This window comes from Lepisosteus platostomus, chromosome 2, assembly GCF_059453375.1.
Source record: "Lepisosteus platostomus isolate fLepPlt1 chromosome 2, fLepPlt1.hap1, whole genome shotgun sequence".
In the NCBI taxonomy this organism is placed as follows: domain Eukaryota; kingdom Metazoa; phylum Chordata; class Actinopteri; order Semionotiformes; family Lepisosteidae; genus Lepisosteus; species Lepisosteus platostomus.
The window spans coordinates 65677992-65822170 of record NC_142612.1 but is presented as its reverse complement, the minus strand read 5'-3'; the positions used below and the strand labels follow the sequence as shown (position 1 = coordinate 65822170).

General features: G+C 36.0%; 3 protein-coding genes across 8 annotated transcripts; all 3 read left to right on the top strand.

Moving 5' to 3' along the window:
* The first annotated feature begins 41854 nt into the window (after positions 1 to 41854).
* LOC148676818 (phospholipid scramblase 1-like) lies at positions 41855 to 56187 on the top strand. 2 transcript variants are annotated; one of them, XM_088613898.1, is made up of 11 exons: positions 41855 to 42217; positions 42702 to 42911; positions 45478 to 45576; positions 46336 to 46386; positions 48118 to 48203; positions 49778 to 49820; positions 50828 to 51048; positions 51321 to 51482; positions 53634 to 53795; positions 54391 to 54421; positions 55005 to 56187. In XM_088613898.1, the coding sequence occupies exons 3-10, from the start codon at positions 45564 to 45566 to the stop codon at positions 54418 to 54420; spliced, it is 768 nt and encodes a 255-aa protein (XP_088470024.1). In that variant the 5' UTR covers positions 41855 to 42217; positions 42702 to 42911; positions 45478 to 45563; the 3' UTR covers position 54421; positions 55005 to 56187. The 2 variants fall into 2 exon arrangements, with proteins under 2 accessions (XP_088470024.1, XP_088470014.1); XM_088613888.1 differs by lacking the exon at positions 42702 to 42911 and having other exon boundaries at positions 41856 to 42217.
* Positions 56188 to 65758: 9571 nt separating this feature from the next.
* LOC148676817 (phospholipid scramblase 1) lies at positions 65759 to 81516 on the top strand. 4 transcript variants are annotated; one of them, XM_088613650.1, is made up of 12 exons: positions 65759 to 65811; positions 66412 to 66503; positions 68592 to 68753; positions 68984 to 69034; positions 71417 to 73336; positions 74775 to 74836; positions 76155 to 76240; positions 76492 to 76534; positions 77724 to 77944; positions 78363 to 78524; positions 79155 to 79316; positions 79536 to 81516. In XM_088613650.1, the coding sequence occupies exons 6-12, from the start codon at positions 74788 to 74790 to the stop codon at positions 79563 to 79565; spliced, it is 753 nt and encodes a 250-aa protein (XP_088469776.1). In that variant the 5' UTR covers positions 65759 to 65811; positions 66412 to 66503; positions 68592 to 68753; positions 68984 to 69034; positions 71417 to 73336; positions 74775 to 74787; the 3' UTR covers positions 79566 to 81516. The 4 variants fall into 4 exon arrangements, with proteins under 4 accessions (XP_088469776.1, XP_088469800.1, XP_088469784.1 ...); XM_088613674.1 differs by lacking the exons at positions 65759 to 65811; positions 74775 to 74836 and having other exon boundaries at positions 66198 to 66503; XM_088613658.1 differs by lacking the exons at positions 65759 to 65811; positions 74775 to 74836 and having other exon boundaries at positions 66202 to 66503; positions 76096 to 76240.
* A 15653-nt stretch (positions 81517 to 97169) lies between these two features.
* On the top strand, positions 97170 to 141778 carry plod2 (procollagen-lysine, 2-oxoglutarate 5-dioxygenase 2). 2 transcript variants are annotated; one of them, XM_088613629.1, is made up of 20 exons: positions 97170 to 97513; positions 115846 to 115937; positions 116119 to 116255; positions 119246 to 119409; positions 123225 to 123337; positions 123515 to 123578; positions 124106 to 124203; positions 125870 to 125971; positions 129507 to 129632; positions 129728 to 129849; positions 131388 to 131492; positions 132354 to 132479; positions 132968 to 133109; positions 134054 to 134116; positions 136010 to 136123; positions 136560 to 136625; positions 137436 to 137540; positions 137921 to 138067; positions 139263 to 139388; positions 140596 to 141778. In XM_088613629.1, the coding sequence occupies exons 1-20, from the start codon at positions 97318 to 97320 to the stop codon at positions 140749 to 140751; spliced, it is 2364 nt and encodes a 787-aa protein (XP_088469755.1). In that variant the 5' UTR covers positions 97170 to 97317; the 3' UTR covers positions 140752 to 141778. The 2 variants fall into 2 exon arrangements, with proteins under 2 accessions (XP_088469755.1, XP_088469763.1); XM_088613637.1 differs by lacking the exon at positions 134054 to 134116.
* The last annotated feature ends 2401 nt before the right edge of the window (positions 141779 to 144179 follow it).

Sequence of the window (144179 nt, the reverse complement as noted above, 5' to 3'; positions counted from 1 at the left end):
TAACACTGGATTTTAAGCATATGTCTTAAAATGAGATCAGCATAAACTCAGGTGGTGAGATCACTAGCACCAACCTCAACCAAGTCTTTGCTGAGTCATGCAGTCGCTGTAGTCTGATTAAAATAGATGACCATCATGTACATTTCACATATACTCACAAATGCTTTAGCAAATGCACATTCTCAAGCACACATTTCATTCCTCGACATCCAATTGCCGTCATAGTTTCTTATCGTACTGTATGTTCAGGGGACAAAAAGGTGTACAGAAAAGGTGACACAATTTCATACTCAAGCAGGTTAATTGGCAAGCATTGCATAATTAATAATTTTAGGTGAAAACAGGCATTGAGTTATGAAGGCTTTCAATATGTTTGTATTTTTAATGTCAAAACTAAGAATACAATTCATAAAAGTGAGCATGCATTGTGCATATTTTCTTTTTATGTTCCTTTTTAATGGCAAAAGATTAAACCCTGTATTTCAAGTGAAAAGGCAGAGGCAGCCTTTTGTGTTTCCTGTAGGGAAATGGGGCAAAATGTTTTTTGTTGTATAGTAATGCTTCTTAATGTTGATTGTGGATTGAGTCTCCACATGCAGTCTGAGTATTCTCAGGTGGGCTCTCCCAAGGAGTTTACTGAATTAAGTGAGTATGGCTATGAGGTTTTTAAAGTATGCAATAGCCAGGAGAGTATAATCATTCCATGACATTACTGTAGTAAGAGTTCTTTGGTGGTTTATATTTTTCTTTGACAAAGCAGAAACAAACCATTAAATCAATGGGCCTGATACTGCAGCAAAGCAGACCTGAATTTGTCAGCAGTTGACAGAAATAAAGCTTAGAGTACTGGGAGAGGAATAGGCAACTGATACATAACTAGGCATTGGGGAAAGTTTAAAAACCAACAGTCTGTGGGTGAAAGCATATTAGTGATTGAAAAAGACTAACTTTGCAAACTGTTTTTGTATTCTAAAAAAAAAAAAGAAAGCCACAATATTCAACAACCTTTTATCTCTCTAAAAACCGCTAACAAATAGTTAAGAAAAAAGCATTTGAAAAGGTTCAAGGTATATTATGTTTTTATAAAATGCATGAAACACAACCCACTATCTTTTAAAAAATAGCTACATATTAATACAGCTGTACATTCACTCATTATTATCTTTGAAGACAGTTATTTGCTCAATTTATTTCATTTGCTTCTTTTCTGTGGCAGTAGAACAAATCTTACAGTTGAATGTTTCACTAATGTCACTGTAATGACCTTCATCCCTTTAGCATTTTGTCTTTGATAAACATGACTATCATACTATGAATGGTAAGGAGTATTATTTTAGAGCACACAGCAGCCCTACATGGGAAAATATATATATACTACAGACATACAATACACACAGGAACTGTGCAAGTCTAAAAACATAACATAAATACTATTGCAAAGAAAATGATTATTTGTTTACATTCGGTAATGAGACAGGTTTATTATTGTTTTATTTTCAAAGCTAGTTGTGTCTTGCAGCCCAGCTTCATTTATTTTTCCTCATGACAATGAATGTTACACGTTTGGAAAAATAAGGAAAGTTAAAAAAAAAAGAATTACAATATGAGCAGTACATAATCTTGGGTACACTATATTTTTTAGATATTTAGTGCAAGTATAGATTTAATCTGCTTCTAATAAAGGTCAGAACTCCTAAGAGCTTTATTGCTGAGCTCCACATCAAAGTGAAAATCCGGTGATTGCTGCAGTTGAATAGGAAGACAATGAGACTCCATTTGTAAATGGTTTCTATGGCTCAGTGTGTATAAAACCATCCAAGAATGGACCATAATACCCAGGTTCTATCAGGACCTCAGATCAATGTGCTGAATGACCTTTGCATTATATTCACAGCGCAGCCAGTGATGTCATGCAATCTATCTGCTAGTCTACTAAAAGAAGAGAGAGAAAGAGGAGCTCCATCTAGCATCTCACTCCTACTGTGAAACAGAAAAGACAGCATTAAAGCATCAACTACAAATGCATCCACCTGAAAAAGATTTATGATTGATCCATAGGGATTAGGGAATGATTTCTGTCATATATATATATAATATTTAAAAATATAGAGCACACCATACAGTAATTAGACTTTGGTTTTAGATCATTTAAAATAGTATTCACCATAACATAATTGTATGAAGCAAGGGTTAAAATGTTAAAGTATGGGTTAAAATACTAACGTGGTTTCTTGACGTTTTGCAAGTAAACTGTTTGTGTAAACTTGACACAGTATTGCTTTGTCAGTTTTTGTTTGTCACCATAAACGTTAAATATAAAACCTTGCAAAGAAATTCTGAGCGTAGAAAAATGTCCTCAATTACACCATAAAAGGTTTTACTGTCTGTATTTATTCTTTTTAAAAGGTTTTCATAGCTATTTCAGTAGAAAATAGTAGAAATAGTAGAAAATAAATACTTTCATATAATTCAAATTAGTGCACTGGAATGGAAAACAAAACTGATAAACCAATTCTTTTGCTATGTTTGTGTTTGCTGTCAACATTTCTGTCTGTGTTGTGGAGCTGCCCCTCTCGCAACAAAAAGAGGCTTCTCTTCAGAGATAATGGAAGTATCCCAAAGAAAAGAACAAGCTGGAGTCATCTTAATGGGCTGCTTTGTAGTAGCGACAGATGTTGTAATTGCCGGCTGATTGATAGGTTGTCAGAAAGGTCATTAGAGTTGGTGGCCTTACAATGTCAAAAGCTGATGACTGGAGAGAAGGGGTTAAATAATAAGGTAGAAAACAGCTTTCCATAAAAGGTTAGAGAGGTTAAGTGTCAATATACTCATTGGTTCTGGAATGTAAATTTAAAGTAAGGGATTATATTATAAGTATGTTGCTCTACAGAGGTGCAACACAAGGCAAATGGATGGGAATCTCAGCCTCTTGCAAAGATGTTGCTGCATATGCTGGCTGAAAAAGGGCAGCAGGGTGACTTTTCATCACAAAGTCTTTGTGGTCAATAATTCCAATGTGTGCTAAAAAGTTCGAATTATTTATTTGTTGAAAATAAAAACAGAAAGTGTTGTTGGGTATTAAAAGTGTCTGATGCTAGAAAACACAAATAACAGAAATGACAAGAAATTGGAAGATTTTAAAGATAACAAGTAAACACTTGCAATTTGACCAGGTGACGGTCCGATTAGTCATTACTAAAACATTGTGAATTTGTGTAAGAATTCATTTTACATTGTTTTCTGAGAAAGGATATGAGCTCTGAAGCATAAATAACAACATATGCTGAAGGAGATAAGATATAGATACACAGTATTTTATAGTTAATCTTAAATTCTAATAGGCATTTATTTTCAACATTTATTATTCATATCTTAATATTTAATATAAATGCATGTCCACAGCATTTGTTTTTTCTTCTTTCTAGGACATTTCGGGTTACTGTGCTTGGATGTGTGCTGGTCCTCTAGTATCCATCACAGGCCTTAAACGCTACCTTTCAAGAGCCAGTGCCTCACAAATGTAGCAATATGGCCGTTATTACTCTGATGAGAAGTGTGTTCATTGAAGTGTTTGATAGTTCATCAAATTCTCACAATAAATACACACGCAGTGAATGTAGGGCTATCAACTATTCTATTTGCTTGCTTTATAGCTAGTACATTTTGGTGGTGCAGTGGTTAGTATTTCTGCCTTGCAGCGCTGGGTTCAATTCCAGACCTGGGGTGCTATCTGCATTTAGTTGGTATGTTCTCCATGTTGGGTTTCTCCTGGGTTTCTTCCAGATGCTCCAATTATCTCTCACAGTGCAAAGAGCTATGGTAGGTTAATGGACGTCTGGGAAAATTGGCCCTTGTGTGAGTGTGTGCGTGTTTGTGTCTATGTGTGCTCTGAGATGGACTGGCATCCATGGACTTAGCAGCAACCAAGGTTGCTGCTGGAAGGGGTGTTAGTGGGGCCAGCAGGGGGCGCTCACCCTGCGGTCCATGTGGGTCCTAATGCCCCAGTATAGTGACGGGGACACTATACTGTAAACAGGCGCCGTCCTTCAGATGAGACGTAAAACCGAGGTCCTGACTCTCTGTGGTCATGAAAAATCCCAGGGCGTTTCTTGAAAAGAGTACGGGTGTAACCCTGGCGTCCTGGCCAAATTTCCCATTGGCCCTTACCAATCATGGCCTCCTAATAATCTATTATTATATTATAATCTATTATACAATCTATGTATTGGCTTCATTACCCTGCTCTCCTCCCCACTGATGGTGTGTGGTGAGTGTTCTGGCGCACTATGGCTGCCGTCGCATCATCCAGGTGGATGCTGCACATTGGTGGTGGTGGAGGGGAGTCCCCATAACCTGTAAAAGCGCTTTGAGTGGAGTGTCCAGAAAAGCGGTGTATAAGTGTAAGCAATTATTATTATTATCCCATCCAGGGTGTACCCTGTTTTGCAACTGTTGCTGGCCAGGTAAGGCTACAGCTTGCCCAGTACCCTGTATTGTATACATCAGTATAGATATGGATAGATGTTCATGGCTGATGTAGAGGACATGCTATCCTATTTTGTATTTTGCAATGTTTCTATGCTTTAGTCAATAGTTTTCAGACCCTGTGACACTTTGTATAAAAAAGTTGCTTATTTTCAGTTTCTTATTTCACAGAAAGGAAAGGTAATTGTATGACAGATCACAATTTTTTTTCTCCTCCATCTTCCTCTCCCTAATTTCTAACTTATGCTTAGCATCCTCATTTTGGTTTTGAACGTGAATTTTATCAATATGTTTGAGATGTTGGAATATTATAATCAAATGCCCCTCACAATCTCCTTCATTCTAGACTAAAAAAAAGTTTTTTTTCAAACTTTCTTGCATATGGCATTTCTCTGATATATCATACTGTAAATTATATCATGAGCAGAAGCACTACATGTGATTCTCAATATAAACTTTTCAGGCAATTTGGATATACAATTTAGATGACAGCTCTCTAAGCTTGATAAGCTTGATGTCACCTACAATAAACTACACCCCTCAAAATCTGAGAATCTGGTATTTGTTCTGGCTTGAATGTATGTGCACCTCGTTCTTCTGGCAAATGCATTACAGCTTGAGAGTTATTGTACGTTTCTCTGTTTCATACAGTATGTACTGAATGTCTACAGATTAACCGCAGCCAACATGAGCATGAGACATGAGAATAGCTGGTGAAAAGTATACCATCCCAGTGCATACAGTCAGAAAAGATTCATCCCCAAAAAAACCACACAGCTATAATTGCTGCCAAATAGTGCTTTCACCAGGTCCTGACTCGAGAAGTGAATACTTACACAATTAACATATTTTATATTTTATTTTTTGCTGACACGAAACATCTTTCTCTGTGACCCTGAAGTGGAAGAATGGATAGATGGATCAACTTATTAACCCCATAAAAGTATTCAGTTTGAGCACTCGCATTTTGATTAAAATATTCACTTCAGAAAATGAGTGTACATCGTTTTTAATTTATCACAATCCTGTAATGGAACACAACTGCAAAGGTCCTGTATGAAATAAACCCAGTTAGCAACCAGAGACAGCTACAGTATCTGATACAGATATATACAGTATGTATCTAAACTACAGTATGTATGGTCAAGCCATCCACTGCCAGCAATGTCATTGGGTTGAGCAGAGGTCTGACTCCAATCGATCTTAGTGGATTGTGAGCCAAGAATTCCCCAGCGCATTACAAACCACCCATTCTCAGGGACAACAGACCAGTTGTATATGGGCTTCCACTTGAGAATGTCTGATCAGATCAGGACTCTACAGTAGCCCAGATTTCTTCACAACAAGGCATATTCACCACTCCACTTGGGAGACATTATAGCCTTTCCTGTATGTAAAACATTTTTCATTAGAATCAATGTAAAGATTTTATCTTCTAAAAAGACGTTTGACCTGGAAGCTGTGTAGGTGTGTGGGCTGTGAAGTAACAGGTAGAATTAAATGCCATGCTCAACAGTAAAGAGAAAGCAAAATACTGTACATGAACATTTCAGCTAGGGAGCCTTCCTCAGATGTGTAAAAGTAGAGGCTAAGAATAAGAGGGAGAGAAGTGGGGTAGGTTAAGTAAAATAAACATGAAAGAGGTGAGAATGACTGGAGGTGTAGGGTATGGTCATATGAAAATATAACTCAAATAAAAAGTTGGAAATGTCAAAAAGCAACAATCTTTTTGAAAGGATTAAAACAGTTAGTTGATTGCTGAGTGTTGAGAGAACATGCAAATCCAGTTTCAGGGTGATTTTGGTCTGTGGAGTAAGAGCACAAGTAGAATGTTGTTCTGGGTGTGGGCATTCCTCCTGGAATGAAGTTGCAATGGCTATTTTTGGTTCAGGTAAGGGCTTTGTCACTAGATGTCGCCTGTCAATGAAATCAGATGGCATTTTAGAAGATTTCATTTTGGAAGTCAGTCACATTTCTAGAAAAATTACAATGTCCGAGCAACTCTTAGGAAGGGAGGTATATTTTAGTAAATTTGTGATGGAAGGGTCTGTAAAGGAAAAAAACTTAGTGAATCAGCGGGTTTGTAACACACTACAGAAAAGGCACAGTGGCGGAAGATAGATCAATGTTGAATTTGATAGATGGGTGGAAGTTGGTAAAGTGACATGAAAAGTCCTTTAACTGATTTCTAGAGAACTGTGACCATCATTGGAACAAGTGAATAGAAAATGGTTGGACAGATTATTTGTACAGTTCAGGAATATAGTCAGTACTGGAGGAGACGAAATGTTCTTCTACTGAGTAGACAAAGATTTTAGAGAAGTTCAGTCATATCTTGAGACCCATGGTAACACTGCTGACCTAGAGGTGAAAAGGTTTTTGAAGTAAAATACATTTTACTTCAAAAACGTTTTGAGAACAAATTCTGCTGGTTTGATAAGAGATTAAGATTTTGGATACTTCACTGAATGCTTGTTGAGTGTGTCTGAAGTGTGAGACTGTTGTCATGGAAAATGTACAGAAATCTAATGTCTGTTGTGAAGATGAAGTGTTCTGCACCCTGAAACTTAAAACTGTCAAAGCTGGAGATTGTAGTTAGTATCCTTCACGTATAAAGGAAGACTCTCAAGTAATAAGTGATCTTATTAGGCAGTCCAGGAAAGCAGAGATGTGATTACTTGTACAATTACAAGCAGAATTAAAACAGTGTTCTAAATTTTGGTTTAAACCTTTGTAGATTGCTCATCAGAGATCTTTCCATTAGAATTTTTAAAGTAATTATCTGACTGGCATCTGCAGGTAAATTATTTTATTTTTAACTATGAATGTTTAGTTCTTAAAAATATGCATTACAAAGGAATATGGAGCAAAAAAGATGACACAGTGTGTGCCACAGATCATTCAGCATGCTCCAATTTCCTCTGATCAGTCAAGCATTCATGTCCAAAATAATTGCACACTGTAGCCAGTAGCTATGACACTCTAACAACTGACAAAGTTAAAATAAATCCAACATTAGCATCTCAGACCACAATACTACTGACTATAGCCTTCTTCTTATGACAACTAACACTTTGAAATTTAGATAAACACTGGAGAGGTATGGCCCACACCTTTGGTTGCTTTTCTTTCCTCTGTCGCATAGTCACTGTCAGAATCTCCCATGTTCTTGGCTTCTCTCTGGCGTGCTAGTCCCTCTTGCTGTTTTCACTTGCAAAATTATTAAAATGAACGCTACTTCTCAGGGATAGATTTTACAGCTCTACATGAAATGACAAAGGGAAAAAATGTGCATGAAATTATATGTGATATGTCATAAAATTACCTTCCCTTTAAACAGTAACACCTCCGAATATCAGTGACTAGATTTCATGCTTTAATAATCAGACACCCACACACTCATTTCCTAACCTGTGTCAGGGGTGCCAACTAAAGCACTCTGCAGACATCCTCTAGAGCTTAGTACCTGTCAGTAGTTTGAGTGCATTTTAACTGATGTATTGAAGAAAAATATCATATGTGTGCTTTATACTTCAACCAGTTTAAACATTAACGGGCTGCTGATGGCTTCGGAATATTAATTGCACAACAACAACTTATGCACTTGTCTTAGCACATACTGTAAGTATGAAGGACAGGAGGGGGTGTGGGCAACAGGAAGTATCTTGATATTTACTACATAAAAGCTTTTACATGTCAAAATCAGCCTAGTTGGTTACATGATGACCTTGGTTGTCATCTATAGACAGGAACTGCAGGTCTTTTAGAAAACTGTGAAAAACTACACACTGTTATGTGGGGAAGGCCCAATCCTGTGTACACGGGAAGATGGAGGATTAAAAGAGAATTCAGCCTTAATGAAGTTCTGGGAGATCAGGTACAGCACTGATTGCTGTAATCATCAAGAAAGTTGATTAAATCATTTCTGTAGGTTGATTTTTGTTAGGGACATTAAAAGTGGTCTAAAATTCTTTCCATGACGTCTTTCAAAAACATTCAAGGTGATGCCCTGAGCATGACAGTTAACAGTTTCGGTATTAATGAACCACCTCTGGATCAATATTTAATAGAATAATGATATCTATGAATAAACATTGAAATTTTAAAGTAATGTACATATATATATACACATATATTACCCTATATATATATAGGGTGTTCCAGGTTTGAGTCAGAGATATTCCTTTTCCTTTAATTTGATGTATGACAATGTGTTACACAGGATGATGGGGCATTTATTTAAGTCCAGACATTGTGCCTGGCATGCAAAATTGTTCTCTTAACAGTTCTAAAGGAGACACCACATGGATTATATTTTCCATCACTTATGCACCTCAATGTCAGTGTCAAACAATGACCATGAAACCTGCCTGTATCGTGTCATGAAACCAGAACAGACAACCTACTGTAAATTAAGGTTAAAAGACAAACACTGAAAATAAGTGAATCTTGAAAAGTGAAGCCCTCTGTGTGCTACTGTACTTCCATTTCCTGTCCCGTTTAACATGCATTGACCATGTGTTCTGGTGGTTAAGAAAAACAAAATCAAGACTTTCTAAGCATGTCTTGAAAAAAGCATATGTGCAGCACATGTACAGTACACAGCAAATATGCACTAGGGCTAGGGAGCATACCCTGGGTCTTGCAAACTAGGAACTGAAAATCATTCTGGTGATTCTCCCTTAAAATTAAGGAGTGTAATCTTCTTACTGCATAAAAAGAAAAAGATAAAAATCAAGGAAACATAAAACATTTAATTGCATCAGAGATCATTTATATTTTAACAGATGGCTGAATCATTAATTTATTTGAAAAATGCTATTTGTGGTAATATAGCAATCAGTTTGCAAAGAACTAGTTAATTAAATAGAATGGACTCAAATCAGGCTTGCACCTGTTACACTAGAAAATAAATCTGGACTCTTCACAAAATTATTCCACTTAGCCAAAAAGGGTCAATTTATAATTGATGGCATCTGCAATCATACATTTTACTTTTATGCGTCATATGCCATTCTTTGCCTGGCCAGGAAAAACTCAAAAACAATTATGTCCATATTTTAAGACACCTACAGTAGCAGAACCCCAGTATGTCCAAAAAATTGCCATTCCTTATAGGGCAGTAGTGGTACTTCTACTATTGCTGTTGATATTATCATTATGGACATTATCGTTGTAGATGTGCTGAAAATCATTTTATAGTTTTGCCCAACAGGAAGAAAACAGACACTACTGTTTGGTTTGTTAATGGTCATAGGGGTGTAATGTGAGAAAAAATGTACAATGTTGAAAAAAACATCACAATATGATAATAAAAGGACAATCAACACTGTGTATTGGAAAATATTGAAGATATTTCAATACAGTTATATGATATTTATATTCAGAAATTTCATCTTGCAAAGCACAATGCCAAGGTCTCTAACAGCTGAGTAAAAAGTTGTAAGAAAAGCTCTGCTGTTGGATTAATCAGTGCAGGTGTGCAATTGCTTTTGGTTAGAGGGTTTAAATTAGTGGTGGGATGACAACCCCCATTAAGAGGATTAGCAGCCTGCTGGCAGAAGAAACAGTGGCAGTCAGAACTCTCAGATGAACAAAATGCTAGATTTAATTTACTGTACAGTATGTTATATTTTTAATGTGTCCTTAAATTTGTACTTTCATTTTGCGAGTAGTTCTGAGAGATTGGAAAAGTATAAAATTAATCATGAGCTCCTTTAATTAATTTTATTTCAAAGGTAAGCAATGATGATAACATTTTGCGTCGTACAGTATGTTAGTTTTATTATGTGCCCCATAACAACATCGACTGAGAAAAAGAAAAGAAAGAAAAAAATGGAACTGGTGTCGTTTGAAAAGAAAAGCATTCGTTTTATTGTTTTTTAATATTATGCATTAACCAACTCTATGTGAAATGGCACAAAACGAATACAGATTTTAATCCCTCAGCCTGTTCCGCAAAGGCGTTTGGGCTGCATTTGAAAAGCAGGTGGAGCACCCCTCAATGATTGTCTATAAGTAGGTCCCTTAAGCTTATTAAAAAGACACAGCTCAAGTCTGGAAAAAAAATAATCACAGAAGACCTGTTTTTTTTCTGAAAATGCCTGCAGTGTTTCCGTCTACAGAATTGTCTACATGTCAAGAGCCAGAGCCTGTATTAATGGCTTACTGGCTCTCAACAACAGCTCAAGCTATGTCTTGAATTGATATTTTTTTCTTTTGCAAAAAATGAGTCTTAATTGTTCAATAACAAGGCTTGCAATCCGATTAAAGGAACACCTTATGTTTTATGATTAACATATATTTACATCATAATAAAGTAAGTGATAAAACAGCAGTAGGCAAGTCTTTCGGTATTGAAGCCAGAACTTCATGTTGTTGAACTATGAGAAGCTGTTTGTCTGTTACAATAACAGACAGTCTCTCACACAATGGAGATACCCCTTCCAAAGTAAAGCCGGTAGAGTTTTCTTAGTGTGATTCATAAATCTGTTTAGCTGGCTGACCATCTTAAATGTGTCATATACTCTGTGGTAGCTTACGAGCAGGAACTCAGAAAGTCAGCCACCTGCTGTAACACAGTCCTTAGATCTATGTGGGATAAGAAGCTAATATCGTTACGAAAATAGACTGATGACAACACCGAGATTGTCCGAGAGACTCCAAAAAGAGTACTGGATGTTGTTAAGGGACAAAGACATATAGTGTTGTCAAATGAAAATGGATTTTAGAGCAAGTCATTTAAAAAATAATAATAATGTACACAAATCTGAAGGAAAACAACTTTAAAATTAAAAAGTAAAATACAACAACAAACAATTTTTCCTATAAACTGAAAAAAAATAATTTGTTCAAATAGCTTTTGGTGATCATAAACCTAAAAGTTACGCAGTTTATGTTATAACAAAACACTTTAAACCCAGCAAGGGCGAATGCTAATAGCAAAGAATAAAAGGGACATTTGAAAGGAAATCAGTGCTATATGTCACTGTTCAGCACTTTAAAGAAACTCATGAGAGATATCAGCCTCAAGCAATGGCCTTGTTTACAGCAAAATAAAAATTAAAGCATGCTGCTGCTCTGCTAAGCCAAGCCTTTCCTTGGATATTTTTTCCAAACAGCAGCAGGAAATAAACCAATAACAGAGGGATGCAATGTCCTTGATAGCTTTTTGAAAGTACTAAAAATGACAATTGCACTTTATAAATTTGAAAATTATCTTTTTCAGGCTTTTCAGGCTACATCCAATGCCAGCTATATTACCACTGACCAACACCAAGATGCATTAGGCAGATGTGCGACTGCCACTGCAGCTGATTAAAACCCATTTTAAACACCTAGAAAAAAAAAGTAGACGTGAAGAGTTTAAGAAATTGCAAATAGAAAGGAGAGAGAAGGGAGATTGTCCCTAACAAGCTTCATCTCTCTGGGAGCCCTTTTAAGGTGAAAAGTAAAAAACTCAGAAAACAGTTGTGCCAACAGAGTTAGCCCTGAAATAAGATAGATCACTCATTCCTTAGGTTGCACTCTGTAAATATCTACTTGCTATTCCCTGCCTATTGCCTTAATGTGTCAACTACAGAACAAATAAATACCCAAACACTTTTAGTTAATAAGTGCTGAAAATGTAACTAGCAAGGTATTGTAGATTGATATATACAGTATACTATTATACAGTTTAGATTCAGTCTTAACATTATATTTAACCAAAACAGAATGTATGATTTGTGAACTAAACTATACAACTATAGACTTTGATGCAAAATAGATGGATAGAATCTTCTGAGTTTTAGCAGTTTTTTTTAAAATAATGCACAGCAACCAAATGTTATGTTGTTCAGGACTGGTAGATTTGAAAGTAGCCATGTCACTTAAGACAAAATTGTCAATGCACATTTAGAGCTAATAAACCCCCCCAAAAAACAGCTCACATTTGAGAGTTGTGTACAGTTCCCCAGTTGGACATTTGGCACCATCAAGTTTCTTTAATGCACCAAATGCTTACATGAGTTTTTCAGTGTTCTGTGCTTTCTAAGTGGAATTCCTAACTATGGGGTCTCATCACAGTAAGGAGTTTACTGTACTGTACATAAAAGAAAAACCCAGAACATTGCACCTGGGATCTGGGAATCTAAGTTTGGTATCTTAATGGACTGTACAACATAAATATAAATAAAGGAATGAGCAAAAAAAAAACTGAAAAAAAGTTTTAAGTCACTTTTGCAATAATAAGAATGTATTTATTCAATAAAGCTATTTTAATTCCATAGTCACATTTGGTTTGTTGTTTCAGCTTATCATGGATCTAATGTCATTATTGTCTATAATAATTGTTTATTTTGAAAACAACTTCAAAGAAGTGCACCTACCATTTTTTAAGTTATTTCTTATTGACTTGAGCTCAAGACCATGTATATACATTTTGAAATATATTTGTAATCTGATTAATGTGTATTTAAATAGTGAGTAATTTTTTTTCTACACTCTACTGTATATCCATTCTTTTTTTGTAACACCTTATTTCATTACATATATTCAGGTAGTCTACATATTTTCTCATGGAAATAAATCCCCAACAAAATATTGTTTTATTTTAAATACACAGTGTATTGAAAAAAAGGCAGGAATTTAAATATGTTCATATTCCAGATAGATACATAACCAGACTAAGACTAAAAAGCATTTTAGCATATTTGGAGTATTAGAATGGAATGCATCAGAAATATTTTGATTAGAATAATTTTCTAACAGAAACCAAAAATAAACTGTTAGAATACTGTGGTGTAGAAATGCTTTTATATTAAGTCATTACCACATTATTTACATTGTGCAGTACATTGTTAACCTCTCCACCTCTACTTTTCCATCTTCTGTGTTAAAGTCTAATACCCCTGAACTTCTAGATTTCACTGCTGACTTTAAATTGGAACTGATTACTGTATGTTTAAACATATTTAATCAATGTACTTAAGAGTGTGAAATGAATATAGTTTTTAATACTTACAGCTACTAACAGTTATGCTTTATACAAAGCAACAATAAAGTATATGTTCCTGTATACTTTGCCACATACTGTATATTGAACAAAGCCTATGATTTCTCATCTTAAACACAGAAAACCCATTTGTAATTGATTATAACTCACCTGTGTAGAAAGAAATAGATTTAAAGACAATAGATCATTGTGATTAATAAATGCTTGAGGAAACGGCACAAATACATATACACCCACCTACAAATGAAGATGCTGTACTATTTATCATATTTAGATATACTTATTATTTAAGATTGTGAAATAAACAAAAGTATCATAGAAATGTATTTCATGGTGAATGTGATAAAAAGAGAAACGATATGTATTGCAATCTACATGATTAATTTTTTTTGTGATATTGAATGTACTGTAGTGCTTAAGTTTAATAAATTCAACTGATGATATTCATTTATCCCTTATTTCACAAAATGAAGAATCTGCTGCTGAATTTTCTACATAATTATCCTGGAGAAGCATGAGTACCTTAACACCTATTTATTGAGGTTACTCTTGCAGATGGTGGCATAGTTTCTGGTTATATGCATACCAAATCTGACCAGATGTCCCTTAAAACAAAAATAGATTTGCAAAAGAATTACATGTATACTACAAATATATTGCTATGTGGAGGATAAAAAATTTGATTAATCAAACAACATTAACAAAAATTAATTTAATATTTTTTTCCATATGTTTCTTCTGTAAGACTAGATTGATTTTCCTGTGATTAATAAGATATTATCTCTAAGATACTCCATTGTGGTCTTTACAAACATTTACACTTCATAGTGTGGTGCTGAAAACTTTATTCTAGCATACTGTATCTTCTGCATGTCGTTTGATATTCCACGGATGTACAGCAGCTTGAGCTGAACAAGTAAAGCATTGAGATCATGAGAATTTTTTTTTAATTTTATAAAATGATAATAGTTTATTCTGTTTGGGCATTTAATATTCATATTAAAAAATAAAAACTACTTTTAGAATTTTAAATGTAGTTTACATTCCACAGAATACAGTATTTCCAAAAACAGTTTTTTGAAATAACCTTCACAATATGTGGATTATATATAGCATAAACAATGTTTAAGATATGAAAGGCAGAGACACTATTTACACTTTAAACGCTGCTTTTAGCTTTGTAACTACATATTCCATTATCTTGGTTTAAGTAAAAAACAACAACAAAGAGAGCTTTTAGAATTATTGTGCATTTATTGTAAATATTAGAACATTTTAAATATACAGGAAATCGATGACACATTATGAGAACATTTGGAATTTTCCTCTTGATACTGTATACAGCATGTTAGCATCTTTGAATAAAGTTTGGTATTACAAATTCAGGTTTGACCAGCAGGTAAAGAAATAAAACAAATGACCTTAAAGAAATTAAGCACAGATAGTTTTTACTGTAGCCTACAGGAATCCTAAATCTGGAAATAGGCTTTGCTGGTGCTCTGCAAAGTAGATTTACAGCAGTATTACACCTCATATTCCACCACCATCGAGTAACACAAGACTCCAAGAAACATATTGTGTACCTGCACAGGAATGTTTCAGACTTTTTTCCTCTGATGGGTTTCCAGTATTAGGGAAAGTGATACTAACCAGCAGCCTTCCACTGCGTTGCCCAAGCTATTTAGGCTGTCACTACCAACCTCCTGAAAGAGAAAGCACAAAGGTGGTGGAAAAATGACGGCAGTGATTGATGTAGTGTTCTACTGCCATCCAATGGTGATTGTTTTACATGGATATTGAATGCTTAGTTCTGATCTTTTAAATATTTACCAAGGCAAAGCTGCAGTCTGCCCACTATTCAAATCGCCTATTTACTGTCTCTTTGCCAGGTCTGCCTGGTTCTTCTTGTGCTTTGTTTAGCTACTCTCACCCATGTAAAGGCGATGAGGATGAATGTTTCCATCCCATTTCAGTCATTTTTGCATTTTAGTATTTCACAGTTATTGTTATTAGCATTAGGAGTTAGAGCAGACTAATGTTTTTATTATTGAAATTATTATCGGCATTAATAGGAGCAGCAATTGTATTGTTTCTGTTTTTCTTTTGAGACTGAACGATTGCAAAAATTGATAGTTTTAAAGATTATCCAGCCCCAACATTTGCCCCAGCTTTGCATCCAAGTTACAGTGAGAGAATACCACACATCAGAAACTTTTGAAAAGCCCAGACAGCTTTTTTCACAATGCCAGTGGGTGCTTTGATGACTGTGGGTGATTGATTTCAAGCTTGAGTAGCTCCATTAGAATCACCTCCAGAGCCGTAACCCTGGTAATAAGAACGGATAAAAGTTTTAGGCTCAAATATAGTTGGTTTCTTGTGCTTCAGAATCATTTACTCCAGAATTCTACTCACATTATTGTTGAAAAACTTGCAATGTGCTTGATGTAATTGATCTATAAAACTAAATGGGCACATGGGATTTGTGCTCTTTAAAATAGGTGTTTCTCTTAATGTGGGATAAAAGGATATCTTAAGGTATAATGATTGGGTAAGAGAAACAAAAGGGATTGCAACTTTGTTTTTTCTAACCCAGAAAAAAATTGCATCTGGCTAGAAATGTAACTTTTTACATCACTACTCAAAAATTTAAATCAAGGAACTCCTTAAATGTTTATAAAACCTTTCAAAATTATTTTGTACTGTGTTCTATCCTGGTATCCCAACTTCACTCTGACAAAGTTTATTCACTACAATTATGAAAAAATGCATTTCTATACATGATGACAATTGAACCTTTTAAGAAAATTTAACATTTTAAAAAAATAAGTAAATGAAAAAGCATACTGCCAAACTGTCACATATGACAATGTAGTGAGGTTACAAAGAACTGCCATTTACTTAAATTTAGTTCATCAGATGCAAATCACAGGGCCCAGATTTACCAGCAAAATTATTTGGGAGGGCAATTTTACCCACAGACAAATCACAAAAGTCATTACTGAAAGTGTTGACAGTTTAATAAGATTTCAAAATCAATTAGCCATGTAGAAATTGATATTGTGATTCAGAAACACTTCCGCTGGGCAAGAAAACTGAATTGAGCTGGTCCTAAAATGTCATTAGATGGGTTAAATTCCAATGACTGTAGTCTATTAATGTTTCAAGTAAAATTAGAAAAGAAGAGTTATTGCAGCACTAATCAGAATTGTTGCAGGTCTTCAAAATCCAATTATGTTTGCATTTCTAATCATGCAGCGTAATTGCAAAAATAAATAAATCATATGCAGGCACACAATAGCAAAGGAATTGCCTTCATAATATAGTGGTATTAATCACCGTGATGACATAAAACACTGCTCAGGTATAGTTCAGCTATCTCATGCATTTAAATAATTAATATTAAACATGCTTTTTTAATTTTTTCCCATGTCAGCTTTCAATTGTCTATTATTTATACAGTAAAGTTAAAATATGCATAATTTATCAGCTAGTTTTACATTTACTTACAAAATTGTCTCAAATCTGATTAAGGAATTACATTTATTAAGGATTGAAATCGAATGCATCTTGGATTATAAAATTACACTTCAATACTCTTAATAGTTCTTAAGCTTCTCTCCCTGTCTGTGTGTCTGTGTCTCCATGGAGAAAAAGCTGGGTTATGCGAAAAGACGAATTCCTAATGCAAGAAATTGTATAGGGCTAATAAAGAAACATTACATTACATTACATTAACATTACATTACATTAGTATCATCTAACCACAAAACAAAAGTATGATCTTTACATAAATGATTTACTGCACATAGCAATTATTACCCGTTTTCTCAAGACCTACTTTCAAAAATGTTCAGAATGCTATACTCCTTAAAATCTCTTTTGCCCCGTAATAATTATATTGTACTATAAAAACCAGAAACACGGTCTTCTAAAAATCTGCCAATTCCCCCAAAAAAAACAACGAGGGAAAAAGTGTAATCTTGCTACAATTTAAATGCTTTGACATATAATATACAATGAAATGAGAGATCAGACTTGCAATGTCACAAAATAGCCTGAAGCAAGACATTACAATCAAGTTATACAGTTGTAAGGAATGCAGCAGAGGCCAGAAGGTGCAGCTGTAGGGAAATGGTGGGCCACACCATTAGGAAGGAGGAGTAAATGTGTGGTGGGCACCATTTCCCACATTGCTTTGGGAAAAGTAAACAGAAGTGAAGACTCCTGTGAAGAGAACGCTCCTGTCTGTCCTCTCCGCCTAGATCTTAATGAAGGCAGTGCTTCTCATCCTCCTTCCCAGTTGTTGTTGAGACACAAGGTCACTGTTGTCTTTTGTTCCCCGTTCAAAATACAACATTATTAAATAACTCTTTCCACTCGTTTTCTGGAAGTAATGTGGGATGTGTTTTGCGCTCTGTGCATTCTACCCACAGACAGTTTTGAAAACAAAGCTTTAATGAAAGCCAGAGAGTGGGTCATGTTTTGAAACACAGAGGAAGCTTTACTACACACAGCACTAAAGCGAACAAAGGTTTACTGATCTACCCAGGCAACAAAGTAAGCGCCGGTGTAAAACAATATGCTGTTTGTAATCTGTCGTGACATGTAATTGTAACCTTCTTGCTATTTAAGCTATTTAATACCTAATAAAAAAAATATATAAAAAGGGAGGGCGGTGTTAATGTTCTAATGCACCACATTAATGTGTATGTGTGACAGTGTGTGTGTTTAGACCTCTAAGAGCACAACTTGTAGTGTTTTTTCCTGAGGTAATGTGTTCTTTGCCTTCAACAGCAGATTTCAATTTAATTTTCTATCAAATGTAAAGTAAATAACAGTGGAGTGAAATCGACTAGTTGATACATCAGTATATCTGTCTAACAAAAAGCAACACCCAGACATGTACTTTTAAGTTCACTCTTTATATCTCCTGCTGGAAGAATTCCCAAACCTCCCTGCAGGTAGCTAGCTACACCAGACTACTAGGACATGTGTTTTTTCCCTAAGTAAGGTCAGAATGGGGTCATTCATTCATAGTGATGTAGCATTTCTTCTCCAAGCAGGAAGCTTATCATAAGGTTTCCCCACTCAACACATGGTGTATTCTACTTTCTCAGAACATAAAACATACACTACTTTTTACTTTGACATCCTCCATCATTCTAGACTATAATTCAATGGTTAATCTAAATATATTAGCTGCCACGAGCAGATGCACTTTTGTCAAGATTTTCTGAAATAACTCTTAATGCTTAATGTTATTTTATAGAATGCAATTAAATTCTTTAGGTCCTGTGGGTTACTCTCATTATTTAAACAGAATTTGCAAGGGGCAGACTTGAAAATATTCACATTAAGTAACTTAAATAACACACCATAAATACCCTTCAGCTAGAAGTTTAATAATTAGAAATAGTGCTGTGTTTCTATAATAGTGATATTCATAGTGTCTTTGTTGTTTGAAAACTGCTCTAGTACACATCCTCAAAGACCTCTTGCATGACAGGACTATTCAGAGCTCTATTAATATCATTCAATTTTTTCTGCATATTCAAGAAGAAAAGATGAAATAAGCAAAATCTTATAATATGTGTGCTGCATATTTAGGCAGGTCTTCGTTTCTACATATTGTTTTATACATCGTTGAAAATGCTTCTCTGACCGCAGGGAAGGCTTGCGAGTCTGTCAGCATGATATCACTCCTTCCCTTGCCTCCATATCTCTGAGGCAGGGCTTTTATGGACAATGCAATTAAAAATCTAAAGTGGTCAGCCCAGAGACACGATTTAAACGCAGTTGAGTCCCACTGAGATGTCCAATAACACTGGCTGGCAAGCAGATTGGAAAAATCAACAAGAAAAAAATCACCAAAAGTGCACATTTTCGAACAGCGGAAGGGTGCAATACTATACCAGATGTCTATCAAAATTTAATGGCAAGAAACAGTGACAGCGTGCAAGCTGTGACTGCTGCCAAAGCAAGGGTATGTCTGCATATACATGGCCACGGACACACAAGTCTCTTTGCACTTAAACATTTTTTTTTCATTCTTTACTGAAAAACAAAACTGTGATAAAAAATCTTTAAAATACTAGCCACAGAATTAGCACAGGAATTATGTGTATGGAGTTCTGCAGATCTGGGCTAAAGTCACACATGCTGCAGAACATACTCCCGAAACAATTCCCCACTCCTTGTGACATCCAGCAGTGCTTGTGTATATCTAGTATGTATCACACCATGAACAGACTTTTTTCCCCCCAAGCTAATGAACTTCCTTATTTGTTTGTCAAAACCCTCTTGTGTGTTGTTCATTTCATATCTGCTTATTTTACTCCAGAACAGTATCTAATTTTCTTAAGGCTCCCATGTGCAGTTAGAGCCAACATGTCAAACAAAGAAAATGTAGTTTCCTACCCGTGTGCTATTAATTAGGCATTATCAAACGATTTTATGGTTATAATAACTGTGCATTTTAATTGTTAGCTTTAAAAAATGAGAGATAATAATCACATCACATTGCTTGTAGACTCTGCAGTGATTGTTTTGTATCGTGGAATCATTCTTTATCATAATAAAAGTCAGCCTGTTAAAATATTCAGGTAATAATGAATTGTTCTGCTAGGAAATTAGAAAACTGAACAACACTTTCATAAACATAACTATTAGCCTAAGAAAAATAAGATTTTGGTATTAATGTTATGTGATTAAGATATTGTAGAAACAAACTATTAATAATATACACAAAGAATTTATACAAATTTAAAGGATAGACTACTAACCATGAAAACTGGAAAGTCTTAGTTTTATATATTATTTGTTATAAATTTAGAAATATCGCAATTTATTGGTGCTGTTCTAATTCTTTGTAAGACCTCTTGTAACTTATCATATTACTGAGAATAAAAAGGTCCTACTCTGATGGCAATTTTCCTCTGAAGAAACATGCAACTGCTGGATTAGAGCATGGAATAAGCCTTTCTTTTTCATCAGATAAACTACACTAAGAAAAAGCATAATGCATCTTTTTGCTACCTTCTCTGTGATTATGCTAACAAGCAACGTGCTGAGAAAGGATTAGGTCTGATAGCCAATCAGAGACAATGCACAGTCCTGTCTTTATGGAAGGAGAAAGTCTGAGGAGATATAAGCTATAGAGAAGAAATTATTAGACCTAGCGGCAGGAGGGCCATACAACTTAGTCAGAAAGTCAGACCTTGAGATGCTGAAATATAGGTAATGCTTAGTCACTATTATGAACTCTACAATGACATCTTATAACACCTTTGATTCTAAACCAAAGACCTTAATGCAAATATTCTTCTGACAGGTTCTACTTAGTGTTTATCACTCAGCATGGCAGCCATGACACCTAGCTGAGTAAAATTCCCAGTGGGAGACTTACACTCGGCCTGTCAGCGGGATATGGGCACCTGCAGGAATTGAAAAGGCAAGACTAAGGATTAAAGAGGCAAACCACATTTCCAGAATAAAAAGCTACTCTCCAATTTTTTTCTTATTACTACAAAAAAAGAAGTATGCACTAATGGAGCTAGCCAGCAAAGAAACAGGTTGCTAAAGCGCCCCCCCCCCCCCATCCCTCCCCCACTCCTGCCACCAACCCCCCTGTTTACAGTCAGTCATTGATAGTGTATTCCACACAGAATATGTACTGCAGAGGAAAAGCATCCTAATGTCTTTCAGGGCAATCGTGAAATGTGAGTTAATAAGACAGGCTTTCTTAAGACACCGGCTATAGTTAAGTGGTAGACAGTATTTAAACCATCAAGAGATACTGTATAGCTGCAGTTTGAAAAAATTATATTTACACACTTAATAAGAGGTATGTTGTGAAAAGAAAACCCTTCTACAACTTGCCTCACATACTCAATTTACAGCTAATAGCTGAGGAAGTTAACACAAATCCTTTAATGGTTTAATGTTGTTCATTATTACACAGGTTAGACCAAAATATAGAGCTAAGATGACATTATATTTTTATTTTACATGACTGGCACGATCCTACAGTACCGAATCCAAGAAATTAAGTTGATCCAACTGTAAATGTGAAGCAGTCAGTGGATAATAAATGTTTTCAAATGTTTTTCCATGTATGCTGCAAAATTGGGTGATTTGAAAATGCATTCTGAATGAAACTTGCAAGTAACAAATATCAAATATTGGTTTTTTTTTCTTGATGATCAGTTGTAAATCAGGAGTGAGTTTAATTGACATTTTTGATAGCAAAAACTGTTCTGGAGTTCTAATTTTATATTTTTTAGGGAATGCCTCAATTCTTGCCATTAACCAACTCTCTAGGATATCACCATTGTCGTTTAGAACAATTATTTTGACTTTTTATTTCTTGAAGCTTCCCTGAGTCATTCTTAGAAAATATCCCCCAAATCCTAGAACAAAATAAATTGAATATATATATATAATTAGTATAACTCGAGATACTATCAGTTATGAGATTCGAACAGGAAATGTACATCAAATGATTTTCTGTCTGAAATTATATGTCTTATGAGTGTGGTGTAAAGGTAGCCTTTGTTTGCAGTGGAGACCCTCTGTATAGTCTCTGAGGACCCCAGGGGTCCTGGACAGCAGTTGAAAACCAGTGCTTTAGAGCATTATTACCCAGGGACTGGTCATGCCACCACCCTCCTTCCCCAGCCTTACTGCCAATAGATCAGCCCTGGGGTGTATCATGGGGGAATTCTTTTTCATTCACATGTTCTGACAGTTGTCCTTCTGACCAAGTAGGTGAGAGCCAAAAATCTTAAATAAATGCTCTTTCTGTATCTCAAACGTATTGTTGTGGTTTATGGGTATGTTCTGAAATATAGGGTAAAAGTTCTGCAAGGGTGTGCCCTCACCAAGGAAGAGAAAAATGCTTTAGAAACAGCCCAGCCATTTCAAACACACAAGGCCTCCATGTTCGTAAGGACCAAATCTATTGCTTGCTTAGGTCTTCTTACTTCATCTGATTAACAGTTTCAATCTTCTTAATAAATTACAGATCACTATGTATTGCTACCAAGATTCATGTTTTATACAATATATTTTAAAAGAAATATTGTAGTCATTGTATTTAATGCATTGTGTAAAGGTACTTTCTGCAGAATATAAGCAACTTAGACACTGTAACTTTTTACGTTCATGTACTTTTTGTTGGCATTTATAGGGATTGTAACTTGTGAGCTATTTTGATGAAGGTGTCAGCTAAATGAAAAAAAAAATGAGACTGCCAGTTCAAACACCATTATGCTAAGATTCAGTCAGTCTTGCTAAAGCTGTACTGTACATGTCTAAAGAGCTGCGCCTATCTCAATCAAATTAGCTTTTCTTACAGCACTTGTGAATTTAATGTCTTATTAAATGTGCAATCCACATTGCAGCATATGATACAATTACCTATTGCAGCTATACGAGCTTTGCTAGTGTTGCTTTATAAATAATAAATATCTGACATTCCAATTATTGTTAGGTATTTTAATAATTACCTATGTAACCAGTCAAACTGTAAAATGTGTTTATTTGTACAGTGCCATTTTAAATGTTAGATATTAAAAATTAATGGAAATGATTAAGATACTTTAAAACTGCAAATGGTATATTTAAATATTAAGTCATAAGTAATTACGCAGAAAGAAATATTCATCCCTGTAGTTAGGGCAATTATAACAATTTCCATCGAGGGAATTCTCAGCTTGATTTTTGTTCTGAGCAATAGTGATTAACATTATGGTTATTAATTGAAGTCATTTTCTAAGACTTAGGGTATTTTTTTCTGGAAGGAAACTCAATCCTGTGGAAGGACTGTTAAGAATGTTAATAAAAGATAATACCCAAGTATCTACATTGATTTTTCTTTTTTTTCTTCCTGTGGGTTTGAAGGGTCAATCATACTTTCAGAAACAATGGGGCTTTTCACAGCAGGTTACAGTATTACTCCTTCCTGACATCTTTTAGCTGTGTACAAAGTTCATTAACTGTGAAAAGAATAGGGAAAACCCAAGGGGAGGACTGGATTCAAGGTCACCAATCATATTTAGGTGTCAGGCCCCGAAGGGATTATGTCATAGACCTCAAAATAGTGACTTTTATCTCCACTTGTTAGACTCCTCTCAAAAACACAACAGTTTAATTAACCTCAACTTCACCAACCTCAGTTTTCCATAGTTAAAATACTTGAGTAGTAGATCCAATCATTGTCAAAATATGTCACTGCATATTCTTTAAAATTGGCATCTACCTAAATTATAGAGAAGCATTGTTGTTTCAACTGGGGGAGAACTGCTTCAATCAAATCAGATGAGTGTAAGTCACGTTGTACATTAACCAGTTACTGTACTGTATTTTGCATAAATATATTAATTTCACTGTTTAAATACTCCATTAGACATTTTTTAAATCGAAAAGACTTCAAGTGAAATGGGAAGCACTTTGTTAGGACTTTTGGTTTTTAAAGGTTACACATAATATACAGTAGTGTGAAGATAACACAGCTACATTAAATTAATGTTACTGCTGAAACAATGCCGATCTTCTTAAAAATATCCAACAATAAGAACTTTTTTAGCAAAAACCTCTTCCACTGCACACACTGTATACAGTAAAAGACATACTAGTTTTAATGACATATACAGTCAGTACTGTACATGAATCCTTCTCTTTGCTTCAAAGAGAACCCATAATTTAAAGCAATAATGTTTCCAATGTGTTCTGTACAATGATTTCAGTGTTAACAGGGATGTGGTGCACATAACTTAGAACATACAGCTGAGGTAATTGTGTGAACATTGTCACTCTGTTAGACAAACTACTGTACTTGTCTCTCGCAGGGCTAACTTTCTGCCAGAATTCCAACTGTTGCATTGTTTTGCCAAGTAGTAAGTCCATTATTATGTGCTAGATACAACTTTCATATTCTATTTCATAGACTGGTTTGTGTCTCAAAGAACAGTAATGGAACCATTGCTTGCCCTGCCAGTCTTAACATCAATTTATATGGTTGAACTAAATTAAAACATAAACTCCTATTACTCTCTTCCACACCATTTTAGCATGAAAATAATATGCACATGACATCAAGCTTTCAGAAAAGCTATGACCTGTTTTAGAAACCACATGAGTATATAAGAATGAACACAGCAGTTGTCCTTTCATAGAATGTTATTACAGAGGGAACTGAGGTCAAATTGCAGAAATGATAGATTGAAGGTGCTTTGAAATAAGTAAGTTCTCTTTTTCTGAACACTACACATTGACCTCGGCAGTTCTGACAATTACATCCATCACTTGTGTGAAACCATTCCAACATGCATAACTAGTCTTCAATGTGGCCAAATAAGGTGGATTTAGGAATAACAGAAATAGATTGATGTACAATGTCAACACACAGATGGATTGTGTTCTTTTCTTTCATGCATTTTCTTATTTTTTCAAGGGTATGGCTGCTTCATAAGTCAATTGTGGCCACAAATGTTTGATGACTTGCGTGCTCATGATATAGCTGAATCAAACTGATATCGATCATATGAGGAAAACAAAAATAATTAATGAAATTACGGTCAATAGAAAGCAACCATTCTAAAACTGAATAAATATTACATTTCTTTACTTGCAGATGAATAAGAAATAGTCACAGGCTCGTTATTGTTTTATTATCGATTTTACAATCCTTTACTAATTGTTTAATTTTGTTTAACAATTACTAACAGCTAATTTTGTTGAATAAAAAATCAATGTTTAAGTAACTCACAAGTTGGATTCATTTGACTAAATAGTATTCTGTAATAAAACACACATGCTGTAGAGACATTGCTACACATATTTGGCATGGATTCGATCAGAAATTCGAACTACCTGTCAATATCAAATTCCAGATCCAGTAAATAATGGCAGTTTTCCGATTTGGAAGACACAAGAGACTTCTGGCAGTCTGAAAACAGCCATCAAGTGGCACTCATGGAATTACTGGGTGGGGCTGAAGTTTTGATTTAATCTCAACCTATGTATGTACTGTATATAGAAGGGGCATAATCATAGAAAATGATAAATACAGTTAGAGACATTGGCCAGACATTGCCAAGTATTGGCACCAAGTATCTGAAAGAAAGCTATTCACTAATATCTTATTGTTACAGTACATATTAACTAATGTTTTAATGCTGTATGCAATTGGAAAATACACTCGTCCTAGCTAGAGATGATTATTTTAATAATAAATTTAAATATAGGGTGCTGATGCTTATATTTGCAATGCCACAAACATCTGTTAAGTTGTCTTTAAGAGTACTGGCACCCTGTATCTGAAATTATGAGGTAATGCCTGACTTGATTAAATATTCAGAGCTACAATGAGCTCGCCACTTTTTGCTGTACAGATTTTAAATATATCTACAGAGCAATTAGTTGTCAAATACAGTTTGAAATTAGAAAAAAGTGGGGTATCACTGTCTGGGTGATTCTTGCTAGTAACAATAACAGGTTAACCTACCCCATGCGTAAATAACTGTTTTTAGGACAGAAGGTTGTACTAATGTGGACAAACAAAAGATGAAAAAAGAAAGGTATGCATTTATGTTAAGGTTGAAATGATTAAACCTGAGAAATGAATTTTTAACCATTTACACCTGTGCATGTATTGCAGCCAGCTGAGCAGAGTATGTTAAGGTTACAGAAAACTTGCTTGCATTCTTTTTGAATGTACTCTACTGTATGCCAGTGATTTAAAGGACTGAGTATTATCTCACAATGTAAAACAAAAATAAGTTGCTTTACATTCTGCTTCCTCAATAATAAGTTGTGAAAACAGACTTACACTTGGATTCTTCAGAAAATATGTGCATTCAATCATCAAATTGCTTTGATGAAAAAGTTAAATAATGCTGTATTTTTATTTCCCAGTTTATCTTGGAAATCACCAAAGCTGGCCCAACCAGTATCCTGTTTATACAGAACTTCTGGCTCTATTGTTAATACTGTCATACAGTGTGAGGTCAGTGATTGCATTTGTAATCTAAAGCTATCTATATATTTAAGTCTTCCTTAAATTTTCCACTTGACTGAGTTTTTTGCAGATAACCGTTCTCTAAAGAAAGGGCTATTACATCACAAAAATGGAAAAAGTGTAAACTAATTCACCTTGCAACCTTGAACACAGCCACTGGTACAGAACAAGATGCACTCTCTCGCTTTCACTGCCTTCCATATAGTTGATTATATTTATTTGATCTGTACACCCTGCTTAAAAAGACTATAGAATTTGCTTCAGACAAAACTGTGTTTCATGCATACAGCTAGAAAATTTTTCTATGTAAGAACGTCTGCTACATTTCTGCTCCGTTGTTGCTGGAAAAATGACAAATATTAAATGTAAAACTTTATGTTGTGTACTCTACAATATTAAGGGGAATATCGAATTTCTGTGACCCCCACAAATAATAAACAATAATATATTATGAAATTAAATAATATATCTAAATTCAATTTGGTAAAGTATTTTTAAAAAGTAAATATTTAAGAATCCAAACATACTTTGATTTAAAACAATTCAATGTAACTTATAAAATGAGTTCATTAAAATAATATGAGAGTAGATTGAAATGTACACAGAATATAACATTTTCATCATTACTACATCATTAAGTACCTTCTGGTTTATTGGGTTGATAAATAACCTTTCAAATGTCTGTTGATATACTGTAGTTTAGAAGTAAAAAATTACTATCTTTAAACAAGCACTAATTTTGGCTTATTGTCAGTGCACTATAAAATGTTAACAAATGTAGCCAAACAGCTAAATTGGGTTTTGTTCACTCTGGTGAAAAATACGTTATTGTAATATATATTTTTTATTTTACACACACAATTTTTAAATGCTTGTATAGTTTAAAGAGGAAATGCATGTTTACTTATTGGATCATCAATGTATTTAAATATTGTTCAGAAACAAAATTTGACTGTTATATTTACTGCATAGTTAATAATATTACTGAAAAAGGAAAATAAATCCTCTCCTAAAATGTCTTATTTTTAATTGTCAGTTTCAGAGAGCTTTGCAATGCTCAGAAGAAAACTGACTTCTTCACAGTAAATATTTATTTGCAGGTATTTATTAGGCCAAGCATCATTATAACTTCTAATTAAGCTTCCAAAGTGACATTTAAAAAATAAAGAATTTAATAAGTATGAAATCTATAATACAATCACTTACAAGAAATAACGGATATTAATTGTATTTAAATCTCACAATCATTCCACAAATTGAATATTTAAATAACTCTATTAACGTTTTAGCTTTTAACTTAAACAAGTCATACATTTAAAAAAACATTTTGTTTAATTATTGTTAGAAAAACTTTAGTTGTCCTTTGCATTGAACATAATTGTTCTATGCAGGAATTTCATTTCTGTGATTTTAATATTGATCATGCTGCCATTTTCGTTCTTTATTATGTCAGTAGATAAACTTCTAAATTCACATGGGCGTATAACGTATCTCCTGAAATCTAATTTGTAAAACACATCGAAGTGTTAACCATTGACTTTAGACATTTTCCACATTTTGCATTATTTGTCTTAATGATGTTGTATTTAAATCTACTCAAATAAATTGGACATAATCCTATCCATAAAATCTATCTTTGACAGACAACATGCTTTCATGTTTCGTCATACCTGTATTTCATATTTAATAATAAAACACATTACATTTAATCTATTTTTTAACAAACCAGGATGAGGCGTTAAGAAAAAAATGGATTTGTATTGGCGTCGACAGAAATGTATTCAATAAACTCAAAACAAAGTGCAAATTATTTATTTTTATTTTAGAAGTTTTTTTTTTATAAAGCTTTGTAAAAACATGCCTAACACTTGGAAATATGGTAATTGATTGTTTGTTGGGCCTTTGCTGTCTTTTTAAAATTCTTGTTTTTCATAAAAAGCTTGATAATATACAAGCATGCTTGTATGCCAACAGGCGTTGCTTCAGCTGAGATATGAAACACGGACACTTTCCTGTACCCTCTGCTGTTACAATATAACTATAAAACCATCCAGTCTGTATAGTTCCTTTAAGAGGGCAATAATTCATACATAGTTTGCAAGAAACAATAAAATAATACTTAAGATAGCGACGCTCAGAGTAGGTCACTTTACTGCCATGTCCACTTGCTCAATTTTAAACAGATCAAAATGTACAGAATTGCTTGCTTCAGTTTGTAAGGCGTAAAGCACTCATTTTGTAAGGACGGGAGAAGCACTAGCATTCAGCACAAACTAAAATGGAGAGGGTATTTTTTGGATTAAATTAAGGAACTTGGACTCATAGCACCCTCTATGTGCATGTTTGTATACTGCATGTCTTTTCGCTGTAATTGTCTGTGTGCCTGCTGCTACAGAATTTTAACAGAAACCATAAAGGGAAGTTCTTTAAAGGTTTCATCAACTGTGACTGGCCTCAGTTGGCAGTAACCCATGTTATACAGGGCACAGTTATGACATCCTCAAAGAACTCCCCTGAAGGAGGGTATGTCTAGAAGGAGAATATCTGCTCAGAAGTTTCCCACCTTCCCTGAACCATATCTGCAGTGCCACCCCAGGAGGGAAGAAAGAAAGCTTTGAAAAATAACACCTTTGTTATTCCAAGTGTTAGAGATGAAGCAGAATTTGCAGATGGCCCTGAGGTTTTTGCACCCTTCACCAAACACAGATGGAAACAAGTTTCTTTGAACTGCACAGAAAATCTTCTACAATGGCTCGCAAAGAGGCAGCCACCGGTGGCTTCAAACCTCCTGCAATTTTATGGTCAGGTGATGACAGCACATTGTTTTTTTTTACATTAGTAGACAGATGTACTTATAAATTTATAAAGCAGTGGACATAACACACCTTTTAGCAAGAGCCTGTGGATATTCCAGAGGAATTCATGATATTTTGGCTGTTTAACATTGTGGCATGCTGTCTGTATACTATTTGAAACACATCTGTGCTAACTTTAATTCATTTATTGTTTGTAAATATTATTATTATTATTATTATTATTATTATTATTATTATTATTATTATTATTATTATTATTATTGCATGTAAAGCTTATGCAATCCTCTTTGCACATACCACACAATACCCTGTGAAGTGAAGATGAAACTTTCTTCATATGAAAGGCTTTAATGTTTAATTGTTTCAGAAACAATATACTATGTCACTTGGTCTTTTGAAAAGCAATTTTTGTTTTTTGCAAATAGTTTTCATTTAATTTCCTTCATTTATCAAGATGCAAGCATGTCAGCTTCATGACAATCATTAGTCTTGAACAACAATTCAAATAAATGGACTTACAGATGCATTTGTATTTGTAATATCGAGAAATTTAAATTTGCTTGGGATTTAAAATGCTTGACATTAATATCACACATATATTTTTTGATCATACACTATAGTAAAATGCCTTTGATGATATGTCTCATTCTTGCTGGTGCTTTTTGTAGTCACCACAGTACAAAACATACCAGTGGTATGATATACTAGGATAACGTATACTCCAGTTTACCCTAGACATTCTCTGATGCTAACATCATAAACCTTTATCTACAGGTTTACAGGTCTACAATAAAACACATACTGTATATTGACAGAAACCATGAGCGATAACACACCAGAAAACTTTGGAGTTAGTATTAGAAAGCATAAATCACTCCTGTCCAAGTCTTGGTGACAGCTGTTTTTCCCAAACCAGGAAGAAAACAGCATGTTGAACTTGGGATAGTGTGGAATTCTGAATCATTTTGGCCAAGAGCAGACAGCTTTAAAAATCTGACTTTGGCAGCTCCCTTACTCAATGTCTTGCACTTCTCTTCCAGAATTACAACAACAGGCCCAACCCTCTGCTTTAGCCCATGCTACAGGGAATATTTGTACTTTTCTTTACACCACCTTGGCAGTGATTAAGGAAATGTAATGTAAATGACTATTTTATTACAATAGGAGTATTGAAATGTATTGAGAGAACACTGACATTTGCAAAAGTGTCCAAATATTGTACCAGGACATGTTGTGACCAGGACAGAAAATGATTAATTCAACAAATTGTGCTAAAAAAGCTTAAAAGAATCTTGTTGACTGAGTATACAATGTTAAAAGTATTTAACCACGAATTGGAATAAAAATTGGGTTATGTATTGTATAATGAGCCCTCTTTGGAACTTGATTTACATTTTTAATAATAATAATATATAAAATATATAATAATAATAATAATAATAATAATAATAATAATAATAATAATAATAATAATAATAATGTAATAATAATATTTTTTAAAATAATACCAGTCTTAAATAACTTTGGCGATCTGGTGGTAGAGTATATTCCATTCTATTCCAGAGCCAGTCGCCTTGAAGTCACATGATGACATGTAAATATTTACATTAAAAGGCAATTTTATAGGGGCCACACTAGTAATCAGTTATCTTTATTTGTTTAATATACAGTATACTGTATACATCCTTAGAAAGTCAAGAAACAATTTGCTAAGCCCAAAATGTTAGCTTGGGCAGTGCCCTTGAAGCGCCCATCAGGAGAATATTTCTTCTACAATTCTAATAAAGGATCAGTTTATCATCAGTATTATTTAAATCCAGGCCTGTTTAGGCAATTAAAATTGATAACACTCACTTCTCACATCGAGGAGGCTTAACAGGTCATAAATTAAACACTCAGGATAAGACTCAGGGCTGAGGGGAAAAATCTCATTAGAAGGCATGTTATTATGCAGCTAGTAAACATTTTCAGACACAAAAATAAAAAATAAACACGGAACTCTGTATGTTAAAACTTGTATTGCATTTATTTTTGTATTGCAAGAATATTTCCATTCTGAAAAATATGTGCAAACCAACTATTTTTAAAACCGTAGGGGGCACACTACTCTTGAAATAATATGTTATTTTAATGAGTGTTGCTAGCTCAGTGGTTAATACATCCGCTGCTCTTTGGCTTGTTGGATTGAGGATAATCACACAACAAATTTGACATGTGTAATGATATTTTACACAGGCTCATCGAGTTCTCCTGTCACAGCTGTGAATGCTTAGCTACCCCATGCCTATTTGTCATGTAAATTCTGCAAGTATGACAGTGGATCTATTCTGTACACCTTGTGCTTCTTTGGATGGTCAGAGAAACTTGTTTTTCTATGCAAATCAAATACGTGAGCAGATTTTAATGCGTTAGATATTTCATTTTTGGTGCCATGAAAATTTCTTTACTGTTAAAGAGTGTCCCTGAAAGTGCGTTTTTTATTCGGATAAAGGGTATTAACACAATCAAATTATCAAGTTAATGAACAGTTATTGTACAGAGAAGTTCATCTTCTTTTGTTTCGATGAGCAGCTTAGAGAGCTCATTCACTGTCTTCACAAACTGTCAAAGTGGAGCATCCAATCACATGCCACCAGTGGAACAGTGGGACAGAGAACAAGGCACATCATACAGCTCTCCCACTGCCTGCCGGGTCAGCTGCCATTGCACACGGGCTGTCCATCACTGACTGATCATGTCTGAACAAACCCTATTATGAGCACTCAAAAAAAAACACAAACACTGTGACTCAATGGGCTGCACGTCCCCTAACCAGGATTTCTCTTTTGGTCTACAAAATATGTAAACGTTCTCCTGTCTTTGCATGAGATAAAAAGAGGGACAATATAGAGAAGTTGGTTTTATTCACAGATTGCTGGAGAGGTTTTTTCGAAAAAGGGGGTGAAACGAATCATGTTGGTTCCCTCCATAATAATTCTATAATGCTGTTTCATTAGTCCAGCAGAATACAACAAAGTACATGCACACAAGCATTTTCTACTCTAAAGCTTCATTCTGCACACAATATAGTTTAATTTTATATACAAACCAATTTGTCTACTGTGCTCTGCCAGCCCTCTGCCATCACTCCACCTGGTACAATATCTTAATAATAACAATGTTTTCAGCTTTTGTAATGTTGTACATATCTGGTTATATACTGTTTTCTGTAGCAAACTAGGGCACATGTTTATGCAGACATTAGTACATCCATAGAAGCAAGTGAAAGTGGAGTTTGGATCATTTCCAAAACAATTATAGAGTCACCCTGGTAACTAATGCTGTGTAGCAGTGTGAAGCTCATTGCTTACTCCCAGATAACAGTACTGCATACACATTCATCAGAAATAAAGGGCAAGACTGCATACAAAAAGACATATCAGAGAGTGTCTAACAGAAAGATATCATAAGCTAAGAACTTTGATGGTATTATATCTACTTTGAAAAAAGAAAAGTGATTTCTTTTCTCTAGAAATTGCCTTTATAGCTTCTAGTAAGAATATGTCTGCCTGTATAATTGTATTCTTCTTTTGTAATTATTGGCATGTTAGCATTGATCATTTTTATGGTAAAAATCTTACATACCTGGAAACTGCATATACTGTACAGTTCACAGGCTTGAATGACTACCTTTGTCAAAATTGAGTGTTAACCTATGAAAGCGGCTGCCTTATGGTGAAAAACTCATGTTATGGTCTGTGAGAAGAGCAGAGAAATCCATAGTTGTATCATAGCGTTTGTTGTTTGTTTTACTTTTAGAACTTATTAATTGGTATATACTGTATTATGTGCTTACCTTGAAAGAACTCAGTTTTACTTTAGAAATATCTAACTCTTTCTACACTTGCGTAGTGATTTCAGCCCTACAACCCTGGTCTTTTGTATCTGTTTACTGACACATTTCAAGCAAACAAACTTGAAGTTTGAGTCAGAGTCTGTAAAACACTTCCATTTCTGGTAATGTTTTCATGACAAAAAGGGAGCTGTTATTATTTAGACCATAGATTTGCACAGCAAGAAAATAAATGCCAACTGTTCACAGGTTTATCCAGATTAATGTGGCCAAGACACCACAGAAAGTGTCATTGTGGCCTTTTTTGTACAGCCTGCAGATGTTTTTCGGTGGATGCTTTTTTGGTGTGTTTATACAGTTGTTGTTTTGTAAAGGCGTTAATTGTAAGTTCTTGAACCATTTTCTTTGATCTTTAAAATGAGAGAGCAATGGGGGTGGGTGTCTCTTTTACTCTAGGTCATTAATGTTTCAAATTAAACATTTAACAGGGCGTTACAGATTTAAATATCTTTATTTATAATTGGTTGGTCTCAATTCTACTTCATTATTAAACAATTACCTAAATTCATATAAATTAGTCAAGCAAATTTGTCTAACACCCAGTTACATGGGAATTAGCAGGTTGTTCCCTTTCAGCTTTGTTACACTAACTGCTCTCTCTTGCACATGTACCACACAAGGACGTTAAAAAAAGAAAAAGGAAAAATTTAACTCCAAATTACCTTTTTTCAGCACACTGAATATGAACGTACTAATGGTCATTATATTATTCCTATACAATCTAGTCCAAATTACTGTATCTTACTTTGATTGTATTGTATTATAGACTGAAATCACCTTAAGCATTTACAAAGTTCTGAAGAACAAATAACAAAAGCTACAAAGTCTCACAAACTCCTAAAAAGCATTACTTGAATCCATCATGGAATTAAACAGATTTGTCCTGAAACTAAAATGATCTGCCCTTATAGTCTAGCTTCACAGAACTCTGAATGTTAATGTATTGCACTGATTTGATTGGCTTTCCAGGATGTGATGCCCAAGCACAAAATATTTCACACAGCTTGATAAATAATTCCATAGAAAAAACCAAAACACTAGCAAATCTATTTTAAATTATGCATAGGAAGGGTGAATAATGTTATTAGTCATTTATTAATTAAAGATGCCTCCTTAGTCGTTTCAAGCTTAAGTGTCAGCTTGTCGACACCAGACCCTTCATTTGTTCTCATTAGAGAATTCTGCAGAAATCAATAATTGCATTCAGGGGAATAATTTATTATTTAAAATTTGTGTAATAAGCTTGACACAGTCACTGTCAGCAATTGTTTTATAGCGTGGATCATTTTTCTAGAGATACACTTCACATTCTTATTCTTCTCATTTAACTTAATTGTCCATTTTTTTCTTTGATTTTTCTGGTATCTTTTAAAGGTTATGACAATTTTATTCTTGATTAAAGTGTTTCAGAATAAACTGTGCGTACTCTTTTATTTTTCCTTTGTTCAGTACATGATTTGCGACTGAGGTAATGCGAACAGTACGATCTGCATAGTCCCAGAACTGATTGTGGGAAGAATCATAGCAAAGCAACTCTGCTCATGGGCAAGTAATGAAGCAGGGAGCCCACTGTGGGAGATACCTGCTTGGAGTAGCATGACTGTGGAGACCTTCACACATTAATCACTTCACACACAGATGGTAAACACGGGGTCCAAGAGCAGTTCCCTGCTTTATTCAGGTTCAAAGCAAAGACAGAAAACAATCAGAACGTCTTATTTAATCATAACCTTATCAACATTGGAAACAGTACCCTCTTTACTGGAAGAACTGCCTGGTTTCCCTGACCCACATGTAAAACAATAGCGGCTTTCCAAGACCTACCCATGCTTTTTAACAGAATTGGGTCAACAGTTTTCTTCCCAGTCTACCAAACATAAATGAAGAACACACTCCCTTTTGTACAAGCAAGCACTATGTGAATATCCTGCATTCCATACAATTAATATTTGTACAAGCAGTAAGCCATTGACATCAGGTGAACTAGTTTGAGAATTTGTAAATGGCTCCCTCTGGTGGTTGCCTTATTGTCATTACAGACCCAGAGTCCACAGGAACAATCAATTGCAGCAAAAAATTGAGCCCAGCATTCTTGAGCTGTGAGGCTGCATTGCTAAAGCATTGTCCTTGTGCTGCCCACACTGTCAGTACAAATCTGTACTTATCACAGCTGTTAGACTCTGAACTGCCATTAAATCCACTGATGCGATTGTTAAGCACAAAGGCAAATGAAGATTATATTATGATTTGTAAATATTACATATTTTATGAAAAATGAAAAAAACACTGAGATACATAAGGACAAATACATTAATAAAAAACAAAGAAAAATGAATGAGCTGTATAAGACTTAGAACTTTTACTGAAAAGACATGTTCACTCAAAAAAGGAATGCAGCAATAAACCTAGTTAATATATAAGCAATAAACACTTACATTATACAATATGTATTACTGTGCTTTTTAATGTGTTAAACACAAGTCTTGAATGAATACTTGTTATATATCACCTGTTACAGTATTCACAAATTAATTGTATACACAGCTGGTTACATACTGTGTACTGTACTGTACTGGTCTAGTTTTACCATCCAAAGTGATACCAAGATCAGTCATTTGGGTAATTTTGGGATAGAATTTCTTTTGTCGAGTTACTGTACATACTTTTGCACATATTTGGATCTGTGTCTTGTTTGTGTTCTTTAAAAAAAAATAAAAATACAAGTTACAGTACAACCACCATTTGTGATAAAACAATCCTATAAGTTTCATGTTGAAGACATTTTTTAAACAAATAACATTACTCCCTGTGTGTGCTATAATGACAATTAGACTTATTTAATATTTATGTTCAGAAAATAAAAATGACACGCAGTAATCTCATCCAATTTTCTTTCATCTTTTTAATATTTATAGTTGTACACGGACATCTGAGTTCGGTCTCTTCATACTAGTATTAAAAACCAAGTGTCTTTACAAAGAAAAAAAATGCTTGTTTTAACAAAGCATTTACAGGCTTTGTTAGACTCGGAGCTACTTGCTCAGTTCTTTTACTTGTCATTTGTGTAATTTGCACAGATTAAATTACAAAACAAAGCTGTTTTTACAATACACACCACGAACCATTTTTGAGCGTATGTTCTTGTTCTGCATAAATACTGTACACTGAAAAAAACATATACAACCAGCCGCAGAGCATTGCTTGTGTGGACTCACAGTAAATAAAGTTTCACAGTAAAAACCGCCTGTGTTTTTACTCTTTCTGTTTTACATCTTGGAATTAACGCCTCAATTTTTCTTTTTCAGTCGAACATTGATGCAGTTCTCTCCTCTAACCTTATGAACTGTATATACATACAGGGCCATATGAGCTCTATAAGGCAAACACATATTTCAGCTGTATATAGCCTCTATTGTGGAAATTAGTTTGATCATATTTGACTCTCTGAACAAAACTTTATTTTCCTAATATGGCTCAGTACCATATCCTTCCAATAGCTTTAGTTGCTTTTTTTCACTAGATGGTGCTATTGAAAAAAAAACTGCAATTATTTTCGTTCTACTCCAGAACGTACTGTAAATATGTGTAGGTGTAGGCACACACCTACACATAGGCCAGTATTCTCCATTTTTTTAACTACAATTTTACTAAAGCTTTCATTGGACATAATGTAGTCTTAAAAGCAAACAATAAGGTTTTGCCTTGTAAATTCCAGTTTTGAAACTTTTTTCGGAATAAGTCTTTGGTTTTTGCTGCAGTTATAGTACAGTCATTGATATTTTACTATTATTTGTTTAGAAAGCACCCGTATCCAGTGTGAGTTACAATGAATGCACATTTTAAATGAAGTCTAAGAACATCCAACAATCCATTCATTAATTTCCTAACTGCTTTATTAAATAATGGATCACAGGGGGTCTCAGCAAGGAATGGGCGCAGAGTGGGGTACATCCTAGACAAAATGCCAGGCCATCACAGGAGAGGTCAGCTACCTGACCCGAGCCCGACTGCGCCCGAAAAAGTATCGGGTTTCGGCCTGGATTCGGCTCGGTTTTTCACGTACCAGTTCGGGTTCGGGTTTGTTTTCTAATAAGTGAAAATGCATTATTATGTTTTAAATTTATTTTGATTAGAAGAAATTCGTAACTCATTTTGCGCGCTCTCTCTCTCATTTGTGTAACAGAGCCTACCTACTGCAGCTAACGGTTATTAGCCGTTCCCCACTTTCAAAAGTATTACTTTTGAAAGTGGGGAATACCAGTTATAATTATAAAATTATAAAATACCAGTTTTTCTCAGCGCACGGCACTTTCTATCAACTCTCAAGCGCATAGCAGCCGAGCAAAGCATTGTAAAACCGCGTCTGTGAGAATCCGTCTCCGTGTATGCTTGTGTGTCTACTCGCTCTGAGAGGAAAAGAGTGACCGATTTCGGTTTGGGGTTTCAAATTTGGCAGTACCATCGGCCTCGGTCTGGTCGTGGCTTCAATTTCACGCCCGTGCAGACTTCTACATCACATGGCACACACAGACAACAACACGCACACACCTACACCAAGGCCAGTATTCTCTAACACCAATTAAGCTATCAGTATGTCTTTGGACTGTGGGAGCACTCGGAGAAGCCCAAGAGAATAAGGGGAGAACATACAAACTCCATACACATAGCACCCCCAGTCTGAAAATGAACCCAGAGCCCCACCGCAGTGAGGCAACAATTCTAACAACTGTGCCAATGTACAGCCCTAGTCAAGGAGGCAAATTAATACATTACAGTAAGGAAAACGAAGATGAAAAGGTCACGTGAACCCAAAAAAATGAAATTGTACTTAAATTGGTCTTAAATGTTCAGCTTACAAGACAAAAAATAACAAGGTACTGGTGTATTGTACACTGTTCAGCTACTTATATCGACATTTTCTCAGGACTGTGAAAAAAGGGATTCTTATGTGGTGTGGTCTCAAGTTTAAATTTAACCTACAGCCCAATGTAAATAGCAAAGCCACCACATGACGACAACAGCCTGGAGGCGATCACAAGCAAATGAAACAGAAAACCCACAATCAAATGACACGTTTGACATTTACATTGGCTGGGATAATTCTTTAATGTAACAGTGGCTTTGGCGTATTTGCTCTCATGCAAACAGTTTGCTAGCATTTACTTACAGTATTTGACTTATTTTTAATTTATTTATTTAACTGGAGTATTATCACTACTGTATTACCATTTTGACTAAATTACTGTTAAGTTAAATGCAGGTGCTGGTGAATTTTGAAAGTACACTTATCGTGGGCACAAGCTTAGCAGTGTATTGCACTGGTAAGTGCAAATGACATGGTGCACGCACATTGCAAGTAAAACCACAGGAGCCACTGGTATGCTAAAGATGGGCTTTAAAAACAATTAAAGTGTGTTACATTTTATTTTATTATATTTTATGCACAACTTGAAACACTTGAAAAACTATTGCAGGGGTTGTAATAGACAATTGAATTTACCATTATTGCAGTGTGAAATTTAAAATGTGCTATTTAAAAGCACACGCTTTGCAAACAAATTTGCAGTTGCAGATGCAACACTGATTTCCTTAAAGAAAAAAATTGCTGTTATTGCCAGGGTGCAGGTAGGCTGGGTTTGTACCAGAGCTACCTAAATCCAGTGAGGAAAATACTGACCCAGGATCTTTGAGGCACGGTGTTCAAACAACTCAAATCAAACTGTGCCCTGGGCCTGGGAGAGGAGATCCAGGAAGAGCATGGTATGTCCCATTTGAACCACAGTCTCCATTGTCACCTGAGGACCACTTGGAGGACCATCATGTACTCTGTACTGATCTTCTCAGGGCTCACAGAAATCCTGCAGGCCAGTAATGAGTCAGAGCATTAATGCCCAAGTGACCTTGATCTTGGAGGGAGAACATATATATTCTTCTCATGACAGAAATAGATTGACACCTGCTCCTACACAACAGTCCCAGCTGGCTTCCAACATTCAACCAACCAGCAGCCATATCCCCCTGCAACTCACAACTAAGGTTGTTGTTGGAAGAGGTGTTAGTGGGGCCAGCAGGGGGCACTCACCCTGCAGTCTATGTGGGTCCTAATGCCCCAGTATAGCGACAGGGACACTGTACTGTAAACAGGCGCTGTCCTTTGGATGAGACAAAAAAACGAGGTCCTGACTCTCTGTGGTCATTAAAAATCCCAGGGCGTTTCTCGAAAAGAGTAGGGGTGTTACCCCGGTGTCCTGGCCAAATTTTCAATTGGCCCTCACCAATCATGGCCTCCTAATAATCCCCCTCTATGAATTGGCTTCATTACTCTGGTCTCCTCCCCACTGATAGCTGATGTGTGGTGAGCGTTCTGGCGCACTATGGCTGCCGTCGCATCATCCGGGTGGGGCTGCACATTGGTGGTGGTGGAGGGGAGTCCCCATTACTTGTAAAAGCGCTTTGAGTGGAGTTTCCAGAAAAGCGCTATATAAGTGTAAGCAATTATTATTATTATTATTATTATTATTATTATTATTATTATTATTATTATTATTATTATTATTATTATTATTAAGGGTGCGGTATCAGTGGAATGAAAATAAGGAAGACTTACGAAAGGTCCAGCCTTCTGGTTTCATGATTGTGACAGTTACATTTAAGATCAGAATTCAGTCACAAAATAATGATACATTTATATTTTAACAAGAGCAGCTCCTATTATTATTGTGCAACGGCTTTGCATTTCCTAGAGTATTCTAAATGTGGTTTGTCCTTTAGCAGATGTGATACGGAACACAGAAGTTTTTTTGTGGAGAGTTTGGTCTGTGCATGCGAAAGGGTTTACTCTAAATTTGGTTAAGTGCTGTGTATTCTGAAGAAGGCACAGACAATTATTATTTGGAAAATTAACAGAGATACTCTAGTATTTCAGAGCAACTGGAAGACAAGAATAACCTGTGTCTAAAATACTGCTGTATTAACTACAAAGTATGGTAATTCTTTTTTTGTCCCAAGTACAGTAGACACTCTAGAGTCACTCTCTCCTAAATATGACATTTATGGTAACATAAAAGGATGTTCTGAGGTATAAGAACTGCTTGAAAATGCAAAACATATGTTTAGATATTAGCAGGAGAAGATACATATCTATGACTTTCTGTTATTCTCAATCAAGAGGACTTTTTACAAAAGATTAATATTCATTTCAAAGCTTCTCAGAGCTGGGCTGTGACTTCCATCTCTACACCCGTAAGTCACATAGAGGTGATACATGCTTCGCTTGTATGTTTTTTTAGGTAGAGAGTTCCAAAAATGTGCACAATCAAAAAGTAGAGAATTTTAAAATTCAAAACCTCGAATAGTAAAAACCAGTTTTGTAAAGCTGTGTCTAACATTTTGAGAACACCTGGAGAACAGAATTTATTTATTTACATTTATTCACTTTTAAATTTCCACTGTCACAACAGAATCTATTAACTGATCCTTGTGCCTCTTGATCAGCTCACCTCAGACTCTCACAAGGTAAGCAATAGTATTCACTCCATTTGCAATTTTAACTTACAATTATTTTACACGATTCTCCTGTAATATTTCTCCAGCATATTTTGTCCTGGATAGAAAACTCTCAGTATAGATTTGTACCTTGTATACTGTACCATTGGGCTGTGCTTACACTATCTTGTAAGATATTATTGTGACTTGGCTTAAACAATTTCCACCATAACCATTCGTCTGAACTTTTCTGAGAGGTAATATGAAGTGTGTTTCCATATTTAAACAGAAAATTTGACAGCATGTTTTAGCGACTCTTGTTCATTGTACCTTGTTTTTAATCCCTATTTTTATATTTCTACACAAAACATTCAGCATCACACGTTGGGCGATGAAGCTGAATTTGAGTATCTCGCACCATCTAAAACTTTGCAAATGTTACACTATTTTCAATGTGGTGAAAGCGTAGGGGTTAATGAACTGTATCAACACATCAAAGTTTGCATATCAGGGCTGTTAAACCAAGAGGAAGAGTTAGAGCTCTTGAGACATAACTAAGAGGTTAGTACTTCAAATCCTGGGTAGGGCTGTTGATGTGCTATTGAGCAAAGTACACATATTTCACTGAAATTACTTCAGTATAACGTCCAAAAAAAGGTGAACGTATACAAAGTGATTTGCATAAAAACACGTCAGAATAATAGTACTGCATGCCTGTGTAATCTCTCCCTCTCTCTCTTATTATTATTATTATTATTATTTGTGACCCAAATTCAAGCAACTATTGTAGTGATCGCTGACAACAAAACACTATTGGCAGTAACACAATGACACACTGTTGTATTGGAAGTTAACAATATAATGAGAGACAAATAATTAGACAACTGCTTTCTCTCACTGCTTTGGCCAGCCTGCTCCTGGATTGGAGGTATAATATATTTACGGTGAACTGCAAGTCTAGAGCACGAGTGAAAAGAAAAGATACCCCAGTTTTTTCTTGGTCCTCATGAAGTGCATGTGTACTCAGGACAAGGACTATGTCCAGCTTCAAATTAAACGAGGAAGTCGTGTTCTTTTTAAAGTAACCCTTGCGTGATCCTACAACATGTACAGTAAGTGACTTTAAAATAAATGCGGGTAGTAGGTGTATACACAAAAAAATACATTCTCATAACGTGACAACGGTTGAGACCGCTCTGTTCATGACTGAAACGAACTCGAAAAAATATTCACGTCTCACTGCAGTTTCCATGCATTTAGTGAACATAATATAGTTTAAAAACCATAAACTTATGTGCAAGATGCTGGCTCTAGAATACAATGATGAATTGAACTAAACGTCTTTTTGTAATACGAGCAACGGTTCCGTGTTAGGTTTCGTTTCCAGGAAAACACGCTGTATGGGATCTCCCCTGTTCGGAGCGAGGAGGTATCCAGGATGTGATATTGTGAAACCTACAGTACGGTTGCCACTTCCCGCTGAGTAACCTTGCCTTGCTCTTGTCATACGCTTTTCTCTTCACCAGGTAAGCGTTTTTCATCTTTAGGAACCACTCTAATTTGAACTACAAAGGATCGATACAGTTGGGTTTGTCATTTCATTAACCGTTTCGACTATCATTGCATTTGTGAGCGAGTTTCGCACAGACAAATCTGTATAACTACTGTAACCGAGCTTTTTATCAACTCTTAAGAGTAGAGTCTTATGACCTAACTGTACCAAGGCGTGATATGGAATAGAGTTCAAGTTCTAATATGCAGTTCTAGACTTTGCTTTACGAAAATTATATATTTCTGTTTTTAATTCACACTTTTATTAATACCGATGATAATTCGATACATTTTTTTCAAATTACTTGTTGCGTTCCAATTGAGTGATTTTAGAAAAACGATTTTAGAAATAGAATTATCTGTTATTTGTGAATTATTATACTGGTCTTACATTCACATTTTGCAATAATAGGATTACCAATATTGTGGTTATTGTTCTGTTTTTCACTGGTGGAGCAGTGGAAGGGTGGAGTGGTGCCACTGTGGCTGAGGATTTACGCCTGTGGCTGGAAGGTTGCCGGTTCAAATCTTGCAGAGGAATCCTACTCTATTTTGCCCCTGAGCAAGGCCCTTAACCCCAACTACTCCAGGGGTGCTGTACAATGGCTGACCCTGCGCTCTGACCCCAAGCTTCTCTCCCTGTCTGTGTCTCATGGAGAGCAAGCTGGGGTAGACTAATTCAATTTGAAAATTTGATGTTGTTAAGATTAGCTTTGTATAGAAAACAAAGGATACTTACAGTATAAGAGAAGCACCATCTTTGCTCAGGCATGCACCCCCTTGTAATCAATATGAACAGAATAGACTATCAGATGATTCATAATTATAAGTATCTGAAAAACCACATAGGCCTTAGACAGCACACAAGAGTATTCTGAAGCACAAGAAATAAAACTTAAGCAAAAGTAAGTTGCATCTATGGGAAAGAGAGAGATTTTATTGACACCCCAGTCATGAAGGAATCCAGGGTAACTTTTGTGTATTTTAGGGGTGGGTATGATAGATCAATTTCAAGACAAATGTTGGCAAATGTCATAAAATAAACCAAAATTAAAGTCAGGCCTGACAACTTCTTTACACAAAGGATTTAAGTTTCATACAAGAAGTTGTAAAGTTCTGTTGTGGATTCTGAGTCAGTGGAAGCATTCAAGATGGGTTTGTGTATCTTGGGTTTCCAGATCACTGAGCGGTCACACCACTCAGTTGTACTATACCTTCCCTGAGTTAAAAAAATTAACCCTTGTCAAATGCTTTCCAGAAATCTGTATAGAGACCATTAATGGTTGTAATGTTTGTACAGTTGTAGAAACTTCTGTGACTACATAAATTACTGTATGTTCATGATATTTCACCCTTTTTTAATTAAAAGAGGTTATGTTACATATTGACAAAGTGTCCTTTTAAATCACCCAATTTAAATATAGCATTACAGCTGCCAGGAAATACACTGGCCACTCCTCAAGATATACACTTTAATCACAGATAAACCAAAAGATTCTTAGCTTATTTAGTCTGTAAGAAGCAGTAGGGAGATTTGTTGTACTGTTCACTACATAAGCTTGACTAACAAAAGGATGTAGTTAGGATAAAGTCTGTTGTTTGTTGACTCCTGCAAATGTAAACCAATGAATTTCCTGGGCTACTGAATTCTGTCACTATCCTGGAAGGCTGTGTTATTCTCTTTTGTATTCTGATTGATCTCCAGGCTAAATTCTAATTTCCAGAAATCTTGTTTGTAATGTACAGCTACACACGGCAGGGTCATGGCTGCCCTATGGTGTGGCAGAGAAAAAGGTGTTGTTTGTTATTGATTGCAGTTTGAATGGTATCCTACATCCCTTTGAGGTGTTTTGTAGTATCCACAATGTAAAATTTAAAAAGGCTAATGCCATTTTATTACAATTTCACTTATTTGTTGTTTGCAAAGGAAATGCGCTAATCAGGGATATCCAAGACTTGCCGTGTTTATAAAGTTTCACAATAAAAAGCAAAAGGAAACAAAATAAATGATTACAAGACCTAGAACAGTAAAATGCAAATAAATGTAAGAAAGATAATACCAATGTAGGTAGACAGTGCTGTACAAATGCTGTACAAAAGTAAAATAAAAGAATGACCAACATGATCCAACATGATAGCATTTGTAGTTGTTTTGGAGGGAACGGGGCTAGAAATGATGGACACACAGTTGTGTGCACCCAGAGAGTATTTATACGTAGGAGGGTGAAAAAGAGAGGTTAAATGTAGACCTCCTTGTGTCTGTTAATTAGCACCATGTCAGACTCTAATTATGAAACAAGATAGGTAGGTAGGTCCCTTTTCAGCCCATAAAGGCCCATGGGGAATGGAAGGCAAGGGCCCCCATTTTTCATGACCATCCAACACTGTAGGTGGAGGTTATGTGGTCAGCCTCACACTCCAGCCAACCTATTACCCCCAGAAGGATTAACCCCTGGTATTCACTTGGAAAGCAGGCTGAGTGGACCTAGGAGCCCTCTGGAAGGAAATAGAGCAAGCTACCTCACTTGCCCCTACCTAGGATTGAACCTGGGTCTTTCAAGTCAGGAACTAGACGCCCTTGCTGTCTAGAGTTACCACGGCTCCCTACAAAACAAGAGGATGAAAATAAATGGATAGCATCCATAGTACTTTGATGTTAAAGTAACTCATCTGACTGAGGAAATGAAGGGGGAGCAGAACAAGTAATACTTAGGGGAAGAGAGACGAAGGGTGTAAAAAGACTTAAGCTGTCCTGAAAGAAAAGAGTAGAGAGCATGACTGAAGCAGAGCCAGTTGTTTTCTGTGGAGAATTTGAGATGGAAGAGCTGCTTGTTCGGGAAGAGGTAAAAAAAATCAGCTACAGTCCTGATTTGTAGGAGATTAATGTGGTAAAGATAAGTTCTCGGTAATACAGAGTATGAGAGATGTCTGTCTCTGGCAAGACTGAAGTGCAGAATGCTGGAAACGATGTACATGGGCAGCCAATGAGTAATTATACTGTACATAGGGGAGTGGAAGCACAAGATTAAAATGTAACCACCTCCCAGATTGCTGTTAAAAGCACTATAAAGTACATATGTGTGTGGATTGTAAATCTAAAGCGTTTACTCTCAGTGTAATGGCTGTGTGTGAATAAACTAATCCTTGGCCAAGGTCCTATGAACAGAACCATTGCTTTTTTATCTTAATAAAATATTTCAGACAGAATTAATGATATATGGATTCTTCCTTGCAGATTTGATCCCACCGAAGACAAAGGGAATTAAACGTTTCTGGTTAGATTTGCTCTGTTTTTTCTTCCAGCAGAATTTAAGCGATCTCATGGATTATTCAGGTAAGAAAATAAAAGACAAGTTAATGTGGGGGTATAAACCCTTAAACTATTGTCATTTCATCTTTCTTTTAAGGTAAAAGCCTCTATGATGCTGGTAGAGAAAAAGTCCTCAAACTAGGCCAGGAAGTGCTCTATATATATTTAGAAACAAAATGTGATGCTTTTATTTTTAAGGGATATACAGTATAAGCATTTTAAACGTAGTAAATTAGCAGGGCTGATGTAATTACGGATGCACAGTGAAATCTGTGTGGGGATGAGGGTTGTGGGGTAAGGAGTCTAAGGAAGGCTGGGTTCCCCTCACAGTCATATTTGTATGCTCATGGGGCCATCTTTTCAATTTGATGTTATCATTTTTTGCCTCCCTTGCCAATACTAAAACTTTCACAAGCCCCATTACACTTTGTAAAAGATTGTGCTATAATCATCTGACCTTTGTATTAAATTTAGTCTTCTTGCAATGCTTCATAGATATGCAACATAAAAAGCATAAAAGCATTGTCTGCTCTGAACAATCTTAATTTATACCTACTAAGTAATCTTGTGTGAACTCTGTTAATTGCAGCAGTTGTTTACAACCGTGTTTGAGACCTTGTTCCATTTTTATCTTTGCATTTGAATTTCATGTTGGGTTTGCCTGAAAACCACACTGGAAACTGAGAGCCTCCTTGTGTTACCAATTGTTTTAAAACAATTTTACATTATTAAAGGCTTCTGATTTTTCTTTTTCATTTACAAATGATAAATTCTATATTACAGGTAACAAACAGCCTGTTTCAAATCAGGTACAACCCGTTACACAGCCACCTGGTATGTATTTTAACTTTTGCTTAAAAATGCATGGGCTGCAGTGAAACGCAGAATCTGCTTTACATTTGTTACAATAAGTAATAAAGCAATAGGGAAATTTAATACTATTGTCAATATTTACATGTTATTAAGCTCTAGTAATAGCGGCAAAAATAACTTGTCACAATAGTAGACATTAGGCCTCTAAACCTCAGTCTGTAGGATCATGAGCCCAAATCCAGGGTGGTACCCTTGAGGTATAAACCTCTAGTAAATGTCCTTATACGTTAAAGTCTCCATCACTGCAAATTAGTAAAATAAAAGAAAGTTAGTTTAACCATATTTGTTTGCTTCCCTTTATATGTCCCTTCCTCCCTTTCAAGAGCAATAAAACTAAATATATTTTCTGGCATTTCAGTGATGTTTCATAGACTACTGGTTAAGTGCATATGGTGTGTGGGACGGTACTCTTTAAATTAGTCCTGCTAACAATGTTTTCCACTGATGTTCAGCACTGTTACTGTATAGTTAAAATGATGGTTGTTTTTCAGTGTAATGTCTCAGTGCATGAACAGACAACAATACAACTCTTAAGTCCTAAACCTTTTAAATTGAGGCAGTTCTTTTAGTGCACATGCTTCTACTTCTGTGTGTTTAAAAAGCAGAGACATATGTGGACATACTATACAGAGTGATCACTCTGTGGTCTGAGCTCTCACACACAAATGGTCATGACTGTGCAAAGGGAATATAATTGGTACATTGTCCTTGGTCTTTGTTGCTTGGGTGAAAAGAACGGTTCTCATGAAGTCACCAAATTTCAGGCAGAGCACTGAGTGCAGGCGTAAAATATCCACCTCAGTCATAAATCACCTTTAATGCTAATTTTAAGCACAAGGTAGGTTTGAGAGAAAAAAGACTGCCAATTAGGTTATTACCATTTCTCATCCAGAATTTTAGGTTGGGATGCTGTTTACAAAAAATTATTCTGTTAAATATCTTTTAAAATATAATTTAATTGAACCACTGCTAGTGCACATCACTGGAAGCCCTTTCTGTGACTGAGTGCATCCTACAATAGCTCTATACAAGTTAGAGACCTTGAGCACTTCAACACATATCCTTGATTTTGCCACTGGGAAGATAATGTTGGCATGTACAGTATGAGTTATTTTAAGAAACCTCAGCTTAAAACATTGGACTTTTTATTACCCCTAACACTTATTGAAGAGGAACAGTTAATAGAATTACCCATCACCTTTATATTTTTGTCATTTTCAAAGGCTCAGATTAGTTCAGGATTAATGTTGTTCTTCCTTGAGCATCTATTTATTTGGTTGGAAATGACAATCTGTATGTCTACTTGTTCCTGTGATGAATGAATGTTTTATGGCCTGTATTGCACTAAGTACAACTTCAGAATAGATTAAATATATTAGACACTCCACACTGAAGAAATATAATCTGTAGATATATAATATTGAATGTGCAAGTTTTTGATTGCCATTTATTTCAGTTTATAATATAGTAACTCATTAGAGTGTTCATATCGGGAGTATTATGCACAAAAGTATGCTTGTGGTAAGATTATGGATTATTGGTATGATTACCTTCCCCAACCTGAGCTAAAATGAGTTTTATCTAGGGAATATTTGAAATTTGAAAGTCTTTGGGAAAGGCTTGAGTGTACAATTTTGTCTTATCGATTTTATTCTCCACCTCAATTCTTCAACCCTCACTGTTTGCCCTCAGGATTTGGTACCATGCCAACTGCTGTGGTAATGCCTGCACCCCCACGGCTTCCTGGCTGTCCCCCGGGACTGGAGTATCTTGCTCAGGTGACATCGGATCAGTCCTCAGAGATGCTACACAAACGCTTTGGGAACTCAGTTTACAAATGGTGGCAATTTGAATTGCTCCTGATAAACAGGGATCCCTCATACCCAGTATTTCTAGAATCAGCCATGTAATAAGTGTGGCAATTAAGGAAAAGTAACAAATCTCTAAATTCTTATTATCCATTTGGCAAACACTGCTGGAATGCATTCCAATAGGAACAACAGTTGTTCCTCAGTACTGGCTAATTGTTGTTCATGCCTGGATACCTCTGAAATTCTTCTGATTACTTATGTTAAGGTGCTTTGCTAACATATTAATGTTCTGGAATGAGAACAATGTTAATCAGTTACTGGAGTCTGCCCTAGGATTGTACATTTTACAATAATGAAACATTTATTTTTGTTTCATGAAAATGGTAGTACACTTAAACTCTTCATTTGCATTTGATGTGATTTCAGTTTAATGGACTTGCAAACCCGTGGATGGTGTCTTTTGTCTTTCTTCAACTCCAGTGTCAGGGAGGTCCAACAGGTCATGTGTCAGTCCATTTGATTTCAGCGCAAGGACGTGCAAATCCTTGTAAAGTAGAAATAAATGTGTGCCGATTCAGTATGCAGGGGACTAAAGTTGAAAAATAAAAAATCCTAAATGTGAAATATATTTTCTCAATAATTCACAAATTTGTGTTATTTGTCTATTTACTCTTGTATTTCAGTTAATTTTGGGTGTATGTAGTCTGCATAATTATGTTACCCGGAATCCAGTGGTAGTTTTTAAATATTACAGAGATGAATACACATACATTATATGCCTCCTGGGAAGACACTGCTGACAGCTACTGTACATTGTACAATAATCTGCAATAATCCTAGGACTATTTAAGGACTGTAGTGAATAGCGTGTGAATATGAAAACTCATCATAGTGATTTTCACTCTGCTTTGAATATGAACGCATCATTAATTCAAAGGAAAAAAGGGGCGACAGAGTTCCACATGGGTTTTTTTTCCTCTTATTGCAAGGGAATACTGAACAGGGTTATACAGCACATTGAACAGCAATTCTTGCTTCCATTTTGTAAACCAGGTCTTTTTCTGTTTTACAAAATACCTAGCATTTTGTGGCATTTGTTTGGCAACTGTTGCATAATGCACAATGTCTATTAATAAAAATACCACCTAATAAAAATAATTTGGATACTATTTCCCTTGATTTTGTTTACGCCAAAAAATAATTGCCGTTCATTCATCCAACAGTGGAAATAAATGGTGATTTTTCTCTTGCTTGATACTGCTTTTGCTGTCTAGCTAGTCAGATGTTTTCTTCATCAAGATCTGCAGTATATTCAATGGTATTGTTCCTGTTTTTCTCACTAATCATCTGAAGCATATGTCCTGTAAGGAATATTTATTCATATTAAATATGTTTATGTACTTTTGCCTGATCCATTTTTAAAATTGAAAACCATATTCACAAAACCAAAATACTCTACATAAATTAAACAGTCTAAATAATATATTTTATGTTTGTCTGTTTGTTTGTTGGTTTGTTGGTTTGTTTGTTAAATTTGACAGATTGACCAGTTGCTCATTCATCAGAAATTGGAGGTTGTTGAAGGTACTGTATAAGGTGCCGGGTTCCCTTTATTATTTCTTATCTCAACAGGATGAGGGGCAAAAGAAAGATTTGAAGTGCAATTTTTTAGCAGAAGTTAGAGCAAGTGTGCAGGAAAAAAGAAGGGGGCAGAGGTCTTGGCAGTTCAGAATTCTCAATGCTCTCACTGTGAGTGGAGTAGGCAGAACAGAAAATAAGAGGACAAAAGGAGCCAAATGAGAGAAAAAGGATCCGTACAATGTTTTTCGTGTATTAGTATACTTTCATAGGTAATAATTAATAACAGTATCATAATAAACAATTCATAGGTAATACCTAAATTAAGGTATACTGTGTATATTTTATGTGCATCATTTCTTTGCTTCATCCATCATGACAGTTTGAATTTTGTTCTCTCTGATGCATAACTGAATGACTCTAATGGCACAGTTATGAGACAGGCAGAATCATAACTGACAATTCTGTCTGATAGTAACGCAGCCCAAGGAAACACTGTCACACAGGGAAGCACTGTTTTGTTGCGGGAGCCTCTCTCACTTCTGGGGCTACAGACATATAAAAGACAAATAAAAACTGGAGTTTTTTAATGAAATTCATTGTAGCTTTGTAACGTGTTTCAAAGAGACATACACTGTAGGTCTGCAATCAAGATAATGGAGTGAGTATTTTTATTACAAATGTAATGAATAACATTTCTTAAACCCATGATGAAAGTGATGATATTAGGGTGCTAAGTGTACTAAGCACACCTCCACAATGATCCGTAAAATACTAAGGATATAAACATTAATTTGCAGTGTTTAGAGTGAGTGAAAGATTCCAGGGTTTGGGCCTTGTTGGCTCACGTTAAAAACTCATGCACTATTATTAAAATTAAAGAATTGAAAAATAAAGAAAGCTTGCAGAATCTGCAGGGTAGCACTCTATGACTCTTTTCAAGGAGCAATTAATTAAACGTAAGCAATTTCAGTTCTGAAAACATGTAATGAAATACCCACTTTTGCCTTTAGTTCTTCTAGGATGGGAGAGCAACAACAAATATGACATCAAAAACAGCCTTGGACAACAAGTGTTTTATGCAGCTGAGGAGAACGACTGCTGCAACCGGAATTTCTGTGGACCGCTGCGTTCCTTTACCATAAGGATTCTGGACAACTTTGGTCAAGAAATACTAACTATGACTCGGCCTCTAAAATGTGGTAACTGCTGCTGTCCGTGCTGTCTTCAGGAGGTACAGTAATAAACAAACCAAGATTTTTTCCTAAACCAGGTTTATTTTACATTATGGAAAGGGCAGTTAAAGCTTAAGTTGATATAAACCATCTGCTTTTCAATATGCTAAAAACAAATATTGGGTCACATTTGTGTTTGTGTTTTACTTTATTGGTTTTTGATCTGATTAGATTATTTTAAGTTGTCCTCTGTGGCAAAAATATTTTTCCTTTATTTTTTGTGTTTAACTAACCAAATCGGTGTCTGATACATTCATTTCTTGTTTTGCAGTTAGAAGTCCAAGCCCCACCAGGCACTCCAATTGGTTATGTTGTTCAAAACTGGCACCCATTCCTGCCTAAATTCACCATTCTAAATGAAAGAAAAGAGCCAGTGCTGAAAATTGTGGGCCCTTTCTGTGACTGCAAGTGCTGCTCAGATGTTAACTTTGAGGTATATCTATAATAGAGATACAGTATACTGAAAGCACAAATTGCTTATCTTCAGTTTTACTTCTTGTTATCACATTTTTGTGTGCTCAAATTATATGGAAGCTTTTAAAAAGATTTAAAAAGTGCAAACGTGCCTAAAAATGCATGTAACTAAGTACTGCATGTAACTGCTTCTTCTAGTCAAAGCCACTTGCAAGGACAACAACAAAAAAAATTCAGGTCAATCAGGAACACGGGAATACACGTTAGAGGAGCTGAGAATCTACCACATCTATTTTAGATCCCATTCCCACCACTTTATTCCAGTCCTGTTTCTCTTCTCTCTGTCCCATTGTCCTCAATATAATACATGAATCCTTGAGCACCGGCATTGTACCAACGGTCCTCAAAACTGCTGCTATTACCCCCGTGCCAAAGAAGCCTAACATGGCTCTCGACAATCTTAACAACTTTCGCCCCATCTCCAACTTACCCTTTCTCTCTAAAATTCTAGAACGTGCTGTCACACTTCAGTTACATAACCACCTCATGACAAACAACCTTTTTGAACCCCTCCAATCTGGCTTCCGTCAACTTCACAGCACAGAAACCGCCCTAGTCAAAGTCACCAACGATCTCCTAATAGCTTCTGATTCTGGTTCTCTTTCCATACTCATCCTTCTTGATCTCAGTGCTGCCTTTGACACTGTTGACCATAACATCTTACTTTCTCGTCTCGAGACTGTGTTTGGAGTCTCTGACACTGCCCTCAAATTGTTTAAGCTTACCTCACTGATCGCTGTCACTTTGTCTCTCTCAATGGGTACAGGTCTGAAATTGGTCTTGTCAAGTCTGGTGTCCCCCAGGGCTCAATACTGGGCCCCTTGCTCTTCAGCATTTACATGTTCCCACTTGGTCAGCTTTTAAGATCACATGGCCTCAGCTTTCATTTTTACGCTGACGATACTCAAATATACATCCATACCAAACCCAACACTGATGTGGCTGTCTCTATTCTATCTAATTGCATCTCTGACATAAAAATTTGGATGACTCAAAACTTCCTTCATCTTAACTGTGACAAGACTGAAGTCATGCTTATTGGTACCCCCCATCAACTTTGTAAAGCCAGTCCTGTAACCCTGTCTGTAGATGGCTCTGTACTTGAGCTTCAATCAAAATTGAAAAACCTTGGGGTTATATTCGATTCTGGCTTAACATTCGACCCACATGTACAGCATACTGTCAAAACATATTTTTTTCACCTTGGAAATATCGCAAGACTACGCCCTATGCTATCATTAACTGTGGCTGAGAAGCTGATCAACATATTTGTATTCTCTCGAATTGACTACTGCAATGCTCTACTCCCTGGGGTATCTAAATCTACTCTGAACAAGCTGCAGTATGTCCAAAATTCAGCAGCCAGAATCCTGACCAGGTCTAGTGCAAGTGTTCACATTACTCCTATCCTGGAGTCCTTGCACTGGCTTCCAGTCAAATTCCGCGTAGACTTTAAAATCCTCATGCTTACCTATAAGGCTTTACATGGCTTGGCACCTCAATACCTGTCTGAACTTTTATCGCCCTACTCCCCACCTCGCAACCTCCGCTCTTCAAATTCTGCCCTCCTTACTGTCCCCCAAGCCCGTCTACATTGTATGGGCGACAGGGCCTTCTCCTGCTATGCCCCCAAGCTCTGGAACTCTTTGCCCAAGGATATTAGAGAGTCACCTTCTCTAAACTCCTTCAAATCCAGACTCAAAACCTTCTTTTCTTCAGAAAAGCCTTTACTTAACTGGTTCCATTCTTCACCCCTCTGCTCTTCTTGATACCACCTTCGACGGTCTCCTCTATTGTTATTGTTGTATTGTTGTAATTATAATTGTGTCCTATCTTGTGAAATCTTCTTATTTATTGTTGTAGTCTTCTTATTTATTGTTATTGTCATCCTGTAAAGCGCTTTGAGAAGCCACCTTTAAAGGCGCTATATAAAATAAAATGTATTATTATAATTATAAAAAGTTCAGGATTCAATTACTTCCTTTATAGAACAAAAGCTGAATGAAGAGAAGGATATCCTATATGAAAGCATTTTAGGTGCACAGTTGAGCAGAAATATAAATCTGTTAATTTCAGCATTTCCATTACACCTGCTGTTTTATCTGTGTAGGTGAAATCTTTGGATGAAAGTTCTACAGTTGGCAGGATATCCAAGCAATGGACAGGTTTTTTTCGAGAAGCTTTTTCTGATGCAGATAACTTTGGAATCCAGTTTCCTATGGACCTTGATGTCAAAATTAAAGCTGTAATGATCGGTGCCTGTTTCCTTATCGTAAGTGTACTTATTATACAGTATAGCATATAATAATGTCATTATATTATTGTAGTTACTGTTACTACTAAGTTATAGTCCTGTCCCCTGCTTCGGATGAGACGTAAAACCGAGGTCCTGACTCTCTGTGGTCATTAAAAATCCCAGGGCGCTTCTCGAAAAGAGTAGGGGTGTAACCCTGGCCAAATTTCCAATTGGCCCTTACCAATCATGGCCTCCTAATAATCCCCCTCTATGAATTGGCTGCATTGCTCTGCTCTCCTCCCCACTGATAGCTGATGTGTGGTGAGCGTTCTGGCGCACTATGGCTGCCGTCGCATCATCCAGGTGGATGCTGCACATTGGTGGTGATGGGGGGGAGTCCCCATTACCTGTAAAGCGCTTTGAGTGGAGTGTCCAGAAAGTGTAAGCAATTATTATTATTAGTTATTATAGTAGTTAATGCTTAGAACTTAGTGCAGCTTTAATTCAACCTGGAAAGCATATCAGACCTGAAGTGTCTGATGAAACCATTGTACTGTATTTAAATTAAGTTGTAAATTATTATATGTAGTCAGTATTTCCCTTTGTTAATTTAATATCTTTGCTTTTCTAGGATTTCATGTTCTTTGAACACAATCAGTAAGGTAAGACAGTAAATCAGTAAATTGTGAAGCTTATCCCTCTCAAAAATTATTGTTACCTCTTAACTTTTCATTGCTCAATTTCCAGTATTTTATATGTATTCTTTGTAGTCGTTTCAGTGTGATCTAGTTTAGTAAGTTGGCTACTTATTACTTGAAAGCAATTTATAACAGAAAAATTATTATTTAAAAACAAATAAATCAAATGCATGACCAGGACAACATTTCAGTTAATGCTGCATTTCACTTCATTGTTGCCAGGTTGAGAAAATCCCTATAAAATATTTTAAAAAGCAGATATTCTACAATAATCATAGTAGAGTTTCAAGTTAAGAATAACCTATTAATGAAGTGAAACAAAAATATTTTTGGCCATTTTAATATACTTTCCAAAACGTATTTAATCAAGTATTTTATTTAAATTGCACATTTTTGTAATTGCTGTAAAATGTTTCTTTAACATGTACTAGAGTATAGGCTTGATTTCATTTTCAAAGCTTTTTATCATACCATATAAATCAACTAAAAAATCATGACTGCTTTGTGATGATTTGTTACTGAATCAGCTTATTTTGTATTCCAACAGTAGATGAGATGTATACACGGTTTCATGGACTTACCCAGTGTGCCCTGGATTTGAATGTTGTATTTTCCATTAAATATATAATTGTAAAGTAAAGGTAAAGTGCATAAAGAATGTAAAACATCACTGATCTTGTCTCTCTCTAGGAATCATACATGGAGTTTTACTCACTTTCTGTAAATGGGAAAATTACTACCGGTGTGTAAAATAATCAATAATCAGTATGACAGAGCTTTCCTAAACAATTTCTACCATTCATTTTGAAGCAACTATAAAACATTCCTTACAACATACACCTATAATAAAACTGTCAGATTTAGACACATATTAACTGTCCTTGACTAACATACAGTACTAGAACTTAACATGTCATGGTGAGCAAACGTACAAAGGTTTATCTGTAATTCTGGCAGTTTGTCTAATAAATTCCTAATACATGCATAACAAATATCTGTTCTAAGGTTTAATATACATTTACAATTACCATTAGTAAGTTAGCTTTCAGTTCTTTCTTACTAATACAAGACTGAGTTTACCATCTGATATCCTCAAATTTACTCCAGATGTTCTAGTTAGAAATGATCAGGTATTGTCACTGTTCGTTCTGAAACTCTTATTTAGAATACTATTAGAACATTTCAATTTATGTAGTTTTGCTCAAATCTGATGCTGCTTATCTGTCTGGTCCCAAGAAGCTTGTTTATTTCTTTGTTTCTTTTAAAACTACTATTACACTGTTAAAATTCTCCAGCTTGTGTAAAACATCTTGCTAGTGTCCTCACAAAATCTGATCAGGTTTATATGATTTTAAAGGGTACACTTGGAATACTTTGTCCTTTCCATTAAGAACGTGGCGTTTGTAAGTGTTGTTATTACATATGCTTTTACAGATGTTTCTATAACTTTAATGTACATCTTTTCATTATATTTTTTCTTTTGATCTAATTTTTAATGTGTGCTAAAAATCTAATAAAAAATTTGCTTTGATTTTATAAAATATATTAGAATATATTTTCTTTTCTTACCATGTGTGATGTGAAAAAGGAAGTTATTTTTATATACACTTGATACTGTATATAACAATATACAGTACATGTAATTGTTTTGTAATTTTCTAAAGTAAAAACACATGCTTAAGTGACTGTTTAAAAATATTTTTAAAATAAAAGGTGTAATTGCTTTGAATTATTCTTTCTTAGAATGCCTCATCTCTGGGTACATAAATATAAAAACACGTTTTAATTTAAACACACATTGAACTGAGCTGTTTTGCTGCAACAGGCATCATAATCTGTACCACTGTCACTGAGTGAGGACAATTACATTTATTCCTGGTCACCAGTACTACTTTGTTATCTGTTTTGTTCAGTAATAGTTCCAATTTACTTTTCATTGCATTTTATATATGAACAAATTGCCTTGCATATTTTAAGGATCTCATTCAACCATTTTTTGGAAGGACCTCAGGAAATCAGCAACTACAGTGCCACTGGGTATCTTCTTCCAGACACCAACAATACTTTAACAAATGCCTGCTTGTGGAAAGAAATGCTATTTGTTTACACCTAAGCACAATTCATCATAATTTATGGGTTTTTGATTAATTCTTGAGCATTAAGAAAACAAACAAAATGGGTTCTGTTTGTCAATTCTTTTAGGAGTTTTAAATATTTAAAATACTTTTTAGTTTATCAGGTACAACAATTAAAAATTCTTATACAGTAACACCATGACCCATTTATACAACAGATTATTTATTAGTCCAATTTAAGTGAGGCACCTAGCTTAAAGTTAAAACTTTACTTAGATTTTGGGTAAAATTAACCCCTACGGTTCAACATTGTCTTTTACAAAGTCTAAAAAAATTCAGTTTCTTTGAACTCTCAGTCTGAGGAATCTAACAGTGATTCAGCCATATCCTGAAAGGTCTGATGAAATCCATTTGTCTCTGAAGAGGCCTTTAAACCAGATCAATCCATTATTAATGGATACTTCCCCTCAGTACCTCTATCATTCTTCCTTTCCTTACAGCCTGCAATCTGCACACATTCTGACATCCTTACCTTCACCTCTAGTCTTGTAAGCCTCTTAATTAGCCCGGAGTAGTGGCTACTTCTCAGTAGATAAGATCATAGCGTAGTCCACCCTGATAACTTCGTTCTCTCCTATGAAATTCCACTCCCTCTGAGTAGTATTTACTCATTCAGATCAGCTGTGTCTCATTTTGCAGGTTTTTCCAAATTAGTTATAGCATCCTGATGTAACTTCATCGATATCTTTTGAGATTTGAAAAGTATCTCTTAATATTCTATACTGTAGCCGAGACTTAACAGATTAAGTGCTTTTAACCCGCATGTATTTAACAATTTTTAAAGTATAAATTAATCTCATCCTTGAACACTCCTCAGGACTGTAAATGTCTTTTTGGAACATGGTGACCAAAATTTAAAATAATATTCTAGCTAACACACTATATATTTTATCATAAATTTCCTAACTTTAAACTATGCAGTAGTAAAATTAGTACTGCCAATGCACATTACACAACAAAGCAGTTTATAACCTGAAGTGTAAAGATCAATGCAGAATTATGAGCATGAAGGTTGAAGCAAAGAGGCTGCCAGACATTTCTCCCACTGGCAGGTATCCAGAACACAGGATGAGAGAGCAGAGAGCAAGAGGAAAGGTGAAGATGTGAAGGGGGGGGGTATGGGTGCCAACACCATACCAACTTGGACTCCAGCTGGGATTGTTGGGCGGAGTCCACATACTGTACAATGCAAACTGAGCAGCAAAAAAACATCAGCACGATTGTTGGAGGCCAACAGCACAACATCTTGTATGTCACTGGGAAATGGAGATAAGGAGGAGGATGGTTCATAGCCACATGAGGTGAAGAAGGTTCGAAAGTGTAGACCCAGACCTGACACAGTGAGCTCACGTGGAGGTTGAGCAGGCGTCAGCATGGCAATTCCAGCGATGAAATTGTAGTTCAGGCATTTGTGTAATACAGTATGTCGCTCTTCAATCCAAAGTAAGCAGCAGTCCATGGGTCATGAGGTGAACCCAAAAGCAGGCAAGGGAACCAGGCAAAACAGTGATGAGTAGACAGGTATTTTCCAAAGCCACAGTCAGAACATGCAAAATGTGTAGCTGAGTAGACACTGTGGATTCTCTGTCTAAAGCACTGGAGAATCCAACCTTGTGTAAGCAATCTGAATCTGTAGCCAAGAGCAGAGTACAAGGGAAATTCAAAAGCTGAAGTAGGAACAAAGCAGAGCCAGTTATCCAAGAGGAAGGTGATCGGATAATCCACTATGCAAGGTCGAAATTAAGCAGGGTCGAGTCCAGAGAAAAAGTAGTGAATGCAAAGCTTGAGAAATAAACTGAGTCTCAGTGCAAACTCTATAACATAGAGCAATGCCTGTGCAGAACCTCAATAGCTTCATCCACCTGAGACAGCTGACTGACGGGTGAAGAAAGGTGTTACTGGTTGCTGTGGTAACTCTAGCAGGGGCGAGCATCGCAGCGTGGAGGTCAGACCGGAATGGTTTGCTTGGGAAAAGATGGGCTTTGAGGAGAGATGCAAGACTGAAGGTGAATTCAGCTGCAGGAAGAGTTCTGAAAAATGCTCAACGGTACCGTGGTTCTAACCACAACAACCCAATTCAGGGCTGAAGGGGAGCCGGAGCCTCTCCTGGCGAATAACGGTTGTAAGGTGGGGAACTCTCTGGAGGGGAAACCTGTCCAAACTTAAACATGACAAATTATTTAAAAGTAGTGCAGATATAGAATAGTAATAAAGTCAGCGTATCTGGCTACATCTGATAATTCCTTAAACGTAAAATATTCTTAAGAAAATTTAATAAGAAAATAGTATTGGAACTCATTACTTTATACAAACAAGTTAACAAAACAGTTAATACATGCCAAGACATTTAATTTTTTGGTTAAAATCCAAGCAGCTGAGTTCTGAACATGCTGCAACTTGTAAAACATTTTTGATAAACCAACAAGCACTGTTTCACAATAATCAAGCAGACATTAGCGTTTCTGAATCAGATTGGACTACATTCAAGAGCTGCATTTATTAATTTGGTGTAGCTGCATGGCTGGATACAGCTGGGTAGGTGGTGATTAGTCAGAAACCAAGTGCAAGAGACTGGAGAGTGGCAGAACACCCAAAGAGACCTGAATGATTGGGCCGCAAGCACTCTGGGATAGAGGGAGAGTGAATAGGGAAAGGAAGTGATTAAAGAATAATTGATTACTGGCAGTCAGTAATGTAAAAGTGAAAGAAAACAGGAGGTGACGTGTCAACCCTCAGAGAAGCCAGCTCACTACACCCCTGGTGAAAAGAGGGAAAGGCTGGCTTGACACACCGCCAGTCTTATACACTGAATAGGGGAGCCTTGGGTACAGGAAGGAACTGAATGGCAAGCCTCCAGGAAAAACGTTAACTGAATAGATTTAGAAGGGCGGCCCTCAGGGGCAGCCAGGGGTGCAGGTCGGCAAGCTCGAAGGTCGACGCACTGAACCAAGGCAGAGTCACCAGGAAGCACAGCTGTGCTATTCCCCAAGGCCTTCCCTGAAAGGACATGTCTCACTGACTAATGGTGATGCAGGAAACTCCCACTCAGTGATCCAGGAGCTGGTTATACAGGGTGCACACCTTAGTGAGGGTCTCCTCTGAAGCCAGGCCAGGCAAGAACTGTCAGCTTGGCCTCCCAGGAATCTCACGTCAATGGAAGCGCCCAGGTGTGAATGGAGTCAGGAACCCAGGCAGCTCCCTTTGGATATACCCTGGGAGACGTCTGCTAGGAACAGGTTTAAAAGGAACCCTGTCTTTAGGCCCCTCACAATACTGGGAACCCTGGTTCAGCACAGCTCCAGGGAATGATCCCAGTCAGAGCCCGTGAGCAAGGAATCCTCTGGGAGTTCAGGCTTACGGAGTGATATTGGAAGGAACTGGACACCTGGCTCCCTAGGAAGAAAAGAGAGTAGACTCTAGCTTAGACACTGGAAGGTGAAAAGGGAAAAAAAAGAAGAAAACAGTGAAAAGTATACAGTAAGTGATCCAGACAGCCAGAAAAATAAAAGGTGAGAGAGAGGAAAATGCCCCAAAGTCGAGGAGAAAATGCGGCCCCACAGGGAAGCCAGAAAGGCAACAGGAAAGAGGGCAGCTGGAGAAAAAGCCAAACGGCAAGGGCAGGAATCTCAATAGAACTGAAACAGGGCTGCTGGAATGAGGGAAAGATGACTGCACGGAGAAAGCCCTCGGGTCCTGGACAAGGAAGACTGCCTCTTGACAGGGGATGAAACCACAAGACAGGGAGGCCAGAAGGAAGAATCCAGGGTTCCAAGATGAAGGCCAAGAGCTAGCGTGCAAACTGGAGTGCAGAGCGGAGTGCAGACTGAGACAGTAGCTGCTGTGCAGGGCAAGGCGTAGGCTTGAAGTTGAGGCTGCTGTGCTGGGCAACGCCAAGGCTTGATGCTGAAGGTGCTGCTCTGGATGAAGTGAAGGCTTGAAGGTGAAACTACTGCACAGGGTGTAAAGAAGGCTTGAAGCTGAAGATACTGTTCAGGGTAAAGTGAAGGCTTGAAAGGCAGACTGATTCAGCAGAGAAATAAGGAGAGAATGGAAGCAGTACTGCAAACAGGACAAAACTGGGGTGAAATGAACAATGATAAAGAGCCATCAAAGCAGCACCTTAGCATTAAATAGAAAAACAGGAATTGAATAATGGATTGAATAATTACTAATTAAGAAAGGAGATCTGATTGTTACAGTCCCAGCATCCCGCCACCAGAGGGCACTTCAACCTCTGGTGCCTACCTCATCCTTTCAGAAGAGGTGTAGATCAAGCAGATGGCATTAACCAATCACAGTTTGCCTAGTAACTTTACATCACTACGCTCCCCTCCCCTAGCATACTTAAACCTGCTCTTTGATCAAATTTTGTTCAATATTGTTTACAGCCTTTTGAGCTCTACTTCTCATCCTCTGCTGTTCTCGTCCTGGACTTCTTGCTGGTTTTCTGGATTTTGACCTGTCTCTTGACCTTGATTTTCGGATCGTGTCTTGGGTGCTTTATACTTAGTCTCCTGGTTTTTTGGATCTTTGCTCGCCTATAGACCCTGGCCCTGGACTACCCCAATTTTACTGGTTTCGTATTTCTTTTTGATCTTGTTACAGTACCTGCATAGGGTCCATATCTTGCCTACTGTGCTGGTGACCAGCCTAACACCGATCAGAGCAGCAAACCCTGGAAAACCATGAGCTCTTGTGAAAGTGCGATGGTTTGTCAAAGGCTGTTGCAGTGCAGCGGTCATGATATTTGGCAGATTATTTTATCCAAAACAAATTACAAGGGTGCAAGCACCGTGTGAATTAAGTGCTGTTAAGGGATTTCAGCGCTCTTTGACAGAAATTAAGTAGTAAGATACGAAAAAGGACAGTAATTGAGGGTTAGTAACTGGGCTCTGGGCCACATCCTAAAGAGATGAGGTTTGAATCTATGGTTCTGACTGTAGGTGGTAAGTCATTGTGCCATCTGAGGGCCAGCACAGAGAACAAATGGACCTGGGACTTGTGGCCCCTCACAAATGGCATTGTCAGTAACACTGAGGCACTGGATCACAGTGCCCTTGCAGGAACAGTGTACTGGAGGTGTGCTGGTGTAGTCCCTTTGGAAGGCTAATACCAGGGTTTTGAATCTGAGGTAGGACATGAACCGGAAGCCAATGTAGAGAGATGAGAAGAAGGGTTGATTGTAGGATTTGGAAAACTAATATCCAATTTCAGCAAAAAGAAAAGATAATAATGTTTGAAGAATTAATTTGTCTGCAGAGGTCAATGGGAAATCTAGTAAATCTGCTTAGTCTCTAGTTAGAATTTCCATACTATTTCCATACTATTAAATTTTTATGTTATCTAAATTGCTTTCATGTTATGATTAATTTAAGCTACATAGATGTACTATTAATTTTTTTTTGTTCTGATAATTGAGTTTGCATACCTCTCCATATGTATTGTCAGTTTCCATATGAAAATGGGCTGTGTGTCTTGTCTCCAAATTGAAAGCTTTCTTGTCTTAACTTTATTGTGAGATTTATTCCTTCAGACACATTCTTATTTAAATCTATTTTCACTCTCAATTATTCCTTATGCTTGGAGAGGATTAAAGGACTGGTATTTTGAGATTTACTTTTTCCATGTGCTCAATACGACGTAATACTGTAGAGAAACAGCCCACCAGAGGGATGGTGATGCTGTGGCCCTACAAAGGTGTCATTGAATTCTTGGAAGACTATTCGTTCTTTCTGAAAGCAAAGTAATTTATCCGATCATAATCAGACATAAGCAGATTTATAAAAATGATCTACACTACTTATCTACCCATGTGTTTTTACAGCACAAATCAATGTGGGAATTGATTGTAATTTAATGTATAATCTTTATACTAAAACTAGGATAAAGTTTTATACTTTAGTTTTAAATAAGTTTTGTATAAAAATTGAGTGCACATCACTTTTATTAAAGTGTTTCTAAGAATTCTTTAAATGTGCTCTAGGAACAGGTTCAAGCAGAAAGCATCTTTAGATGTGTATCACGTGTTAGCTATTAGCTGAATTAGCTTATTAGCTCAATTTTAAATACTTATTCTACCTTATGCCTAGTTGTCAAGTTGAAATGAAAGGATGGCTTTCTTTTGCAAAATATTTGTCTAAATTCATATTTTAAAAATCTCCATTTCATCTCTGATCCTGTACACTAAAAAAGACAATTTTGTATATCATCACATTGAGTGATTTCCTAATAGCTGTAATCCATATTATGTGATTATTAAGAGTAAAGTATGTTTTTGTTTCTTTAATACCATGCATATTGTTTCATGTATGCTACATTACTTTAGGGTTATTGCTTTATGAAAAAAAGCTATTTGAGAAATGTTATGACAGCCCTTCACCTAATCCTGTAAAGCTATTTTTGTCTCAGTGAAACATAAGTCAATTAAAGAAATATTATTTTAATATAAATCTAAAAATGGAACAAGTAATAGGTTTATTCCATGCTGGAAAGAGAAGAAAGAAAACACAATGTTTCGACTGTGGAGCCTTCCTCAGGTGTGAGGGTGTTCAGCATGGAATAAACCTATTACTTGTTCCTTTGCAGCCTACGCATGCTGATGCAGCTACCCACCTGAACTAAATCTAAAATATTTTGGATAACAATATGAATAAAATTAATTAATTGAAAGTCTGATATATATATATATTGTAAAAACTAATATATGACTATTATAATGCTCATTCTAGTGAACATATATAATATTCCAGTATACAGATAGAAAACAGAGGGATGACACCCAAGATTTAATATGTACAGGTGTAATTTCCAAGGTTTTGTTTCCAGGAGAATTATTTGAGCTGTCCAATGGCTGATTCTGATAAGAAAAATAAAAAAGAATACAGGAAATTCTTAAATTTCAGGACATTTCTAATGATTTGCATAAATTTGCTAGCACAACATTGAAAAACAGAGGTTTGAAGTTATTAATTTCCCATTTGCGTTTGGCTTAGAGCTACTAACTCTTTCCCCAAGTAAAAAAACAAAACAAAAATTAAATTGGAAAAATTCAAGAAGTATCTTGAAATTATAGAGAGTAACTCAATACTCAAAATCATCATAATTGTGGTTTTAAAATATAGCAAAAATTGTGTTCAGATTCTTGGGCATTTTCCTGTATGACTTTATTGTGATGGCATGAAGAGCCCTTTTATACTGTAGGGTTTCAGGAAATTTAATCACCCGTGTTGCACCAAGGTCTTTACAAGAATTCTTACACTTGGTTTTGGAAGAAAACCAAAAATATAACCTTATTGACAGTCTCCTTGTACCAGAGGAACCGGTTCTTCTCTACATAGCTAATTTTGATCTTTATCTTTGTAGATTAGTCTCTATAGTCTCTTAGAAGAGTTTGAACAGAAATGGTAGAAATTATTTTATTTTTACAACTGTTTTATTTATTTTAGAGGTACAAAAACAGTGACTCAATTATTATTGTATTTTACAAGGTTTATCAGTTCTTTCTTATACATTAAAAGTTTGAGTAAGAATTCCCATTTTGAATACTATTAAAATGAATACAGCTATCATTACAGGTGTACCACAACAAATACCATTACAGGAGCTCTCACTAATGCCAGGCAAGTGCAACATTTTTACATAAAGATCAGTTCTGCCTATTGCTGGCAATGATGTCTTGTTTTTATTAGTTTTCAAAGCATAACAAAAGTGAAATAAAGAACAATACCCAAATGTGGAGCTCATAAAAAAGAAGGAAAAGGAAAAAGGAGCTATGTTTGAAAGTGCTTTAAAGAAGAAAATGCATCTTTCCAGCTGGGAAAGTGCAGTTTTGCTTTATACTCTCATATAATGTTTTGAAAATGAAAGCAAATACTGTAAATTTGATTTGAAAGATTTGAATTTGATTTGAATCTCAGACACCCAGGCATCCCTGAATATTAACAGTAAGTGTCACGGATGTCTGAAAGATCATGCCATGGATTGGCCAGGAGAGCAAGAAAAGACCCTATGCGTAGCGGCAAAATGGGGGTTAGCCTGGGCTCAGGAGGTCAGACGATGTTGGGTAGAAACCTATGCCCTCAGGACGCAGAGGACATGACCTGGTGCTAGAAGGGTCTCAAGACATCCGTTCCCTCAATGCTGAGCGAGGAGGAAAGGGTGACCAAGAAATATATAGCCCCACACAAAGACACACCAGAAGGACAAGCAAAGCACAGGGAAAACGGAACCGGACAGAGTAGGAGTGCCCTCTAGCCCCCTTCATGGGCACTGGGGGGAGGAAAAACCTAATTTAACTAAAAGGAAACCTCTGGGAGTCCATGGCTGAGAGCTACCCCCTCCTCCAGTGTAAAAACCTTTGAGTAGAGAAAGGGGGGGCCGGGCAGGGCTCCAGGGGAGCGAGACAAAAAAACAGACTAAACACATAAAAAAGCACACACAACAAAAATAAACCTGGGAGACCAGGGAAAAAAAACCACACGAGAAAGACTCATAACAAATAGGAACCAAGAGTCCAGGGAAACAGGGGTCAGGTAGAGCAGGGAACACAGAAACCAGGACCTGAGAAAACCGAACGCCACGAGAACATCATAGATGAGGAGCAGTCTGATGCTCTTTAGCACAATCACAACCGTATACACCAGAAGTATACATACTGCAGGTGCCAATCAATGGAGACTGATTGCAGAACAGTCTGCAATGGACAAGGCATGCTGAACCACTGGCATGATGTAACAGTACATAATTCCATTCTGTATGCCAGTTTACAATCGTTTAGGTGGTGTGCTTAATATTTCACTAGAGGAAAAAATGTTGTCCTAGGGTGCATTCTATACAGGAATCTCTGTAATACGAGAATCTCAGTAACCCTGTCTCATATAAAAGTGACTGGAAAGATTCAATTTTAGCCCTGAGAATGAAGTCATACATAAAATGGAACAAGTAATAGGTTTATTCCATGCTGGAAAGAGAAGAAAGAAAACGCAATGTTTTGGCTGTGGAGCCTTCTTCAGATTTAAGAAAGAGAGGACAGTCAGCAAAGATAATATAGTGTGGGAAAACAAAAGCCAGGGGAGAGGAGGAGGCGGGAGCAGGGGAGAGGCAGAGTGGCCAATCAAGTGCTGCGAGGTTAAAAGAGGTGAGGAGAGGTGTGAAACGAAACCTACAAATGAATAGAGAGAATTAGAAGAAAACAAGTCTGTTGTTGAGAGAAGGGGGAAGGTATGAGCCAAGTTTCAGGATAATTTTAGTTTCTGATGTCTTTCTGCTATAAGAGTTAAGAAACCGAAACAGAGAGATCAGTGTGATCATGGCCGTCAGATTTGAAATGAGAAACTATGGGCTTGGAGAAATCTTTAATCTTCACAGCCCTTACATGTTCTCTGAAGTGGTCTCTGAGTCTCCTTCCTGTTTCCCCAATATAGATGGCTGGGCGTTTACCGCAAGAGATACAGTAAATAAGGTTGTCATCCGAGTGAATTGTCCTGAGGGGCCTTGAATGAGTGTGGTGTTAGATTTGTAAAACATTGTGCTTTTAATTTGACATCTTATGACAGTGAATCTCTAGGGCTGAAAGTAATCCAAAACCTTAAAGAAAAACAATGTTGGTAAACTTGACAGCTACACTTTGATGCAGGTTACTGAGCGAGTAGTATAATAATGGGAGAGTTGCAATAACCTTACTCAGTGGCCTATCTGTCTTGTGTCTTTTTCTTACGTTCTATGGCAGTGTGTCTTTATAATAAGCAGCAAAGTATTGGTAACTTGAAATTGTATAAAAGACTTATATTTGTTTTCCTTCTGTTTTCATTAACTCTCCAGCCCAAGGATACATAACCAGGCCCGCTGCACTGGTAATGCCAGCTCCCCCCAGGCTTGAGGGCTGTCCTCCTGGCCTGGAGTGCTTGTATCAGGTAACCACAATACTGCATTCCTACGTTATTGTTGTTTTTATTTGTCTTTGTCATTGCTTTTTTTTCTCCTCTTGTATGTTAAAAAATCACTTCCCAGTGTATTTCTCAGTAACCCAAAACTGCAATTTCAGTCTTCTCTACACCGAACTAGTGATTCTAATTTATATTCGTTTAAAAGTAAAATTTCCTGTACTTTTATCTGTCCAGGGACTCTCCTTTTGACATACAGTTAGTCAAATATTTCTTTTGATAGGATTGAAAAAAGCTTTGTACACATATCCAGATTTTAAAAAAATAAATAACTTTGATCTCTCCATTAGTGTCAAATTACCAACCCAGTGCATGGTGTCATTTTCATTGCCCAACGACTTCTTGGTTGTGCATGTTAAATTTACTTGTTCTTATGTGTTATTATGTGTGTTGTGTTCTTTTAATTTGAGAAGAAAAATGTCTGCATTTTCCTGCCTAATATATTAACCAGCATGGATGTTTGTTCTTAAAACAACTGGCTTGGCCAATTGCACATTTTTCAGAAAGTGGAGCTTCTTGAAGGTAAAAGTTAAAATTATGTTGTAAGCATCACTATTAACAAGATTCTGGTCTTCTCAAAGTAAGATGTCCAGGGGACTGTTTCACAAAGCAATATTACTAAGTTAACCGAATACCTGTTTTGAACATGTTGATTTTCAGTTTAGCAAAGCAGGATTTAATTGTGTCCAGTTAAGTAAGAATAGCAACATAACCTTTTTTAACCTGCTGCAGGACATGTTAAATTAAACATGTTCTATATATGCATCCTGTTTATTTTAAAACTTCTATTTACACTAAAAATTTCTAAACAAACTCACTTTCCTAACCAACATGATCACAGCATAATAATAATAATGTTACTTTATTAGCCCTATACAATTTCTTGCATTAGGAATTTGTCTTTTCACATACCCCAGCTTGCTCTCCATGAGACACAGACAGGGAGAGAAGCTTGGGGTCAGAGCGCAGGGTCAGCCATTGTACATTACCCCTGGAGCAGTTGGGGTTAAGTGCCCTGCTCAGGGGCCCAACAGAGTAGGATTCCTCTTCCAGCTGCAGGATTTGAACTGGCAACCTTCCAGTCACAGATCCTTAGCCACAGAGCCACTGCTCCATGGTGGCATACTGGTATAACACAGTAAAAATATTCCTTCCACATTACAAAGATGTTTGTAAAGTAGCAACAATAATTCTAAACATTTGCATTAGATAATAGATAACAGGATACATGGACAAATGGTTTTTGGTTGAAAGGGGATGCCATTGAAATAACTGAACTGAATATGCGGAACTCCAGGCACAACCATTCCATCGACAGTGAGAAAGTGATCCCTAACACTTAGACTCCTCATGTGTCATTGCTGACACCTTGAAACTTGAAAAAAATACTGTGGGGGGTATTATACACTAGAGTAGTGTTTTACGATTGGAAAGAGATAAGAAGGTTTAACCTGCACGATGCACGAAATTTGGCTTTTGAAGGATTTATTCATGTTACAGGTCTACAGAGAGCTGTAAAGGATCATTATGTTGATAAATGGTTAACATATTAATACATTAATATATTTATATTTGTAATGCAAATTCTTAAAAGGTGTCTTTAAGTTATTTTTTTACATTTCTTAGTTCTTTCTGGCTGCAACCCTAACAACCAATATGAGATTAAGAATGGCCTTGACCAACCACTTTTCTTTATGCAATTGAAGAGAGCAACTGCTTGAACAAGTACTGTACTTCTTTGGGACCTTCAGTTCCTATACCATAAAGATTCATAATTATATTGGTCAGGAGGTTATAACTGGTTATAACTACATCCAGGTGGATGCTGCACATTGGTGGTGGTGGAGGGGAGTCCCCATTACCTGTAAAGCGCTAGAGTGGAATGTCCAGAAAAGCGCTATATGAGTGTAAGCAATTATTCTTAATTATTATTATTATAACTGTGAGCCGCCCTTTAAGATTTAAGAGCTGCTGGTATCCCTGCTGTCTTCAAGAGACAGAGTTCATTTTGATGTAAGAACGATATATCAACAGTACTAATTTTTTATTGCACTGCAGGTGAGATCTGTGAATAGATCTTGAACAGTTGGCAGGATCCAAAAGAAATGGGGAGGCTGTATTCAATAAATGTTCACCACTGCAGATAACTATAAAGTGGAATTTCCAAGAGACCTTGATATCAAAATAAAAGCTGTAATGACTGCTGCCTGTTCTCTTCTAGTAAGTATACCTTTACAAACTATTTACTGGTTCCACCAAAATGCCAAACTGCTCACCAAAATCTTGGTTAAATTTTAATTAAAACATTAGATTAATCCAAAGTGTTCACTAAACAAAAGCCTAAATATCACTGTATTTGCACAAAGACCAAAAAGAACTAAATATATTTGTGAAATGTATTTTAACAATGCTTTTGTATGTTTATCAATTTGTCATTTTTATTTTTTTAGGATTTCATGTTCTGTGAACACAAATGCTGAAAAGCTTTTTCTTCAGAAAAGGTGAGGTATTCTTTTAAAAAACTCTCAAGATTGTTTCTCATATATACTGTATGGAATATTATCTCACTCAATTAGCATGACTACAAGTTACAGATAATGGAGCAACTGCACTTTCTATTCAGATGAATAGCTTGATATTTCTCTGTGTTTCACAGTTGAAAAAAATTACACAAAAGCTTTTTCCAATGTTACACAGTTCCAATTTATTACAATTCCACAGTTACAATGTTCACAGTTCCAAACATTCTTGGCTCAAATAACAAAGAATAAATGGAGCACCTATTACATACTGCGGTACTAGATTTAAATGTATATTTAAAGATTACAGTATTTATATATTTGAGAGCTCCATTCTGTTCTGTTACATTCAATGAGGGTTTAGAGAAACACAGCTATGTATGAAGATGTCAAACTATAGCAGACTTAACCATGTAAGAATATAGGACTTTGGGCATTTTGGAAAACAGTTTATTAAAATTACAACTAAATGCAAAAATATGCAAATTAATATCAACATAAAACAGCATGAATTCCAGAAGAAAATAGCTCATGTGTTTAATAATAAGCAAGTAAGCAGCCTCTGTTTATAGTTTATTTCCTTCTTAAAGAACAGTATTTCTAGTTGGAACAATATAAACACAGGAGCCAGATTTTGATCACTGGCAAATAATGTTACATCACTTGTGCGAGTTACCAAGCTAAAGGTTGGGCCATGGTTTAACAATGCAATTTCCACAACAATAATATTCTGAACGGAGTTTCAGCACAAGATCTGGCGGTTTTAAATGAGAAGTGTAACGGTGTGGAAGTGGGCGGTGCCGCAGCGAGCACCGGTAAAAAGCCAACACCACTATCTGAGGGACAGCAGGTTAGCAGGAACCGAAAACAACACTAAAAGTGTGGGGAAAAAATCCAACAAAAAGCAAAGAAATGTGTGCCGCTGTGCCTCGCGATATCCAGGCTGGGCTTGGGCTATGTAATGGGTCCAGCCTGGGGAAAAGAAGCCACTTAGCACAGCAGTGACCAGACTGGACTTCAACGGGGCCCGTCTGGTAGACCAGGGTGCGTAAGGCCAACAACAAAATAAAAAAACTCCAAAGTGTGTGAGAAAGTGTCTGCCTGCCCCGGTGAAAATACGTGACGGGACAGGCCAAAAGGAAATAAAAAGAAAAAGATCGACGGCTTTATGCGGGTACAGTCCCCTCTGGGACTGCTGGTGAAAAGATGCTCCCCTTCCGAGGGCTGCTCTGTTCGTCCCTTGAGGGAGGGGGAGGGGGGCGGACTGGGGGGGTCCAGTGTGCCTTCATAGAGCCCTCACAACTGCGGCTCATCCTCAAAAAAACAGAACAGCTGTGACGTCAAAAGCGAGGCACTCCACACTGGACACGCCCCCGCATAATGCCACAGAGGAAATCATTTCAAAGTTCAGGAGCTAAGCAAATCTGAATTTATTCCCAGCAGTTGGTTAAAAGATACCAGAGCTTGAGTAAGACACTTTCCCAAGACTGGGAATTATCCTTCTTTTTCTTCTTTCACCACTTTCTAAGGCTTAAATATTTTTTTTTTCTGATATGCTGATCAGAAGTGAACACAATATTCCGAGGTCTTACTGTTGAATTCTAAAACCTAGCTTCCTTGGATTTCAATTTAGTACTTTTTCCCCATACACCCAAGCAATCCATGTACCTTTTATTGCTTTCCAGTTTGTGCTTGAACAGGGCTGCAGTGACAAAGGTTGCTCTTATCAGACTTCACCACCTACAGTACCAAGTCATGATGTGATGACATGAGGGCTCTCTTCCAGCAGGTGTGACAGAGCCAGTGTTTCTGCACACTCCCTTCTGTAAATTTTAAACGTCATACAACACTTCCAGATCACTGTCCCAAATGTCAAGGCCTGAGCACACAACAGCTATAATTTTCATGCCATAAAGTCTTTTCAGTACGACAAAAAGTAATTTAACATTTTATTCAAACATGAAACTTGTGTTTACTGTTGGTGTTTACTGCTTTAATACAGATCTACTAATATTTTCTACCCTAAAACTGTGATGTTACATTTGTCACAGATTAGTATGTGTACAGTACCACTTTTTGTCAACATATCACTTTATGGCATTACAGCTGCGTTTAACACTAACACTCTTGACCAAATCAGGTCTAAAGGACTTAATTCTACAGAATTTGTGGTAGATGAGTGATGTTCCCATAGCATGCTTCCCGAATTCATGGGGGGAGTTGGGATGATCATAATATTAGCATTGTATTTGATGTGATCTTAGTTTTTGATGTGATTTTTAGTTTTAATATGAGTACCTTTTGATTTCTTAAGCATTTCAATACAAATTAGTATATTCATTCTATTTTCTCCCTGTTTTGCAGATCCACACAGGATATCCAGATTTCTTTTACTTCATCATAATGTGACCATCATGTCCTGGACTTGAAGACCTCAAGAGGACTTTTGTCATGAGTCCCCTTGTGTTCACATGTCCCTGGTGGCCTTGGTCATGTGTGTGAGTGTAAACGTGTATGTTTGTGCGAGACAGTGTTGGTGCAGCTGGATGTTTCTGCTGTTGCCCAGAAGCTGTGATTGTGCAATGTTCACTTAGCACCCATGGGTACAAGAGGAGATATGGAAGAACAGACCCCCAGTGGGCCAATGGATCTTCAGGGAATGGGAGTCTCTCTCCTAGCAGGAAGCTCTTTCTTCCCTAGTGTCAGGTCACCCCCCAAGCACACAAAAGAGGTTTCATCTCAATAGTATCACCATCAATAAGGCTACATACTACCTAAACTTCTGCTAATGAATAATAATGGATACAATGCAGCATTCACTAAATTATGTCTTTGTGTGGATTTTACAATTGACAATAGATTTTTTAATCATGTTCTGTGACATCTTGAAGTTGAAAGATTTATAATGTTATAGCCTAGAAAAAAAGAAGAAACTGACAAATTATCTTTTAAATAAAATACATTTAACATTTCTCTTTTAGTAGTTTAAGTAGGTAGCTACCTCAGTGTGCGTGGGTTGCAAAGGAACAGGTGAAGGTTTATTCCATGCTGAAAAGAGAAGAAAAGAAACAATGTTTCAGCTGTGGAGCCTTCTTCGGTGAAGAAGCCTATACAGCTGAAAAGTTGTGTTTCTTTTCTTCTCTTTTCAGCGTGGAATTAACATTTCTTTTTGTTGGGGAAATGATAATCAGTTGCTGCCATGCTTTTACTACCTAGAAAATTATGTGTATTTCTCTGAATGCTTCATATATCTGTTATTATGTATTTCTCATGAGCCATTGAATTAATGCTTTATGTGGTTTTAATGACATGCTACCATTTCTGTTTTCTTTATTTTAAAAGTTGCTTCGATTCCATTTAATGGTTCTGTATCCTGGTCCCCTGTCTCCTGAATTTTGCTCCAACTGAGTTCTTAATCACGTGCTAATTTATTTAAATATTTCCATCCTTATTTTCATATTTGCTTTCAGCAAAAGTTCACTGGAATTTGTAATTTGGTACCAACGCTGTACTTATACGTGTGTTTCAGTACTGCCTTCATTCAGGAATGTGAAATCAAATGTGACCAACCAGATTTATGCGGAAGAAAAAAACACTGTGGGATTGTCTGGTGCATTGTTATTGGCATCTGTGTGTTTTCATTATAATACCTTTTGACCGCATTTTTGTCAAAAATGCCTGTGAAAATTCTTAACAAATTGAGGAGATTATAGGTTTGCTTGTTGAGGCGTTAGGAAATCAAGAATTGTACTTTAGCTAACGATTTTTAAAGTCAAATCAGAATAAATAACCCTTAACCAAATAAGCATATAAGTTAAAAACACTTATAAATATCGAAGATCAAAGGACCTGCGTATTAGAAACTAGTGATCCCTCAGGATAAGAATTGAGGATTACTTGAGGATTAAACATTTCTGACAAAAACAAAACAACAGCAGTGTATTCCACAGCGTTCTTTAGAATTGCTCATGTAAGCTCTTTTCATTTTTTCTGCAGGAAAATAGCTATATTTTCTTACTACAGATACTCAGAGCATCAAACCAATTTATATTGCGGTTTAAACGGGGGGAATATCTGTGGATTATTCTAGCGGTTTGTGCTCGATGTTTCAGTTATTGATTGCATTTCCTGTATGTCTTATTATTAGACCTTAGAATGAGGCTTCAAGGCTCTGGTGTCGATCCGTTACACTGTTGCAAGGTGGCGTTTTTCTTTGGAATGAACAGCTAAAAGAAAATAAAAGACATTGTGATTTAATTTTGCATCACTACCTTGTGTTTATTGGTGAGTATGCTTGTTTTTTATGTACTGTCTAAATTTCAGTGGGTAGTTTACTATATTGTAGTATTTCAAAAATTGATGCATCTGATGCATACCCTTTCAAGCTCTCATGTATGGCTAAAACCATGAAGATATACAGTATATAAGTAGGTGGTGCTAAACACGTCTTTTCCCAAAATGATACAGTACATGAACAGTTCTTGGTGGAGATTGCTGTATTTCACGCATTGTATAGAAATGTAATCCAAAGAGTGAAATAAATGTCTGAGAAATGTGCTTTAAGTGGGCCAGCGCGTTTACTGTATGTGCTTCGTTCACTGTGACAGGAATTCACGCAGGTGCATCTAAGGGATTGGTTTACGGGAAATTCGATGAAATAACCTCGTAGTCATTGGACATTATATGACCAATCGTGCGCAGTGGAAAATATAAAAAAACCGTAATATGTAATATCTCGACTGCAATTCTAGTGCGCAATAAACGTGTGAAACGAACGGTTTAAATTAATTCAACTAGCATATTAATATAACTGATGTGATCGAGACAGTAAGTTTATTATTATTAGTAGTAGTAGCAGCAGTAACACAGTACATCATGTCACAATTAAGAACAATGACAAGGCAAATTTTCAATTTTTGTAACACGATATTAAAACAAACTTTCATGACTCAATGTTGTTATATTGAATGTTTGAGCCTTATTATTGTTGTGATGTTTTTACAGCATGTACTGTAGTTAAATAAAAATATATGGAAAGGCCACACTGAGCACACGAAGGTTAGCGACGAGATGACGAAATGTTACAGTATGTCCATCAAATGTGAAAGGAATACAACCTGTTGAGACTGTTCTTTTAGATAAAGATACAAAACAATGCTATTTGGGGGTAATTAGATTCGTCATGATAATAGTTCTCAATGTTACCTATTTACGTCGCTTTACACAGGGGCCAAAGCCCTTCGTTAGTGCGATAGGCACGTTGCCTTCATTAAAAAATACTGTTTCCAATTGCTTATCCCCAAATCAGTAGTGACTGTTTTTTAGATAATTTGGGAACGTGCCTATGTTGCTATGAACCATTATGTTTGAACTGTACAGCTGCAAAGTTTTTTAATCATCTGACCAATGATGATTTGCGTTTGACCTGGTGTAGCTAGGCTGGCAGTAATGACATCATTGCTGCTAGTGTGTTGCATGGTGGTGGAGCAGATTTTTTTATGTACTGTATGTTGTTTCTGCCACAAAGAGCAAATTCATTAATTTCTTAAATGACTCTTGGAAAATAGTTGTTGATTTTGCTAGGAAATAATGCAATTGAGCATTGGGATGGAGCATTACAAATAGCAACAAATCTGGCTAGATGTGGAAAAGATGTGGGAAGATGTAGAAAATACTGGAACAATGCACAGAATTCTTAGACCAATGCTGGACATTACTACAGGTACTGCAAATAAATGAAAATAAAAAAAGAAACACATGAGACACAGCTGTCCGAGCTAAAGGGTAAGATTTTCAGCAAAGATACTACATATACAGTGTTCCCCCCTTGTTACCTGACCTCATCAGATCTGACAAGCTAAGAAAGACTAAGGCTTTTTGTGATGAAAGATCTGCAAGGAAAACCAGCATGCTGCTGCAAGCCTTTCTCGAAGAGCAGTAGGAGGCGCTCTTCCATCTGTACCAGAATGTATGAAAGAAAACATGGGCTCTGGGAATTTAGATGTGATGTCAAACTGAAATCCTGACAGCTTGGCCATTCACCATACAGTATATGATTTTAGTTTGGAACTCGTACAGTATGTGGTTATCCATTCCCGATGCACAGTAGCTGGAAGACTTTATACCTGTGTGTAACATGTAACAGCCGGTTATTTATAACTAATATTGTTATTTAAATATTGCTTTGACATGTGCTCATGTACAGTATAAGTAAGCTGAGGTAAGTAGGTGTCAGATACCAGCTAGGTGAGTGAGTGCTAGCAGAACTAAATGTCAACACCAGATGGTGCTAGTTTTCCTTTTCAGAGGAGAATATATGAAAAATAGTGAATATTAAATATTGAAAAAATACAAAATACAAATTCACTCTTTTTAATTGAATTGTTATTAGCTGTAATAATTTGCAGTAAAAGTATTGAATTTTATCAACTAAGTGATAACTAATTTGTATTTCTTCAATTAAGCGATTTCTATTAACAAGTCAGTGGGCAGACCTGTAATATATGAGTTTTAAACAAAATTATATGTAAATTCCCTGCTATACTCCCTTCAAAGAGTACACCAATTACTATTCAATTACTCCAAGAGCATCAGGTAGAGGAAAAATGTGATATTCACCATTACAGCATTGTAAGGTGTCGCTTATAAGCACCAGTTGAGTAGCGCAAGCATATACCATGAAGTCCACAAACACTTATTGTTCTTCTCTAAATGTGTGTAAAATGGACAATATTGTTTTGCAAAAGTACCTTTTATTTCAACTAAATTATTTACACGGCAGGTTCAATTACATGCGGTGTAGTTTCATGCAATCTTTGTGTTTAAGTTCATATGTGATTTTGCAAGTGTGAACCCTGGCATCCTGGAACATTTTCAGTTATGTTAGCATTTTAATAATCTATTGTTTGGCCTCTACTGAGTCGAAGAGCTGAATTATGCTGTATTGTGTGAAACCCGTATTACATGGTTCTGTTATAGTTGTTATACAGTTGACATCTGTTGTACTGACATGTAAGCTAACACAAACTATTTAATGCTTTCAGCCAACTACGAAGGCAAAAGCAAAAAGCATCTGCAGCATTCCCCTCGCTCTGTCCCTCAGGATTCGTTACCACAACTGCATACGTAATGTTGCCAGCACCCCCAACTATGCCAGGCTGTCCCCCTGGACTGGAATACCTGACTCAGGTGATGTTTATCATCACTTATTGATTTGCTGTTGTGCAAAAGTAATAGATATATTATTCTACTGTTATATAGGTCTACTGATATTCATATTGTTCTACTGTTTTCACCCAGTGTTTTATCTTCTTTATGCAAAAACACAATTATATAGTGATCCTGTATTGAATTTGAGCTTTGAAGCTAATGGTAAATCTGAACAAAAGGTACTGAATGAAACCTCTGTCTTTGAAAATGATTTTCCATTTTCCTCGCAGATTGACCAGTTGCTTGTTCAGCAAAAAGTGGAGCTTGTGGAAGGTATTGTGACCAGAATATATTGACACTAAAACTATGTGTGTGTCTGTATTGGGAGAATGATGGCACAATGCAATTTCTGTGCTATTTACACTCTTTTCAGCAGTCTAAATTAAAGCCAAAAAATTAAAAAAATTATGCAACTGTTATATTCATTGTGTTTGCCCTCCAACTGGGATAGGCTCTGGGTTATTGTGACCATTGCCAGAAATAACCAGCTTTTTGAGATGTATGGCTTAATTGCATACAATATAGCACTTGTCATTGCAAAGGATCTCAAAGACGTTATGCATACTGTATATCAAGGCGGGCAGAGAATCACTTCATCACTGAAGTGCAGCACTCACCTGGCAGGAGTCATTATGCACCAGCATCCCTACTACAAGGGCGGAAGAGAACAAAATTGTTTCACCAAGTGAATTAAAGGAAAACTTTAGATAGGCCAGTGTGTGCAAGCCCATAGCAGACATTATTCAGGACCCTGGGCTTAAGACATTTTAAGACGTTTAATACTGCTGCACCTGCTACAGCACAGTGTCCCCAGTCACCAGAGTGGGGCACTGGTTTTCAGTGGTGGGTTTCGCCTGCTGGTCCACCAACATGGTTTACAGCAACACCCTTTCCATGTACTTAACTTCTGAGGTTGTGCTTGAAAATTCCAGCTTATGATAGAGTCTGTAACATCTGAGTTCATTGTTTTTTTGTCTACACATTGCATGCACATCAATTTTTAGACACGTTTAAATCAGTCTTCTTTCATTGCCTAATAGTTATTTGGACTAAGAAAAGACTAAGAAATTGCCTGTTGAAGTAAGCCTGTACTTGAAAGTGTTTTTGACTAAATTGCTCAGATTGAAATAATTATAAACTCTGATTTAGAAAATGGGTGACAATGGTGCCAGTTAGCACCCCTGCCTCTCAGTTCTAGGTCCCTGGGTTTGGTCATAGACCTGGACACATTCTGTCTGGAATCTGAATGTTCTTATTAATTAGGATACTTGAGGTCTTTAAGTTTGTCTCTGTGTACTTGTGTGTATGTGCTCTGTAACATGGTGTCCCATCTAGGATGTGGTCTCAACCATCGCTCTTTGCTTCTGGAACAGGTTCAAGGTTTCAGCGACCTTTAGCAAAAATAATTGCTGGATGAATGGATTCCGGGAAAACAGAACCCCTTGTGCTCTTTTTGTTTCAGCTCTTGTAGGCTTTGAGAGTAACAACAAATATGAAATTAAAAATGTGTTGGGACAGAATGTCTTCTATGCAGTGGAGGAAAATGACTGCCTAACTCGCCAGTGCTGTGGACCCTTGCGGTCTTTTACTATACATGTTTTGGATAACTTTGGACAAGAAGTAATAAGTGTGACCAGACCATTGAACTGCGATCGTTGCTGTTGTCCATGCTGTCTTCAAGAGGTACAATAATCCTTAAAATCCCGTCATTTCTTTCTGTATGGCAGGATTTTTGTCTTTGCAGTATGTAGAAAATTGAGAAGAACAAATTACAGTTACATGTACAGTATGCATTTCATTTATATGCCAAGTGTCTCATCAGAACAAAACCTTTCCCATGTGCTTGCCAAGTTAGAAATATAAAACAGCCAAGGAAAGATGTGATTATAGTAAAAATGCCAAAATCGTTAAAAAATGGGTCTGGCTATAATGACAAAGTTGCTTTGCCTAATTAATCAAGTCAGTTTATGTTAACATACTGTAATAAGTTTTAATGAACTATGACAGCCGTTTTTTTCTTCTTTCTAATTATATTGTTCAGTAGGATTAACTGTTTATTAGATCAGAGTTGTTCATTTGCTGCCTTTTTTTCCCTCCACAGTTAGAAATTCAATCCCCTCCTGGAAATACTGTTGGATATGTTGTTCAAACTTGGCACCCTTTCTTTCCCAAATTCACCATTCAGAATGAGAGAAAGGAGCCAGTTCTGAAACTTTCGGGTCCTTTCTGTGGTTGGAACTGCTTGCCAGACATTGACTTTGAGGTATTGTTTTCCGAAATAATATATTCAATATGATGTATTCAATAATAATTAGCATCCCATCCTGAACAGTGAAATCTGTTTATACATTGTATATATTTAAAATACATTGAAAAGTGTTGGAACTAAAAGTGTGGAATTAATAAGCCACTCATTGCCAACCACTGAGACAGTCTATTAACTTGACACCAGGTTCTAACATTTTGATTCAGTAATTTGGCTAGATTGTAATAAAGACGAGAAAGACTAGGTTTGCAAGAATATTTGGAGTAGCTTGCCTGGAGGAGGAACATTTTGGCAGCCTTGCTGTAAAATGAGGCCACCCACCCCGTAGTATTGAGCTGGTGAGTTTTCGCAGGGGTGTAGGAGGGCTAGCGGGAGGTTTACACGCAAAGGGAAGTTCCGGGTGCGAAACTTATGTACACAGGCAAGCGGAAGTGAGAGATTAGGATTTAACCTTCCTTCCGAATTTCTATTAGAACTTTTATGATTCTATTAAGCCAGTATAATAAGAAAGGTGTTTTCTACTTGGATCTGTATGTGTAAATGTACATTAGTAAACATGTAAATCACACTAATCGAATTAAAAATTAGAATGGAGTGTCATTGTCCTAACTGTCTTTTATGGTGCAGGTTTTGACTTTAGATGAAACAGCTAAAATTGGCAGGATCAGTAAGCAGTGGACTGGGCTCCTTCGAGAAGCTTTCACAGACGCAGATAACTTTGGAGTTCAGTTTCCTTTAGATCTTGACGTCAGAATGAAAGCAGTTCTGATTGGTGCCTGTTTTCTGATTGTAAGTACATCAGAATAAAATTAATTATTTTGGCAATAAACTGTGACATAGATTGACTAGTCTTGAGTGCATGCTTAACCATTTAGCAATCCATATTTTATCCAATTATGTTTTTGCTTGTGCTGGATCCTGAGGGACACTGCACATCACAGTATGTTAAGTGAAAATGTGCATTTTTAATCTTTCGTGTGAACATACTGTTTTTTTTTTTGTCTTTAGGACTTCATGTTCTTTGAAAGCAACCAGTAATGGAAAGTCATGAAGAGGGCACTTTAGAAGGACATTTTGGTTACACCCACGTAATGCTGTTTTACTGCACCTGGATTAATTTTGTTTTAATTTATGTTTGCAAAGTCCAAGAAATTGTGTGAAATCTAATGGGAAGAGCTTCCCAAAAACTTAAGAACAGTTTGAGACTTACATTTTGGGTGTAAAAGATATATTAGAGTGGCTTTGGATATAGTAACTATGAACGTAACTGTCTGTCAATTTGAGGTGGGAATATGCAATATTAATAGTTAGTGGAATTTACATAACTGGCAACAAAAACTACAAAGAGTACAAATAGCTTTTAATGGCAACTACTGAGATCTGCCTATAACATCGTTGAGGAATCCTGGCTCAGGAGAGTCTGTGCGTCTGCAGGTTTTCATTCCAGCTCAGCTCAGTTGTTTGAGCTCAGCTGTTCTCCTTGAGCTCAATCGGCTCATTATTACCTTAATGAGGTTCTCCCAGCTCCTCACAGCTGCTGCTTTGAAGAGACCTTGAAAAGCTGTAGACAGATGGGCCCTCTAGGACCAGTACTGGACACCCCCTGGTTTATAGAGTAAAGAGAATACCATTAAAGGGTTAGTAAACCATTCGTTTTAAGAGACAAGGAAAGAATGTAAAGAACTGATTGACTTTAATATCTGAAAATTCAAAAGCATCTTTATGTACTAAACCTGTAAATACCACAATAAATACCATCCTTTACCTGTCTCTAAATTACCCCATTTCATCTTGATGGCTTGATACTCAGTCCAGGCTAGACGTTCACAAAACATTAATATACTAAAAAGAAGCTTATTTAAATAAACCCAAAGGCTGATTTGAGAAATTCTATAGATCATATAAAACTGCAGCTTCAAAATACAATTTACCTTAAAAAATGTACTTAAAGGAAGTTGCTTATAATTATACAACTTGAAAGAATATATTTAAGTGGAATATGTGTAGTTTCATGATGTTTGGGATACCAAATATAAGCTCTGAGAACTGGATACACTCAAAAGCATGCAGTAGAGAGATGTGAGTTATAGAAGGATGTTTTATTTTACTGCATTCTGTTACTAGCCTGTATTTTGTGCAAAAATTACTGTTTCTCTTTATCTTTATCTAAAAGCTGTTTTCACCAGATGTTAATTTCCTGTATTTATCGCTTTGAATGTTTTGTTTTATTATATTCATGAGTTTCCCTTTTGTTTTATATTTAAAAATAAGGATGAAAATATTTATTTTTGTTGTGTTTGTATTGGTTTAAAGAAGTTACAGGTATTTAAAACATTGTAAACTGTAATTCCTTACTTAAAAGCAAAAGTGAGCCAGTTTCATAACTATTACCTGTTCAACACTTGTATGCAAATTATGACATGCTGAAAAATAATAAACACAGCTTTAAATATGAGCTCATACCTTTCAACTAATTCATTCTAAGAGGTTTTTTATTAATGTCTTTGTAAGAAAGGAACTTGGATTAAACTGTTTAATTTTAAAATAAAACTTTAAATTTTGTATTAATCTGCTAAATAGTAACTTTGGTTTGGAGTGGAAAGTTACATAAACATACCCAGAGGTTTAGCAGGAATTACAGTTAATTTAATCTTGGGTTCATATGTTCAATGCTTTGGAAACAGTCAAGTACAGGAAGGATAACTACAGTCTACAGCAGTTTATTACCCTCTGACAAGTGTTTCCTGAGATGCATGTTTCCTGCATGTGTCATACTCAAGTGCTTAGTTTAACACTAGAAAGTCAGGATCTAAAAGAGTTGACAAAGCATAGACTTAACACATTAACAGCTGTGGCTCAGAAAAACATGAAGGGCTGGGGAAATATCTATAGAGTGGATTCCTAGAGAACCAAATATGTTTGTCCTAATGAAAGCATTTGTGTTGAAATGTTGACAGTTTGTGAAATAATAAATATATTTTGGATTATATTGTGTGCATCCAGTCAGCTCTGTTTTTTATATTGCTTTTTCTTTGGATAGTATCTCCATGATATTTATTTGCTCATAACAGGAATGATTTTAAATATTTGGTTTATGATTGCCATTGGGATGCCATGGGGGTACAGTGGTTAGTATTGTTGCCTCGCAGTACTGGACAACCCTGGGTTAAATTTTGGACCTGGGGTGCTACTGTATATTATCGAGTACATTCTCCATGTGTTGATGTGGATTTCCTCTGGGCCCTCTGGTTTCGTCCCACAGCCCAAAGACATACTGGTAGGTTAATTGGCTTCTGAGAAAACTGGGCCTGGAGTGAGCATGTCTGTATTTATGTCTGTATGTGCTCTGCCATGGACTGACATCTTGTCTAGGGTGTATCCTACCTTGTGCCTGTTGCTTGCTGGGATAGGCTCCAGCTCACCCATGACCACGTATTAGATTAAGCTGTTAGTACACCTTTGTGTTGTTCAGTTTCAACAGCTTTTATTGGTTTTACAAAACAACAGTGAAGGGGAGCTGGACCAATTGGAGAATCTAGTCCTCCATGTTCAAATGTCAAATACAGATTTTTTTAGTAAAAGCTCAAAATGCAGATGTTTCATTTTTGTACCCTGCCTCTTGTTTCCACACTGGTTTGAGCCAAGACATCATCATCATTTTGGTACAGAGAACCAAAGTGTATGATTCATAAGTGATGATGTTTTGCAGAGTACAGTATATGATATACACTTGTTATCCATTACTAATCATCATACAGAGGAGAGCAATAAAGTATTGGCTACATCTAAAAAGCAGTGACCAAAACTCCTACTACCACAAGACTCCGCTGAGCCGAGATCTGAGCCCAAGGAAGAGCCCTCTGAGCCAGCTGGTCCTGAATCACACTGCCCTGAACCACACTGACACTAGCCAGCCTCAGGACAGCACTTGTAGAGCACCCCAATTTAGAGTCAACCAAATCACCACACACATCAGAACACAAAAACAACACAAACTGGAAAGCTCCTGAAACATGAACTATAAACAGACAGTACATGCTATCTTATAATATTTGACCAAGAAACAGCAAAAGGAACAGACCCTGATGAAGTATAGGCTAAGTGACCACTGTCTGGCCATAGAAACTGGGACACACCTGGCTGCCTAGCCACTTATTAACATTGACATATTTAGACAATTTCCGCCTGGAATTTCCTCCCCCTTAAACATTTGTTATATCTCTGCAGCAGAACATAGCAGGAGACTGGTTCAGGTCTTAAATTGAAGCTAACCCCCTTGGCTTTGAGTGTGAATAGTCAAATTTCTTATATTACTTAATGTGTCCACTCAGCAGACAAACATATGAAAAAAAAACAGCTGGCGAACATGTTTTTTTGGTCTCCAGAGGTCAGATTTTTCAACTATATGCATGTCAAGGGCCTGGAAATGATTTGAAAACCTTGTCCTAGGTGACTACCAGCTTGGATAAAAATCTGGGACAAATTGATTAATTAAAAAAATTCTTCATCATGTTTTGTGAAGACTGGACCTGGAATGAAATTAATAAATTAATAAAAAATCATGAAAATATTGAAAATAAGAATAATAACCATTGCAATTGCTATAAAAACCTTTAGACACTGCTAGAGAGCCTTTATCTGCTGTTATGCAATGACAAAAAACCTCAGAGTTGCCTTCTGGTGTGGAAAAAAAGGAGCACTGATAAGAAACTGATAAAAAACTGATTGATTACCCCTTCTGAGTCAATGATTGACAGCTAAAAATGCAGCCTGAAGCTTCTAGAGGAAGTCTCACTCCCTAAGGGCTCTGAATGGCTGAAAATACAATGAATGACAGCGGTTTTTACCAATCAAATCGCCTTATTTCTGGCGGTCGTTCTTCAAACATTTACTACGTAATCAATAACGTTTACTAGTCTCTAGCTCTTGGGATAAACTAGTCTGGGTTATTTTGGATATATATCATGCTCAAGAATAAGGTAAAAACATGGGATATATATATTTGCTGGTTTTTGCTTTTGCAGTTTTGTTGGTAAAAGTGTATGATATTGACATGCTGTGCTTGCCGGGTTGCTGTGTTTTTTTTTATTGGGATTCTGCTAGTTCATTAATTTATTGGTTTATGGCATAATAGTGTCATGTCTGTGGAAACAAACTTTATGGTTTTGTTGTGGTGATATTGGAGAATACGGGCATGTGAGAAAATTTGTGTAGCAGTTTCAAACAAACGTTGTTTATCTCGCGTTTATCTTAAAAATAAAAAGTGTCATCTGGGGAGACAGGAGTGCCCCTCGGTGACCGCGATCCGGACTAACAGGTTAGGAAAGACAGACTATGCTCCCACCGCCAGCAGGGAGAAAGAGAGACAGAGATGTACTTTCTGTTGCACTGTGAGAAATACTACGGGATTAGACAAACACTCTTCCCTAAAATACCAAATCAAATCCCCGAATCCCCACACCTGCCAGGATCACAACAGCTCCCAAGTCTACTGGGAGAGGGCAAAGGGAACTCAATTGAACTGGCAGCCCAGTATGTGACCTCCTCTCACAGCCTGAGGAACAGTGAGCTTGTTTCTCAATAATGTTCTATGTGTTGTACTGTATGTTGTATGTCCTATGATGTATTTGCATTGTAAATGTATATAGATGTTGTGTTAATTGGGTGGAATGTAGGTTTGCAGAAAGAGATTTACAGTAACTGCAAGTTGTATTCTATTTAGTTTAGAAAGCAGTTTATCTCTTCTTTTGTTCTTTGTAGAACTGTGACTTTTAAGAATTGTTTTTTTTTCTATGTGTTTAGAATGTAGGCCTTTGGGATGCTTTTTTAAACTTGTACATAGCATAACTTGCATGTTGTGTGTTTATGATGTGTCCAGTTTATGTTTTGTACTGACGTTTTAAATATTTTTTTTAACCTAGTGTGCCTGAATTATTACTGTTTTCACCAAAGCTGTGCCACAGAACACATGTGCCTCTAAATATACCAACCTGAATGGTAAAAACATGGCAGAAATCTTTAGAAGTTGGGTGTTAATCTTACTTATTGATTTATCTGCTTGGTCAGTTCCTGATATTTCTCATGTTTTTGTAACATTTCATAATGACATTTCTCAAGTTTTCATTTGTAACAATATCCTTGTGTATTGTACTCGTATATGGAAAATCATCTCTGTCACTTTATTTGGGATTTTGAAATAAGTGGGGAAAAAGATCAAGAGCATTTATTTAAAACTGCTAGTACTTGCCAGAGTGTGATTGTGATATTCACGATCAATGGTTCTAAGCAAAAGCACATGCACTGGCCAGTTTCTTTCCAAAGTGTGATAGAAAGAGAGGTACTGTCATATAGCTAAATGCAATTTGATCAAAATAATCAGTGAAATTATGATTAGGTTCAACTTCAGTGACTGAGAGGAAAAAAATAAAGATATGGGTAATCTATAGGTATATAAATAGGTATTTTATGTATTAAAAGCAATAAGAAAGTTGGAAGCAAATTTTTAATTTCAGGAAATATTTACCATGATGTCATACTTGATTTTACTGATGTTCCCTAAAACTAACACTTGGTGGTGCCAGAGTTATATATTCAATCAGAATGAAGCATTAACATTAAGCAGAACTGGGCTAGGGTTTAATTTTAGGGACTAAAAAGTTTAGAATTATAAAGAAGCTTTAGGGGCTTATTGGCTAGTATTACATTGGATAATATTCTTATAGACACACTGAACAGATACAAATGCACACATATTGAATAACAAATTAATTGAATATGATATTGGAAAACTTACTTTCATGTATTTTTAACTCTTTAAGGTCACAATTTTCTTTTGTATAGTTACAGTACTGTATATATGATGTGATAAATTCAAATGTGATCTTTCTGCTCTCTCATTTTGAGTTCATTAGATATTCATTCAATACATATTGGCTAGAACACAGCATACTGTATGCATTGACGATGTTAAAATCTGAGCAGGAAGAAATCCAAGGAAATTCCATGCAGGCATGTTGACGTTTACAGTATGTGCTAATTAGATTGGGCCTATACTTCTGATGACCCGAACAGCCAATCAGACTTGAACTTGACCACTGTGGGCACTGGCAAAATGTTTTTATTTGACCATTTCAGACAGATGCTTTTTATTTTCCTCAATCATTCCCTGCATTGTTTTCTCTTCATAATTTCATAGTTCAGACCACTTTAGCCCACAGCACTGCAGAGATCATAGCAAGATGTGTTAATGTGCTTTACAGACTTGGCTCAGTTTGTATAAATTATACAATGACTGTGTAGAGCCCAATATTATTTTGTGGAGGGAACATGTAAACACCAAATCTGCCCAAAGTTACTTGTTTAGTTTCCACTCTTGGTTTCTTAGATAGTTTATTGTGCGTTTCTCACTGGCTGTGAAGCTCTGTGACTAATGAAGAGATGCAGAGAGACAGCACAGTGATGTCATTGTTGTAACCAGGAAAGGGATAGCTGTGAGAAGGGCTTGGTTTTACGAGAAAAAAAAAATGTTGCATTCAATACTATAATGGACCAGAAACAAACGTGGGGAAAAGAGAGAGAGAAAAACAGGTGGAGCTGCATTTAAATGTTTTATGTAAATATTATAAATATGAACAGATTCATTTATACAAATAAGGTATATCCTGTCACTTCAGAACTGTGTTGAATACTGAATGTGAGTAGTTGTCATATATTGCTTTCATGGGATATCTTTCATCGAGTAAAGAAATATTAAGTAAAACTCTAACGATAAATATCAAAAGCCTATTATGAATTCCACCTTCTGTCTGATTTAAGAGTCAAAATCTTAAGTAAGATTTTGTTTTGTTTTCCTTATTACAGGTAAATGTATTGAAAGTATCTGTGTCTCTGGGTTAGACAGTACAGCCTTGTATATTCACTATATCTAAAACCTATATTACTTATGTGGCCTTATATATGATTAATAGGTCATTCATTTATCCTCACATTTTCTAACTGCTTTATCTAGAACATGGTCCTGGGGAAGTCAGAGCCTATGCCAGCAAGCAAGGTGCATAAGGCAGGAAATGCCCTGGATGACAAGAGTCCATCACAGTTAAAAGGTCTTATGTAAACTATTGCGATTTATTCTGTTTCTGTTGGGGTTTCCCCAAAAGTGCGCAGAAGTTGAGGAAAACCAGTTTTGTAAAGGCCAACATTTTTTCACTAAAAAGCCCTGATTTTCAGGAAACTCTTGAGGTTTACAGGGTATAATTTACTTACATTACTGTCGTCTGCAGTTTAAGGAAGATGTTACTCAGAAAGTAGGTCCACAAACTTTTCTTACGTGCATAAACGTCACATGATTGTTTGCCTCAGAAAAGTTATATAAAACATAAAACAGTTGTCAATTGTATTTGGGCACAAACACCATATAAGATTCATGGCTTACAAAAATGTACTGTAAGTACTTCACAACAAGGTGGAAAAATTGAAGTGCCCACAGAACGTGTTTTCAAAATTATTTCAGGCTCCTTGACATCCAATAGTTTATGCTTGTGACATGGTTTTAAAAAGCCATATTCCCATGTGGACTGTTATGTAGCATCAGCAGCAAAATAATTATTGTTAGAATTTAAACATCATAAGACCTTTTTTCATATAGAGAAGAAATCTTTCTTTCTGTAAATATTTTTGTTCTAGAATAATCTGGGTTGCAAATATGTTGACAAAACATTTAACAATATTTGTTGTGATATAACAGTTTGTTGGAGTTGTTTGTTTCAGTCCAAAGAGGCTAGTAGTGCATCCTCAGCTCTAGATACAATCATCCTTTTTTCTCTTCTTATTGTAGAAGCATTCCAAAAAAGAAGACAATTAAGTTTGTCCTAAATGTATATACAGCACGTATAGGAAAAACACAGATTAAAAGCTAGATTAATTTGATTTCTAGAGAGTTACTCTTAAATAAGGTTATGGTATAGATAAAAAGTACAGTACTTCCAAATACTGTTGCAAACATACGTTTCTGGATTCTACATCTGAAACAAAATTATTCACTAATTAATTAAGTCTTATTGTTAAGAGTACAACATTTTTTAAATGTAGGTTTATTGATTCCTCCTTCATCCTTGCAAGTTGTACTTAATGTTTTCATTAACTAAACTCATAGAAGGGCAATACTTAGGTATGTTTGCACTGCAACTTTGTAAAAAATAATTTTACTGTATGTGTTCATCCCCTCAATGATAAAACAAGGCTTTATTTTGTGCCTAACTCTTGATTCCTGTCTTGAATGGTGCAGTTCATTCCATCTTCTGCAGTTTCCTATTTTTAGTTTCACTGAGATGCCACAGGAGCAATTACGTGAGTCTTCAATTTTATGTTATAGAAAAATGTGACAACGTGTTAATATGCCCACCTCATTGAGTCTGCACACGCAGTCATTTGGAAATACTGAGAATGAAAACACTTCTAAACAAGTATTTTTAAGGATAATTACAAGGAGAAATCTAAAGCTTTTCTTATAGTGGGGCTAAACAAACAAAAGCATTCCTGTCCAACTTTTTCTTTGTTCCAAGCTCAAAAGGGTAACTGCTGGGTAGAGACTGACAAAAAACAAGGATCTTACTGTGAAAATTTTAGTTATTTGGTTTGCAAAGATATTTTTAGGTGAAGGAAGCAAAGTATTTTCCATAAATGTGCACTATTCTTAAGTTCTTTTATAAATACATTGTAAATTGATTTATTACATTCTCTATCACTTTTTTGGTGGTAAAACTCAATATCTGCCATGTCTACAAAATATTATGCATGGTCGACTAAAAAAATTGATTAACATAATTTTTATGAATGTTAAATTAAAATGAATTTCACTTTAAAACTCATCTTGATCTAACTTGAATTTAATTGCAAAATGAATTTATAATTGTTCTCCTATGAAATTGAAAATTTGCTACTTACTAACATTCTTAATTCCAAACAGATGGTTAGAGCTTTCTATTTATACTAAAGATAAAATTAAAATTTGACATAAAAATAAGAACATAAGTAGGTTACAAACAAGAGAAAGGTATTTAGACCACTTGGCTTCTTCAGTAAATAATATCTAATTGATTCATACTGTATATTGATTGAAGCTACAGTATATAGATCATATTATATCTGCTATGCTTGCCCTTTAAAATAAAGAACTCATGGTCAAAAGAGTGCCCTGGAATTAAACTAAAAAAGAAACTCTTTCCCATAAAACACTATTTCCTTTTCTATCACAGCTGATAAAGACTTATCAGAACATGTACCACATGTGTCTAACAGTGTAACAGAGAAGAAAACAGAAAAGTAATTTGTTAATTTGTGAGTGTATTGTTGTTAACATTGCTGTTAAAATGTCAGTGTATCTGGAAATTTCCTGTATCTGCATGTGAAGCACAGTCTTGTTAAACAAAGGTTTTACAACAGACATCTGTGTAAAGCCAGGGTTAAAAAAAACAGTGGGACTGAATGAGGGTGCAAAATCTGTGAAAACAACACAATAAATGTCTAAAGAAAACAAAGGAGCCTATTTCAACCTCCTTGGGGCTAGATGCACCAAACAGAGCAATTTTAAGAAAAAGCTTTTTTACTACATCTACACATAGTGAACGATCTAATAGTAAAACTATTAGATCTGCTTGCTGAATTACGGTTCATTTGAAGTACTCAAGAGAAGTTCTACTTCATATTGCTCAGCTGAGTGCTATGCTATTTGTATAAACAGGGTGAGCTATAAGCCCATGTGACACATAGTTTGTATATACTATATGATAGACAGGAATTCTTTATACATACAATATATTGTATGTGTTTGTGTAAGAAAGTGGGAGCCCTGTACATACAGTATCCTTGCCTTCTCTTTGAAAATATGTTAACTATATGATAAGGAAACTATCTACAAATATAGCTTTTTTTATTTATTTCTTGGAACCAATACGCATACAGATTATGTGTGGTAATCAAACTCAGCCATTTTTTAATAGCACTAGCATATAAAAGAGAACTGATGAAAGATCAGTCAAGAATAGGATTCTGTGCGATTTCAGTTCTGCAGTCTGAGCCTTTCAAAACTTTTAAAATGTCCTGTAAAATTCCACCTTGGACTTTGGAGCAACTTGGAACAAGTGGGAGCCAATTACAATGGCATAATCCTAGATGACATCAAATAGCATTGAATTCTGCATTGAAGAGAGTTGCTTGTTTGGGGTAGAGATATTTACCATATTTGTAGTAGGTGCAGAGTAACTCAGGGCAAGGAGTATGTCTTACAGATGGTGATGGAATCCTGACTGGGGTTGCCACAAATGCAGCAGAATATCAGAACTGTTGCAGCAGGCCCATCTTTGCTTTTTATCTCAGTTAGAGTTACTGCTGCAAACACGATAGCTAATGTCCTTAATTGCCTCTCGCTCATTACGTCATTTATTGAAACATAGGTTCGACAAAAAAAAAGTGTTAAAGATTTTTGGTTTGTCATAATTAAATGCTTCCAACCACCAAAACATGTACCACCCGGAATTTAAGTGTTCAGTGTTTTTTTCTACCAGACAGATGTGGAGTGAACTGAGTGAACTGAGGAAAATAACTGCAGGTTAAGGTTTATAGTATAATCCAGAACTTAATAGATGATGCCATTCAGGGTCCAGCAATGATACCACAGTCCAAAAATAATATTAGTAGTTCTACTAAAGGGGAGTGACTTTGGTAACAGTACGGTCGGTCTGCTTTTCTGTCAGCCATTTCGCATTCCTTCCGAGAGCTTCAGTCCTTTTTTATCTATATTTAAATGGACAAAAGAGCGGGGGAGGGAGCACATTCAAGAAATGTTAAAAAAATAAAATAAAAGGAGTGTCTATCATTGATCCAAACTAGTAATTAAGCAGAGCCATTTAACTGAAGTGACTTGATTAAAGGCGAGCATTTAAAATAAAAACTATTTTAGGAAGCCATGAGGCAATTATGGTACAGTCTCAATCAGTCTTGGGGAAACTGGAAATGACGGATGGGATGACTCACCATTGTAATTGAAAAACCAAATGCTGGTGTGAGGACTGGCACCATAAGGAAACATAGCTATTTTCATTCAGCATGAAGGCCTAGGTGGGCCGTTACGGAATGAGGTTTTTCATTGTCCTTTGAAATGCAAGTAGTGGGTTACCACTGTGATGGTTACTCTTTATTCAGCAATTAGTTTGCATGACTATACAGTACTTAGATCGTGCCAGCAGTTTGAAAAGATGAGTGCTTCTTCTGATCATGTGCTATTACAACACAAGGTTTGATGTTAACATTAAAAAATCTTTTGATTCTGTCTCGTTATTGTGTATAGGGGACTATATACTGTAGTTTTAAAGAAAATTAAAACAGGAATGAAACGCATAGCTTGGTGAATTTTGGCTTCAAACCACAGGCATCATCTGGTACTGCTTGACAAAAGGCACTGCTTGTATGGATCTCTTCTTTGAACCTGAAAATAAAGTAAGGTTATAATCTCCTGTTTTAAGGAGATGGCAGGGAGTTATCATAACTTCATATAATATTGGAAAAACGTGTCTTGGTCATTATACTGGTAGTTTTCTGATTGATCTTATGAATTGTTCAAATAAAGTGCCATACATCACAACAGAATTCCAAAATACACTTTCAGGGTCAAGTCAGGAGATACATTTCAATATATGTATCAAATTCTAGTATTCTACTTAAGTAGTACCTCATTAGATATGATGATATTCCTATATATCAATGTCAAATGTAAAGTGTTCTAAATTAACTGTCCAAACTAGTGTACAGCTTGTATAAACTCTAGTGCTGTACTTGTGAATTTCACGCTTCTTCTGCTAAAGAAAAGTGTCATTTTTCACATGAATTCAATCACAAACAGTTTAATGAGGAATGCTTACAAAAGAAATCTTTACCCGTTTTTAGAAAACCAAGGAAAAAAACCAACTCATTTCTTTTATCCTAACAGACTTGGGTATCTATTTCATGAAGTACAATTAAATAAATCTGTTTCTTTGTAGCAACCTTGAAATATCCAAATACCCTTGTTTTGGCTGTGTACAGTATATACAGTATTTGGTCTCCAAAGTGTACAGTAGGAGAATCTTCTTCAAAGGGAAAATGCAGAAAGCAGCAGGTCACAGAACCTGTGCACATTATTCTCACGTTTTTATAGAATTTCATTTAAATACAGTAACCACAAACAGATGTTCCATATTTGCTCTAGCTGCAATAATGAGTCAATATTCCAGAAGTCAATGAGCTGAGATTCCCATTGTCTAATTCATTGAGAATGCCAGACAGAGTGGGCTTTACAATGGTCTGCAGACTGTTATATTTCCAACAGGTTTCACTAAGAGGACACTTCTTTATCCATTCAGTATAGTAATCTTTCAAAACGCAAGACAATCAGACATCTTTTATCATACAATACTCTTTCTCATAACATTGTGTTCCTGTATCAAATGGTAGCATTCTACTTCAGTAGTATGAACTACAGTATAGCACCTTCACAGCATTTCATATCTATATTCCTAGTCAAACTTTTTGTGAACCATTTTAGTGTTATTACAACGGAACAGATAAAAATCAAATTCCCAGGTCCACAGGTCCCCCAACAAATCACAAACAACATTTCCCCTTCCCTATTAGTTTACTGATCATGAAGATGTGCTTTCACTTCTGTTCTGTTGAGGAGAAAATGTAAACCAATTACCTAATAACATTTAACAGATCTCTTATCTCATTTTATAAACCTACAGCAGGGACGAGAACTCACAATGTTTTGTTTTCCTCCCCTGTGAATATGCAAGAAATTAGTACCATCAAATCTCAGTAATATAAACCATCTGGGTCAATGAAGAGCATGTTGCATCAATTGAACATAACTAGGATAATCCTTGACAGTTAATGCCAAAGACTCTGTGTTAAATTTTGAGATAAAAGACAATCTACCCTAAATCTATGAAAACGCATAGAAAATCCAGTAACGTTTTGAAAATGAGCATGATGCTGGAGAAAAGAGGTTGGAGTACTGCAGGTACTGAGTAGCACCAGGAAATTGATGACCTGGCAAATTCCACATTCATGTAGTAATGCCCCGATTCATCAAGTTCAAGATCTGCTAACAGGTTGTCAAAGGAAATTGTAATGTCGCTGCCGGCTTCTGTGCACAGCAGTGGTCGGACAGACAGGCTGAGATCTACATGCAGGACTTGGGATTCTCAGGGAGACTTTGGAGGACTGGACAGTGAAATGAGTGAAGCCAGCAGGAGACTGTGTGATGAGGGTGCTGATCAACAAGCTGGAATTCATCTGCGTTTCCGAGCTCCTAGTTTGTACAAAGTCAGGATTGCCAAATCAGGCAGGAGACTGCACTACCTTAGGTATCTCAATGTCAGAGCCCTGAACCAGTGGTGTTTCAGGACTTACTGTAAATGGATGGAATGCGTGCTCTTGTAGGAATTCTGTGGTTTCCCACGAAAACTGCAGGCAGTGAGCTGATCTCAGACCAGGCGTGACAGAAATAAAACACAAAACACTATTCAGACAGCCTCCCCTCCAGTCTAATGTCCCATTTCCAAACAGTTTGTTCCCCTTCAGGAACAGACAGTCATGATTTGCAAGCTAAGGAAGCTAAGGATGACTTCCAGGATGCCATTATCAGAGACACTGAAGTCAGGACACCAGGCATAGCAGCTTCAATCATTGTAAGTCACACCAAAAGTACAGAAAAATACATGGTAGTTGTCAGAGAATCCATTTTCAGAAAACCTGCAAGTACAGTATGTTATGCATCAAGTCAGCAACAGTAGGCAATCTCTCTGGTGCTGAGGTGGCTGATATTGTCCATTAAGTAGATGATCTCCTAGCAAAGGCAGGTGAAGACCAAGTTGGTTCTGTCCATATTAGGACAAATAACTTTGGCATAAACAGCACACTTTCCAAACAAAACAAAATTCAGAGAACATGAGCACAGACATAAGTCTGACTTCACTACGTGAAGTTGCATAAAACATTATTAATTATAAAAACACACATCTGAGAACATAGTATGCTGAAGAAGGCTTCAGTTTTGTCAGCCACAGTTCTGTATTAATATTATCATAGAAGAGGCAGAAGTGTTAAACGGTACAGTATGTACTAGAAGCTTATGGCTAAAGAAATCTCCAGGAACCAGTGGTATTCTACCAAGAGTACTTACTGAAATTAGAAATGTTATTCATAGGCTGCAAAACACAAATTCTCTAACTGTCTCTAACGACAGGGGAAATATCATTCTCTAGAAGATTGCTGATACTGTATAGTCCCAATCCATGAACAACAAAATTGAACCAATTATAGACCAATAAGTCTTGCTTCAGTTCTGTGCAGTGATGTAAAAACAATAATTATAAATAAATTAGAGGATCATCCAATCCATAAGTGACCATAATCCACAAATGACAGTATAGCAATATGGTTGCAAGACAAAGTCAATATTTAGAAAAATTAGGTTTTGCTAAATTAATTGGTTAGTCTTAAAAACAGAACATATACACTAGTATGATAAAATTAGGTTTTCAGAAAGGTTTCGATAAGCTACCTATTAAATGATTAATTCTATATTGGCAGGTGGCAGGAATGTACTAGAATGTAGCTTGTAATTAATGCATAGGAAACAGTAAAGATAAGGGGTGAACGTTCAGATTGAAGTGATGTAATTTAGTGATGTACCACAGAGATCTGTATTAGGACCACTCCTCTTTGTAATCTATATCTAACATCAAGATTCTGGTATAGTTATTAAACTAGTAAAATTTGGTATCACAGATGTTAACAAAATAGAAGGAATAGCAAACATTGCAGAAGCTGCAGCTCCAGAAGAACTTACAATATACAAAACTGGGACAACAACTGCCAGATGACATTTAACTAAACAAATAAACTCTTTTTGACCCTGGTACATGTTACAAAATCCTCCTAGAAACCCCTTCATAAAACAGAACTGGGAGACGTTTATTGTTTGTTTTACTAGGGTAACTCCCAATAGTAATCTGTCACTCTTGCTTTTGTTTGACTGACACACTTGCATGTTTAGCAGATGGGCTGAAACAGGAGCAGTTAATTTTAGAGTACTGCTTTAGCCACATTACTTAGCATGCAGGGCTTTGTTTACCTTCCTGTGACCATAAATATACAGTACACAGCAGAATAGAATTATCCTTTATTGTGATACACTCCTCTTGAATAACATTGGAGCTTAGTAAATCATATGTACTGTATAAAAAGGGGGTGTATCCCTTGGTTAACAATATGATTTTCACCTCACACAACCACTTATCTCAGTCTCTGAGAAATGCTCTCAGATTGATTGATTCTTTCATCTTTAAAGCTGTTATTGGAATATGAACACAGAAAATGTTACTTGTACAGTTTCAAAAGATTACTAATTCAGCTAGATCCTGGTCAAATGAAAGACTTTGTTCTAGTAATAACTTGATTAGTGGATAGACAGAAGTGGTGATGGACAGATACATGTAATTTAAGAGTCTAATCTCATCTCTAATACACTGTATATTCTTGGGACTTTTCTCGAGGAATATAAACATGAATGATGTATGTTAGTGGGAATATGTCTGATTTCAAACAGTTTAGTATGTCCATAAAAATGAATAACTTAGTTCTCATGTTTACTCCAAAATACTGAAAGAAATATATTTGAACAGACTAAGGGAAGTGAATCTTTTCAGCCTGGGTCACACCATTATATCTGGACTTCATTCAGGTGTTCAAAATCCTGCAAGGAACTCAACAAGTCAATCAAGGGGACTCAAGATCAGCAGCAAAGGGGAAACAAGAGAAATCTAGATCCAGGACCATTCAAGATAGACAACAGGAGACACTTCTTTACAGAGAGCATTGTGGGAGTCTGGAATCAACTCCCTAGTTATCTGGTTGAAAATGACTCCATAGGATCCTTTAAGAAATGTATGGAAATCTCAGACAATTAAGCTAGAAACCAAATGAACAAGATAAATGAAATGACCTTCACTACTTTATAACTTGTCTTAGGCTACATTGCAACTGAAGTTGAAATGGCCATAGACAATGTCAATATTCACTTCTCCCTGTACTATACATATACTGTATACACAGTATGTACTGTTTTTGTCACTCACAAAACACTATGTTGATTCTCGATGTAGATTAATAAATGTTTAAAGTGTTCATCGTCAAATTCTTTTGCCGGGTTGAGTAAAGAAAATGTGTCCTAATCAAAGAACAGAAAAGGCTGAGGCCATCCGTTGTTAATTCCAGTAAAATCATGAACACACCACTTGCCCTTTTCCATAATTACAGATGTGTTAGAAAGGACCTGTTTTTTATAAAGCCACAAAACCTCAGTCATAATATAGTCGGGAAAACAATAGTATGCCCTTTAGAAAGACAAAAACATGACAAATTTTAAAAGGCTATTCAAATGAACTGGTGCTCAAAAGAAAATAGCATGGGGTGATATGTTTAGAGACAGGCCTGCCTGATTAAGGTATAATTAAAGTCTACTATTATTAATTATCTTTCATGGCATACATTGACAGGAGTAAGATGTTTATGAAAAACAAATCCAAGCTATATTTACAGGTGCAAAGGCTAGCCCAGCTTCATTATCAATAACATTTTTGGAAAGCAACATTTTTCTACTTACAATCTGCCTTTCTGGAGTACAGTTATATTTAACAATGATCTACCTGAAGCTCAGGCGATACCGATCATATATGACAATATGCAGTGGTTCTGGAATAATTGCTTCCAGCTTTTACACAGCAAAATGAAAGTGTATTGATTGTCTGCTAAATATTTCAGCTTTTCCTTATGTTTTATATCTTTTACAATGTAGATAAAAAGCACAAAGTGCTGCTTTAAACTGAGGATGTATTTAATTTGGATTTAATCTCCATCTGCGTTACTAGTTTCGAACATGCATTCCATAATAATCAAATACATGACCTTTAGTACGTCTGTGCTTAAAATATGTTATGTCTAATATTTTATAATATTGTGTATTATACATAATACATATTGTTATATATAATATCCATGTATTTTATTATCTCTTAAAATCGTGTTTATACAATTTTTCATAATGAGTAATAATACGTTTTAACAATCAAATAAAACATTTAATTACCAAATCAAACTGAAAGTAACAAGTTTAAACGTAGTTTTAAAATATCTGCCGCTAGTAAGTTACTTCGTTGCCATGGAGTAACGGCAAGGTGCAATAGAAGTACAGTTCACAGTTGAGTGATACAGTACTGTTGCTTCTCACGCATTTGTGTAAAGAAATAACGTGTACAGTAAATCACATTAAGTCTTTCACTTTGAAATGCACATAACAAAAACGTTTTACAATATGTACTTAGGACAAACCAAGAGAACAAACTCAAACACAGCTGCCATTGTTGTGCAGGCAAGCAAGTGTTAAAAATTCTGTCGCTTTTCACCTCCTCCGTGTGAATCAGATATACCGTTATCTTAAAAAAAGCTAACGTATGTTCCTAGAAGATCGGGAGTGTTATATATGCAATTGCAATTAAAGAACCACGCCTTCAGCTCTCTCCACTTTCAGAAATAACAGTATTTATACCATCCCCCAGGGCTTCTCGCTGCTCAATCTTCTCTCAGTCCAACCCCGGGGCGCCAGTGCTGGCTAAAGTACGCAAACTTGCCGATTTTTTACTATCGCGAGAGAGCCCCCTATCCTTGGTCTGTATGGACCAACTTTGCCAGTTTTATGTGCTACCGTTCAGCTAAGGCAAAATTACGACGTGATCCTGAAACGCAAGACTTCAACCGGGGGAGATTGTACTGTATATACATGAATATGGCGATGGAGTACCTCCAATTTTTTTATCTCTGCATTTTTGCAGTGCTGTTTTTAACGCATTCAGTCCGGTGTGTGAGCAAAGACCCTGAACCAATTCCAACAGGTGAGAAATTTGTCTTTTTCTCTGTTTTGTTTCTTACATTAACCCTTTTTAAATCTTTTTTTCTCCCCTCCACAGACTTGCTCTATTTCAGTGGAAGAGTTCTGAAAGTTGTTAGGAGGAAATTGGCGACCTATTAATAAATGTGACCGTTTTACATGACCGCGAACTCAAGCTTTAATCCATTATCATATTTTAAGATTGACTACCGTTTTTATCTGTATGAATAACTTTACTCAATTGTTATCGCGAATTTTAATTGCAATAATTTAATCTTCATCATCATATACACATGACTCAGATAACACCACATCGTAACTAATAGCAGTTTCTGGGGTTAACCACTTGGAGGATTTGATTTTTGCAGAATATGACACTTCATACAATTCAGTCATTTTTTTTTTGTGTGGGAGGTTAACGATGCTATGAAAGATCACGGAACTATTTGTGCTTGCTGAACTTTTATTTGAAGCTTTATTGTCAGAGTGAAACCGCAAACTGGTGGATGAATACGTGAGGGGGAAAGACTTTCCTTTTTCTCCGGGGTGATTTAAAAGATAAAACAACCCCCCTTTTCTTGTGAACAGAGCAAGAAGTGCTAGACAAGGTATCAATGTCTGGGCATACTCGAGTGCAGTGTGTCCAACATACAGTATAGCTGAAATGTATTCAATACATGATGACCATATACTTTAAAAGCATCATCATAGTAAAAGTACGTCTTGTGGATTACAACTCACAATACTTTTATACTCCTGCAATTACTGACACAACGTAACATTTCTTTTGTCAAACATTAATTTTAACCGCTTGCTAGCATAAAATTATCTAATCTCAAATAGTACTATGTATTGACCACTCTCTGTGCTGACGTATAAGAACTTAATTAAAAATGTCTTTTACGTTTTTCCATGTAACCCGCTAAACCCAAGTATATTGCTTTAATGTAGTTTTTTAATTAAAACTTTTACAGTTTTTTCCAGCTTACTCAACAAATTGAATGCATGTGTAAGTTTAAATACACAGCAAATGTTATGTGTGTAACATTTAAATGGGGTGGTCTGTCAGATCAAAATCAATTTCTTTAACAAAAAGTCACATTTTAAAAAGAATCCTTTTTAGAAATAAATCCCACTGACATTTTTTTAATGGTACAATGAAATATGTTCTTGGAGAGCTCAGCAAACAGGTATTCACATGATCAGCTTGTACAAATATCTCCATGATGCAAAATATACTATTTCAATGGTTTTGTTTCCAAAATATTAAAAAATAGAATGTTTCCATAACACATTCTTTATTCTGTGTAGAGGGAAATAATTAAATATATCTTGATTTAAATGTAAGATTATGTAAAGTCCCTTAAATTATAGACTATTGTCATTTGAATTAAAAGTATGGTCTATTTAAAGACTTCTTTTTCTATGGAAACAGTTTGAGAACCAAACATCATTTAGAATGTATGCTCAATTTTGTCATATATACAGGTAGGCTTAGTAGTATCTGGGGAAACAAGGTTTTAATAATGAACCTAACACAGTTTAACTACAGTTTGAGAAATCCAAAACAGGTTGACTTTATGAACATGTTTAAAGTTCTGTGGACTATGAATATCCTTAAGGGTGTCACTGAATTGCTTTCCCATTACATCCATATTATTTTAGTAAAACGCAGTGTATTGGTAACATAGGGCACCTTGTAAAACCCACTGCCAGGCTGTAAGTGAATCCATATGAAGAGAGTCTACTTTCCATGACTCCTCGTGTTAATACGATGCATGTTTCTGTAGTGAGGATTGCCTGGTGCTGTACTTAAGATTCTGGAGCTCAGTGGACTGGTAGGTTCACGTTCTGTGCTTCTGTCTTTGTGGAACACTAGAAAACAGGTTCTTAACCACAGGGCTCTAGAAACAAGGCAAAAACACTACTTAATGTAGGAAAAATGTGTTTAACTATGTTGTAAACTGTTTTACTTTATGAGATAAGCATTTCCCAAAGCCTGATGTTGAGGAAATAATATTTTTAATGAATTTAATAATTGAAATAATGATAAAAGTTTATTGAGTAAGTGCTGGTCTATTGTACATCTGCCTCAGAAGGCAAGATGAATGTGCAGTGTGAGCAGTAGTGTGGCTTACATATACAGTATATACAGCAAACAATAGTTAGTGTCAGGTTCCATTTATTTGTTATGTGCCGTTTTCACAGAACCATATATTGATTGTGTTGCTTAAAAGAAAACAGCCTGTGTTGTCCATAGTTACATAACCTATAATCTTTAAATACTAGGTATTCTGCAAAGATATAATTTATGACAATGATATGTTATCTTAGGCAAACCCAACATTTTGAAAATGCTTGTCAGGTAACAAAAGTTTTTCTTTTTCCTTAACAACAGGTGTTAAAGTAGTATGTGTTTTTACAGGAATAGAAATAAATAGCTCACTGGCAAATCAAAATCAGTTTTTGTTTTGCAAAGCGTGTAATGTTGATAGCCCATTAGGCATGCCTCAAGAATTCTATGTGCAGTAGAACAATATAGTACCCAAAACATTCATTCATTAGCAATGAATGGAATACTTGTCTCCATTTTAGTCCAGGTTTAGAGATGGTTTTTGGGGATCTTTCTCTCTGTGGTATATGACTCTGTATTGGTTGTTGGGCTGATCAACTTTTACTGGGATCAGTATTTTTGACAAAATAGATTGTATTCCCTTTTCAGTTATTGATAAGGTAATTGTATAAAAGCTTTGTTTACCTGTGTAAACGCATACCAAACATATTCACAAAAATATTAACTGCACCACAAGCTGAACAGAATGTATGACATACCAAAATACAGGTCATTTCCACAGATAAGCCAGATGTGTGTAAATTCCTCATCCATTACAATAGTCGGTTTTGCAGGGACAGTGTGTTTAGTATGGTACAAAATGGTGTTATTGAACAGAAATTCGAGTGGAGGTCAAATTCTAATGTCACACTTCTGCTTCCCTGCACATAAAATGTTCCCTGGCTTAACATGGCATCTCATGCATTCTCTTGAGCATCCCTCCCTCCACCTCAACATCACTGGTGCAGTAAACCTCCTGGCCCATACCTCCAATAAGGATGAGATGGAGCTGATCTCTGACCAGCACTGTCAGAGTGCAAAGCACACTATCTCTTTATTCCTCAGCTTGTCTTGCCATTATTAGTATTTGACAGAACAACTGTAATGTTTTATGATAGGATTGTGACCCAATAATCTTTACCCATACACCCTAGATATCAAAAGTAAGGCAGTTTTGGCAGTCTCCCATTTAAATGAGACCCTAGAAGTGACTATCAAATTACTTTCAGCCTTTCTTTAAATGGTCTGTGGCAATGCCAGAGATACAGTACGACAGTGAGTGCAAGAGGTTCATGCCGTACCTTGTCGGGACTATAAGCCTTAATGAGCCTGTACATTTTAATTATGTTCTAGAGCCGTATCAGCCAAACTATTTTAATCATTAGAGTCTCATTAATGGCTGTCTTAGAAAGCTGGCTTGTCTTTTGTAGAAAGGCCTGGGATTTAAAACATGCCACTTTTCTATAGTGATTATTTTATGATGTTTTCTTGTGCATGAAACTTGTTTTTAAAGTTGATTTGGAACTCCACTAAATATGTGGAAGTCATATGTGAGACTGTGGTGTCTGTTCTTATTACACTAAAATTAGACTTGTATTTCCTGTAAAACATTTTTAACTTTAGAACGATTCCTGTAAAACTTATTACATTTTTAACACTTTATAAAAAGCCGTAAGGATGTGCTGAGAAGAAAATTCCTAAGAAGTATTTAAAAGTGCGTGCAAATATAAACACTTTTATAAATAACAAGAATATTCTGCTTGACGTCTCCGAAGCAGCTGTGGGCAGTGTGCCAGCTGTATCCCTGTTAATATAAGATCCTGCTGTCTTCTGTTGTGTGGTACTGCATGGGACAGGGCATGGAAAGGTCATTACTGAACAGTATATTTTAATTTTGAAGAAATATTTCAAATGTATAATATTTCTTGAAAAACACGATTCATACCCAATCTTAAAATCTTATCTTTTCAGCTTGCTGTTCTTTATAAAATAAGTAAAATACCCATGGTTTGTCCAAAGGGATACATGTATTTTGGTTTTGTTTTGTATTGCTGATAATGATGCAGAGTGTGAGATCCATCTTGGTTGACCTCTTATTTTAATAACGCATAGTTGAAGAATTCACATCATATTATTTCAGCCTTCTCTTTGCATTTCAATCATCCTGGAGTGAGTAGCTCATTATCAAAGCTACCAGACGCAGGGTCACAGTCTTTCATATCCATATCCAGACAATATTAGTGGTTAGGACTTGCCAAGTTGTGCCTAGTGCAGCCACTTTCTATGTACACTGAATGTACTTTAATATCTGCATTTCATTAAGAAAAACACTGTAAACAAGTTGCAGCCTTTTTCTTTTTATATTTTAAAGGGGTTATTTAGTTTCCTGCATTTGTTTCATCCTACTTTTTACATTTCCTTAATAATGTCTCCAGCCACTCTATGGCTGCTTTATGTTGAATCATAATTTTAGGAGTTATTGCACCACATCAGTAGCACAACAAATGTGGGGAAAACATAAAAAATGTTTTAATTCTTCAATATCACTTTACTATCATGTGGATTGGATAGTAATTCAGCTGGAACATTTGATTGTAATACAACTGTGACAGGTTACATATGATGTACATGTGGACACTTAAGAGGAATTAAATATTGATCGTAGTACCAAAAGCTATTTTTGACAAACTAAACAACGGCTATTCTGTTGACACTTCTTCACTGTTCTTTTGTCTGATTAATTTATTGACAGTTTTATTATCTGTTTTGTAGTCCTTTCGGTCAGCAATTAAAAAAAATGCTAATAGCTTGGAAAAAGGCTAGTCAGTTGCACATACAGTAGGTGCCAACATTTCAAAAGCATAACTGTAACAGATAGGGAAGTGCTGAAGCATGGCATTCTTAATGGAAGACATGAAGAATTCCTCCTGTCTGCCGGCTTTTTTGTATTTGGATAAGAAACTGAAGAAAACTTGGAGTCTAAAAATAAACACCTGAAAAGCATGTCAGCTAGTCAGCTTGAAATTAAGCAGGCAAAAACATTTGTGACATGCTGCATTCACAAAAAATGAAAATTTAACCAACTAACATTTAATTGAAAAAAGGTAAAAAAATATAGTGCTATTGACTGTAAAATCCTTGAGGAATTAGTTGGCTTGTTGTCTTGATATTCTACCCACTAGCTTTTTTGTTTTATCAATTGATTTATTACAAATAGTGAATGGTTCACTTTTATAAGGCATTTTTCCCAGTTATTAAGCCCCTCCTGAAAACGAGAAATCTGGATCCTTCTATGCTTAATTATAGACCTATTCATAGAGACCTTCCCTTCATAGGCAAGATTATTGAGAAAGGTATTTTCAATCAACTTACCAACTTTTTGAATGACTATTTTGATAACTTTCAATCTGACTTTTGACTATATCACAGCACTGAGGACTGCTCTTACAAAGGTACTAAATGATATCCGCCTGAATACTAATTCAGGTGCAATATCAGTCCTGGTCTTACTGGATCTTAGCGCAGCTTTTGATACTGTCGACCAAAAAATATTTCTGCATAGATTGGAAAATTGGGTTGGACTATCTTAGGTGGTTCATTTAGGATGTATTAAGAAGGTAGGGGTAATTATGTCACTATTGGCAATTATAAATCCGAACAGACAACCATAGAGTGCGGAGTTCCCCAAGGCTCAATTCTTGGGCCTCTTCAATTCAATATTTACATGCTTCCACTAGGTCAAATTTTGCAAGATAATAAGGTTGCTTTTCATAGTTATGCACATGACACTCAGATCTATTTAGCTCTTTCACCCAATGACTACGGTACTCTGATTTACTCTGACCCTCGAGTTGTCACCATTCAAGTTATAGAATGTTGAACAAGTTTTTTGCCCAGTATGTGGTGTTTTTCTGTTTTTAACCTGGGTTTTTTGTTGTTACTTTGCTTTTTCTCTTGTTGTTTTGGTTTTTCACTTCCTGGTTTCCCTGCTCTCTGGTCCCCCTGACCCCTGTGTTGTGGAACACTTGGTTCCTACCTGTTTTTTGTGGTTTGTTACCCTGGTCTTCCAGGTTTATTTTAGTTGTGTGTGCTTTTGTACGTGTTTTTTGTTTCTCTTTGGAACTCTACCCGTCCCCCCCCCCTCCTCTAATCAATAAAGGTTTCTACCCTGGAGGAGGGGGCACCTCTCAGTTGTGGACTCCTGGAGGTTTCCTTTCTGTTAAATGAGGTTTTTCCTCCCCCCAGTGCTGTGCAGCTCATTTATTTGTTGGGCAATCAGGAGCCACCCATGAAGGGGGGGGGGGGGGGGGTGTACTGTCACGCCCTCTACACCTAGAGGGCGCTCCTTCTCTGTCCTGTCCCTAGTTTCCTGTGCTTTGCTTGTCCTTCCGGTGTGTCTCTGTCTGGGGCTATATATTTCTGGGCCACGCTTTCCTGCTCGCTCAGCATTGAGGCTCGGATGTCCTGAGACCCGCCTAGCACCAGGTCGCCCCACATCCACGGCCTGAGGGCATGGGTTTCTATATGGCATTTCCTGAACAGCTGACGCTGTTCTGCCACTACGCATAGGGTCTTTTTTCGCTCTCCTGTCATTGCACGGTTCGTCCCTTCCGACATCCGTGACATTAGATCCTTACACTAGCTTCCAGTTAGTTATAGAATTGACTTCAAATTATTGCTCCTTGTGTATAAATCACTCAATGGCATAGGCCCAAAATATATTAGATAGATAGATAAGACTTTATTGATCCCGTACAGAAATTGATGTGTTACAGCAGTCCAGCCCAAGACAAGCAAAAACAGACATCAGAATAGATGAAAAGTTATACAAAATAAATATAAAATAAATAAATAAAAATAAATACATAGGTGTGTGCAAAAAATGATGATCATAGTCACTGTAAAAACAATAAAATAGTGCAAAATATGCATAGGTTTATACAGATTGATTGTCCAAAAAGTACAATAGTGCAACTTGCTGCCCATAGACGAGCAGATGAAGGGCTAACAGTCCTAGCCTTATACACCCTGACAGCCGCCGGGAGGAAAGACCTGCGGAAACGTTCCCTTGAACACCGTAGCTGGAGAAGTCTGTTGCTAAAAGTACTCTGCTGCCCAGTAACAGCATATTTCCAATATGTTTGAAGAATACAAACCTGGTAGGTCTCTTAGGTCCTTAGGGACTCGTTAGCTAGTGGTGCTTAAGAGATGAAACTAAACATTGTGAAATGGCATTTAGCCATTACGCTGCTCATAGCTAGAACCAGCTCTCGAAGATCTTAGATGTACCCCAACCCTAGCCATTTTGAATTTTAAGTTTTATTTTCCTCTGCTTTTTCTTAGTTTTATTGTGTTTTATTTATTTCTTTTGTGATATTTTTTTCTGTTTTTTAATGGTTTCTATTAATGTTAAGCACTTTGAATGACCTGTGTGTATGAAAATGTGCTATAGAAATACATTTCCCTTGCCTTGAAAAAAGGGAAAAAATAAGGACAAACACAAAACTTAAGTTTTTAGTGGTTTGTTTTCAATGCTGTTTCAGTGTGCTTTAAAAAGATACTGTCTGGTACATACTTTGCTCTTCAGTCATCCTGGAGAGAGTAGCTCATTAGACCTATAATGCTTAAATACTCACGTCGATTTTTTTGGATCTAAACTACACATTTAGACGTCAGATTTGGCACACAATGGTTTATTATTATCAGTAGGTAATTCTGAAATGTGAAAATCAACAGACTCATAATATGATGTTGTCCTTATATAAATTGAATAGTTAATAATTAATGACTAAGCTAATGTTATTGGATAAACTAAGGAAATGACAGGGATGTTCTTTGCCCTTTAATCAGTGTGTATAAGTGTGAAGACAGAAGTGCAGCATTCTATCAGAACGGCTTTTACCAGCATACTGTAGCTTCTGGAGAAATAGAGAGGTATTTATTCTCTCCCAGACCTTCACTCTTTAGATGCATATATTCTGAAATAAAACTCATGAAGTCTGAACATCTGGGGTGTTTCTTGCCTGTGATAAATTATCCCGTAAGGACACTTTGAGAAAGTTGAGGTCCAGGACCATGAAATGTGGTCTTGTTCTCTGGAAAGCAGTGACAGCAGCTAGAAATGGCAGCTTGTTTATCTTAACTCTACTTGTACTTTCATTCTAGAGTTTTTTTGCTCTGTTGCAGCTGAGCTTGGGTAATTGATTTTTTTTAAGGAAATCCCCGAAAGGGAATTTTACATGAGCATTATCCTAATGCTCTCTTAATGGTTATTATATCACCATCCATAAAATACTAATTTTTAGCAATATCTATTTGCATAATAATTACCACCAACATTAATGGAACTTTACTGTCTTGAGTCTTGATAATGATGCAGCAACTGATCACATATTTTAAGCATGGGCAAGCCACCCACCACATGATTCCTCTCTTTTTTTTTCTTTATTTCAAGAGACAGTTATAATGTGTAATTTAAGCAACAGCTAATGCACGCCTCATGGATCAGTAAATGATAAGTGAGTGCCTAATTTGGAGAACTAACATACTGTAAATCTACTTGGAACGTTCTCCTTTGAATGTGGCAAAGGCTTTATAAACTTTATTGTTAGTCCTGTATGTTACAGAAGTTAAGGAATACTTTCAGTGAGATTTTAATTCTAACTTTCCAGTTTCCCTATGTTGTCTGCAGACATTGAACAGGTTCTCGTTTTGTGTCTGTTGTCTTTCATAATTCAGATCCATGGAATACAGTATATCCCAGTTAGAAAGTTTTTGTAGAGAAACTGACCTTTTCTTTATTGTAGTATTTTACCATTATGTTCTCCTCTAAAATGTTCATACTCATTTGGAGATGCCAGAGTTCCAATTGTCCCTTTTTGACATTTGGTGATTTTTAGTGGTTAAACTAATAAAACAGGCATGTTTTGAATTCCGAAGTGATGCCTTCAGGATGGCCTGTGTGCGTGATCATTTGCAGGCCATTTGAGGCTGACACATTTGTTTTCAAATGCCATGAGGTCAGGTGCCATGGCCAGGTCTAATACTTTAGCATAAGCCCTAGAGTGACGAGGCAGGTAGAGACAGGACGAGATGAGACAAAAAGAGTAACCGGGAAGAGCAAGTGAATGTAAAAAAAATATTTTCAGGACACCAATTATAGTGCAGTGTTTGGGATTGGGGAGCAAAGATAATGCTAGGATTAGTGATGAGTATAATGCTGCTAAAGCATCTGGGATTCTGTTTAACTGTCATTGGAGACAAAGTTAGCTGCTGACTTCTGTGAAACTGACAAACCAGGTTCTGGGAACCTACGAGGGAAATTAGGGCATCTGAACCGTGCATGAGATTAAAAGTGAACATATTGGCATTTTGACCATGAAAAGACACTAAGACTCCTGGGCTTAGAAAATATTTCTGTTCCTAATTAATCTAAATGGCATGTTAAACACAGCCATTATTTCTTAGCGGTTGATCAGTCATTTGTGAAGTTTTCATAATGAAGTCTGATTTTTATTTTTTGCTGGACTGATTTGCTTTATCTTTTCTTTGATGTACAATTCATGTTTACAAGCAGAAATCGTAGATAAACGATTATGCTCCCAGCTTCACAAAATATTCAGGTTTAATAAGTAATGGTGCGGTGCTGCATTCTGAGTTTTAAAGTTCTTTTTTAACTCATTCAAGATGTTGTACATGCATATTCAACATAACCCTCTGTGGATTGCCTGCAAAGTTAGTGGATTACATTATTGCTATGCTTTATGTCACTGCTGTGTTTTACTAATCAGGGTCAGTTTCTGGCCACAAAAAGGAAAGTTCTATTTCAGTTCCGGACAGCTGCAGTAATGTCTGTCTACCTCCAAAAACACAGAAATTCCACTGTATAGTTTTTTTTGTGTGATCCAAGCAGTGCTTGAATTTCAGGCCTTGGTCTTCTGTAAATGGAAATGAAGAATCTATTACAAGTGTAGGATGGGTCAAGTGCTGTGGTGCAGTTGTATTTTGTCCATTTAAGTTTGTTATTCCCAGATGTTCCTTTTTAATGGATTCCTTGGAAATTTTAAATGTGATAATTACCCATTATTTTTGTTAGTAAGTTTGGAACAAGGTATATACCCTACTTAATCTCCGACAAGTATGGAAGTAAGCCATAGTTTACCGTCCAGAAAGAAGGCATGTTTTATGAGCCTGTGAGAGTGCATGGTGGATTAGAAAACTAGTTGTTTTATTTTTAAACACTGTCAGGAGGTGCACAATGATGAATCACAACTCATGCCACCCACCTGTCATCCATCTAATTTATTCTGCAATGTGGAACTATGAAGGAAAACTGAAGGAATGCACTAAGATAATGAAATCTTAGTTAAATGTTATTTAAGTCCAGTTCCTTGTTCATGAATTCACCATACAGTCCATCTCTAAATAATGTGCTTCATAATGTAATGTCTGTGATGACCTGGCATCCCATCCAGGGTGTATCCTGCCTTGCACCTGTTGTTTACTGGGATAGGCTCTGACTCCCCTAGATTGGATAAAGCAGTTTGAAAATGGATGGATAATATAACATTTTGTAAATAGAGAGCTGGTGCTTTAGGCCTTGAGCCATGATGCCATGTCACTGTTACTTTGAATGGTGCGTTTGATGCATTTGAGTTTTCTGAGTAGATTAGTCTTAGTCAGCCTTATTGGCAAGTGATTAAAACAAATATTTATGAAAACTTTTAGGGTTTTGACTACAATACTGTACTGTACAAAGACATCACTCATCAAAGATCGGACTTGCGCGTTCATGGCCACTGATTTGAACTTTCTTGTCGTTTCTTGCTGTGTTTGATCCTAGTGTGGCCTTTGACAGTATCAATTTTTTAAAAGTATACATTTAAAAGTGATATACACACCAAGCCTGACCTGACAACCTGTCTTGCTATATGCCTGACTTGTACCTGAAATTTTAGAAAACCATGCCAAAAGTGCATCAGGGCCTAAATCACCTCTTTTTCATGGCATTTTCCCCATAGTTAACTTTGGTGCTTCTTAGAAGTTTTTTTCACAGTGGCATACAGTAAATGCTAAAATGTATTGTGTTGCTTTGAAAAGATACTATTGGATAATTTTCTTGCCTTCTGCCAATCATAAAATGCCGTCATTTACTTTGCTGGAACTTTGTAGCTTTTGACAATGAAAACGGTTCAATTAGCTTGTGTTTTTCAGAGAACAAAATGAACTAAATTGCTTGAAAAATCTTAAAAAGCTTTTGGTATCACATCAGTGAAAAGACAGCTGATAATAGGGTATTTAATGACGTCCACGTACTGCTTTCGTTTTGGGTCAGATGCCAGGATTTAGCTGTGAAAGTCTTCCCTTTTCCAACAAGACGTGTCTGTGATATTGGGAGTATCGCCAGTGAGTCAGGACGCTCACTGCTCTGTGAAAGTTTCCATAGACTATTTTTCCCAGTGTGTTACCGAAAACATTTGGCTATAAAGTCTGTCCTCCAGCTAGCAAAATAACACACCATGAATGTTTGCACAGAAATCCAGTGGAATGACTGAGTATTAACGGCAATCTGTCAAGCATTTTTTTTAGTTCTGACTAGACACTTATCGTTGAATCGCTGAGTAAAACATTCCTATGGTAATCATGAGAAAGGCGTCTGGTATTGGTTTCAGCAGACTACCATGAGGTAAAGCCATATCTTTTTCATTTCATTGAGGAAGCTTTGAGATCAATTACAATAATAACACCACATGGGAACCTGCTGATATGTAACAAAAATGAACATGCAGTACAGTACCTTGCAAAACCATTAACCCTCATCCAGTCTTCTTCCATTTGGCTGAATTACAAATGATGTATACACAGTTTTTAAAGTGAATATTTTAATGTTCTAACTCAACATGTTTTGAGGGTACTTTAAGTAAAATATCCTCAGACAATAGCAAAGAAAACTCAAATCAAAAATTGATAACAAAAGACTTAATGCAAGTAGTCCTCTTGAGTCAAAACTTTTTTTTGTAATCTCTACCAGCTTTGCCCATGGGGATGTTGTGATTTTCTGTTATTTATCTTTGTAAAACTTGTTGTTCTGTCAGGTTGTCTGTGGATCATTGATGGACAGCAATTTTCAAGGCTTTCCATAGATTTTTCTATTGAGTTCAAGTCAGGACTTTGACTAGGTCTCTCAAATACATTCACTTTCTTCTTGTTAAGCCTCACCAGTGTATTTCTGGCCATTGCCCTGCTGAAGTTGAATTTTCATTACAGTTTTAGGTCTGTAAAATGCTTATGTCTGCTTTCCTTCTGTATTTGCCTGTGTTTTGCTTCATACATTTTCCCCTTAAATCTTGACAAACTTCCCAGTCCTTGCTGATCAGAAGCAACCTAATTATATAATGCTGCCACTACCATGCTTGACAGTAGGGAAGGTGTTGACTGGCCGATACACTGTTTGGTTTGTAGAACTTTGCATTAATAACATTTTCTCTCATCTGGCCTCAAAACATTTTGCCATATGTTAGCTTTATCACTTTAATGCTTTGTTGGAAACTTCATGCAAGATTTTCTGTGCGATTTCTTTTTAATACATACAGGCCAGCTTTGTGGAGGGGCCAGGATATCGTCTCACAGACATTTTTTCCCATGTCAGTTGTTAAATTCCCCATGTTGGGATCCCTAACTAGACTGCTCAGTTTTTAGGGACTGTCTGATCTATTAGCCTCATGCAGTGTCTTGGTGGTACGATACAGGCACTTCTTAGTGATCAGCTTCATATGCTTAAGAGGATATTCAGTATCTTTGAAATTGTATATACTCTTCTCCTGATCTATACCTTTTTACAGATTTTTCCCTACATTGTTTTGAAAACTCCTTGGCCATTGTGGTTGACATTTTCTTTAACATGTACTACATGACTGAAGGGACCTTAAAGAGACAGGTGTATTTTTCTGAAATCATGTGACTCACTAATTCACACACACTAATCACTAAATCACACAGAGGCCATTCAACTAATTATGTTACTTGTGAACGTACTTTTACGCACCTCAACCAAGTTAAGTTAGCAGTAGCAAGGGGGTGAATACCAGTACTTTGCAATCAACAACTTTAAATGTCTGTTTTTTGTTGACATTTAATTTCTTTCACGCAAAAAAATGTTGAGTCTGAACATTAAAGGTTTCATTAAAACTATTCACTTTTTTAAAAATGTGTTGATACCATTTAATTTAACAAAATAGGACATTATGGTAAGTGGGTTAATACTTCGGCAAGACACAATAACGCTTCGATTTAAAAGGAAAACATTTTAAATATACACTTACTCTGAAAGAAAGCTGTATTTACAAAAATGATCAAATATGATCAAGCTTGTCAACAATAGATTGTTGTATTTGACAGTAAAATGCACCAAATAGAAGCTAAACAGATGATGATGCAACCAGGGGCTGTCATTCACAACCACTTAAACTAATTGTACATATGTTTTCAATAAGCAAGAAACGGGTTTTACTGCCTTCAGTGCTGAAATAAGAAGCCTGTCATTCTGCTTTCGGTTATAAATTCTGTTTTAAGTAAGACAATGTGTTACTTAACGCCCAGTGTTTATCTATTAATTCATTTTAGTGTGTGTTAAAAAGTTAACAGTGGATTTCATCTGCTATAGCAGTAACCCAGTGTTTGAATGAAGATAAAGAAAAAATGGGATAATAGATGAGAGAACTTTGGTTAGCACCGAAGTAAATTAGATGGGAGCTTTTCTGTTTTCAGAAGAAAATACTGCTAAATAGTTTATATTTTAATATAAAGGACTTTTCCAAGGCTGGAATTAGGGAATTTTAATATATATTTTTGCAGAATTGAATTCACTGTTCAAGAGATAATAAAAGAAATGTATCCAACATATGCCATAAGCATTTTAGAATTTAATGTGAATCCCCTTTAGGGCTTCACATGAATCAATGAATTGTAAGTACATTTTTGACAATATGCTAATACAGTTTTAAAGTAGTGGATTTATAACAGTGTATGAATAATGGAAAAAAGATAATGGAAGTAGTGCAATTCTAGTCTGCTACCCAAAACATCTTTTAAAAGAATAAAAAAGAAAAATAGAAAAGAGTTCTACTAACTTTTCTCAATTTAGTGAGATCTGTAAATACTGTAGTTTTACAAGAATGTCTGCATGAGAAAAATTGTTTTAGTACTTTAAGGAATGGGCTGCTTTGTGTTTAGTAACAGGCATGAGATGGTTAGGTAACAGGATGCCTGGGATTGATCTGTCATCAGTAATTTTGGATTTGACATTGTTTATTTTGTTATTATACAGCTTCTCTGTTGTTACAATGTGCAGTACAACCCCCTTTAGACCACTTCTTCTCTTAAAAGTGTGCCTCAGTTTTAAATGCATGGGGGGAAAATGATATGAAAGCTTGCATACGTTTGTGAGTGCTTGTGGTTGGCTGTGGCACTGAAGTCACAATCACTTGGCCACATGGAACTTTTAAGCCTCTTGTTTAAATTGATGGAAACCCTGTTTCACTGCTGAGATGCAGTAGAACAGAGTGCTCTGCCAGTGGGTAAGCATTCACAGCTGTGGCTCATCTCAGGCTTAGTTTTGTTTACTCAGCAGGCTAGAAAACCAGGATTGCTCAGAGGAATTTAGCTGAAGTTGTGAATTAAGCTCTTATGACCCAGGGAAAAAAAGTATTATAATTTTATAGCTGGGTATATATGGTATCCCAGATCATATCCACATGTATATTCAATTACAGTTTTCCCGGTGTTCCTTGTTTGTGGATTTTTTACCTTGCCTTTCAAACCTAATGGAAAGTTAAATCATGCACATACAGTACACACAAGAACGTAATTAGTGACATATGTCTCTGGTTACTTACTGTTTTAGCCTCTGGGATTTTTTTATACAGTACTCAACCAAACCATTGCATAATAATGCTGGAATGTTCAGATTAAAATCACACGAGGATTCCTTCTGCCTGATGGATTATATCATCATACCATTTACAGTGTAATGTAGAAGATACGGTGCTTTAAAGGTTTTGATAACACAGCAACTGTACAGTATGTTCTTTTTTATAAATGTATTGAACACCCAATGATGTATTACTTTTTATCACCCATTAGAAATTATGGAAATGTTGGGGTTTGGACACATGGCAGGGAAGTGTAATGTACACCCCAACAGGGAGTGCATTTTCAGTGAAACTTTCTGAGTTTTTTCTTCTCAGGCATTTTCTTAAACGGATCAGTTGTTTGACATCAGTCCATGTTCAGGTCAAGTGCGATGAATGATGTTCATTTTCACTACTCATTTATGCGGGTGTGTGTGTACAGTAGCTAGTAGACACACTATACAAAAGTGACTGCCTGCATTAGAGAACCATGTGCCATGAAGCCCAATATAGGGTAGTCAGGAAGTAGCTATTCACCAATATTCTAATACATGAGCAGGAATAAATCCACCCTGTTTAAAATATGATTTGTTTTTAATTATAGTAGCAATAAGTCTGGTTTATTAAAATTAATTATTTTTAGTATTTAGTATTTTTAATAATATTTTTGTATTTTGGAACAAAGATGAATAAATATGTGATGGTTTGGAAAGTGGCTTCTAGCTGTGATTAAATACTATTGGTACATACCCGTGTCTTGTTCTTATCATGTATTTTCAAGCACATACAGTATGTACACAAACCATTTATTTACTTGGATACCAGGTAACCTGGTGATCATAATTTGATTATTGATTTCTGCCCATAATTGGATTTATGATTTCTGCCCAGACCTTTAAATCTTACACCAGTTCCTCTCAGTATGGCGGCTGTCTTGAGTCCCAACAGTGCCTTGTTCCTTTTGAACCCTCTGAGTTCTATCCTCTTCCAAGCTTGAAATGAATAGTAGAAGTCTGTTGTGGAGGAGAAACAGAAGTATAGGTCAGTGGTATAGAGCTTCTTTATGAGGGCTGACATAGGGGTCCGTTATCTGTAAAGGATGTACATTAGTAGTTTGCATTGAATTGCAAGGGAGAAGCAGTAAGACCATTTATTTTTAACATGGAAGTGTGAATTTTGCAAAAGGTGCAGGTTCCTTTTATAGTCTCTGTCCTCACAAAGTAGGCATCCTTTGGATAAATAGCGTACCTCACTTATTCCATTTACGTCAGTGTCGGTATGTCTCAACTATCATGAAGAAAGTTTGATTTCATGCTGCTGTTCCCTGAACAAGGAGGAAGTTACAAACGAATATGATATGCCTGAATAAACAATATGAACTTGACCTCTGCATCAACTTAGCCACTATGGGGAAAAAAAAACTTTTCCTAGACTAATCTTTACCCAGACAGCTAAGACAGCTGCAGTGTAGCTATGATCATGCTAAACGACTTTGCCATCTGTTCCTCTTCAAGTAGATATTCGTAACTGCAAACTTTTGGGGTTTGACATATCATGAGAAAACTGAAGTACCTGACAGAAAACTCCATGTATTCAATACTGGCCGATAACGAGTGAGTTACAGTACAAGCCAAACATAAGATATCCTGCTGGAGGGCCCCTTTTAACATGGGAGCTGTTGGGAGTTCATTCCCTGCATTCCAGTATGTGTTACTCCGCTTCTAAGATGAACTGCCAATAGAGAAAGCTAAAAAAATCCAGAAAGCTAGTCATGTGTCCTGCTTCATGAATCCTGGTAGAAAAAGAGATTATAACTTCAAGTTTCCAGACAGGAAATAAAAAATACTTGTAACAGGAAAGTTGTTTGCATAAACAGACTACAGTGTAACAGTCTGTCTGCCCACTGTTTATTCATTCTGATTAGGAGAGGAAGTCATGTGTCTAATTTATGCATGTAATACCTTGATTTCTTATTTCATGTCTTTGTTATATAGAGATATTATGAAATGTAATTAAATAATAACTATAAAAAGACAAAACTGAGTTCACATTTCACAGTACAGTAAAGTACAACATAAGTACACAGAAGAACAAGTAAAGGTTTATTCCATGTTGAAAAGAGAAGAAAAGAAACAACATTTCAGCTGTGGGGCCTTCTTCAGGTGTCAACACCCGAAGAAGGCTCCACGGCCGAAACGTTGAATTTCTTTTCTTCTCTTTTCAGCATGGAATAAACCTTTATTTGTTCCTTTGCAGCCTGCGCATGCCGATGCAGCTACCTACTTGAACTACGTCAGTACACATATATGTGTATTTCATTTTTTAATTATTAATGGGAATAGGAAGACAATACCACTAACAACACCACCTAGACAATAATACCGTAAGGTTAAAAATGCGAATATAGTAAGTTTTGAAAAATATTTTTGCTAAAAGAGAAGAAATGAGAGAACGTGATGTCTGGGCTTATTGTTAACATACTGTTTCTAATGATGGATGTACCACTCATGGGTTTTCCTATACAAGAAGTGGATATCCACACATCTGCTACTGATTTTTTCTGAGCTGTAACCGATTTCCTCGTGACCTGTGTAATGTAGACTAATTACTCTGATGGATTCAGTTATTGTAAAAAAGCAGAAGAATCAGACTAGAAAAGGACCATTTAAGTAGTGTGTCTTACAATGCAAATTAGTTTTGACAACCCTAGAAAATGCACCAGGGTCAATTATGTATTGTATTCTTATTACTATAACAGCAGCATCCCCTACCTCATCCTTAGGCGTCTTTAAAGGCATGCAGCAGTAATGACTGCTGATTTATCAGTTGTTAATTATTCAGTAAATACCGAGGGACACGGAATCCTTGAGTTTGAGGGTTACAGCTGTGACGTTCAGGCTTCTCATAGATTCTGCAGACAGATATGTGTGTGGCAATGCAAAGGATGGGAATGTAATGGTCATTTCAGTAACTGGGTGATGTGTGCTTTCAGAGTAATTAGATGGTTATTTTAGAGCATTGTGGGTTTGGATTTGACAAAGAAAAATGACAACAAAACATGTAGCAATAGTTTTCTTTGGTTGCGCACCAGCCACTGAAGTCCAGACTCAAAGTCAGAGTGCTAGATTATGTATTCATTTGAAATAAAAGCAGATCTACAATCTACAATATGTGCACAATACATTTTGCTTTATTGTTCGCCACTGAAACACAAGTTAAAGTTAAACAAGTTAAAACTCTAGTAGAAAACAAGGCATACAGTACGCAGTTGGTTTTGTGTAGAAACTGTAAAATACCTGATTTGTTCTATTTCAGATAAACTGCTTGTGCTTACTGTTGCAACTCAGGAGACAGATGGCTTTCTACGTTTTATGCAGACGGCGAAGTATCTGAACTACACTGTTAAGGTATGACAAATGTGGTGTGCATTTAAACTGAGAGAGAACAACCAAACAGCAGGGGAGACTTTACCCTGAAAAGAACAACAGCAGGATTGAAGGGCCAAAAAGTAAAGCCTTTATTGTAATTACTCTCCATCTTATGGCACAGAATTGTAAAATATTTTAATGGTCAATTATGTCTGTGCAGGTTCTCGGTAGAGGAGAGGAATGGAAAGGCGGCGATGTGGGAAAATCGATTGGGGGAGGGCAGAAAGTGCGACTGCTGAAGGAGGCAATGCAAGAATTTGCTGAGCAGGAAGACCTTGTTGTAATGGCTATTGACAGGTACGATATCCATGACTCCCTGTTTCATTTTTCTTATGGCTTTACCTTATTTTCGCATGGCTTCTCCCACACTCAAACAAAGCCTTTATTTTGCTTTTCCATTGCTCGTCATTTTTTTGGGTTTATCCATTTTACATTGATCATTAGTTTTGATTGTGCTTTTACTGTATCTATAAATATGCTTATTATGCTTGTATCCCTGATCTAAGTGTGCTTTGCTACATGTATTTCTTGAGTTTGCCACGCAACAGTACACTTTTCTAAAAGTCGTATAGTCTGAAAAAAATTTTAACAATTTCTTTAATAACACTTATAGTGTGGTTAATGACTATACTTTCTTGATTATACTTGAATGCCATATAATTATAATAATTCTAGAACCCATAACTACATTTCAAAGCCATTGAACTTTAATCATATAAATTAAAAGGTTTTTTCTGCTGCACTAAACTGATAGCCATCTTCCCTTTGAAAAATTGCCGGATACCATGTTAGTGTTGAGGTTGTTTTAGGTAATCAGATGTAATAAATGGTTACTTAATTTAACCATTTACTAAAATTATTGGGTGTCCAGTTTTAATGCATCACATAAAACACCTTCCCCTACTAAATGTGTATGGTGAAATAGAATGAAATGATTGTTAATTGGCATAGTGTTGGAACTGAACTACACCCAGTGTTTAAGTGTTTTTAGTAAGCTTTAAACCATCACCAGTGGGTTTATTTAGGACTTACGTTGGATATGGAAAAGGTTAGCTTCATCCAAATAAAGTTTGGTCCATTGCTTCGGGGTGGGGACAATAAGTTTTGTAAAGCCCTGCAATACAATTATTGCCTTTTGATAAATGATAAATAATAAATAATATATAAATATATCAAATATACTACACAGGCTCAGTACAGTTCTCCTGAAAACATATCACTTGCCTTATCACTGTAGATTTTGTTGATGTTCAAAATTGGAATGTTTCATAATTAAGCTTAGAAACCACTGAGTTATCTATAGAAGATTTGGGGTATCGTCAGAAACATTTTGTTTTTTAATTGAATGCTGTTCATTTTAACGGATGATGTTATATGGACAAATTGTATCTTATGGTGCAGTAGGAAGTGTATGTCTTGGGAAATGCTGCTCTGTGATCCAGTCCTTCAACACCATTTGATACTTGTAAAACAATATTGAGCACCTCAGCCAAATGTTTTACTGATGTTAAAAAACATATGTGTATCTATCGCAGACGCTTCACCTGGAAGTAATTCCCTCGGATGATTTCCACAGATAGGTTTCTTATTGTGAGCTTCGCCATGATATTAATAGAATATGCAATAATGGTTTGGATTCACTGCTGGAGCTGGAATCAGTCCAAAATGCTTATGGAGAAACTAAGCCACAGAAAACCCAAAATATACACACCCTTATTGTAAGGGATATGTATGTATAAGACCAAAAAAATGAAATTACATACAGTGCCTTGCAAAGTATATAAACCCTTCCTATAGTATCCCATTTTGTGAAATAAAATGATGCATACTCATTTTTATAAACTTAATATTTTAATGAAAACCAAAATGCTGAAACTGAAGTCACAGTAAATCTCTGCAAAAACTGATGATGAAAACTAAAATGTATTGATTGCATAAATATTCAGACCTCCAAACTCAGGTATTTGGTTGAAGCACCTTTGGCAGCAATTTCAGTCATGAGTCGTTTTGGATTTTGAACACTGGCTTGTGGCAATTTTTGTCTGTTGATCTTGGCAAATGGATCGCACTCTCTCAAATTGCTTAGGGATTGCTTGTGAAGACTTTAGAAGACTATGAAACAGGTTTTTTTTTAGTATTTACCTGTACTTTGCTCCATCCATTTTTTTTTTCTTTCTAGTCTTAACAAGCTTTTCAGTCCCTATGTGGAGACATATCCCCATATTATGATGCTACCACCTCAGTGCTTCTCTTTAGGGATGGTGTTGACTGCTTTGTTGGGTTTGCATCAAATGTAAGGTTTGGCATTTAGACCATAAATATCTAATTTGGTATCTGGTGCCAAAAAAATGTTGCCGTATTTTTGCAAGATAACATTTAGGTGCTTTGTTGCAAACTCCATGCAAGTCTTTGCATTATCCCACAAGGGCCAACTTTGTGGAGTGATCAGGATATTGTTGACTGAACTCTTTTGAATTTTTTTCCCTCACCAAATCTCTCCATGTTGCTTAGTTTGGAAGAACGTCCTCATGCAGTCATTTTCTACTGGTAAAATGTACCTTCTGTTTCTTGATGATTGACTACATTTTGCTCACACAGATATTCTGAGACATCAATACTCTAGTACCATTCTCCTAATCTGTGGCCTTCAATGACTTTATCCTTGACTTGCTTTGAAAGTTCCACTGTCTTCATGGCTGATTATTTGCTAGAAATTAATTACCTGACTAAGGAACCTCATAGAAACAGGTGATTTTACCTCTGAAACCACTATAACCACTATTATTGCACACAGAGGACATGAAACTAATTGTGTAGCAATTAAATACTTATGCAGTCATGACTTAAGTTTTTTTCATGTTGATCATCTCATTCTTTTTATTTTTGTGCTTTGAATGTGTCGAGTAGATGGTGTAGATAACAAATATTAACTGCATTGCAATTTCAAAGTGTCATTACTGAAAGCTAAAAATCAACAAAATGTGAAAACTGTGCAAGGGCTTGGATACTTTTAAAAGGCACTTTATATCACAGGACACGTAATTTGATTAAGGCTCTATTTGACAGATAAAACTAAGGTGGATTCCACTTGTATTGCCAACAGACACTGTTCATTTCAGACTGATAGGAGTCCTTCACATGTGGACACAGTACCTATTAACTGGTTTATCTGCAATTTTACCTAACAATTCAATGAACTGTAAATGAGCATTGTTTTCCTAAATGATTGCCTTTCTTGATCTAATTGTAACCAGTATTTCTTGCTTTTATCTTCTTTTACATTTCAGCTATGATGTTATCTTTGCTGGTGGCCCTGAGGAGCTCTTAAAAAAATTTCAACAAGCAAATCACAAAGTATTGTTTGCTGCTGAGGGGCTGATCTGGCCAGATAAGAGACTAGCAGACAAGTATCCATCTGTCCGAAGTGGAAAGCGATTCCTTAACTCAGGAGGTGGGTGCAGTTGATTTAGATCAATTTTAAAAGATCAGACAAGTTCAGGAATTTGGGTAAATTCCTTTAACTTTTATCTCATGGGATCATTGGAGCTGAAGGCCTTTTGGATTACTTCTCATGAGCATTTGATTCTGCTGAGAAATGTTAAATCATTCCCTTTCCCTTTCCGACTGTTTAGATACATTAGGTCCTTGGGTCAGTTTTGTCTCACAGAACACATTTGCATGGAAAAAACCTTATAAACTAATTTGATTGAACACAAGGCCAGCTAAAACTGGTCACCTTTTAGATAATGCAAATGTTAACAATTTTGTTTATGCTGTGGGCTCCCCTGTGTCACCTTTGCATATTATTTTCTAGTCACAAACGTTGGCTTGCTGAGATTTAACAGAAGGATATTGTTCCCAATCCCAGATCAGGAAGTTGCAAAGATAATTTAAACACATCATCTATGACTGTAGTATAATAGCCCTGGAACTTATTTTTCCTTGTAGTCTTTCAGAAAATCCTTTCAGCACTTTCAGTAGAATTTTTATATATTTAAAATAGAAAGGACTCAATGGGCATTCTGTGGTATTTCCTGTTGGACAGACTAAATACTGGCCTATTCATGATTTAAGATTAGGTGAATGGTTCATTCATTGCAGTCTGTCAGTTCACCTCAGCCATTTTTCCCATCCCATGAAAGGCTACAACAAGGAGAGTTGCCCAAAGCTGCTACATTCATCATTTTGTGGCTCATGGTGTTTCAGATCACATGCTTGTTATGCTGCTGCTATTTTGAACGCCGAAATTACAGCTTTCAGTGGAGTGGTCAGTTTGCCTTCTTTGTTCGATCCCTGTGCTGATAGGTCTGCCTGCTGTCATCTTCAGGACAAATTGTTGTCATCAACATGACATGTTAATTTGATTTAGCTTTTTTGATGTTTTGCATGAAAATGTAAAATTGAAAGTATTATTTTTCGCTGCAGCAACATTTCTGTAAGAAAAGTAATATTTTGTGGGTAAGCTGGCAGACTTACCCTAACCTCTCAGAGGATAAGCAATAGGTCAAGCTTGCTGTTTTTTTCCCCAAACTGCATGGAAAAAAAACCTAAAGCATACACGTTATCAGGAGAAATAAAAATGAATGAGGTTTGCCTTAAAATAAAAATTTACTTTAACAATCGTTGTATTAAGTTACATTTTTTATATATGTACAGTATAACAATCTGGACATTTAAGTCACAATTTTCCCCATTGCCTGTAAAGCATTTTGAGTGGAGTGTCCAGAAAAGTGCTATATGAGTATAAGAAATTATTATATTATATATTATAATTCGAGCCGAGTGCATCACTTCAGTTTCTTCTTCTGAGTGATGGTACAGTATGTTGTTTCCTGTTATACAGTACGTTGTAGTATGTAATGCCATTTTGGCATTTGTAGTTTGTTTGCACATGATTTCCTTTATAAAACCAAATTAAACTAAATTTAAAGTTCAAAAACACAATTTCAATTTTGTGAGGGTTCCTGCTGATATCTACAATTTCATTTAAATATTGCCTTGAAACCCTGCCAGGTTTGATTTATTGTTGGTGATGGATATTATCACATAACCGCAAAAGTGTTTTTCAAATGAAACAGATGTTCTTTGTCAAACAGAAGTGCTTGCTTCTTTGTTTGCACCAGATGAGATCAACTCAGGATGTTGTATGTTGAACATTAATTCTGGAGTCCTGTTAAAGAATAGATGAATTTTGTACTAGTGTGGCTTGTCTGGCAATAGTCTCCTTATTCAAGCAGTGCAGTGATTTTTTTTTATTAGAGCACAGAATTTACATTCAATTTAATAGGAAAATGTGGAAGTATTTTTAATCATGAAATGTTTGTTCTCTAGCAGATGGAAAAGCTGTATAGAGACTGTCAAATATAAGTGATTGCAAGTGTTATCTATTTTTAACACAAAAATCTTAATTTCAGAAAAGGTTGGTTGGATATGGTTATTAAACCTACTTTCTTCAATCCCTCATGTTTCAAATAAGGCTTTTCCTGCCATGAAATAAACCACTTGAAGGTGCATTTGTCATCACCCATGTAATACCTGTGGTGAAGGTTGTCTCTAATTGTGAAGGCTTTTGAAACTATTTTGCATCTGCTTTGTAATTTTAGTTTATTTTTGGAATAAAATAAGCTTTTGGAATCATTCCCCTCATTCTTATTTATTTATGGAATATCTGCTTTTCTTTTCATGTTAGCAATGTCTGAAGGGCCTCCTAATAAGGATACCTAAAATTGGACTACGACCAGTGACAAAACCAAACCCTTCAATTTTCTGGTACTTTCTATATTATACTTAAAAAAGGCAGAGTTCACCAGACAGACAAAAAGGGTTACCAGTTTTCCTCTTGCATAAGATCACTTTATTGGCCATATACAATTTCTTGTATTTGGAGTTTGTCTTTTTGCAGACCCCAACTTGCTCTCCATGGGACACACAGACAGGGAGAGAAGCTTGGGGTCAGAGTTCAAGGTCAGCGGTATATTGTGATTATTGTTATGCAGCATTAAGGATAAAAATATTCTCGTACTCTAAAGGGTGACAATGTTTGTGTTACTTCTTCCTTGTGGCAGGGAGACTGCTGCTGTCTAGACAGCAAGAAAATTATGGTTTTAAGGGAAAACCCCCCTTTCAAAACTGAGTGAGAGCAGGTGCCAATTGGAGAATTGGAGAATTTTCTTAGAAAAATTCATAAAATGGCATCCAGCCCAAGAAGGCTTGGGCAGTTTAGCATTCAGATTTACAGACTTTCTCCACGGTTCATTCCGAGTCCTTTAAGAGGTCTCTGACCTGCCCACACCCACCTGCTCGAGTCAAACCAGCCCAATCAATTACTCACAAGTGGTGGCACATTAACTACTAATGGCTTGTTGAAATTGATTAGCTGCATACTTCTATTAAAGTTCATAACTTGCATATGCACATGCATTGAAATATTAGTAATATATGTATCCCGAGACAAATATTCCTATGTTATACAAAGGCAAAACTTTAAATACCTATCTGAGACAATTTTATAAAATTAAGGAATGATAAAAAATGGTTTAATAGCAATTGGTTGCAGTTTGTTCTAAATTATGGCTGTGGAATCTCTTTAGTGTTACAGTGTATGCACAATGCTGCACATTTTGAACAATTCACTTTCTTTTTTCTTTCCCTTTTAACTTTGGAAACTAAAGTTTGAAATTAAGTTTCCCTCTCCTTGCAGGCTTACACTAAATGTTTTAATTTCACACTTAACATTTCTGCAGAATTAGTTTACTGTATTTGAACTATTGCAAGAAGCATTATGTAGCTACTTACTGTATGTATGCATTTTGTATTTGGAATTGATATAATAACTATAATTAATTATATTAAGTGCACATCCAATTTAAAATACAATATTTATATTTCTTATGAGTTCATACAATTTTTAATTAAATCAACTAGTAAACGTTATAGATCTTTAATGTAAATCATGATAATGTGCAGATAGTTTAGAAATGTGTTCCAAAAGTTCAAAGCTTAAAATGTATCCTTTGCCACACTCCTATTAGTCTTCTGGACAAAGATAAAAAAGATTTAAAGTAATGTTGGACAACATTTTAATTGTTTTCAGGTTTAAAATGAAGCTTTACAAATTTCTGATATTTGCCAGAATATTTGCCAGAACAAATGCCCCAAACAAGTCCTTAAGAATTACTTTCAAAGAGCTTGGGTTCGGAAAACAACGTTCTTTTTTCTTGCTCACAATTTCCTCTCACATTAACCTCAAACTGGTGAAATTCACAGGAATCATTGGATATGCACCATATGTGTACCGGATCGTAGAACAGTGGAACCTTCACGATAACGATGACGATCAACTTTTTTACACAAAAATATATCTGGATCCTCTCCAGAGGGTGAGTAGAAGTGACGTGAACTTGACAGTGAATGTTGCATTTCCTTGCTCTTTAAAATTAACACATCATAAAATATCTATGGAAAAAAGAATCGCAGAGAGTAGGTTACAGTGGGTGTGTTTGCAGCAAAACCTACAACTGAAGAATTGAAATGATATGTTCCTTGACAATCTTTAGGAACGTCTGAACATTACGCTGGATCATAAGTGCCAGATTTTTCAAAACCTGAATGGAGCGATTGGTAAGTGCAACCCAAGTCTATCTTCAATTTGACATGACTTTTAAATAAATCATCAGCCTCTATCAATCCACACCTTGATCCACTTACTGTATGTCCTCATCCATCATGCTTCGGCAAATCTGTTGACTTCATCTTGCCATCTTGCTGGGGTTCTTTTTCTAGCCACTCCAAAGGCTTGTGTTTTAGTAAAACACCTAAGCTTGTGGTTTGAATTAAAAAAAAATGTAAAGCTGCTAAGATCCTTTAAAAAACACTTCCATTGGGAGAAGTGGTAGAAACGTCAAAGTGTGAGAAATGGTAATTATTGTTTATTGTTTTAGAAGGGCACATAAGAAGTAAGTCAGGAAGCCTTAAGTTAACTTCATGGAAATTCACATGATAAAACTTTAACTGTACCCCTGGTGTATATACAGTATGTGTGTTTATTAAGTGGGGGATGAGACAGGACAGGCCTGAAACCAGGAGCCTCCAGAAAGCACAGACCAGTGTTATCTTAAGTATTCCTTATCTGTTCTTTTCCTCTTCAGATGAAGTTTTACTGAAGTTTGGAACAGAAAGAGTGAGAGCAAGAAACACAGTCTATGACACTCTGCCAATAGCAATTCATGGCAATGGAAACACTAAAGTGAGTCACATCTTCGTTCATATAAGACACAAATCAAACCAAAAATGCTAAATGATCCTTTCTACAGCTGGGCGTTTCTGTTGCAGTTCTGCTTAATGGGAAGTTCCAGGGTGTCAAATTAAATTAAAGGCTATGTTTTTCATTACAGTCACTGGGGGAATCTGCCTTAAATTTGTATACTCGAAGACAAGTTAAAGCTAGATTGAATGAAACACTGGGGGAAATTGATTTTGCTTGATATTGTCATTCTGATAAAATTATGAGGTATTGTGGAAAAAAGAATATAACGTCAAAATGTAGGGAACGATGTTAGGAATGGAAAAGGGTCAATTCAGGATACAGAATTGGAGACATTTTTTGCATAACGTTTGTTGTCTTTGTATGATTGAGTGATTGATACAGTGTTCTTTGGAATGGCAGTCTTTGAGATAGTTGTAGATAGAATCTTTGAAGCCAACACAGTGTGCACCAGATATTGTCATGCAGAACTGAAACTGATGCAATGTGATCCTTTTGGAATAGATTGTTTCTGATTCAAACTGTGTTGAAAGTAACCCTGAGGGATTAAGCAAACACTCCGTTGTCAGTTGATCTCTTCTGATTTGCAGCCTTCATCATGCTGTTTTTAATGAGTAATTAGGTTTTTGTAAGTTTCAAAGGTGCAGGCTGAACCTCATTAAGCTAGCACACATGCTTCTCAACAAAAGAAATCTCCATTTAACTTTTTATTTCCCTGTGTTATCACCATGTGTATGGCACACATCCTCCAAAGAAATGTCTTTGAACTGCTCTAAAGTGTCATAAGGAATGTCATTAAGGAGTGCTCTGGCTAGACAAAATTGAAACATCTTTCTATAATATTCTTCTAGTGCTTGTGGGAAGCAGCAATCAACAGACGCACCACCTAGTCAGTAAAGACACTTATGGAACTTATGTTTCATCTTGAGTTTATTACTTTACAGTATATTGCCCGTTTATGCCGTTCATTTAGGAATGAAGTGTTGTATAAAAAATAAAGCACTGACAGTGTGGTTTTTACCAGCAAATAAGAGAGAATTTAAAAAGGCCTAACTAAAGTTAATCTCAAATAGTCTCCTTACCTTTAACTTATCTATGGGGTGTCTTTAAAGAGATTTGAGGCATGTGTTTTGAGGATCAATGTTGCTTGTCATTAACAAAAACAGGGTCTTTTCTGAACTGCAATGTCCTGCATTCTATTTAGAAGTGTATACACTGAAAGCTTTACATTAGTATGCTAATTTTATATTTCAAACGTTCAAATCATCTTGCAGTTATATAAAGAATACTCTAGACGATTTAATACCTAATAATGCCAAATGCTAAAAGTTTTGCGGTATCTTTCTTCTGTTGTGCATAGAGTAATTAAATCTGTTGAAACTCATAATCTGAAGTTCTGGTAATGTGATATTGTACATTAAATACAGACTGTTCTTAAACAGGATAGTTTGATTATGCTGTAGTTTCAGTTTTATTTAATCTTATGGTAATACCATATATTTTACAAACATTAATTGAGTAGAATCTTAAGCAAAACTAGAATGTTTATATGAATTAACAAGAAAGCTTAAAATGTTAAAAAGTTATCTTTTAATTTTCTATTTAATATTTCGATTCATACACTGATATTCATGTTTTTTTTTTACAGATTTACCTGAATTATTTAGCAAATTACATACCTAATATTTGGAATTATGAAACTGGCTGTGGTATTTGTGATAATGACCTTTTTGACTTGTCCAAAGTAAAGGTAAGTCAAATTTACATGGAATGGTCAGTAATCAATAGCAGTTTGAAAAGATGCGTGTCATTTAATTATTTTTTGTCATTCATTTTCACTCGCACTCCGAAGTCATCACAGTGCTGATTTGTGAAATACAAGTCTGAACTTGAATTTCCATTCTAGAGTTGTGATAAGGCAGTTCTCCAGTTTTATATAAGTTGTTTCCAACAATAACAAATATCATGCTCTAGTTCATATGCATAGACCTTCATTAAAAACATATAAATGCCTGAGTTTTCTATGGAGAGGAAGTGCTACACTTCTGTGGTACAGGAAATGGGTTTTGGTTTTTAGAAAGTTTCACTTAAAGGGGTGTCACTATCGACCATGTTGCTTTTTAGTGGGCTTCTCAGTGTGGTTTAATCCACTGAGTGACTTACAGTGGTTGCCCTGAAAATTTGTTAGTTAGTTCAGCCAAGGCTGGCTACTGATAGAGCTTTTCACGTTAGTCCCAGAAGATCTGTGAACACTACTTTTATTTTTCCTTTTGCTTGTGCTGGGTAAAAGAAAACCACATGAGTCAGATGTTTCAAGACGATCACAGTGTATACTGAATGTTTGGAAACTTTAGCCTGTTATCTATGGCAAAGTGTCAGGGAGAATATGTAGAGCTTTTACATGTCATCCAGAAGTATGAACCTCCTACGTTGCCCTGAGAAATGTACCCAAGCAGTATTATTCTATTAAAGATGTGCACTAATGCACATGCACCAATTTACATTTTACATCAGCAGCCCATTGGACACGTACATAATAGTATATATGTTTTAAAAATCAAGCAGATAGGTTTCTTTATTGTTTTAGTAGTATATCACCTTACGAGAACACAATACTGAGCTCAAATCACCTGAAAACTGAAAAATGCCAAGTTCTTCTTATTTGGTGTTTGAGCTCAGTTGTAATTGCCACAGTTAGTTAAAAATATGCGTAAATAGCCATTCACAAAAATATTATTTTAATTAATGCAAGAATAGCAAAAGATTTCACCTTACCCCATCTGAGGAACATCACGTGGTTGATACCTTGGTAGATGAAGGCTGCCTGTTTGTGAGAGAAGCTGCTGGAAGAATAAGATGTTCTGCTTTAATGATTGGCAGACTACTCCAGAAACCAGGAAAGCAGCTCTGTGAGGGAGAGGTAGTCCAGAGACACCAGGAAATCAGCTCTGTGAGGGACAGGTAGTCCAGAGCCACCACAAAAACAGCTCTGTGAGGGACAGATAGTCCAGAGACACCAGTAAACCAGCTCTGTGAGGGACAGGTCACTTCCTGGAAGGCCCTAATACCCACACATGTGCCTGCACATGAACATTTTCAGACAGCACTGGCTGCAGCACGAGAAATTCCTGGAAGAAACAACCCAAGCATCAGGAGATTAACTGCAGTTTGCCATCTGCAAGAACATAATCTGCATTCTTGGAGGCCATTAAGGAATAATCTTAACAGCTGAGAGATGAAATCACTGTTTTACTTGGGTTAGAGAAAATCTTAGGTGGCAGTGGACTGAATGGTGGAGCTTTTTATTCCACTAGTGGAAGACATGTTTTAGGGGAATATTTCAAGTCAACTGTAGGGGATATGGAAACATGATAGTATGGGGAGGAATCTTCTGTAAAACAAGAACACCTTTGATTACTTCACAGCACTAGATTGGCCAAATTCTTTAACCAACAACTTTTCTGTTCCTGTAATCTAGTCTGGAAGTGTTGATTTTTCAATAGAACATTGCAAGACCACACACACTAGAATTGCAGTGGGGTGACTTCAACAAAACAATCTTGTTACAATCACATTGTGGCCAGCTTTTCCTCTTTACCTGAGTCTAATAAAATGTCTGTGGGACATCTGTAGACTCACTAGTGCTATGAACAGGAGACAACTATGACTGGTCAGCCTTCACCAGTTAGCAACTCACCTCAGTCAATCCAGACGCAGAATGAAACGTGTCAACACTGTCAGGACTGTATTAACACTCAGGGGATATTAACTGTGCCATGTTTTCATTTGGACATTGTGTAGTAATTCATTAAAGTGTATGATGATCCTTTTATCTTTACTTTCTGTCATAGTTTCTGACATTTTGTTTAGATATTTAAACTCTTTGATTAAATTCAATAGACCTGAAGTGCTGTTTGTTTTATAAATTATACCTCATAAAATATGTATATTTAGACAAAATATTTTATCATTATTGCAATAAAGGGTTTGAGTTTATAGACCTTTTTAATTGAAATATAATATTATTAAGTCAGAATTGAATAGTGAAAATTGTACATATTTTATTCAGTATCTTTATGGTTTTAGAGTAGGTTCTGAGAAAGAGAAATGTAATTAATTGTAAATGACACTTTTGAAGTTCTTATAAAATGTAAAGTAGGACTTTTTTCATCACTGTTTTATTTTATTTTTTTTAGTGCAAATAGACCTGGGGCTTTGGGTTATAAACTGTTTTTCATTGTGTGTCTTAAATTATTATTTACCTAATCAAGAGTATTTGGTAGTAGGAATCGCCATCGCTGATTGTTTTTCATATTGCGATTTAAAAAGTCATAAAAACCCTTATGAACTCAAGGAGACTGAATACTTAATAGATTAGAATGACTCACCTTTGGCTCCTAGAAAAAAGAACCAATTCAAAGAGCTGTAATAGCAGGTTTTGTGAGACCGACTACTTACTTTCTCCAAGACAGAGGGTAAACATGGGTCATTGCCTTCTGTTGCTATATGCATTATGTGGTTTCCACATCTGGATAGGGAAAGAAGGAAATGTCATCAGGGAGAATTGTTTCTGAACTGAAGGAGTAGGCGTAAGACCATCAATAGCATAGCTAAGATCCTCCCTGGCATATTTTTCCTGTCAGTAACAATTAAGGCATTTTTGGAAAGGAAATCCTTATTCTGGTTCCATACCAAGGAAACAGGGTACACATGAAGTTCTCAAATTAGGCTTGCTGCACAAGAAACTTTCAGTCCTGACCAACATCGTCCACCATAGTTGTAGTGGTGGTCATGGGATGGAACATTCTTTTTCTTCACTCCAAATGGACTTTGACAGTGCTCTGTGAGAATGTGGTTTGTTAGCTACATATCTAACAAAGTATAGGGCTATAGACACCAAGCACTGGATTATAGGAATACTGATATATACAGTACTCTGTTAAATGTTTCTAAGCCATTCTTACTGTGGTACAGCACGTTTTTCCTATGGACCAGTGTAACAAAGCATAATGAAAGCATGTAAAAACTTTAGATAACCATGGCACAAATATTGGGAGCCATGGTGAAATTGAAAAAGCTAGAGTAAATTTACCAAAATAAACTTACATCCACAACACTCTATCAAACTGCAGTTTGGAAAGCATTGCAAGAGAGTATTTAAACTTACACAAAATGCATTCATTGGTACATTACAAACTGTGTATTGACTGATGACCTTGATAGGCTGAAGTGTTATATTACTGACCCGAGATTTTTTATTTTATTGATTTTGTTTTTGAATTCAGGAATATCCACGTGTCACACTTGGTGTATTTATTGAGCAATCAACTCCCTTCATGCCTGAATTTCTCGACCGGCTTTTGACCTTGGATTACCCGAAAGATAAACTAAGCATTTTTATTCATAACAATGTAAGTCCTCAACATAACGCAAGTAGCAGTTCATCAAGAATGAACCATCTGTTCCGTGAAGCATTGGTTCACAGAGACTCTTCTCTCTCATACAGGAAGTTTACCATGAAAAGCACATCCAGAGGTTTTGGGAACAAAACAAGAATGCCCTTAAGAGCTTTAAAGTTGTGGGTCCAGAGGAGAACCTTAGCCAAGGGGAAGCAAGGAACATGGGAATGTATGTGCTCTTATACATATAATTTTGCAAAAAAAAGGAGTCACTCTGATCATGATTTATTGAGCAAAACCTGGAATAACTAGCCTCAATTGCCACGTGTAATGAAACCAAATGAAGTTGAAATTTGATGCCATTTAGGTCAGCTGCAATTTATTCCTAGATGCTAGTGATGATCCTTTTCAATGGTTTTCTAAAACTGACGGTTGCCCTTATTATCTCCTTCAGTGTACCATGATAGCTGAACAGACTGCTTTAGATAAATGCATGCTGTCATTCCATATAATCCAGGATTTCTAGAAAAAAGATCCTTTCATCTTAAGGATGACTGTTATATCTGTGGCGCCTCAAACTCGGCAATTGAAAAATGAATCACAGGAATGGTGCAGAGCAGTAATAATGTTAAATCTGTTTTTCCACAAAATATTAAGATTATTAAGCCACCAGAGGTTGAAGGTTCTCATTAAAATGTAATTCAATGTCCCGAGTTTCCTTTGTTTTAATTTTCTTTCTTGTGTTTATTTACTGAAATTTAAAGATGATGTTACTGTATATAAAAAACTCCCTCTGTTCAAATAGAAGTACATTTTCCCTTAAGAAAGATTTTTAAATCAAACTGGACCACGTGAAACAAGACTCTTGAGAGGGAAGAACATTAGCATTAAATAATACATATTTCCACGTGCCCAGTTTTGTGTTTGTACTTCATTATAGATATTCTTTTCAGTTTACAAAACTAGTTTGTGAATTGCAAATAAAAATATACAATTGAAAAAGCTATATCCTTGAAACATATTTATACATTCAGCTCAGGAAATGTTTTGTGCTTCAGAGACTTAATTCCTATAACAAGCAAAAGATTATATCTCTGTTTCATTTTAAATAATAAAAAACAATACATTGTGGGATATATCTAGTAAGCAATGGTTGGCATTAATATAGCAAACTTGTGGCCCAACTAGCAAGGACTTTAATACTTCCACATAGAAATAGAATAGAAAATCTGATTACATTTTCTTTTGAACTTTTGAAAAGTTATTTCTTTTAAAATAAGATAAACACTTGTTAGCCCATTCAACACTTATACAGTATAAATACTGAATAATAATGGTCTTTTATATTTAATTTTTCACAGAACATTATTTTATTATTTTTAAAGTCATGTCCCATTCTATATCATTTGTCTGAGTGTGCATGTGTGTGTTCCCTTTGTTAATTTGGTTTTAACTAAAAAATAGGAGGACATTAAAAAAAAGCTTTTGAAACTTGATAAAAGCACAATTTTGCGTTGCACGTTATATACAGTATAGTCCTTCATGTTGAATAGAAATATTTCACTACAGTATATAAGTATCTCAATGTATACTGTATTATAATGTACAATGTAAAAAAGCACTACAAATCTAGTAGCCGATTCCTCGAAATTTAGAAATCAGTATTATTTCCTAGCAGCAGACAGTTATGTTGATCAGTGGTGATGTGATCTCCTGTGAATGATTGAAATGAAACTATTTTAAAATTCTGTGTTCTTCATCTTTTAGGGAGTTGTGTCGTAGTGACAAGAGCTGTGACTATTATTTCAGCATTGATGCAGATGTTGTGTTGACAAATCCCCAGACTTTGAAACTCCTAATTGAGCAAAACCGGTATGTAGCATCCAATAAAACAGCATAACATCTCTGCTGGTAATTTGGTTTAGCAGTTCTCCTACATCTGTAGAAGCTTGGTATTCTGTAGTGCTGAAACCACAAGTATATTACAGTTGACCAAATGAAAATCCCTTCTAGTTTAAAATAATAAACGTGGCATCCTATGTACCTCAACATGTGGAAAACCTCTTAAGCTATACTGTCCCCAACTGTAAATGGCACATAGCATTAAGACAAGCACGCACACTTTCTATTCTTTTGCATCAAAAGCATGTCTTTGTGGTGTGTAGCTTGCACAGTGATATTCAGCACTTCTGCACTTTCAAGAAACCCTTATGTGATATTTAAAGAAATGTTCAGAATTGTCCAGACCCACAAGCTGGAGAATAGTTTCAATTTTAACCTTAACATTGCACATTTTATTGTTTTTTCCCCAGATGAATGCTGTAATTTTTATAATGCATTTTCAATAATATGGTGTGCTCACGAGAGCCAACTTCTTCAAAACAGCCTGCGGGTTTGAAACAAAGCAGGGGAGGTACAGTGGTGAATAAAAAGAATTGCATCACCCACGTTCTTGGATGCGCTTTTCGAATCTCCCAAAATATTCTTGAAATGTCAGTTCTAATTTGCGCTTTGGGGTGGACGCATTTCTGATCCAGAGATGCATCTTCACGCTATCTGAAGTATAAATGAGGTTGATGCTGTAATTTTTGTCTGCTATTGAGTGCAATGTGTCTTTTTGGCCATTAGTACCCTACTCAGTTTAAATCAATCATTGGTTGTTAGTGAGACATTTGCATTTATTATGAAAATGACTTGTGTTACAGATCTTCTCACCTGTGCTTTTTTCTTTAGAAAAATAATTGGCCCTCTTGTGACCCGACATGGAAAACTGTGGTCAAATTTCTGGGGCGCCTTAAGTCTGGATGGTTATTATGCACGCTCTGAAGACTATATTGACATTGTCCAGGGGAAGAGGGTGTAAGTTTTGTTTTCCTAACTGCCTCACTGAATGCATGTATCCTGTACTGGATAATTGACTAATGTCACAGTGATATGTTAAAAGAAGAGGAAAACTGGCTTGAGGCAATGCACGCTAGTGCCTTTAACAGTGTGTTAAATATAAGTGTTAAATATTAAATATAAATTCTTAAATATAAGTGTGGACTAGTGTGCACTCTCAAACTAAGAAATAAAGATGTGCACATACAGTAGCAATCACTCAGCAAAGCCTGACATTTATTTATCCATCAACTTAAGCCCAGAAAAAAACAGCAGTACACTGTAGGACATGACTATGTAACTTACATGTCAGTCAAGGCGTCTCAGCATTACACTGTGCTTATTACAAATAGGATTGGTTCAGTTTCTTGCTGGCTTGAGACATACTGTACTTGATGTAATGAATAGGAAGCATTATGTTGAAAACTGAAAAATGTGGGTTTTAACTACTGTTTTTTTTTCTTTAGTGGTGTATGGAATGTTCCATACATGGCTCATGTCTACTTAATAAAGGGAGAGACTCTGAGAAATGAATTAAAGGAGAAAAACTATTTTGTCTTAGAAAAACTGGACCCTGATATGGCATTGTGCAGAAATGCTAGGGAGCTGGTAAGACTATTCAGCATGTGCTCTGTCATAATATTTTCTCTTTTCTATAAAGTGATAGTTCGTAAATGTTTTTGACTATTTTTATTACTATTTTACTACATAACTTAGTCAGTCCATTATGAACTGGTAAACAGATTGAGGGACTGGCCTTGTCCCATACAAGTGTCATTGTATACATAAATAGTAAATTATACTATTCAACATTTGTTACACAAACAAATGTAATATGAAAGGTTCTTCTTTATCTGAGTTCATGATTAGAAGACATATTTTCATGTCTCGTGAATGAGTAGTAGCACAATAGGAAGGTTTTAATTAACTGTCAATGTGCCAATGCAATGTTTCTCAATGTGAAATCAACCTCCAGCTCAAAGGACGAAAAAAGAGAAAAGCTGGCAAGTATATACAGCACAGATGTGCTGACTGTTTTCTAGGCATGACTTCTGTCTATTTATGGTATTCTTTGTGGTGCATTTAGGGATTGCTGCTCCAGTCGTCTCCCATCATCACCAATCTTTTGCCTCTCTACTCGCCATGTGCTCATGTTAAGCCAATGGCTGCCTGCATATTATTCTCTCTGTTCCTTCTCACTCGTGACCTGGCATTGGTGACTCCTGGTGTGCTTTGTGCTTTTCAAATGTCACAAAAGCTGATCCGAAGGGTCTGGCCATCAGTCTGTCTCTGTTTTCTTTTTGGGCCCCCATGTACTTGCTAGCTATGCAATCTACCAGCATGCTCCATGTAAAAGAAAGACATTCCAAAACATCAGCTTTAAGAGAGTCCTGCTGTTTTTGGCATATCTTCTTTTCTTACGGAGTCCTATCTTCTTTCCTTCCAAGGTGTATGTCACATATACAGTATGTATCTATGTGTCTCTCTACATATATATTTCTATAAATATATAATTGTCACACAACTTATGTGGTGCTTCTCCTTCATTTTAGACAATACAAAGGGAAAAAGACTCCCCTTCTCCGGAAACATTCCATATGCTCAGACCCCCAAAGGTTTAATTTTGTTTTACTTTATGTCGTCTCATTTTGCCGTAAAAGTATGATGGTACAATATAGGACTGCTTCCGTTCTGCAAGAAACCATTATCCATTATTAGGGATAACATATTTAGAGGCCTTTATATTACCAGTCAGTATTTTGATTTTATTTTTTTGTTTCTTTCTCCTGGTGACTCCTCATCTACTTTTCTTGAGAATGCTAATTACATGTACAGCTAATTAACAATTTAATTATAAGCTATGGAAACTCCACAGGAATATTTAGCATAATAAAGTGTAAAGCCTTAGTTTTTTAAAATATATTATTAAAAAAATAATGGCATTCATTATAGCATTCATTTAAAAATGAAGTTAAATAAATGAGATTCGCAAGCAAGCTGTTTCTCAAACATTTAAATGTAAAATAACACCTTGCCAATTAAGTGCAGACAGACTGATAAAAAGGTTACAAGATCAGTTGTAAAGTGTGTTTCCCTATTTTTTTCTGCTACAATTTTATAGTAATGATTTTAAAAGTATTGTACATAATTAGGAACAGGTAACGGGTATATTATATGCTGAAAAGAAGAGAAAGGAAACTACCAGTTCTTGGTGCTGCAACACTGGTAAAAAGGCCAATTGTAAGGTTTAATATTTGTTGACAAATGTACTGTTTGGAAGTTACTGGAACCCCTGATAATGTTTAATACTTGACCACCCAAAGGGGAAGAAAAGGTGCTCTTTCAAAAGCTCAGTGATTTCATGTGGGCTTTCTTTTTAATTACATTATGAATAAGAAAAGCATTCATTCATTCATTTATTGCTTTTTTATCAATATGATAAATTGACAGTATTATTACTGTATTTATATGTTACTCATACATGTATAATCATGTATAATTTAATAGTTTCAAAACATATTTATTAAAGAAGCACATTTTTTTAACTTGTAGGCATTTGTGTAAGAAACTTCAGTTAGCATTTTCATGACTTGTCCAATGCAAACCAAACATCTGCATCAAAAACGAAGTATTGTCTTTACATGATTAGTTTCTGAAGTCATAATTGTATTTTATCACTAAGGAGCCAGATTTAAAGCCAGCCAAAGTCCAAAGCAGAACAACTCCCTCCCTACATTCCCTGCTATAGCTGTCTGATGCTTGTTTATAAGCAAAAATCCACAGCACATGTTTAACAATTTAATTCCAAACTCCCTTACCATTTCCAGCCTAGGCCAGAGCATAACACTGACTCGCGAATCTGATCTAAAAATTACTCCATAAATTGAACCACAGCCAATACATTTCTTAAAGACAAGCAACTGATAAATTTAAAAATGACTCAAAATTACTTCTATTAGTATCTATTAAAAAATCTAAATGGGTATACTCCTTCTGTGGGTTTTCTGTAATGCCAATTTTAATTTTGCTCTAAAGCCTAGACTGAAAATACACACATACAAACTCTACTGCACAGCCCAAGGTTATCAAATTCTTGGAGCAAACTTTTCCTTAGCATCTCCCCCTCTGTTCCCTGCTCATATTACTCCATTACCTGTGTGCTCAATAAATATTCCATGAATATTTACTTGTATCTGTTGCTATTTATATTTTTCCATCTTCGTTCCAGGTATGGTATAAACATTTTTATTTTAATTTCAGTTAATTCCAGCATTTTATATTTTTGCTTTTGTCAATAAGCACATTTTATGTATTAACATTTTTGCTGTTGTGTTTACAGTATGTAATTAAAAATAAAATGTATGACGACAAATTCCCACGAGAATATTTTCTTATATATGACCTTCTGTTTTCAGGAATATAAACATTTCTGCATTTTTATTTTTAACAGTTTCCTGTTTGTGCTTTTCTTTATGCAGAAACTTAACATATTTTTTTATTTACCATAGGGAGTTTTCATGTACATTACAAACCGACATGAGTTTGGAAGACTTATTTCAACAGCTAATTACAACACATCTCATTATAACAATGACTTGTGGCAAATTTTTGAAAACCCAGTGGTAAGTAAAATTCCACCATGCCAGTAAAAGTTGCCCAGATGCCCAGCTAATGGAAGTGCCTTATCTGAACAGATCCCTCAGGGCTAAATATACTGTATGTAACTGCTTCTGCCTGTTAGTTCACAGTTAGACATTCATTTTACTTCTCAACCAGAAACAGGATTTCAAGGAAGTTAAATAACATGAGACAGAATGTTAGTGGTACAGATGTTGCATGAATCATCTGATAAGTCCTAATAAAGCATACAAAATCTTAATATCCCCTTATATGGTATATATAAATACTGTATGTCTCTTATTTCAAATATGCACAGAAGAGCGTCAGTCTTATTGTAGGTCTTTGCAACAAGAATAGGAAGCTCCTGATCTGTTCTTATTTTTATATTCCTGGCTAGCAAACTGCAAACTTTATACTAACATTCATGTTTTGTTACAGGACTGGAAAGAAAAATACATTCATCCAAACTATAGCAAAATATTCACAGAGAACCTCACAGAACAGGTTGGTATTCCAGTGAAGAATTATATGAATGTTGCCACTGTTGAAAGTTATACTTTTACAACTCATCCACAGCTTCTGTTATTTACAGTGCGTACTTTAGAATTCTCCCGCTCATTGTGATGTAGCAGACTCTTTTACATTTACAGACGTAACATTAACACCAATAATTTTGAATAGATCACCCAAGAGCCTCATGATGCTGGGATGGAGCAGCTTTTGTATGCAGTACACAACATTGAGATGGTCCCTTAAGAAAAGTTGGCTTTTGTAAGAGAAACCTAAACAAGAATCGACCACACCCATCTTTTAATTAGGGCCCTGTCTCACTATGTCTGTCCATCCATTAAAACAAACGAATTCCCTGGATGTGGAGATAAACTTCCACCCCAAATATACTCAGGCTATATACTGTACATAGACTTAACTTTATACCAGGATGGACTCAGGCACGTCTGAACATATTAGCCTTTGAAGGGGGTGCTAATGAGGCGGCTAAACTACTCAATTAATAAAACCATTTTGCCCATACTTCAAGAGTTCAGCTCCTCTGGCTTCACCTGCCCTTAGCTAGTATAGAGCATACACACCCTACTGTAAACCAGTATACTGTACAGTCACTGACAGTATGTATGCTAAATTTTGCAACCACCTAGAGAGGTCAGAGTCCAAAGCATCCAGAAAATTCTTTCTTAGCAAGTTATGAAGACTAACAGAACCATAGCAAAGAACCATATTTTGTTAGAAATCATTATGACTAGTATGTCTTTTGTTTTGTTCTTCTAATCCTTCATTGTTTTTAATGTCATTTAGCCTTGTCCAGATGTTTTCTGGTTTCCTGTATTTTCTGATAAAGCCTGTGATGAATTAGTAGAAGAAATGGAACACTATGGGATATGGTCAGGTGGAAGGCATAAGGTAAGTATAATTACTATTGTGAATGTATTACAACATATTTAAAAAAATAATTAATCTAAAAAGTAAAGGGTTATAATGGAACAGTTCACCCAGAATGTATTTTCTTGCTTGTTACTAATTGAGCCAGTGACATTTGAAAAAACAGTACATGCTCTTACAGTAAGTCTGGCAAAGACACCCATGGCTTCTTCTGACTTTATAAAAAGGAAAATGTGCTGAAAAAGCATTAGTATATCTGAAGAGAATCTTCCTTCATGCTCAATACCAAATAATTCAGTTTATTTAATAAATGTGTTTCTCTCTTCTTTTAAACATGCCTGCTTTGGTAAAATGTTTATTGCAGTTCCGTGCCTCATACTTTGGTTCATTTTTATTTTTAGGACAAGCGTATTTCTGGTGGTTATGAAAATGTCCCAACCGATGATATTCACATGTCACAAGTTGATTTTGAAAAGGAATGGCTGCATTTCATTCGAGAGTATATTTCTCCTGTGACACTGAAGGTTTTCTCTGGCTATTACACAAAGGTGATTTTTACTGTGCAGTTGTGCCATACGCAACAGTCAGACCAGTATAACATAATATCTTCCAAAACAGAAATGCATGAAATCATGTCTTTTTCCAGTCTTACTGCTGGCTCTAAAGCTTTGATACTGGCCAGTGCCACCCATATCACAGCTGTAATTCATAATTAGTTTCTTGTACAGTCCTGTTATTGGCTTTTGATTGCTAGAAAGTTTGTAAAAAAATACCATTCTCTCATATGGATTCACTGTGATTCCCTGTTAAATATTTGCCATAAAGTCCATGTAGAAACCAGGAAATTCGAGCCTGAAGTGTTCGTTTGTCCAGCCAAGCTTTATTGTATGCATACAAGGAACCACAATAAGCACCATAATAGTTCTAGTACCTATCTTAGCTCAAAGTGGATATGATCCTACAGAACTTATATATACACGTTTCCCCCCCTCCTGTCTTTGATGTGACCCAAGGAAATAGAGACGTTCCTTTGTCATCAGGAGTTTAGTGTAAACATTTACCATTTGGGTAAACATTCACCATTTGGGGGTAAGTACAGGGGGGGAAGCCTCTGTGATCAAGCAGGCGTGATGGTTACAGAGCCTCTGTGATCAAGCAGGCGTGATGGTTACAGAGCCTCTGTGATCAAGCTGGTGTGATGGTTACAGAGCCTCTGTGATCAAGCTGGTGTGATGGTTACAGTTCACCATGTAAAAGCCGTTAGCAGGCTCCATCATCCATTTGTTTTGTCCTGATTGGAATATTACAGGTCAGACTACCACATCAAATTTCGTATGTGTAATATTCACACCAGTATTATATCTTAGACAAAATCTGGTTAGAAAGATCTATAGGTCTATAATAAGACCTTTTGCAGAAGGTACAGTAGGTGAGAAAGGGAGTTAAGATTTTGATTCCTTCAGTGAGGATTCGTAATGTTTTTACAAAACTCTGTTGTAGTTAAATTAATTTAGGAGAAGTATAGCCAAGATACAGGGTTTAGTTACTGCTGTAAATGCACACAAATATTTATTTTGTATTTGTTTTTGTAGTCTAACCCACAGAAGGTTAAAGACTATAGCTAACTTAGAAGCTAGCACTCCTAAGATTATGTTCTGTATTCTTGCTCTGGTTTATTTATTGAGACCAACTATGAATTTTGAAAGATGCCAATGTTAGTAACTGATTTTTATTTCCTTTCAGGGCTATGCTTTGCTGAACTTTGTAGTTAAATACAGTCCTGTCAGGCAGCCAGCTTTAAGACCACATCATGACTCCTCTACATTCACCATCAACATCGCCCTAAACAGAAAAGGAATAGATTTCCAGGTGAGATGCTGTAATGCACAGTGTTAACAGTGTTAATATGTATTTAGTAAACCAAAAAAATTCTAATTGTTCTTGAGCAATTACTTTAACAGCTTTTCTTTATGACCTTTTCTTCTTCAAAATATATTTATACTTAATTATTTTTGGATGTTTCTTTGTTTTATTTATATTAAAGGACTGTTATTCATAAATTTAAATGCCATTTTCTGAAATAACTTTTATTCAGCTTCTTCTGTAAATCTCTTTGTGTTTAATTTTATTTCAAATATTTGACTAAGTGGCTTATCTTGCATTCGAAACCATGTTGTAATGCAGTAGACTTGTAAGCACTTCTGTTTTCTTCCCACAAGTCCTTTTCTTCAGCGTTGCAATAAGGAGCAATCTTGCAGGATAATTAAGTTATTATTAATTATTGGCTGGTAGATTAACATCTGTACCCATTTATCGAGTTGGGAATCTTTACTGATATTTGCTCAACAGAACAAGAGTAGTTCTCCTTCTAGTGTATGACTCCAGAGCCCTTACCACAATGCCTTACCACTGCCTCTTTAGCTTGGCTAACAAGAAGGGGCAAATCCCTTTTACCAACTATAGTTGTGTGACCATGGAGCTCCTAATTTTCTGCTCCAGGCTGTAGCTGTTGAAATGTGGAAAGCACCCAGAACAAGCTGATTATTCTTTCAGATGGCTTTGTCAGTTTGGACAATTCATAGAGGAAAGACCAGCAAATCTCGAATGGAGTAACTCATCAGTAGCTGATGTGGTGTAATTCCTCTGCAGCAAATAAATAACCAGTATGTGTGGCTCCTTCATAGCTCCAAACTGTTGGATTTGAGTCTGGTCTTTGATGCCTGTCCATACAGAGTTAACATGGTCTCATGGTCATGTGATCCCATTTCCTTCCACCTCCCAAGACATATATGTTAGTTTTGTTCTCTAAATGTCTCCCTGAGATTTGTCCTATGAGGAAAGTGACTAGGCTCCCCACCTCATTACTTGTCCGTGAGCAAAATGGATTTAGTGCCTCTCATCCATTTTTGGTTATGGATAACAGAGAAGCAACACATATAAAGCCTGTATAATAAATTTCCAGATGATGACTCTAAAACAGTCTATGGGTTTGCAGCACTTAAAAGTTTGGATTAAAGGAAAACTGTATATTGATTCTAGGTGTTTCTATTAATATATATTAATTTAATTTCAACAGGGAGGTGGCTGTAGGTTTCATCGATACAACTGCTCTATTGAATCCCCTAGAAAAGGCTGGAGTTTCATGCACCCAGGAAGACTAACTCACCTACACGAAGGACTGCCAACCACAAATGGAACTAGATATATTGCTGTCTCCTTTATCGACCCATGAACAGGAATTGACCTTTGCACCTTTGTGTTTTTTACCGTGAAAGTGTTTTTGAATTCCCCTTGTCCTTTGAACAATTTTGCATTTTACTGTATTGAATTGTGAAAAACAACTGTGGGAAAAGCAAAACCAATGACATGGCCCACAAAAAATTAGGGAAGTTGTTTTCTGCGATGTGCAAATCCTCCTCTTCTCCTGAACTAAAACTTTACCAGAAGGAATATAGTCACTTAGAATGGAACATCAAAAGGTGGTTATGGTTTCTTCCAAAAAGTAAAACGAGCTAAACTGTAACATTCATCTGGTGCTTTAGAATTTTTTTAACTGATCATTCTGTTCTTATTTATTTAGATTTATTAGTATTAGTTCCACTTCTGGTTGCAAAGGATAACATTTTAGAATGGATGATGTGTTGATATTGAGAAATCTCATTTTTAATCAGGCAAACTACAGTATGTACCTGTATGCTGTTCAGGGAATGGTTTTGTTTTTGTATCTTTTCACAGCGAATGAATTGGAAAAAGTAAATGTGTAGAAATATAAAAATCCCACGTTTTAGGATTTCTTTACTTAATAAACCTCTAAAGGTCTTACTTGAAATGGTTTTCATGAAAAGACATTGTGCATTACAACACTTACATTTACTGTAAGTGAAAGATTTGTTTGTAAACTTCAGCAATTTCAATTAAGTTATTGTCCGTTTGATGAAAAATAAAACAATTAAATGATTGATTTATTTCATTTATTGAAATAAAGTGTGCTAGTGATGCAGTTTTTGGTATTAGATGTATTTTGAACCAGTTGATATTTGAAGTATACTGTCAAGAAAAAAAAAACAGCTTACTTTTCTGAGCCAAATTATTACCAGAATTGTTTAATGTTCAGTCAGTTTTTGAAACAGGCAGTTACTGTAGTTCTAAATGCAAAAATCGCTTATGTACTGTAAGTACTGTCTGAGAACTGTACTTAGACATTCCCTGCAAGGATTATTTTCTATGTACTTGAATAAAACAAAAGTACACAGCTTAAATTATATGTTTTAAATCCATCCTATGTTGTCACTAACTGTAGCTTTAAACCTGGTCAACACTTTAGTCTTCTCTCTAATTGACTACTGTAATGCCCTACTTGCTAGGGTATCTAAATCCACAGTGAACAAACTTCAGTTCTTCCTGAATCCGGCAGCCAGACTCCTGCAAGTGATCACATTACTCCTATCCTGGTGCCCTTGCACTGGCTTCCTATCAGGTTTCAAGTCGACTACCAAGTCCTCATGCTCACCTATAAGGCTCTACATGGCTTGACACCTCAGTGCCTGTCTGACTTATTATTGTCCTATTCCCCACCTCGTAACTTTTGTTCTCCTGTTTGTCCGCCAAGCCAGGCTACATACTAAGGGTGACAGAGCCTTTTCCTGATATGCCTCAAACGTTCCCTGAGCACTTTCAAGTCAAAGCTCAAAACCTTTTTCTTTAAATGGGCTTCAGTTTAATTGTTTCTTTGCCCCTTTGCTTTCCTACTGTATTCCAGACCCTTAGAGCAATTGTTTAATACTGCTATCTCCTTTCATTGTGTGCTTTTTTCTTTCTGTAAAACACTTTGAGAAGTCACATTTAAAGTTGCTATATAAAATAAAGATTATTATTATTATTATTATTATTAAATCATTTCCTCCCTCTACATTAATATATTACCCTATTTGTTATACAAACTGGCCTAAACTGTCTTGTTTTTTAAATGAGAACTATAAAAATCCATTTCACAACTAAGAATTATTAGCAGCAGTAATGTAACTCCTGAAATTAGCAGATCTAAGGCTGCTTCTTACAATACGCTAGGAGTATTTCTCTCTTTGACATGGATTGACATAGATCTAACTGTTTGGAGAGAGGGGCTAAAACTAAAAATATAAAAATCAAAGGGACTGAAATATATGTAGGCTTATCAAATAATTATGACTTCATAAAACTAAAAACAGTAATGGTTTGTGTTAGGCCTTTTAATATTTGTCACTTCCAACTATTTTAATGACCATTTTTTTAAAATACCAAACCACATAGACTCCTTTGTCCTATTTTTTTTATGGTGGTTATATTAAATTTGAAACCTAACATACTCTTTGTTTCTACCCTGGACTTTCCTTGACTAAGCAAACAGTGGTGTTATTTCTTATAGGATACTGCCTCTGGGTGCTAGGTCAGGTGTTTGAGAAAACCTTTAGGCCTATGAAAGCAGTTATTGTTAGATGACTTTCCTCAACGTCTGCCTAGTGGTAAGCTTGTCAAAGGTGACATTGATTCAGTGAACTGGTCAGGAAGCCTGCATTCGTAATATGCTAAAAGATTTTCCCACATAATTACTGCCAAAAGGGACTGCTTTATGGTAAAATATATTTTAACAGCTAGACAACTTAATAAAAATATTTGTAGTCACCCATATTGATATTGAAAAAAGAATTCACATTTTTAATAAGAATAGATTTTGTTAAGTTATTATAGTTTCATCAAAACTTTTTAGTACCTTTAGGAAATTAAGCAGAGTAATGTATGTAGCACACGCCTTCAGAGAAATCCAGGGTTTATCAATAACCTCTATTACGTGGGGAAAAAACAAAGATTTACAGATTGGATAGTATGACCTGTTGAAAAAAAATGTCAATGTCAATTTGCACAGAGCAAAATCACATTTGTCATAAAAAAGTAAGTCCAGAAAAGCTGAAGGTCACATTTATTCATAAACCTGTAGCTAATATTGTAAATCGTCCTCTGGCAGGGATTACACTGATGTTTCTATAATGTGCTATCCAGGTCCTGCACTTCTGAGGGAGATTTTTGACTATTCCTCCAAGCAGAATTGCTCTAGGTACTGTACTTTGGTACAGACCCTTTGGTTACCTTTCTGAGTTTGAAACACAAACGTCTGATTGAATATAGGTCTGGAGATGAAGAGAGCCAGTCACGTCCATCTATTTTCTGTGCAGATTACTGTTTCTTTGTTGATGTGAATATATGCTTTGGATTGTTATGCTGGAGTGTCTTTCATTCCCACATGAAGAACGTGACATCCTTTTTTTTAAAACAACTGATGTGTGATTTCTTCACCATTCTGAAAATGATCCATTCCATAGAAAAATTATTTATGTATGGACGTTTCAGATACACTCATGTGTTTTCCTTTTTGTACTGAATTGTTCACCATGCTAACATACAGAAATCACTGAAAAAAACTATAATATGTACCAAATTAGCACTTATCACTGTTTGGTAGTAGAGGAAAATGTCTGTTTTGTGAAGATAAGATATAAGAATAAGATGGCCTACTAGAAAGTAGATACACCAGTTTAGAGAGATTTCTTACCCATACTAATGTGGAGTTACCTTTAGACCAATGGACCCAGGCAGCTCCAGATCTAGAAAGCCATCCTTGGCCTT

What these genes read in the sequence shown, in the direction of transcription:
- LOC148676818 (XM_088613898.1), top strand. An exon ending in GTCCGTGCTGTCTTCAGGAG is followed by an intron (nt 51,049 to 51,320) that starts GTACAGTAATAA and finishes CTTGTTTTGCAG; the next exon opens with TTAGAAGTCCAAGCCCCACC. An exon ending in TCGGTGCCTGTTTCCTTATC is followed by an intron (nt 53,796 to 54,390) that starts GTAAGTGTACTT and finishes TTGCTTTTCTAG; the next exon opens with GATTTCATGTTCTTTGAACA.
- LOC148676817 (XM_088613650.1), top strand. Translation starts at nt 74,788, where the DNA reads ATGAAAATAAAAAAAGAAACACATGAGACACAGCTGTCCGAGCTAAAG. An exon ending in TGCCAGACATTGACTTTGAG is followed by an intron (nt 78,525 to 79,154) that starts GTATTGTTTTCC and finishes TTTATGGTGCAG; the next exon opens with GTTTTGACTTTAGATGAAAC. An exon ending in TTGGTGCCTGTTTTCTGATT is followed by an intron (nt 79,317 to 79,535) that starts GTAAGTACATCA and finishes TTTTGTCTTTAG; the next exon opens with GACTTCATGTTCTTTGAAAG.
- plod2 (XM_088613629.1), top strand. Translation starts at nt 97,318, where the DNA reads ATGTGCTACCGTTCAGCTAAGGCAAAATTACGACGTGATCCTGAAACG. An exon ending in ATCTGAACTACACTGTTAAG is followed by an intron (nt 115,938 to 116,118) that starts GTATGACAAATG and finishes ATGTCTGTGCAG; the next exon opens with GTTCTCGGTAGAGGAGAGGA. An exon ending in GCATTTTTATTCATAACAAT is followed by an intron (nt 129,633 to 129,727) that starts GTAAGTCCTCAA and finishes TCTCTCATACAG; the next exon opens with GAAGTTTACCATGAAAAGCA.